General features: G+C 45.8%; 2 protein-coding genes and 1 pseudogene across 6 annotated transcripts; all 3 read left to right on the top strand.

The window, feature by feature from the left end:
• Nucleotides 1-22,487: 22,487 nt before the first annotated feature.
• ZNF786 (zinc finger protein 786) lies at nt 22,488-54,594 on the top strand. Of its 4 annotated transcripts, XR_013829854.1 has the most exons (5): nt 30,090-30,235; nt 39,047-39,173; nt 43,303-43,455; nt 44,839-46,788; nt 52,850-54,594. XR_013829854.1 is itself a non-coding variant. In XM_079932028.1 (4 exons), the coding sequence occupies exons 2-4, from the start codon at nt 39,140-39,142 to the stop codon at nt 46,659-46,661; spliced, it is 2,010 nt and encodes a 669-aa protein (XP_079788154.1). In that variant the 5' UTR covers nt 22,488-22,620; nt 39,047-39,139; the 3' UTR covers nt 46,662-48,614. The 4 variants fall into 4 exon arrangements, 3 of the variants coding, with proteins under 3 accessions (XP_079788154.1, XP_079788152.1, XP_079788153.1); XM_079932028.1 differs by lacking the exons at nt 30,090-30,235; nt 52,850-54,594 and adding an exon at nt 22,488-22,620 and having other exon boundaries at nt 44,839-48,614; XM_079932026.1 differs by lacking the exon at nt 52,850-54,594 and having other exon boundaries at nt 44,839-48,614.
• Nucleotides 54,595-58,646: 4,052 nt separating this feature from the next.
• LOC307191771 (activator of 90 kDa heat shock protein ATPase homolog 2-like) lies at nt 58,647-59,697 on the top strand (annotated as a pseudogene). Its single transcript has one exon. The product of its transcript is annotated as an activator of 90 kDa heat shock protein ATPase homolog 2-like (transcript).
• Nucleotides 59,698-66,933: 7,236 nt separating this feature from the next.
• Nucleotides 66,934-86,204, top strand: PDIA4 (protein disulfide isomerase family A member 4). The gene is made up of 10 exons (XM_079932034.1): nt 66,934-67,605; nt 73,568-73,751; nt 74,949-75,154; nt 76,902-77,040; nt 78,004-78,209; nt 78,334-78,492; nt 81,245-81,396; nt 83,352-83,508; nt 83,805-84,038; nt 84,986-86,204. The coding sequence occupies exons 1-10, from the start codon at nt 67,518-67,520 to the stop codon at nt 85,399-85,401; spliced, it is 1,941 nt and encodes a 646-aa protein (XP_079788160.1). The 5' UTR covers nt 66,934-67,517; the 3' UTR covers nt 85,402-86,204.
• Nucleotides 86,205-123,731: the final 37,527 nt, after the last annotated feature.

Here is a 123,731-nt window from a genome sequence, read left to right as displayed (position 1 = left end):
CAAGTTTAAGGATGCCAGAAATGGCATTGAGTAAGCATTCAACTATTCCACTTTGCAGTGGCCAAGGCTGAACACCACAGCTGAACAGCAGAATTTGGCCAAACACTGAACTTGAAGCCAAATAGAAAATAGTGCACCCCCAGTACATGTGCATGTAGTTCTCATCTGGGCATATGTGAAAGGCCTGGCAGTTGTGCAGTGACCAGATTACTGTGATTGTAGATGGAAATTTCCAAGTCTATTATCCATCTCGATTGGAAGTATGGATGTTATTTTTTATTTAAATATTTTTATATTTATATGATGTAAATAGGTTGAAAATATTTTCTATTTTTACTACCAGTGGCCACCAGAATTCTGAGGCTGACGCCTTTACCTTTTCTTTTTGTCTTTCTCCATTCACGTTTATTATTCTTTTTCTGTGCTTTGCAGAATATTTGAAGTATGCAGCGATTATAAAGAAGACAAAAGCCACCTATAACTGCACTATTCAGAGAAAATCACTCAGCATTTTGGTGTCTATCCTTCCAGGCCTCTTTCTTCTATGTATATTTGTTTGTTTATTTAACATAGTTGGAACCGTAAGTACTGTTTTGCAAGCTGCCTTTATTACTTAATACACTTGAATATCTTCCCTAGCATTAAATATTCTTCTAAAACATAAATGAAATGTTTACATATTACTTCACTGTACAGGTGTTTAATAATTTATTTATACATGTAGGTTCTAATTTTTGCTACAACATAAATTTAAGATGATTCTGCTTATCCATAATTTTTATAAGCTTTTTTGATTGTTTTCTTAGATGCAGTTGCCAGGAGTGAGAGATTACTGGGCAAGGGCATGATTATTTTAGACTCTTGAGATACGTGGCTATCCAGAGAAGTTATGCCAATTTACATTCCCACCAGCAATACATAACTCTCACTTTTGTTTTTGTTGCTGTTGTTGTGTCTTTTAATGTTCCAAAGTTTAGCTTTTATTTATTTATTATTTTAAATTTTTTTATTTTATTTTTTATTTTTTGGCCACGCCACACAGCTTGTGGGATCTTAATTCCCTGACCAGGGGTTGAACCTGGCCCCTCAGCAGTGACAGCATGGAGTCCTAACCACTGGACCACCAGGAAATTCCCCAAGTTTATTTTTATGTAGTCAAATCTGTCAGTGTGTTTCCCTTTATGCCTTCTAAATTTGTGTTTTGCCATGTTACTCCAAAACTACAAAAATAGTTTTACATTTTCTTCTAGTTGTGGGAAAAATTATATTAACGTCTTTCCCTTTCATGATCTCTTTATAGCAATAACAACTAACATTTATTGAGTACCAAATGTCAGGGGCCATGCTATGCTCTTTACATGTATTATATGATCTAATCTTCTCAACTATTCTATAATAGAGATAACATGCCTTAAAAGTCAAATAATTTGCCCAAGGTCACAGGACTAAGAAGTGGACAAGTAGGGATTCAAATACAAGTTCCTTTGACTTCCCAGTCCAAGTTGTTTTTTTTTTCTTTTAATTTTATTGAAATATACTTGATTTACAATGTTGTGTTTAATGTCTGCTGTACAGCAAAGTGACTCAGCTATACATCTATATATTCTTTTCCATATTCTTTTCCATTATGGTTTATAAAAGTATAGTGAATACAGTTCCCTGTACTATACAGTAGGGCCTTATTGTTTATCCACAGCCCAAGTTCTTGACTACTCTACTGCACTACTTCCCCACGTATTTTTTTTTTAATATTTACTTATTTGTTTATTTGGCTGTGCAGGGTCTTAGTTGCGGCCTGTGGGATCTAGTTCCCTGACCAGGGATCGAACCCAGGCCCCCTGCATTGGGAGCGTGGAGTCTTAGCCACTGGACCACCAGGGAACTCCCCATATTGCCTTTAAACCAAATATTAATGTGAAATTTTTACCTGAATGAGGTAAGAAGAGAGAGCCCACCAATCAGAGATGGCTGAGGATGGTTATAGATTTTTCACTGAGAAGACATTACAATTTGAAACATTCAATGATATGCAAGATTGTCTTTTCACTGCCAAGTGTAAACTGATTAAGAACTTTTGGGTTTTGGAAAAGTCAACAATGATCATTGACACTATAACGTTTCTTTCACGTTTTACAATCATTTATGAGTGCCTCCATGTGCCAGATATTGTACAGGGGATAAAGAGTGGAATAAGGTAAACTTTCCTCATGGGGCTGTAGCTTTACTTAGCAGTGGGAGGTGGCAAGAAAGTAAATAATTTCAACTCAATGCATATTGTGTAATTATGTGACGTCGTATTCATTTCCTAGGATTGCCATAACAAAGTACTACAAGCTGGGTGGCTTAAAACAACAGAAATTTAGTTTCCCACAGTTCTGGAGGCTATAATTCTGAAATCAAGGTGTTGGCAGGGCCATGTTCCCTCTGAGGCTCTAGGGAGAGTCGTTCCTTGCTTCTACCTAGCTTCTGGGATTTGCTGGCAATCCTTGTGTTCCTGACTTGCAGAGGCATCACTATCACTCCAATCTCTGCCCCCATCAACTCATAGTGTCCTCCCTGTGCCTCTGTGTTTCTGCTTCGCTTCTTATATGGACACCAGTCATATTGGATTAAGGGCCCACCCTACTCCCATATGACCTCATCTTTTTGTTTGTTTGTTTTTTGGTTTTTTTGTGGTATGCGGGCCTCTCACTGTTGTGGCCCCTCCCATTGCAGAGCACAGGCTCCGGACACGCAGGCTCAGGGGTCATGGCTCACGGGCCCAGCCGCTCCGCGGCATGTGGGATCTTCCCTGACCAGGGCACGAACCCGTGTCCCCTGCGTCGGCAGGCGGACTCTCAACCACTGCTCCACTAGGGAAGCCCGGGAAGCCCCCATACGACCTCATCTTAACTAACATCTTAATCACATCTGCAAAGAACCTATTTCCAAATAAGGTCACGTTCACAGATACCAGGGGTTAGGACTTCAACATGTCTTTTGTGTGTGTGGGGGATATAGTCCAGCCCACAACAGATATAAACATGAAATAAAAGCAGCTATAGTAAGTAGCATATAGGAAAGAAACTTTTTCTGTGTCCTGGGAGTTTCAGGGAAGGTTTCCTGGAGAAGTTGACATGATAGCTGAGTCTTGAAGGAAAATAGAAGTTATCAGCTGTCCCGGGAATGGGAGATGGTCATTCCAATCAGAGTGAAGAGCCATGCAAAGTCCCAGAGGTGTGCTCAGCATGGGATATTCAGAAAAGTACATGAGGGGCAGTGCTGTTGGGTCTTAAAATGTGGTAAAGTGGGGAGCAGAGCGCCGATGCAGAAAGTTAGGTTGGCAAGCTAAATGAAATCATAAAAGAAGCTTGCCAAAAATTTAAAACAGCAATTAGGTAAGGAAACTGAAAGTGAACTAGTGATTATTATTTGTTTACACAACCATCAGGTTTAATCCCTACGTCAACCATATGACATACATGTTTTTTACTCCATAGTTTATGTGAATTTTTGGTGGGCAATTCTCCATTGTGTTTCTACATGTCTTGTAACAGTTTTTATCCTGGACTGGATAAAACTGTTTCATTTCAAGGGAATGTGTATGCAAACAACCTGGGAGGACAGAGACCATGTCTCCCCCTGGGGGAGAAGGCAGATTTTTTTCTTGACAAAGATAGTAAAGATATTGTCTTCCTCCAGGTCAGAGGTTGGACAAGTCAACTAACATCCCCCTTACAAGATTAACATAGGATTGCTAGATTAAATATAAGATGCCCAATTAAATTTGAATTTCAAATAAACCACACGTAATTTTTAGTGTCACTGTGCCCTGTGAAACATTTATATTAAAAATTATTTGGGGGGACTTCCCTGGTGGCGCAGTGGTTAAGAATCCACCTGCCAATGCAGGGGACACTGGTTCGAGCCCTGGTCCGGGAAGATCCCACATGCTACGGAGCAACTAAACCCATGTGCCACCACTACAAAGCCGGAGCTCTAGAGCCCATGAGCCACAACTACTGAGCCTGCATGCCTAGAGACTGTGCTCTGCAACAAGCGAAGCCCCTGCAATGAGAAGCCCGCGCACTGCAATGAAGAGTAGCCCCTGCTCGCTGCAACTAGAGAAAGCCCGCATGCAGCAACGAAGACCCAACACAGCCAAAAATAAATTTAAAAAAATTATTTTTTGTTTATTTGAAACTCAAATTTAACTGGACATCTGTGTTTCTTCTTGTTAAATCTGGCAGCCCCAGCTGGGGGCTCCTAGGCTCGCTGTTCCTTGGCACAGGTCCGTTGTGTGTGCCTTAGCCACCTGGGCCATATTGTGTCACCCCCAGGAGTGAATTGACTGGAACACGAAGCTCACACTGCCTCCTGCTCTGTGAGTAACAGAGTCCTTTGTCTCTGACCCAGGAATCTCCTGTCTTGTCCAGCATCCATGGAAACTATGGCAGGCTAACTTGGGAACTTGCAAATAGGGTAAAACCCTGTGTAGTTCCTTACTTGACACCAATCCCCTATTGAGGCACACTTAGATTATTTCTAGTCTAAATAGATAATATTGCTTTTATAAGCAATATAGTAACAGATATCCTGGAACATAATTCTCTGTGCATAGGTACAAAACCATCTGTTGGAAAAATTCCTAGAAGTGGAATTGCTGGATTAAAAGGTGTGTACCTTTAAAATGTTGGAGTAGGGACTTCCCTGTGGTTCAGTGGTTAAGACTCTGCACTTCCAATGCAAGGGGTGCTGGTTCGATCCCTGGTTGGGGAACTAAGAGCCCAAATGCTGTGCGGTGCAGCCAAAAATAATTAGAAAATAAGACAAAATGTTGACATCTATCAATAAATTGTCCTTCATAGAGGTCATGTTCACAAATTCTCACCAAGATGTATGAGAGTGCTTTTTTCTTCCATATTTGTAGCCCAATGTATTATGAACTTTTTTGATCTTTGCCAACCTAAGTAAAAAGTGGAATCTCATTTAATTTAACTTTGTATTTCTCTTATTATGAGTAAAGTTGAACATCTTAAGCTTAAAAGCCTTGGGAATTTCCTTTTCTGTGAACTGTTCACATTTAAAATATTTTTCTGTTGAGTTGTTGATGTTTTCTTGTTGAGTTGCACAAACTCTTTATATAACACAGCAATTTTTTATGTGTTATATATACTTTCCCTAGTTTGACATCTGCCATTTGGCATCTTGCAAAACAGAAATTTTTTAGTTTTATGTAATTGACATTTTCAGTCTTTTATGATTTTGGGGTTTGGTACCTTGCTTAGCAAGGCCCTCCCCGCTCTTGAGTTTTTTCTTTCTTTCTTTCTTTTTAATCCCTCACATTTTTGGAAGAAGTCTTCATGAAAGAAACAATAACTCAGAGACTTCCCTGGTGGTCCAGTGGGTAAGACTCTGTGCCCCCAGTACAGGAGGCCAGGGTTCAATCCCTGGTCGGGGATTGAACTGGTTCAATCCTGGTCGGGGAACTAGATTCCACATGCATGCCACAACTGAGAGTCCAAATGCTGCAACTAAGACCTGGAGCAGCCTAAATAAATAAATAAATATTAAAAAAAAAAATAACTCAAAACTTCAACCTCGCTTTCGGTGCATTTTGCTATCATCTCTGGGGGACTTCTGGTTCATTGACACTTTCTTTCTTTTTTTTTTTACGTAGGTGGTATGACTTTATTTTCTTTATACTTTTGTATTTCTTTACAGAGACCTTCTTTTTTTTTTTGCGGTACACGGGCCTCTCACTGTTGTGGCCTCTCCCATCGCGGAGCACAGGCTCCGGACGTGCAGGCTCAGCGGCCATGACTCACGGGCCCAGCCGCTCCACGGCATGTGGGATCTTCCCAGACCGGGGCACGAACCCGTGTCCCCTGCATCGGCAGGCGGACTCTCAACCACTGCGCCACCAGGGAAGCCCGAGACCTTCTTTTTTATGATAAAAAATTATATTTTTGTTTGTGTAGGATATACAGAGTTCTGACACTCAAAAAACTTTCCTTCTTATATTGTTCTCAAGCAAATTTTCAGACAATTGCAATGCTCTCAGATTAAAGCTTTTGGTAAAACTCATTATGGAAAGTGATCCAGATCCCAAGTCATTTAAAGAGAAGAGTTTTACTTATTCTTTCTAGTCTTGCTTAAAGTGGCAACATATTTTGATTTTAATATTCTTTCATACAACAAAGATGTGTTTATCTACTCTGTATCAGATTTTGTACCCTGGCAATACAGCAGGGAACAAAACAAATTCCTGTCCCTATGAAGAAGGACATCTACATTGATCTCTCTCTTTTTTTTTTAATTGGGGTATAGTTGTTTTACGATGTTGTGTTAGTTTCTACCGTACAGCGAAGTGAAGTAGCATTCCCTGTGCTATACAGCAGGTTGACACTTTCACAGCACAAAGCACTCACTAACTTGGCACACTTGTGGGATTCCTCAGCATGGACACTGCAGAGACTACCTTGAGATGCATCAGAGGAAACTCTTGACGTATGTCTGGGGTGCTGCAAGTCCCAGGGGAGCTCGCTCTATCATTTCCAAAGTGAGACTATGACACTGGATTTCTCCAGGTTTCATTCCCGAAGAGATAGAAATGGTCACCATCACCAAAACACAGTATAACTGCAACCACAGAACATTTAATTTTGACAAGACAATGAGTAAGCAACAGAGTCCCAAGTCTTCCCCATGGCTACTTCCCCTGAATCCACATTTTATAAATCTATAGATGCCTCCTGGGGATTTATTTCAGGAACTCCCCATCTGTGTCATTGTTACACTTTCTCCAGCTCTTACGGGGGTAGAGAGCCTCGAACATATATTTTTTCCTCAGTTCACTACAGCTCATGGAAACGTTTCCTCAATGTAAGACTAGGAGGGCCAGATCTTTAGAATGGAAAGGGTGGACTTCCCTGGTGGCACAGTGGTTAAAAATCCGCCTGCCAATGCAGGGCACATGGGTTCGAGCCCTGGTCCGGGAAGATCCCACATGCCATGGAGCAACTAAGCCCATGAGCCACAACTACTGAGCCTGCGCTCTAGAGCCTGTGAACCACAACTACTGAGCCCGCGTGCTACAACTACTGGAGCCTGCACCCCTAGAGCCCGTGCTCCGCAACAAGAGAAGCCAATGCAATGAGAAGCCTGCGCACCTCAAAGAACAGTAGCCCCTGCTCGCTGCAACCAGAAAAAAGCCCGCGTGCAGCAACGAAGACCCAATGCAGCCAAAAATAAAATAAAATAAGTAAATTTTAAAAAAAAAGAAGGGAAAGGGTAATCTGTTAGGTGATGCATTTTGCCCCATACGGCAGGTGGGAGTGGCTAATACGATTCCTAAACAAAATTCTATGCCAGGCATCTGTTAATATGCAGCTGGGGACCAGACTGCCACATTCTTCCAGAATTCCTAGATTCAATACAGCCTCCCCCATTCATTCCTGCTTAAAAAACAAGAATTTTTCTCCTGCTAATTGAGGAGGAAACATCAGCGTTTGCTTGTAAATAGTGATTCAAATCAGAGTTCAAACTTGACAAATGCAACTTTACAATCTAAGCTGCAGGTTAGGATATGGTTTCTCTTTGGGGGTTGACAGGCACCTTCCTCCTCATTTCCAGCACCATACCAGAAAAAGAGCAGTGAACAGTGAATCCCAGTAATTTAAACAGATCCTGGCTTAGCCCCAGAAAAGAAAAAAGTAAAAATAAAACAGAATATTATAGGTAACGTTCTTCCTCCGTGTGTGTGTGTGTGTGTGTGTGTGTGTGTGTGTATGTGTGTGTATAATTTTTCAGAATCTTGGGTTTCTCTAACCAGATATTTTAAAAGAACTGGTTCATGTATTTTCATTTAAGTGTATATGATGCTTCTCAGTGAAATGAGAAAGGCAGTTTTCCATCTGCTTCTGGGATTTTTAGATCTTTTATCTGCTCCTTTTAAAGAAGCTAATAACAACAGCTGACTTACGTTGAGCGCTTACTATACACCAAGCGCTGCTGGAATAAGCACATTGTAGCTTTTAGTTCTCATAGCGCCCCCATGTGGCAGATACTTCACATCTTGTGTGCCTCCAGTATGTGCTTAGTGGAATGATGGCACTCAAGTCTACTGACTGTGGAAAGCTTATAGAGGTTTAATATTAAAGAGGACTAGAGGAGTCCCAACAGTCACGCAGCAACACTTTCCATTTCCCCACTCGTTGCTTCTCCACCTCCAGAGATTCGATGATTATCTCAGAGGCAGGATGGTTTGAATGTGCAGACATCTATAACTGGACTTTCATTTCCTTCCTGCCTCTGGTCTAAGTTACTGGTTCTGAAACATTTGTGTGTGTAAGAACTGCTGTACATGGACTTCCCTGGTGGCGCAGTGGTTGAGAGTCCGCCTGCCAATGCAGCGAACACGGGTTTGCGACCCGGTCCGGGAGGATCCCACATGCTGCGGAGCTGCTGGGCCCATGAGCCATGGCCGCTGAGCCTGCGCGTCCGGAGCCTGTGCTCCACAACGGGAGAGGCCACAACAGTGCGAGGCCCGCGTACCGCCAAAAAAAAAAAAAAAAAAAAAGAACTGCTGTACAGAGTTGTATGAAACCATGTGTACAACAATTAGGAGCAAATTGGAAGATGTCTGGGGTAATTTTGACTGTATCTGATTTTTGCCTAATATGCTGGATTTTATGCTGAATTCTTAGCAGGGAAATAACACAGGACTGGGAGATTCAGGCTAGGAGAGAAAATAAGACTCGAGACAAGAAAGCCAAGGAGACTTCCAGGTAGGGTGAAGGATGTGCCTCTCCGCATACCAGACAATCTGAGGCCGAGGGAGGTGGGAGAGGGGCGAGGCCAGGAGGAATGAATGCCAGGTACTGTGATAAAACTGCTTTATCTATGTTCTCTCACTTAGTTTTTATTTTTATTTTTTATTTTTTGCTTACATATATTTTATTTTTAATTTTATTGAAGTGTAGTTGATTTACAATGTTGTGTTAGTTTCAGGTGTACAGCAAAGTGATTCAGTTATACATATACATATATTCATTCTTTTTCAGATTCTTTTCCCATATAAGTTGTTACAGAATATTGAGTAAAATTCCCTGTGCTATACAGTACTTCCTTGTTGGTTACCTTTTTTATATATAGTAGTGTGTGTATGTTAATCCCAAACTCATAATTTATTCCTATCCACCCCTCTCCCACCAACATTTCCCCTTTGGTAACCATAAGTTTGTTTTTGAAATCTGTGAGTCTGTTTCTGTTTTGTAAATAAGTTCATTTATATCATTTTTAAAATTAGATTCCATATATGAGTGATATCATATGATATTTGTCTTTCTCTGACTTACTTTACGTAGTATGGTAATCTTGAGGTCCATCCATGTTGCTGCAAACGGCATTATTTCATTCTTTTTTATGGCTGAGTAATATTCGATTTTATGTATGTACCACATTTTCTTTATACATTCCTCTGTCAATGAACATTTAAGTTGCTTCCCACTTAATTATTACAGCGACCCTTCAGATATGGAAACTAAGGTTCCAAGTGTCAAGTGACTTGCTTGGTGTCACAAAGATGGCGGACGGTATAGCCTATATCCAAAGCCAGGTCTTTCTCACATTAAACTCAAGCTCTTTCCACCATAGGTGGCTTCCTTGTGTAATAGGACTCCCTGAAGTCAGCCAGAAAGAACTCTGGGGAAAATGGAGATGTGCAAAGTTGGTTTGGGGTGGCCTAAAACTTGGGACAGGATAGTTGTGAGGCCGTGTAGGGAAACACCTTCCTCATTCATGGAGAACAGAAGGGCTGACCTGTACAGATGGTTTAGGAAGCTAAGCAGAATTTTACAAAAATAGCTGTATTCATGCCTATTTGTGATTTCTTTCCTTCTGTGTAAGAGACATCCAGAGACTGGGCAGCCACTTACACACCAAGTGTATAATAGGTAGGGGTGTCCTTCAGGTGCTCACCTTTCTGGTCTCCTGGGAATATCATTTGAATGTCCCAGTAAAAGACATTGTAAGCCCAGAAACTTAATTAGGCTGAAAACTGTAATCATTTGAGGAAAATCCATACCCCCAACTTTGAGGCCCCAGCAGCAGCTTTAGGAGAAATAATCACTGGCTACCACAACAACAGTGACATGCTCATTGGCAGCAGCAGAGGGACAACAGTGGAGACACTACAAGAGTCACTAAGGAAGTTTGTGAGCCCTCCAGACACGCATAAAGAGGAAGGGGTTTCAGTGGCTTTGAAGTCTCAGGAACACTACTAGTTAAGGGCATAAAGCAAATTTCACTGTGATAGAGCAAAGGCTGTCCAAGTAGTACAGATGGATATTAGAATAATAAGAACTACTTTAGATCCATATCTAACACCATAAACTGGATAGTTTTACATAGTTAAATGGTTTATCAGAGAAAATAAATTTGTATTTACTACTCACTGTATATACAGAGAAATTCTAAATACTTAAGTATCAGATTGCATCAAAGACAAAAATAAGTGAATTTGAAAATATACATTTGAAAAATCTTATAAGTCAAGCTACTGAATAAGAAATGTATGAGAAACATCACTGGATTATGTGATGTGACCGTGATGTGATATGGAATTTATATAAATATGTAAGATCATTTTCTAGGATCAAATAGGGAATGAAGAAAGCGTTACAAAGGAGGAAAAACAAATTAATGCATAGAAAAGCCTAAAGCCTCATGGAACTAAATACCCACACACACAAATTAATAGAAGTGAAACATGGGACCTCTCTGCATTATTTCTTATAACTGCATATAAAACTACAATTATTTCAATAAAATTTTTAACTTAAAAAAGTCTATAGCGTCAATAGTAATTAAAGAAAGGTAAATCAGAACAAAGTTAAAATAAGACTATTTGACGTGAAGAGATATTTCACCGAAGAGGGTCTGTGGATGAGAATTAGGCACATGAAAATGTGCTCGAGGTCCACTCCTGCGGCCGGCACAGCGCGGGCAGCTCCCGCGGCCGGCGTTCGCGCCTCCTAGCCGCAGGGGGCGCTGTGGGGGCGGAGCGGCCGCCTGTCCCAGCGTGCACCGCGCCCTGGCCGGCCAGGCTGGTCTGGGCGGAGCGCGGGACCGCCGTAGGGGAGGTGCCGCGGCGTCGCCTGGATTCCCGGGTAGCTGGGGGGCCGGGGTCGGGCGGGACCGCGAGGGGACATGGCCGAGCCGGCTCCGGTAAGAGGGGCCGTGGACGATGCGGGCCCCGTCGCGATCTGGAGTGGGCTCCCGGTTCAGAGAGTGAGGCGGTGGGAGCCCCGGCCGGGGATTGTCTGTAAGCAGGACTGCGCTCCTACCCCGGGCCGGAGAAGGCGCGGTCTAGGTGCTCGAGTTGTTGTGAGGTTGATCTGGGAGAAAGGGGTCCGTGGAGAAACCCAGGGTCACGCTTGTGGTCCGTTCAGTTCCCCTGCTGTTCCCGTCCTGTGCGGGGGTCTCTGAACGTCCCGGTTTTTCTTGGGCTCACGTTCCGAGCTCTGCTGACATGGAGTTTCAGAGAAGCACATCTTCATCAGCAAGTGAGGAAAAGTTGGAAGAAGACTGGAGACTGCTCCCTCTAGGAAAAGACGGAAAACTTAACTAGTTTGGGTGGTTATCCTAATTCAGATTTACCACGAATACTCTAGTGATTTAATGGAAAATTTGAACACTGGTTTTAGAGTTTGAAAGACATCCCAAGCCTAATCCAGGAAACTCTACATTCAATTAAGTTCTAAGTATGCAAGTTCTCCTTGTATCTCCACTGAGATTTCCTATCTAATAATCTCACTAATGTAATGCATTTTCTTTCCTTCTGCTTCTCACCCCTCTCTCCCAGCATTCCTTGGCAGGTACCAATTCTGTTCAGATTTCTTCAGGCCGCCTCTCTTCAACGTCCTGGAATATCTCTCTCTGTTCTGTGAAACTTGGTGGTTTGTAATAGTTCTTCTTTGACTATAAGTTTGAGTCCACAGAAAAAGCTCAAGTGATGTCAGCTTCTTGGCTGTTGTGTTATTGGGGGTAGGCAGGGAGAAATCAGCATTTTTCTGGTTGATTTTCCTTTTCACTGGAGCAGTTCAGTGCTAATTGTGAGAATGCTCACAGAAAAGTCTTTTGTAGGTGGAAAGCACGTGGGTGAGTTGCAAGTAAACAGTAGAGGAATTTCTTTGAAAGTCCCACCTTAAATGCAACACCAAGTTTTAACTTGTTTGTTATACTAGCTGATACTTCAGCTTTGGGCGCCTGTAATAGTTTTGATGATGGAATTTTATCTCTGCAACTTTTCTCTTCAGAAAGTGTCGAGTGGCCCTGGTTGTGGAGTTTCCTAGATTCCTTTATTGGGAGAGTTTACTTTGTAGCATTTGGGACCAACATTTTTCATATACTTGCGAAGAGCCCGAGCTGTCTTGTGAGTTGCCCAGCACTTGCCTTGGTAGGCTCTCATCTACATTTGTAGTACAGAGTTTGAAAGGAGTGAAATGGAATCTTCACAAGCTAAATTATATATCTTCTCTTCCTTCCCTATTGTCACAGTGCATCTGTCCTTCGAACCTCCAGGAAGAGCGGTCCTGGTTAGTCAGTCCATACCAGAGGTTGTAGATTAAACGTCCATGAACAAATTGTGGCTCGCAGCTGTGTGTTTTGGGTGTGTGTTTGTTTTTTTGTTTTTAACTATTCCTTGTTAAAATTGTGAATTTTAGTTGCCAAAATGTAAAAATCAGGAGAGTTCACATAAAACTGTCACATCCAGGGACTTCCCTGGTGGCAGTGGTTAAGACTCCACACTCCCAATGCAGGGGGGCCCGGGTTCGATCCCTGGTCAGGGAACTAGATCCCACATGCATGCCGCAACTAAGAGTTTGCATGCCACAATGAAGGAGCCCACGTGCCGCAATGAAGGAGACTTTGAGCCACATCTAAAGGAGGCTGTTTGCCACAACTAAGATGCAGTGCAACCAAAATAAATAAATAAATAAATATATATATATATGGACTGTCACATCCAAATGTAAAATGTTAAGCTCTAAGATGACATTGGAGAAAACCTTTGGGACCTAGGGCTTGGTAAAAAGTGCATAGATGTGGCACCAAAAGCACAATCTATAAAAGAAAAAAATGATGAGTTGGATGTCATCAAAATTAAAAACTTTTGCTCTGGGAAAAATTCTGTTAAGAGGGTGAAAAGACAAGCTACGGATGGAGGAGGGCATATTTGCAAACCACATATCTGACAAAGGACTTATATCTAGAATATATAAAGAACTCTCAAAATTCAACAACAACCAAAAAAAACAGTCCAATTAGAAAATGGGCAAAAGACATGAAGAGACAGTTCACCAAAGAGGATATGTGGATGAGAAATAAGCACATGAAAAGATGCTCATCATCATTATTCATTAGAGAAGTGCAAACTCGAATCCCAATGAGATCACTGCACAACTATTAGAATGATGAAAATAAAAGATAGCAACATTGGGAATTCCCTGGCAGTCCAGTGGCTAAGACTCCACCCTTCCAAGGCAGGGGGTGCGGGTTTGATCCCTGGTCAGGGAACTAAGACCCCACATGCTGCGCGGTGCGGGCAAAAAAAAAAAAAAAAAGCAACGTTACCAAATGCTGGTGAGGATGCTGAGAAATGATCTCTCATGCATTGCTGGTAGGAATGTAAAAGGGTTCAGCCACTCTGGAAAATGGTTTCTTAGAAAACAACATATACTTCCCATATGGCCCTGTAGTTGTAGACCTCGGCATTTATCCCAGAAAAATGAAATGTATCCCCACCAAAAACTTGTACATGATTATTTATAGCAGATTTTTGGTAATAGCCCCAAACTAGAAACAACTACATTGTCCCTCAATAGGTAAGTGGTTAAGCAAACTGTGGTATACCCATACCATTGACTACTGCTCAGCAATAGAAAGAAATGAAATATTGATAAGCAATAAACACAGCTTGGATGGATCTCAAGAGCATTATGATGGCTGAAAAATGTCAATTTCAAAAAGTTGCATACTATGACTTTTTTTTTTTGGCCACGTTACATGGCATGCAGTATCCCAGTTCCCTGACCAGGAATCGAACCCGTGCCCCCTGCAGTGGATGCATGGAGTCCTAACCACTGGACTGCCAGTGAATTCTCTGACTTCATTTTTGTAACAGTCTTGAAATGACAAAGTTACAGAGACGGATAATAGATTAGTGGGTGTGATTAGGAAGGGGTAGCCCAAAGGAGATCTCTGGTCATGGAATAGTTTTGTTCATGATTGCAGGGTGGTTATATGAGTCAGCACATGTGATGAAATCACGTAGAATTATACACACACTACCAATGTCAGTTTCATGGTTTTGACAGTGTACTATAATGATGTACCGTGTGACCATTGGGGTAAACTGAAGGGTACAGGGAACCCGTCTGTACTACCTTTGAATCTATAATCGTTTCAAAATTTAAAAGTTACTTTAAAAATTGACATATCTGGGGCTTCTCTGGTGGCGCAGTCGTTGGGAGTCCGCCTGCCGATGCAGAGGATGCGGGTTCGTGTCCCGGTCCGAGAAGATCCCACATGCCGCGGAGCGGCTGGGCCCGTGAGCCACGGCCGCTGAGCCTGCGCGTCCGGAGCCTGTGCTCCGCAACGGGAGAGGCCGCAACAGTGAGAGGCCCGCGTACCGCATTGACATATCTGGCGACACTGGCCCAGTCTTACACTGCAGTAATTGTTTGCTGCTGTGTGAAGTATCCTCCTTGAGACGGGACATGTGCTCAAAGGCCTGCTATTCATCCATTCACTTTACTTAGTTCCAACAGACCTCTGTGACCCCTTTATTATGTTCGTGGCACCATCCAGAGATAACTACTTTAATACCGTTCCTTCCTGTCTCTTCTTTTTTTTTTTTTTTCCTTCCTGTCTCTTAAAGACACGGATGTTGAAAAACACAGTAGCCTTGAAATGAAAATATATGTATGTACTGTTTATGATTTCAGTTTCCCGTGGCATTTGATGATGTGGCCTTGTACTTTCTGGAGCGAGAGTGGGAAATCCTGGAGAAGTGGCAGAAGGACATGTATCAGCAGGAAATGAAGACCAATTATGAGAGCCTTGATTCCCTGGGTAAGATGCGTTTCTAAGGAATCGCTTTTTGGGACCCAACCTGATACTAGTAGGCTTTCTTCCCTTTATTGGCTGTTGGCTGGTTGAATATGATACTGTGCCCAATCCACATTCAGAATGTCTCTTCAACTTCCTGTAATGGCCTGGGAATTTTGTCCCTTTTTATCCGGTTATATCTGTGCCCCTCAGCCTTGTTAACACTCTGCATTCTCTATCTCCCACTCCAACCCTCCCCCTTTTCTCCCACAGTTAGAATTACAAAATAATCTAATTGCCTCTCTCTTTTTTAAGTGTGTTGTTTTATTTCTTTAACTGATACTTTAGTGCCTGCTTATGTTGCCTGAATGAGATGCATCCTTATAAGAACTAAGTCTCTCATGAAGGGGCCATAGTTATTATATTAGAATAAGCTGAGGACCCAACACATTGCAGAACGTGGATACGACAGGGATGAAAGTTTCCCTGGTAAAGGGAGAGAGAAGAGAGCAGGGGGATGGGATACTTAGGTATCTCCAGGGAAGTACTCAGGAAGTGGATTGGAAGAGAAATTTGGGGAGATTGTACCTCACTGCTTACTCATCTTGCTCTAACTCAGTCTTGTGTCATAAAGAATAGTTCTCCTCTTATCAATTTAATAGGTGATCTCAGTATACCTGAAGAATTCTTTCTCTCTTTGGGGGTTTATAATTCTGTCTGAGATATGAATGACAAGAGGGAGTCAACCATGTGAAATCATGGGGAAGAAAATTCTAAGCAGAGAAAGAACTAGTGCAAAGGCCCAAAGGTTGGAGTGAATGAGCTCAGTACATGGTGGGAACCACAGTGAGGCTATTGTGGCATATGCACAGAGGGTTAGCACAAGAGTGATGGGAGAAGAGGACAGAAAGCGCAGCTATGCCGAATTGTGAAGGGCCTCTAGGCTGAGGCGCAGGGTTGGATTTTATTCTAAAGATAAAGGGAAGATGATAGGGGGATTTTTTTTTTTCTGCCACACCACACAGCTTGTGGGCTTTTAGTTCCCTCACCAGGGATTGAACCTGCGCCCTCGGCAGTGAAAGCACAGAGTCCTAACCACTGGGCCACCAGGGAATTCCCATGGGGGATTTAAATAGAGAAGTAATATGATATCTTTTTTTTTTAATGATTACTTGGGTTGCTATGTGGAAAATAAATTGTAGTGCGTAGAAATAAAGGAGAGAGACCAACCAGGAGCCTTGGCAGTACTGGTGAATCTTTGTGGCAGCTGAACCAGGTATGTAGTAATGAAGGTAGAGAGCAGGAGGCAGTCTCCAGATATGTTTTGGAGGTAGCATCCCAGATTTTGCCAGTGGCTTGCAGTGGAGTCCAGTGAAAGAAGAACCAACTTCTAGATTTTTGGCTTGAGTGTCTTGATGGCAGTGTTTTTTTGTTTTGTTTTGTTTTAAAGAGCAATGCCTTTTGTTTTTTTAAAATTTATTTTATTTAATTTATTTTTGGCTGCGTTGGGTCTTTGTTGCTGCGCACAGGCTTTCTCTAGTTGCGGCGAGTCAGGGCTACTCTTGGTTGCGGTGCGCAGGCTTCTCATTGCAGTGGCTTCTCTTGTTGCAGAGCATGGGCTCTAGAGCGCAGGCTCGGTAGTTGTGGCCCACAGGCTCAGTTGCTCCGCAGCATGTGGGATCTTCCCGGACCAGGGCTTGAACCCATGTCCCTGGCATTAGCAATGCTGATTCCCAACCACTGCACCACCAGGGAAGCCCCGATGGCAGTGGTTTTATTCACTGACATGAGGAAGGCTTGGGAGAGAGCAGGTTTTGGCCACATTAAGTTTGAGATGCTTATTAAACATTTATATGGAAATATAAAGTAGATAATTGAGTATGCGAGACTGGAATTCCAGTGAAATCAGGACTGGATTCACACATTTGGGGTCATTGTATAAATGACATTTAAACCACAGGGCCAGTTGGGATCATTTAGGGAGAATTTGTCAATAGGACAGGACACCCCCAGCTGTCCCCAGGATACCCCAACAGTTAGGGTCAAGCTAAGGAGACTGAGGCCAGTAGGGTAGGAGAAACTACAGCCCTGTGCTGATCCAGTGTTGAGTTTTGAGTTATCACAATCCTTGGGCTTGGAGAATCCAGTGTGATTTTCCCAAATTTTAAAAAGCAAACAGTATTATTTGCAAATGGTTTTCTTTACAGGATGTCCAGATCCTAACTCCAGAGATTAGGATTTAGCAGGTCCCGGCTCAGGCCCAGGCATCTACGTTTTTAACAAGTACTTCAGGTGCTGCTAATGCTGGTGGTAACTAGGTCACTTTGAGAAACACTGATCCAAGGGCTGAGCCGTAGGTGACACCACTGCAGGGTATCTGATGCATCTTTAAAATCCCTCCACTACTTTGTAACAACCCCTCCTCCCTTCAGGCTGATGTCATTAGACACATTACTCTCCACTTCTTCATAATCACTGTCATTTAACAGCCTCCTGGTTCCTTCATTACGTTGATCAAGAAAGAATGTGGGCGGGACTTCCCTGGTGGCACAATGGTAAAGAATCCTCCTTCCAATGCAGGGGGCCCGGGTTCGATCCCTGGTCAGGGAACTAGATCCCACATGCATGCTGCAATTAAGAGTTCGAATGCCACAACTAAGGAACTGGCGAGCCACAACTAAGGAGTCCGCAAGCTGCGACTAAGGAGTCTGCCTTCGGCAACTAAGACGTGGCACAACCAAATAAATAAATAAAATATTAGAAAGAATGTGGGCACCTCAGTAATTGGTTCCTTAGATGTGCAGAGTCTAATCAGAAAAGTTTAGTCACCTGGGTTCCCTCCTTGACCGCCTCCCCACCCCCGACTACTTTTTATTTTACTCACATGGTTCTCATAATGATCCCTTTTGAATACTTTCTGCCTGGATCCTCATCATCCCCAACCTTCCTGTTTCCTTTAATTTTGTGAAATATTGTCGGGAACATTTAACAGTTATTCATGTAATCAAGAGTTTCCATTTTTTTTTTAAACTAACATTGATCTCATGTCTCCAGGAATCAAGGTCAGCCATGAAACTAAAGTTAAAATTGAAAATTAAAAACTAAAATTGTTTTTAGTCAATGACTCAGGAAACCCAGACTGAGTCTGTGTGGACTCTCTCTGCAGGCTGTATTTCTTCAAAGCCAGATTTGATCACCTGGATGGAACAAGGAAGAATGCTGTTAATCAGAGACCAGGGACGCTTAGAGAAAACACAAATGACACTTAGCCTTTCTGGTGAGTAGATGGATTTGAGAGCCTGACTCATTTATTCTCCTAGCCTTGTTTGCTAATCTTTCTGCAGAGTCAGCAGGACGTAGTGAATAAGAAATATTATTTTGATGGAGAATGTTATTTTTTTTCACTCAAGTTGGTAGCAAATATGCCTTACTTTTATAAAGAAGGAAGTTGTATATATTTCATTAAAAAAAAAAAAGCAGAAAATGGAACTGCCTTTAAGAGAACAGTAAAGGATCCATTTGTCCAGTCCTGAGGAAAAACCGTCTTCCCCATCACATCATCATGTCCATTTGTGTACAGAGAAATGAGAAGCCTTCCAATTTTGTACAGTATATTTTTTTATTGTACAGATTTTTAGAACTTGGGATTTTTTTATTCCTTTTGAAGGATTACTTTTTAATTCCTTGTATCATAAGGAAAACATTTTAAATATATTAATACTTTAAGTATTTAAGAGAATGTGTCATTTTTTAGAGTATGTTAATGCTTTACTAAATGGAGATCTACTAAGTCTCTGGGTATCAAGGACTCTCCTGAAAAAGAGGGAATTTAAACCCAGGAAGTGTGTGACTAGCTCCATCGGAGGATAAAAGAATTCCCAGGGGCTTCATTTCACTGCTACTGTCTATTAATTCACTCATCTAATCAGTATTGTCCCTACCATGTTCATAGGACTATGTCACATATTATTTAGGCCAGGGGTTGGGAGAGAGATATATATATGTGTTTTCCCACTCTAAGAGTTATTGTCTGTCTTACTGACCTACTGACATGGCAGTTAGGTTAGTCAATTATATTGAACTATTGGATTAGTCAACTATAAAATAAGACTGTATACACTTATAAATAGTAAGTGGCAATGATAATAAAGCGCTATAGGGATTTAGAGGAGAAAGCAGAGAAGAGACAGCAATATCCCAGGAGGACTTCTAAAGGAATTAGGATTTAAATAGCATAGAATGGGCATATTTGGTAAGGCAAAGAAGATTCAACAGGGGTCATACATGAGCTGAGGCTTAGAGGTGGGAACAAGCCTGTTATATTTAGAAAATGGAAGGTGCTGAGTATAGCTGAATGTTATTTGTGGGACATAGTGGAAGATGGGGGGTGGCAGTGGTGGCACATAATTGGTATCAGAGACCAAAAATGCCATGGTGGGAGTTTAATTTCATCCTTTAGAAAGGGCCTGGAAAGGTTTTTGAGTACCAAAGAATGAACGACGTTTGTGGCTGTCCCTAAAAACAAATGTTTCCTTTGTACCAGGTGGTACTCACCCAGTAACACAACTACTCCCCTGCCTGGGATAAACAGTAAGTGATGAGAAATAGGATTCAAGGAGACAGGCAAGTATGCTCTTCTCATGGTCCAGGCAAAAGCTGTGGGTGCTAACTTAGTAAATGACATCATCTAGTTGGAAACATCTGTGTTGTTGAGATGACCTCAGAGCAGAATCAGAGTCCTGCTCTGGGGCAAGCCTGATAGGTGAGGTTTGCTCCCAGGTTAAGAGATTTAAAAAAGGAGAGCTACGTGACCCACTGCAACAGCATGAGGGAGAAAAAGATGTTCTGGAACATAGCAGCTCAGATGATGGTCGGGAATTGTCCTCTCCAGGTGTGGTGGGTGAGAATAAGGTAGCAGCTCAGCTCCCTCTGTACCCTGTCATCATGGCTTTTACTTTGGGAACAGCAGTGACTTTCTTATAATTTGGAGTTCCTTGGGAAAGGGAATTATTTCCACAGTGTTCTTTGTGAATTCAGTAAATTGCCATTTGACATTCCTAAGAAATATATGTCCTATTAGCACTTTTTCAGAAAACTTTTCCTGAAATGTGTGGTGGAAGGGTGCAAGAATATGATCCGAAGCCTTCCTACTTAAATATTGTGCTATTTATTTCACAGATTTAAAGAAATATTATAATGAAATGGTCAGATTCTCAGAGTAACTCATTTTTATTTTCTTGCAAGTTCTGCTTAGCCTCTGAGGGTCCTCATAGGCTCACAAAATGTATTTGCCTGCCAGTTTTTTCACGCTAAGCCTTTTGTTAACAAATGATGAAAGGATGTGCACATCCAAGTTAAACTTCAATATAATTCACCTGTGGCAGGCAGATTCGCAAAGTCATGGGGACAACGGGAGTCCCTTTCCCACGTTGTCAGTGATGTGAAGACAGTCCTTGACCCCACAGGCCCATCACTGATGAGGGAGGGCCTTTTTGTCTCTCCAGGTGACCAGGGAACTCTCGGGGCAAAAGAGGAGGAATGCCATTTAAATGGTCTCCAAGAGCAGGGCTTCTGTGCTCCCTTATCCAAGGAGGAAAGAAAGATTTTATCAGATCAAAGAGCCGCCTTACAACACCCAAGTCTCCAAGAAACAGAGATTCTAAATAATAAAAGCCTCAACATCACAGCATCTAATCAGGACAAGAACGATCCACGGCATAAGCCAATGGGAAGCCCAGATCGCCTGGAAATTCCACCAGGTCTGAGACTTTATTCCTGCTTTGTCTGTAGGAAGGTCTTCCAGATAAAGAGAGCCTTTGTGAAGCACAAAAGGAACCACCGCGAGAGCCAGTCCTGTCAATCCCGAAGCACAAAAACAAGTCCAGGGGGAAGGCGGAGCTCAGGTGGCTCCGGACGGTCCCGTGTAAGCAGCCTTTCCGGCGCGGCGCGTGCGAGCAGAGCAGCTGTCTCAGGTGCAGCCTGGCCCTGCACCAGGTGGCTCGCCCGGGCCCGTGGCCCTTCCAGTGCCCCGAGTGTGGCAGGGCCTTCCGGTCCAAAGCCGCCCTGAACAAGCATGTGTGTTCGCCCAGAGGGGAGAGGCCGTTTTCCTGCCGGGAGTGTGGCCGGGGGTTCACCCAGCAGGACGAGCCGGCCGAGCACCTACGGGTGCACAGCGGAAGGACACCCTTCCAGGGTCCGCAGGGCGGCAGAGGCCCCTCGCGGGGCGCGGCCGCAAGGGCCCACCAGCGGGCACACCGCGGGGAGAAGCCATTCTCCTGTGACGACTGTGAGCGGAAGTTCACCCCCCGGAGCAAGCTCACCGAACACGTCCGAGTTCACACGGGGAAGAAGCCCTTCCGGTGTGCGGAGTGCCAGAGAAGCTTCCGCCTCAAGAGCAGCCTGCGGGCCCATCTCTGTCGGCACAGCGGGAGGAAGCCCTTCCGGTGCCCAGAGTGCGGCCGCAGCTTCTGCTGGAGGAACGCCATGAAGGCGCACAAGCGTCTGCACAGCCAGGAGAAGCCCTTCTCCTGCGGGCAGTGCGGCCGGGGGTTCACCCAGCCCTCAAAGCTCGCGCGCCACCGCCGCGTCCACGCCAGGCAGACGGCGTTTCCCTGCGAGCGGTGCGGGAGGACCTTCCCGCGGCGCTCGGGGCTCACGCGGCACCTCCAGGTCCACACTGAGGAGAAGCCCTTCTCCTGCGCCCAGTGCGGCCGGGGCTTCCACCGCCGCGCGCATCTCGCCGAGCATCGGTGACTCCACGGCGGGGCCGAGCCCTATCCGGTGCCCCGAGTGCAGCCGGAGCTTCTCCTTGAAGGCCTCCCTGAATCTGCACCGGCGGCAGCACGCGGGCGAGCAGCCCTTCCCGTGCGGCGAGTGCGGCAAGGCCTACGCTCAGCCGTCCCAGGTCGCCGAGCACGCGAGGGTCCACAGCGGGGAGAAGCCCTTCCGGTGCCCCGAGTGCGACAGGGGCTTCCGGCTCAGAGGGAACCTGAAGAGCCACCTGCTCCAGCACAGCGGCCAGAAGCCCTTCTCCTGTGCGACGTGTGGCCGAAGCTTCGCTCAGCCGTACAGGCTCACGGAGCACGTACGCGTCCACAGCGGCGAGAAGCCCTTCCGGTGCCCCGAGTGCGGCAAGAGCTTCCTCCAGAAGAGAAGTCTGGAGACCCATCTGCACCGTCACCGCGGGGAGAGGCCTTTTTCTTGTGCTGAGTGTGGAAGGGGCTTCACCTACCTGGGGGCGCTTAACACCCACATTGCCATGCACGCCAGGGAGCAGCCCTTCAGTCTCGAGGTCACTCCACTCAGAAAGCAGTGACAGCTCTGCGGTGGGGCCATTGGCTCTGTTGGCGCTGGCTGAGGCAGGACGAAAAATTCAGCCAACATGCTTCAGCCACACTGGCCAGCACGGAGCAGGCGGCCGTGAGGGCTCCTTGACGAAGGTTCCAGATAATCCAGGCACAGCGTCTAGAGACTGGAGGAAAGCAAGCTTTTTGTGGAAGGCGCTGGTCATCCTGATGTGAGAGTCAGGTTAGAGCTCCTCCTTTAGCCTTTTCCCCCTCTTTTTTGTAATAAAGTTTCTTGTGACAGCAGTTCCTTACATTATGGGTGTTTTAGTCTGCTGGGGCTGCCACAGGAAAATGCCACAGACTGGGTGGCTTGAACCACAGAAATTTATTTTCTTACAGTTCTAGAGGCTGGAAGTCCAAGATCAAGGTGCCAGCAAGGTTGGTGTCTGGTGAGGGCCTGTTTTCCTGGCTTGCAGATGTCACTTTCCCCCTGTGTCCTCACGTGGCTTTTTTCTGGGTAGGGGTGGTAAAGGAAGAAGGTAGTTCTTCCTTTAATACGGACACCAGTCCTATTGGATTAGTACCCCAACCCTGTGACCTCATTTAACCGTAATGAATTAATTTTGGAGAACCTGATGGTATAGCCCTAGACCTGAACAAAGTGAATGAGGAGGCAGAGACTAGGAATGATGTGCTGGTGGAGCCTCCTCTAAATGGAGAGAAATGCCAAGAATGGGGAAGAAGCATGCCCCCCACCAAATCCAACAGCCAGCTGTTCCTGTCCATTCGCCTGTCTGGCTCTCCTGAGCCACACCTTGTGCAGCAATTTTCTCTTGTTCTCTGTGAGGTGATGATGACTTTTAAATCTATAAATCCATGTTCATATTTCCAGATTCCTCCTGATTGTTTCTGACTTCCACAGACATCTCAAACACAGAATGCCCAGAATAAGACTCCTGATCAGTACGAGCCCTCACTCTACCTCTTTTCTTTACATTCCCGTTTTTCTCACCTCAAAATTATAACTAATCTCCAGAGCTGTAAACTTGATAATGATCCTAGATTTTCCTACACCCAGTCTACTAAATTTCTCTCAAATAAAAGCCCTTCTCTATCTCTGCTGACACCATATAAGCTCACTTTTTTTTTTTTTTTTTTTTTTGCCGTATGCAGGCCTCTCACTGTTGTGACCTCTCCCATTGTGGAGCACAGGCTCCGGACACGCAGGCTCAGCGGCCATGGCTCACAGGCCCAGCCGCTCCGCGGCACGTGGGATCCTCCCGGACCGGGGCACGAACCCGCGTCCCCTGCATCGGCAGGCGGACTCTCAACCACTGCGCCACCAGGGAAGCCCTAAGCTTACTTTTGAAAAACTTTTTTTTTCTTGCGGTACGCGGGCCTCTCACTGTTGTGGCCTCTCCCGTTGTGGAGCACAGGCTCCGGACGCGCAGGCTCAGCGGCCATGGCTCACGGGCCCAGCCACTCCGTGGCATGTGGGATCTTCCCGGACCGGGGCACGAACCCGTGTCCCCTGCATCGGCAGGCGGACTCTCAACCACTGCGCCACTAGGGAAGCCTGAAAAACTTTTTTTTTCAAGTGTTTTTCCTAACAGATTTCCCTGCCTCTGGCTTTTTCTAGTAATACATTATCACTCTTGTGACAAATTGGTTTTTCTAAAATGCAACTCTAATGTTATTCTCAAAAGATATTTTTAAGAAGTTTCCAATTTTGTTATAAGTGAAAACTCATTTCTCCAAAGAAGACATGAGGATGGCACATGAAAAGATGCTCAACATTGCTAATCATTAGAGAAATGCACATCAAAACTACAATGAGGTACCACCTCACACCAGTCAGAATGGCCATGATTAAAAAGTCTGCGAATAAATGCTGGAGAGGGTGTGGAGAAAAAGAAACCCACCTACACTGTTGGTGGGAATGTAAATTGGTGTAGCCACTACGGAGAACGGTATGGAAGTTCTTTAAAGAACTAAAAAGAGTTATGTGATCCAGCGATCCCACTCCTGGGCATATATCCAGAAAGATCTCATTTGAAAAGATACATGCACTCCAGTTTTATAGCAGCACTACTTACAATAGCCAAGACATGGAAGCCACCTAAGTGTACATCGACAGATGAATGGATAAAGAAGATGTGGTATATATACACAATGGACTATTACTCAGCCATAAAAAAGAATGAAGTAATGTCATTTGCAGCAACATTGATGGACCTAGAGATTATCATATGAAGTAAGTCAGACAGAGAAAGACAACATATGTTATTGCTTACATGTGGAATCTAAAAAATGATACAAATGAACTTATTTAAAAAACAGAAATAGACTCACAGACATAGAAAACAAATTTAAAAAACAGAAATAGACTCACGGACATAGAAAACAAACTTATGCTTACCAAAGCGGGAGGATAAATTAGGAGTTTGGGATTAAAATATAAAATAGATAGCCAACAAGGACCTACTGTATAGCACAGGGAAGTACGCTAAGTATGTTGTAATAATCTATAATGGAAAAGAATATTATGTATTTATATTCAGATATATATATCTGAATCACTTTGCTGTACATGTGAAACTAACACAACATTGTAAATCAACTGTATTTCAATAAAATTTTTTAAAAATTAAAAATAAATTAGGGACTTCCGGTGGTTGGGACTCTGCGCTTCCACTGCAGGGGCGGGACATGGGTTCCATCCCTGTTCGGGGAACTTGGATCCCGCGTGCCTCGCAGTGCAGCCAAAAAATAAATAAAAATTTAAAAATAAATGCAAACTCATTAACATGACATAAAAGAACCTCTGAGCTGAACTGGACCTGCCTTTTCAGCCTAATCTTGTTACCTATTCAGTATGAATTTCACTCATACCAGATGACTTTCATCTTTCCCCAATGCATCATATTCTCATGACTGCTTCCTCTGGAATGCCTTTTCTGTCTCTTCTGAACTCCTTCATATCCACCATTCACTCTCAACACCAGGAACATTTTGGGCACGTGCTCATCTCTTCATAGCATCCTCTAAATACCTCTCTCTAATAGCACTCCCCACATTCAACTGAAACCTTCCCTGCTTCCCCTGCCATGCCCCCTGGTGGGCATGGATTTGATCTTGGTTTTACATTTTCTCCATCCAAACCAAGACATTCTCTGGCTTAATGCGTGGATCTGTGATATACCCAACAACACCGTGGTGGAGAAGCACTGAACCGCTGACAGTACTTGATTGTGGATTTGAGGATCCCAGGAGAGGCCACTGCAAAACAGCTGGACAGGAATAGTGAACTGCACACATCTCACACCTACATGAACTGAGTCCCACAAGATATCCATCCTCTGGGTGATTGGACATTTAAATTATCTTCCTGTTTTTACTTTTAAAACGGTGCTGCTTTAGAGATTCTAGGATATGGCTCTTTGATATGCAAAAATAGCTCTGAGATAAGAATTGCTGGATAATAGGGTATGTGCATTTTCATAAACAGATATTGCATTTGCCTGACTAACAATAAGATGGAACATTGTCATGTGTTTAGCACCTATTCGGTTTTTTTTTTTCCTTTCTGTGAATTCATAATTTTGCACATTTTCCTCTAGGGCAGTCTATGATTTTTAGCAGTTATTTATGTTTATTTAGATGCTATTCCGTGTTGTAAATATTTTTTCCCAATCTGTGACCTAGTTTTGGTTACTCTATCATGTCTTTTGATCTCAAGTTTTAAATCTTGTTTTTAAATTGAAGTACAGTTCATTTACAATATTATATTAGTTTCAGGTGTACAGCATAGTGATTCAATATTTTTATAGGTTATACTCCATTTAAAGTTATTACAAGTTAATGGCTATATTTCCCTGTCCTGTACAATATATGCTTGTTGCTTATTTATTTTATACATAGTAGTTTGTACCTCTTAATCCCTTTCCCTTATCGTGCCCCTCCCCTCTCCCCTCTTCACACTGGTAACCACTAGTTTGTTCCCTATATCTGTGAGTCCTTTTCTGTTTTGTTATATCATTCATTTATTTTACTTTTTAGATTCCACATATGAGTGATAATATAGAGAGTATTCGTCTTTCTCTGTCTGACTTATGTCACTAAGCATAATACCCGCTAGGTCCATCCGCACTGCTGCAAATGGCAGATTTTCATTCTTTTTTATTGCTGAGTAACATTACAGTGTGTGTGGGGGGTGTGTGGGTGTGTGGGTGTGTATCACTTCTTCTTTATCCATTTTTCTGTTGATGGACACTTACACTGCTTCCGTATCTTGGCTATTGTAAATAGTGCTGCTGTGAACATTGGGGTTCATGTATCTTCTCCAATTAGTGTTTTCATTTTCTTCTGATATATACCCAATAGTGGAACTGCTGGATTATATGGTAGTTCTATTTTTAGTTTTTTTGAGGAATCTCCATACTGTTTTCCACAGTGGCTGCACCGATTTCCATTCCTACCAACAGCGTAAAAGGTTTTTTCTTTTTTCCACATCCTCACCAACATTTGCTATTTGTAGACTTTTGGATGATAGCCATTCTGACAGGTGTGAGGTGATATCTCATTGTGGTTTTGATTTGCCTATCTCATAATTAGCGATGTTGAGCATCTCCAGATCTTCTGTCCATTGATGTAAGTGGGGTGTTAAAATCCCTTACTATTATTGTATTACTGTCAGTTTCTCCCTCTATGTCTGTTAATATTTGCTTTATATATTTAGGTGCTCCTGTATTGGGTGCATATATGTTAACAAGTGTCATATCCTCTTCTTGTATTGATCCCTTTATCATCATATAATACCCTTCTTTGTCTTTTGTTACAGACTTGGTTTGAAAGTATATTTTTTCTGATATTGGTATTGCTACCCCTGCTTTCTTGTCATTTCCATTTGCTTGAAATATCTTTTTCCATCTCCTCACTTTCAGTCTGTGTGTTTCTTTAGCTTTGAGGTTAGTCTCTTGTAAGCAGCATATAGATGGGTCTTGTTATTTTTGTCCAATCAGCTACCCGATGTCTTTTGATTGGAGCATTTAGTCCATTGACATTTAAAGTAATTATTGATAAGTATGTACTTATTGCCATTTGTTACTTGTTTTACAGTTGCTTTTGTAGTTCTCTGTTCTTCCGTTCTCCGTTTAGTTTCTTCCCTTGTGGTTTGATGATTTTCTTTAGTGGTATGCTTGTGTCCCATTCTCTCTCCTTTTTTGTGTAACTATTGTAGGTTTTCGATTTGTGGTTACACAGGAGCCATATACGTTTACCTATAATAATATCTATTTGTTTTAACCAGGTAGTCATTTAAGTTCAAACACATTCTAAAAGATCTCCACTTTTCCTTGCCTCCCCCACATCTTGTGTTTTTGATGTCATCTTCTACTACTTCATGTTTATCCCTTTACTGATTATTGTAGTTATAGTCAATTTTACAATTTTTTGTCTTTTAATCTTCATACTAGCTTAAGTGGTTGATCCTCAGCCTATACCATATATTTGTCTTTACTGGTGGGATTTTTCCTTTCCTCTAGATTATTGCTTCTTGTTATAGACTCTTCTTTTCCACTTAAAGAGGACCCTTTAACATTTCTTTTAGGGTAGGTTTAGTGCTGATGAACTCAGTTTTTGCTTGTCTGAGAAGTTCTTTAACTTTCTTTCAATTCTAAAGGATAATCTTGCTGGGTAGAGTATGCTAGGTTGCAGGGTTTTCCCTTTCAGCAAAGTTTTAAATTTTAATTTAATTTAATGTATTGGTCTATCCTTTGCACTTTGTACTTTTTGTATCTTAAGACTGTGTGTATAAAAATATTCAAGCAATATTATTTATGGCCACAAAATTTTTAAACTGCCGCTAAATACTTCACACTACCCTACCTGTTATGGGCTTAATTGTGTTTCCAAAAATTGTTTAAAAAAATTTATTTATTTGACTGCACCAGGTCTTAGTTGCAGCACACGGGATCTTTGCTTCAGCATGTGGAATCTTTTAGTTGTGGTATGAGGAATCTTTCTGGTTGTGGCACTTGGGATCTAGTTCCTTGACCAGGAATCAAGCCTGAGGCCCCCTGCATTGGGAGCGCAGTCTTAGCCACTGGACCACCAGGGAAGTCCCCCAAAATTCATTTGTTGAAGTCCTGACCCCCCAGTACCTCAGAATGTGACTATATTTAGAGATAGGGCCTTTAAAAAGGTAATAAAGGTAAAACAAGGTGTTATGGGTCCGCCCTAATCCAATGTGACAGGTGTCCTTATAAGAGGAGATTGGGACCGAGAACACCCAGACTGAGGGACAACCATGGGAGGACACAGGGAGAAGCGCAGCCATCTGCAAGCCGAGGAGAGAGTCCTCAGAGGAAACAAACACTGCTGACACCTTGATCTTGGAATTCTGGCCTCCAGAACTGTGAGAAAATTAATTTCTGTTGTTTAACCCACGGTTAAACAGTCCATGGTACTTTGGTATGGCAGCCCTAGCAGATTAATACACTACCTTAAATTGCAGCCATTCAAAAGTATAATTATGAGATTATGAGAAATATGGAAAACCTTGGTATGGTAAGTGAAAGATAAAAAGACAAAAAATTATGTGTGTCTCAGAACCATATAAAAAGAACATGTCTGTGGACAGAGACTGGAAGTCTATATGAAGCAAAATCGAGCATTTACATTAGAATACCAGAATTATGGAGAACTTTCACTTCTTTTAAAATTTGCTTTATTGTTGCTAAATTGTATATATACAGTATTGTTCCTTAAGAAAACCTTTAAGTTAGGGATAGCAATTACATATATCTAAGCAGTTCAACCATACTGGCTGCTTAAGAGTGAAAGGCAGAGTAAATTTAAGATCCATTTCAGGGCTTCCCTGGTGGCGCAGTGGTTAAGAGTCCGCCTGCCGATGCAGGGGACACGGTTCTGTGCCCCGGTCCGGGAGGATCCGACGTGCCGCGGAGCGGCTGGGCCCGTGAGCCATGGCCGCTGAGCCTGCGCGTCCGGAGCCTGTGCTCCGCAACGGGAGAGGCCACAACAGTGAGAGGCACGCGTACCGCAAAAAAAAAAAAAGATCCATTTCATATTTAGGTTATAGACCATTTCTTGAATTTTATAGACTGTGAGTCATGTTCCTAATGTAAGTCCATGGGGCCAGCGATGTCATGACTCTGCCTGACTTCCTGAGGATGAATACCCAGCCTCCTCACCCTTGGCAGGACCATTCTGAGGGATGATCTACACCCTCTGAGTCCCCAGCAGAATGGACTCCCAGTTGCCGACGGGGAGACCTGCTCGTTAATGCTTAATGCCCCTTGATTTCTCACCTCCCTGACTTGGTTCCTGAGATCACCTCACAGATGACCCCTTGAACCTAATCCTTGACTGGGGTTGGCTTTGGGGAGGAATCAAACCCCTGTACTCCCTCTCATTGTTTCTATCTCAGTTAATAGCGAGTATACTATCCATCCATTTGCAGTTGACGCTGCATTTCCCCCTCTTTCCGTCTGCATCTCCGTCTCCCTCCTCTGGGTCCCCCAAGAGAGTGCGAGGATCGGTCACCCCCGGACGGCTGCGGCTGGCGACTGACACCGGTCTGCACGGCGCGGGCTGCCACTGCAGACAGCGCTCGCTCCTCCAGGCCGCAGGGGGCCGCTGTGGGGCAGAGCGGCCGCGAGTCCCAGCGTGCACCGCGCCTGCGCTGGGCCTGCAGGTCGGCGAGGAGCGGCGGGGTGGGAGGCCGCAGTTGCCGCTGCCGCACGGAAGGTGCCGCGGGCAGCCGGGACGCCTGGCTTGGCTGTAACCCGGTCTGGGGCCAGGTGGGACCGCGAGGGCCCATGGCCGAGCCGGCTCCGGTAAGAGGGGCTCCCCGCGCGGACGCCCGGCTCGGGGATCTGGGCGGGTCCTCGGGTTCCGGCTCGGCGGGCCGGCATCCTGGGGTCCTCCCGGGGAGGAGGCGGACGGGTGGGGCGGGGTCTGAGGGTCGCGCTTAGCGCCTCCTGTGAGGTCTGGACCCTGAACTGAGCCGGTGAACGCCGCCCCTTGGGCTCGTCCGTGTCCAAAGCCCTAAACAAAGCCGATCGTGGAACTGGCGGAGTCTGGGCCGGGGGCGCCTGTGCGTGAGACGGGCGGATGAGAGAGAGGATCGAAGTTGGTCTGGGGCCGGCAATGCGTGTTAACTAGTTCAGCCAGTTTTACATTATAGTTACTGAATTTAGAACAAGTGTTTGAAAAGATTTAAGATTCTGAATGGTTGAAATGATGCTTGGCAGGGACTTAAATGGCAGAATTTAACGCTAACGTGTTGAAGTTTGTGTTGAGTGTAAGAAGGAAGGAGGACACGTTGGAAGGAAGAAGATATAAAAACCTAAGTAGGGTACACACTATTTGATTATTTAGTGTTTTGTTGAAATTGAAGTTTTATGTTTTTCTCTATAAGCTTACATAATGAGCATTTTTTCAGATTACTAAATGAATTCATGAGATCATTACTTTTAAGATACCGTTAACAATCTCAACAAAAACCATAATTCCTAGGACTAAATATATAAAAGATATGTAACACCTTTTTTTTTTTTTTTTTTTGCGGTACGCGGGCCTCTCACTGTTGTGGCCTCTCCCGTTGCGGAGCACAGGCTCCGGACGCGCAGGCTCAGCGGCCATAGCTCACGGGCCCAGCCGCTCCGCGGCATGTGGGATCTTCCCGGACCGGGGCACGAACCCGTGTCCCCTGCATCGTCAGGCGGACTCTCAACCACTGCGCCACCAGGGAAGCCCCTGTAACACCTTTATAGCAAAAATTATTAATAACAGCCATACCCTGGGGATATTTTGGGTTTGGTTTCAGACTGCTGCAATAAAGCAAGTATCACAGTAAAGGAAGTCACGATTTTTTTGGTTTCTCATGCATATAAAAGTTATGTTTATACTGTACTGTAGTGTGTTAAGTGTGCAGTAGCATTAAGTCTTAAAAAACAATGTACAAACCTTAATTAAAAATACTCTGGCTAAAATTGCTAATCATTGTCTGAGCCTGGAGCAAGTTGTAATCTTTCTGCTTGGTGGAGGGTCTTGGCTCCTTGTTGATGGTTGCTGACTGATCAGCGTGATGGTTACTGAAGGTTGGCATGTGGCAATTTCTTAAAATAAGACAACAGTGCAGTTTGCTGCATCAGTTGACTCTTCAGGAGTCATTTCTCTGTAGCATGCAATGCTGTTTAATAGCATTTTACCCACAGTAGCACTTCTTTCAAATTTGGAGTCAGTCCTCTTGAGCCCTGCCACTGCTTTATCAACCAAGTTTATGTAATATTCTAAATCCTTTGTTGTCATTTCAACAATCTAAATGGCATCAGCAGGAGTAGATTCCATCTGGATAAACCACTGTCTTTGCTCATCCATAAGAAGCAACTCCTCATCTGTTAAAGTTTTATCATGGGGTTAACAGCAATTCAGTCACACCCTCAAGGCTCCACTTCGAATTCTAGTTCTCTTGCTGTTTCCACCACATCTGCAGTTACTTCCTCCACTGAAGTCTTGAACCCCTCAAAGTCATCCATGAACGTTGGAATCAACTTCCAAACTCCTGTTAACATTGATATTTCAGCTTCTTCCCATGAATCATGAATGTTCTTCGTGGCATCTAGAAGGATAAATCCTTTCCAATAGATTTGCAATTTACTTTGCCCAGATCCATCAGAGGAATCACTATGTATAGCAACTATAGTCTTATGAAAGGTATTTCTTAAATAATAAGACTTAAAAGTCGAAATTACTCCTTGATCCATAGGCTGCAAAATGGATATTGTGTTAGCAGGCATGAAAACAACATTAATCTTATATATCTCCTTCAGAGCTCTTGGGTGACCAAGTGCATTGTCATTGAGCAGTAATATTTTGAAAGGAATCTTTTTTCCTGAGCAGTAGGTCTCAATAGTGGGCTTAAAATATTTGGTAAATCACGTTGTAAACAGCTGTGCTGTCACCCAGGCTTTGATGTTCCATTTCTAGAGCACAGGCAGAGTTGATTTAGCATAATTGTTAAGGGCCCTAGGATTTTTGGAATGGTAAATGAACAGGGGTTTCAACTTATAGTCCCCAGCTGCATTTAGCTCCCAACAGAGACTCAGCTTGTCCTTTGAAACTTTGAAGCCAGGCATTGATTTTCCTCTCTAGCTATGAAAGTCCTAGAAGATATCTTTCTCCAATATTAGGCTGTTTTGTCTATATTGAAAATCTGTTGTTTAGTATAGCCACCTTCATTAATTATCTTCGCTAGGTCTGGAGAACTTGCTGCAGCTTCTACACCATCACTTGCTGATGCACCTTGCACATTTATGTTTAGGGGATGGCTTCTTTCCTTCGGCCTCATAAACTGTGCTCTGCTGGCTTCACACTTTTCTTCTGCAGCTTCCTCACATGTCTCAGGCTTCATAGCATTGAAAAGAGTTAGGACCTTGCTCTGCATTAGGCTTTGGCTTAAGGTGATGTTGTGGCTGGTTTAATCTTCTCTCTAGACCACTAAAACTTGCTTTGTATCAGCAGTAAGGCTGTTTTACTTTCTTATCATTTGTGTGTTCACCGAGTAGCGCTTTAATTTCCTTCAAGGACTTTTCCTTTGCATTCACAACTTGGCTAACTGACACAAGAGGCCTCGCTTTTCAGCCTGTCTCAGCTTTCCATGTGCCTTCCTCACTAAGCTTAATCATTTCTAGCTTTTGATTTAAAGTGAGAGATGTGTGACTCTTCCTTTCACTTGAACACTTAATAATGTAGGGTTATTAAGCGGCCTAATTTCAGTATTGTTCTATCTCAGGGAATAAAGAGGCCCGAGGAGAGGGAGAGAGATGGGCCAGTCCGTGGGGCAGTCAGAACACACACATTTTTTTTAATAACTTTTTTTTGATAAATGTATTTATTTTTGGCTGTGTTGGGTCTTTGTTGCTGCGCGCGGGCTTTCTCTAGTTGCAGCGAGCAGGCTTTCTCAAGTTGCAGCGAGCAGGGGCTACTCTTGGTTGCAGTGTGCGGGCTTCTCATTAAGGTGGCTTCTCTTGTTGCGGAGCACGGGCTCTAGGTGCGTGGGCTTCAGTAGTTGCAGCACGCGGGCTCAGTAGTTGTGGCTCACGGGCTCTAGAGCACAGGCTCAGTAGTTGTGGCACACAGGCTTAGTTGCTCCACAGCATGTGGGATCTTCCCGGACCAGGGCTTGAACCCATGTCCCCTGCATTGGCAGGTGGACTCTTAACCACTGTGCCACCAGGGAAGTCCCAAAACACATACATGGATTGATTAAGTTTGCCGTCTTATATGGGCACGGCTCATGGCACCCAAACACAATTAAAATGGTAACATCAGGGCTTCCCTGGTAGCGCAGTGGTTAAGAATCCGCATGCCAATGCAGGGGACATGGGTTTGAGCCCTGGTCTGGGAAGATACCACATGCCGTGGAGCAGCTAAGCCCGTGCGCCACAACTACTGATCCTGCGCTCTAGAGCCCGCGAGCCACAACCACTGAGCCCACATGCCGCAGCTACTGAAGCCCGCACACCTAGAGCCCGTGCTCCGCCACAAGAGAAGCCACGGCAATGAGAAGCCTGTGCACCGCAACGAAGAGTAGCCCCCGCTCGCCACAACTAGAGAAAGCCCGCGCACAGCAATGAAGACCCAACACAGTCAAAAAAAAAAAAAAAGGTGACATCAAAGATCACTGATCACAAATCACCATAACAAATACAATAATAATGAAAAAGTTTGAAATATTGTGAGAATTACTAAAGAGTGACACACAGACATGAAGTGAGCAAATGCTGTTGGAAAAATGGCACCAATGGGCTTGTTCGACACAGGGTTGCCACAGACCTTCAGTTTGTAACAAATGCAGTACCTGCATTTTTTACAAAGCACAAAGCACAGTAAGATGAGATATGCCTGTAAACAGGAGGTAAATCATGCCCATAAATGGGAAGACTAAATATAATAAAGATGATACTTTCCTTCCAAGTTAATATATAAATTTACTGCAACTTCATCAAAATGGCAGTAAGATTTTTGTAAATTATATAAACGGATTCTAAATTTCGTTTGGAAAAATAAAGGTCAAAATATGATGCCGAAAAGAAGAATAACGGGGACTTGCCCTAGCAGATAATAAAATTTACAGTAAATCCATAGAATTAATACAGTACTGTTTTGTGCAGGGGTAGACACATGGAGCAGAAGAAACCCAAAGAGGACCCCAGAGCAGAGTACTGAGTTGAATAGTGTCTCCCCCAATACATGTACTTCCCCGAACCTCAGATTGTGACCTAAATAGGAGTAGGGTTGCTGCAGATGAAATTCGTTATGATGAGATCATACTGGAGTAGGACAGGTTCTTAATCCATCATGAGTGGTGTCTTTATAAGAAGAGGAGCAGAGTCACAGAGACCCAGACACACAAAGGGAGAAGGCCCTGTGACAGTGGAGGCAGAGATGGAACTATGCAGCTGCAAGCTGAGAAATGCCACATATCAACAACCACCACCAGAAGCAAAGGGAAAGGCATGGAACAGATTCTCCCCTAAAGGCTTCAGAGAGAGCATAGCTCTGCTGACACTTTGATTTCAGATTTCTAACTACCAGAACTATGAGAGAATAAATATTTAATGTTTTAAGCCGCCAAGTTTGTGGTACTTTGTGACAGCAGCCCTAGGAATCTAATTCGGAGAACTTCAGAAGTGGTGTTGGGACAACTGACTTTTCCATTTGGAAAAAAACATTAAGGTAGATCATTGCTGTATACCATAAAAAAATTACGTTCCAGATAAATTAAAAATCTAAACATGAAAAGTAAAACTTCAGTCTTTTGGAAGGAAATGTAGGATATCTTCATAATCTTAGCGTAGAAGAAAATTTCTTAAACCACAAAGGGCAAAATGAACTAAGAAAAGATTGATATATTGCATTACAATTGAAAATTTATATACAATATAAATATAAGACAGCTTAAGTAAAAATAAAAGCTAAGAGATACACTAGGAGAAAGTATTTGTAAACTAATGTAGTCAACAGTTAATACACAAATTATATAAAGAAATCTTAGAAATGAAAGGACAAATAACCCAGTAAAAATACAAGCAAAGGATATGAACAGGCAGTTCATAGAACTAAAAGCAAATGGTCAATGGATAAAAGCATGAATTAAAAATTGTGACATTCAGACAATGGAACACTATACAAAATTAAAATAAATCAGTTCTATGTATATCAAGATGGACAGATCTCAAAATGTTGCATGAAAAATGCAAGTTGCAGTATAATAAAGCATTTGTGTATAAAAGACAAAGCAATACTATATATTATTTATAGATACATATGTATATTAAAAACATGAGCTGAAAACGTACCACATGCATCAACATGGTTGTGTCTCAGAAGGGAGGTGAATAGGACCGAGTGTAAGAATAAGATTGAAGTGGGGACTGAGGGGGCTTTGAGTTTTATCTGTCAAATTCAATTTCTTGAGAAGGAAATCTGAAGAAAAAATGTTAAATTTGTTAAATCAGTGGTAAATACTCAGATGCTTGTTATAATGTACTCTGTAATTTTTTGGATCTTTCACACTTCTGAAGATTAAAGAAATAAACAGTGAAGGCTTTTTGAGCATTTTTGGAAAACATTTTAAAAGTAATGAGTTCTGCCATCATACATCATATGCATTTCTAAAAATCACAGTGCAATGCAAAATCATGCAGTAAAAACCACAGAGCTTATGGGAGAAATGGGGTTAGGTACACAACACTCAAAAAGTTTGTCAGTGACAAGTTAAAAAGAAAAGATAGAAACAATAAAAACAGCACAGTTTTATGCATGTTAAATGATTAAGAAATAATTACCTTAAAAACAATCTGAAATTTGCCTGTGGAAGTGGGTGTAAGAAGGGATGGAGCTTTTGAGTTATTGTGAAGTAGTGGAAGGGACATTATCTGAAATTAGATGGAAAGTTGTAACACCAGGTGTGAATAGGTAGGGCTCACCACAGGGTAATCTGAGGCAGCTGGTGCTTGAAGGGTATGCATGTGTGTGCTTTGTATATTCCTATTCAGTTCAGTTCTCATAGTAGCAACCAGAACTCTAAAATCCCTAGGAATGAATCTGTCAAGAATTATATAAGATCTATATGAAGAAAACAATAAATTTTACTAAAGAAAATAAAAAAATCTAGATAAATATATGTTTCTGGATGGGAAGATCCCATAATTTAGAGACCCACTTCTCTCAAAATTAATTCATATACTTAGTATATTCCTATCAGAATCCCAATAGAATTTATATAAATTTGACAAAATATTTCTCCTGTTTATTTAGAAGAGAAAATAGACAAGGAAGGTCAAGACAGTTTCCTTTAAAAAAATGATCAAGGTGGTGGTAGATGGCCATATCCTCTTAAATAGCAAATCATTTGATAAAACTATAAGAATTAAACAGTCCAGTATTGGAGCAAGAATAGACAAAACCACCAGTGGAACAAAAATATAACCAAGTATAAATGGAAAACTAGTTTATGAAAAAGCAATCCCAACACAATGGTAAAAGAATCATCAGTAAGTTTTGTGACAATTTAATATCTCTTTGGAAAAAGAATTATGTGCCTTATTGTTATAATATACCAGAATATCTTTTATAATTTTAGAATAGGGAAAATCTTCCAAATCAAGGTACTAAACCCTGAAGCCACAAAAGAGGTTCTAGTAAGTACAACAGTATGAGATAAAAGCAGTGCACGTACTTTGAAAAGAGATGGGGAAATTATCTGAGAACTATGATTGGTTCCACCAAAACCTTAATACTATTAGAATTGATAAACAAATATGGTATATTAATCGGATATAAAATAAGTTTACAAAAATCAGTTTTTTAAAAATACTAGTAGTAATGATTTGAAGTGGCAGAGGTGGTCCCATTTATAATTGTTGGGAAAACTACACAATACCAGAAATAAAGTTCATAAAAAAGATTCAGAACATTTATGAAGAAAATCATTAAGTTTATTAAAGGATAGGAAGCAAGATCAAATGAGTGGTAGAACATGTTCCTAGGTGAGCTCAATCTTTCCTAAATACACATATAAATTTAATTAAAATTGAATCCCAATGTACTTTTTTTTTAAACTGGACAAAATTATTTTAGAATTTGTAAGGAAGAATGAATGTTTCAGAAATTAACAGCAGTAGCTTGACAAAGAATGGGTGTGGGGGGGCACTTATAACATTGCATAGGTACTGTAATCAGATATGTATAGATACTATAACAATATATAGATTCACATACATGTGAAAATCTAATATATGCAAAGGTGAAGGTCAGGATTTCAGTCTAAGGAGAAAGAGTGGTGCATTTATTAGTGTTCTGTGATTGGCTGTCCATATGTACATAAATAAAGATACCAATATCATCTGTAGAATTAAGCTGCAAATCTAATTGTGAAAAAAATTCAGTAGAATATTTGTGTAATTTTTTGATTGTGACAAATACAAAAAATGAAAGTAAAAGCTGGAAACAATATGGAAAAGACTCAGGTTTTAACTAAATAAAAGGGTCAAAATTTTCTCTTTGGCAGAAGAGAAAGTCAAAATACAAATGATAAACTAGAAGAAAATGTTTGTTAACTAGTCAAAGGATTATTAATCCTAATGTAAGAAAGTTAATTCAAATTATAGGAGCCCACTAAAACGTTGAGCAAAGGATGTGAACAGGCATGCACAAAGATAAGTGGAACCCCCCCTCCCCGCCAAATATGAAAATGTTGCTAAGCCTCACAAATGAATACAAATTAAAATAATGAAGTACAGGGGACTTCCCTGGTGGTCCAGTGATTAAGACTCCGCGTTCCCAATGCAGGGGGCACAGGTTCAATCCCTGGTGGGGGAACTAAGATCCCGCATGGCTCACAGAGAAGCCTAAAAATAAATAAATAAATAAAACAATAAAATAGAATATTTTACCTATCATGTTGGCCAATAAACAAACAAACAAATAAGGTTTCAGAACATCCTGTGCTGGCAAAGGTGTAAAGAAATGTCTCTTCTTATTAGCAAGGGTAAAAGTGCTGGATTCTTTTTGGAAGGCAATCTAGTGGTATCTCGTAAACTGAAGATGTTTCTATCCTTTGATTTAGTAGTCCTCCTTTTTATTTAGCCTTTTCCTGCAGAAGTAAAACCACTAATATATAAGGAAGCATATCAGAGTATTGTTGGTAATTTATAAAGGAAATGGAAACAATATATGTGTCATCAGTGGAGTATGTGTACCCATGGAATATAATGCAATTAACAAAAAACCGATTTTGCCTATGTAAATTGACCTGGAAAGATGACATGTTAAGTGAAAGAAGTTACACAGTGATTTGTTCCCATTTTTGTTTAAAAAAAGAAGAAGAAGAAAAATGAAAGAGGTCCATGCTATACATATGCCTATGTAGTTGGAACAGGCATAGAGAAACAAGTGGAAGGGGGTGGTCATGGTCACCAACAGAACCACATGATGGGAGTCAGGGAAGGAGCAGTTCCCAAGGAAGAAGCTGCCTAACGGACAAAAACACTGTCCACTGCGAAACTCTTAAATTGATGAAAAGGAACTGGAGTTTTGAAGCCATTATGACTGCATGTGTATTATGCCTATAATTTCAGTTACCTCTGACTTTTGAGGATGTGGCCGTTTATTTCTCCGAGCAAGAATGGCGGGATCTAGAGCCATGGCAGAAGGAGCTTTACAAGCAAGTAATGAGAACCAATTATGAGATTCTTGTTTCTCTAGGTAAGAAGCGTTTAACTGTGGCTGAGGCATGGAACTGGGTCCTGTTAGGGGTTTCAGTCACTCCATACTCCTGTTTGTCAGGTAGCCAGATTTCTCAGAAATTAACTCAGAAAGGCATTTTTATGCAGAGTCTTTTGTTAATATCTGTAAGCATTGCTAATCCTTACTCAAGGGTAGATGTTGCTACATGAGAATATTTGTGACAGCATGTAATGTAAGGTGGTCAGAGATGACTAAATATATGTCAGGCTTTTAATCACGATATACTTCCAGGTTGCCATGATTTTTCAACATGGATACATACCTTGCCTATATCCATAAAGTACCCTGTATATCTTTAACCTAGGATGTTCCTACCTGTCAACTTTTACAGTGGTGTCCATATACCTCAAAAAAGCTAATGTTATTTTCCCCTGCAATGAGATTTTGGAAGGCTATACATAGGTGTTTACCCGCAGTTGTTTCTGCATGGTTACGGTAATGGTGTTCTTTTTAGTCTTTTTGCTTACTTAGTCTTTGTATTTTACTATTAAATATGGTTTTTAAAAAATCAGTCTGTTTGGAGAAGCATCAAAATGAATGATAAGTCTTTTGCCTCACCCCTCACTCAGTTAATTCCCCAAAAGCAACCATGTTAATCATTTCTGTTTTAGCTTTTACTGCAGTTTACTACAGTCTATCGTGCTTACACCTGTATTTCTTGGTTATTGAGTTTAACTCCTTACTGTGAAAAATGAGGGTTTCACGTACTTATACTATCCCTCTTCTATCTCCTTTTTCCCCCTTCTTCCGAAATTTTGATAGTTTTTTAAAAATTTTTTTAACTTTAAAAAAAAATTTTATTATCTATGTTACAAATATTTCTTTCCAATTTGTTCCATACACACACACACACACACACACACACACACACGTATATTTGTTGTTTTATCTTTTGGCCACACTGCGTGACTTGTGAGATCCCAGTTCCCCAACCAGGGATCAAACCCATGCCTCCTGCATTGGCAGTGTGGAGTCTTAACCACTGGACTGCCAGGGAAGCCCCTGATAGTTTTTTAATGCCTCTGTTGGCCACCTTTATAATTTAAATAATAAACTTCTAGATCATGTTTCATGAACTTTACATTATATCTCTTTATCTTTCAGTCTACGAAGGTAATTAGTTCTCCTATATTCCCTCCACTTCTCTTGCCAGCGTCTGACATAATTAAGATTTCCAGTTTCTATACAGTGTTTCTGAAACATTAATACAAGATATTACATTATTTTCATTGTTAGTGAAGAACCAATTAAAGTAATTGAATCAATAGAGAAAAGAAAAATAATCTTGTGACATGAACCCTGTGCCACCCAAAAAGAATGTTCCAAGCATCAAGATCAAATGGATGTGGACTTCTATGGTGGCGCAGTGGTTAAGATTCCGCCTGCCAGTGCAGGGGCCATGGGTTTGATCCCTGGTCTGGGAAGATCCCATATGTCGTGGAGCAACTAAGCCTGTGCTTCACAACTACTGAGCCTGCGCTCTAGAGCCCACGAGCCACAACTACTGAGCCCACGTGCCACAACTACTGAAGCCCATGCTCCTAGAGCCCGTGCTCCACAACAAGAGAAGCCACTGCAATGAGAAGCCCACACACCACAGTGAAGAGTAGTCCCTGCTCGACACAACTAGAGAAAGCCCACGCGCAGCAATGAAGAAACAACAAAAGATCAAATGGATGTGAAGTGGTGTATCAATGTGGGTTTGGTTTGCATTTCCTTAATGGTTAATCATGTTGAGCATCTTTTCATTTGTGTATCTTCTTTGAAGAAATGTCTATTCAAATACTTTGCCCATTTTTATAGTGGGCTATTTGTCTTTTGTTGTTGGGTTATAAGTGTTCTCTATTTGTTCTGAATACTGAACCCTTATCAGATATATGATTTGCAGATATTTTCTCCGTTTCTTGGGTTACCTGTTCCCTTTTTTTTTTTTTTTTTTTTTTGGTGGTACATGGGTCTCTCACTGCTGTGGCCTCTCCCGTTGCGGAGCACAGGCTCCGAACGCGCAGGTTCAGTGGCCACGGCTCATGGGCCCAGCCGCTCCGCGGCATGTGGGATCCTCCTGGACCAGGGCACGAACCCATGTCCCCTGCATCTGCAGGTGGACTCTCAACCACTGCGCCACCAGCGAAGCCCCCTGTTCCCTTTTTGACGGAGTCCTTTGAAGCACAAAAGTTTTAAGTTTTGATGAATTCCCATTTATTTTTTCTTTTGTTGCTTGAGCTTTTGGTGTCATATCTAAGAAGCCATTGCCTAATTCAGTGTCACAAAGATCCACTCCTATGTTTTCTTCTAAGAGTTTTATAGTTTTAGTGCGTATATTTAGGTCTTTGATCCTTTTTTTTCCTTCTCTGATCCGTTTTGAGTTAATTTTTTCACACTGTGTGATATAGGGATCCAGCCTCTTTTGCATATGGATATCCAGTTGTCCCTACACCATTTGTTGAAAAGACTATTCTTTCCCCCATTGAATTATCTTGGCACCGTTTTGGAAAACCAATTAACAGTAAATGTCAGAGTTTATTTCTGGATTCTCAAGTCTGTTTCATGGATCTATATATGTCTAGTCTTATGCCAGTACCACACTGTTTTAATTACCATTGCTTTAGGATCAGTTTGTCAATTTCTGCAAAAAAAAAAAAAAAAGGCAGATGGGGTTTGGGGAATATGGTCATCTTAACAGTACTGTCTTCCAATTCATGAACATGGGATATCATTTCATTTATTTAGTACTTTTTTTTTTAGGACTTTTAAAATTACTTTGAACAACATTTTATGATTTGTATTGTGTAAGTCTTATGTTTCTTTTATTAAATTTTTTCGTAAGTATTTTACTCTTTTTGATGTTCTTGTAAATGGACTTGCTTTCTTAATTTTTTTTTGAAAAATTGTTTTATTTTAAAAGATGCTGAGAGTTCAACCCAGATGAAGACTGAGAATAGGTGTATGGATTTATTTTTTTAATTAATTTTTATTGGAGTATAGTTGCTTTGCAATGTTGTGTTAGTTTCTGCTGTACAGCAAAGTGAATCAGTTATACGTATACATATATCCCCTCTTTTTTAGATTTCCTTCCCATTTAGGTCACCACAGAACACTGAGTAGAGTTCCCTGTGTTATACAGTAGGTTCTCATTAGTTATCTATTTTATATATAGTAGTGTATATATGTCAATCCAAATCTCCCAGTTCATCTCACCTCCCCTTCCCCCCTTGGTATCCACATGTTTGTTCTCTACAACTGTGTCTCTATTTCTGCTTTGCAAGTAAGTTCATCTGTACCTTTTTTCTAGATTCCACATATAAGCGATATTATATGATATTTGTTTTAGGTGTATGGATTTAAATAAAATACAGTGATTCCTTTTTTCATGAGAGCAGCCTTGGAATTCTTTTGGGGTTGAAGTCAGATTTCAGAGGGCTAATGTATATGTCACTCTGACATTTTATCCCTAAAATCCCTCAGCCTTGCCCAGCTTATCCTCTTTCTCTGATTTGGACCATCTACTAATCTCCCTTTAGCAATCCATGAAGCATACTTTTGGTTCTTTTAAATATATATATTACTGAAAGAAAGTTTTACTTGAAAATACACAGCGTAAACAGTTTTTACAGGGAAATGGGTATCTTGTAATATTTTAATTCGTTCATTTCATTCATTGCAACCCCCTTCTATTCTAGCAGAACTCAACTGTATTTTAGGTTGCGATTAGCACTGTCACTGGAAGTACTTCTCAGAATATTTTAGCTGAAGCTCCAGTTCTTATTTTCATATACCCCCTATTCCCAAAATATCTCCGGTTGTCTCAGGGGTTGTCCCACAATTCTCAAAGCACAATACTGGTGAGTTTTAAGAAACCTGTGACAAAATGCAGCATTGCTAGATATATTGGGACCAAGACAAAATCAAACACAGAGTCATCTAACACGCAGTTCTGCTTTTCTTTGTGTAAACCTATAATCTATTTTTTAAAATCTCTTCTCATACATTTTCCCAGGAGTAAATTTGAGAATTTAAAAACAGCTCATTGTGCTTTAAATTTAGTGCTCAAGGAAACCGAACTACCCTGTTTGACTTTTCTGTACAGATGATGGACTTCCCAAACCAGAACTAATATCCTGGCTTGAACAGGGGAGAGAACTCTTCAGGATCTGGGGAGAATCACAGAAATCAGGAAACATAATTTGCACCTCTGCTGATTTGCATTTGGATCCAGTTATTGAGGGACAGCTGTTTGTGGGTGAGTATTAAGAAATCAGGGCCCTGTCCTTAAGACACCCCATTCAGGTTTCTTAGCTCCAATTCTCTGACCTTGACTTCCTGTTTGACTGGACTGAGGCTTAACACCTGGTATATTCTAGAGAAAGGCAGTAAAGCATAGTTGTTAGGATTGTGGGTTCTGGATCCTGAGTCTGGATCTTGCCTTTTCCAGGTGACCTTGGGCAAGTTATTCAACCTCATAGTATTTCAGTTTCCTGACCTATAAAGTGAAGATAATAAAAGTACCTACATTATAGGATTAAATGGGTTAATGTATGTAAACTGTCACAATGATACCTGGCAGCACAGTAAGAGTTCAGCAGATATGAGGTATTCTTAGTAGTGGGGGGAGGAATAGAGACTCCTCTTTTGTTTCTTGTCATGATGGGAGAGTCTGAGATTTTTGGATTCTTAAGGGTCAGTATTAAAGTATGGAAAGAGAAAGTCAAATGGGAGCATCATTCCAAGAAATGTCAGTAGTTTATTTAATTTTTAGCTGCTGCTTTCAGGAGAGTAAAAGAGTTTTTCTTCACAAATTATTTTACTGTCTGTTAGCAATTCTTCCGAGAAACCTTTTTACACGGTTGGTAGGAATAGAGACGAGGAGGGAGGAACACCTGGTCTTAGGACAGCTCCTGGAGTATATGGAATCATAGTGTTAGCCAGGGCCTGTCAGTAACACTTCCGTCATTATTTTATCTTTTTTTAAGTCTTTACTGAATTTGTTACAATACTGCTTCTGTTTTGTTTTGGTTTTCTGGCGAGGAGGCTCCCTGACCAGGGATTGAACCTGCACCCCTTGCACTGGAAGGTGAAGTCTTAACCACTGGACTGCCAGGGAAGTCCCTGTCATTATTTTTTGACCCCAGGAATGTCTGCGCATCCAAATGGGACAAGTCTGGTGGCCCTGAGGTCATAATAATGGTGAACATTTACAGGGAACATGCAGTGTGCCAGGCCCACGCTAAGCCCTTTACCCACGTTAACTCATACAGTTCTCACAACGATCTTATGTATTGTTTCCATTTCTACAGGAGAAGGAGCTGAAGCCAGAGATGAGTTTGACAAAGCTTGCACAGTGGACAAATGGGATTCGAACCCAGTCTGATTCCAAAGCTTAGGCCCTACATTTGTGACTTACATGTTCTCTTTTCAATATTATTCTAAGATAGGTCTGTTCAGTTTAGTTTCAGCAGACTCGCACCAAACTCCTGGTCATGAAACTGACCCCACTGAAAGGAGCTGCCGGTTTAGTTCAGTGGAAGCTGGGCTTCCAGGCCACCTCAGGTCACTGCTACGGCCACATAAGCCTTGGTCATGTCACAGGATGGGATACTGACTGAAGTTTTCTTTTCAATTTCAGGAAGCCAGCAAGCTGTGAAACCAGGAGAAGCCCACTGCCATTTCCAAGTAGATCCTCTTCAGAGCCAGCGTTCCTCTGAACCCTTATTAGGAAAAAGTGAAGATGTTTCCTTCAGGCCTGACCAAGTCGTCGCCCTCCTGAATCCACAAAGACATGATACTCGGGCTCTAGTTCCAGTAGTCCACAGCTCCAGGGAACCCACCCAAAGAGACACAGTCGTAAGTCCCAGGACCCTCGGTCCCCCAGGCTTCCAGGAAACCTCTGGGGAGGGCCTCCAGCACCCTTGCCCTGTCTGTGGGGAAGGCTTTTGGAAAAACCTCTCAGAGCAGCACCAGGGGAGCCACTCGAAGGGCCTGCTACACAGGGCCTGGAATCAATTCCGCAAACAAACCGAGGCACAACAGCCGCTGAGCATCCCTCGGGGACAGAGGCACTTCCGCTGTCCAGAATGTGGGCGAGGCTTCCGCCGGAAGTCGTGTTTGCTTAGACCCCTGTCAATCCACCCTGATGAGAGCCAGCTGCTGGGCAGCGAGTGTGAAGTGTACGCCCACCACCTGCGCGCGGGGTCGAGGCCTTCCCAGTGCCCCGGCTGCGACGAGCGAGGCCCCCGGGGCCCTCCCGGCGCGGAGAAGCCAGGCTCCCGGAGAGAGGGTGCCGGGGCCGCCTCCGAGCAGGCTGAGCTCCCGCGCTCGGGAGAAAAGCCGGGCCTGATCCCGGCTGGCGAGGAGCGCCCGGAGGCTCTGGAGCCCGGCCCCGGCGCGGAGAGGCCGGCCTCCTGCGGCCCGTGCGGCCGGCGCTCCTCCCCGCAGTGCGGGCTTCCAGACCACACCCACGTGCACAGCGCAGAGCGGCCCTTCCGGTGCGCCGAGTGCGGCCGGGCCTCCCGCCAGCACGGGCGGCTGCGGCTCCACCGGCGGCTGCAGTCAGAGGAGCAGCCTTTTGCGTGCCCGGAGTGTGGCCTGGGCTTCCGGCTGAGGAGGCACGGCGGCGAGAGGCCGCTCTCCTGCGGCGAGTGCGGCCGCGACTTCGCCCACCCGTGCAAGCTGCGCGAGCACCTGCGGGTTCACAGCGGAGAGCGGCCCTTCGGGTGCCCTGAGTGCGGCAAGAGCTTCCGCCTAAAGGGCATCCTGAAGGCGCACGAGCGCACGCACAGCCGCGAGCGGCCCTTCCAGTGCGCGGAGTGCGGCAAGGGCTTCACGCGGCCATCCAAGCTGGCCGAGCACTTCCGCGTGCACAGCGGCGAGCGGCCCTTCGGCTGCCCCGACTGCAGCCGCCGTTTCCGTCTCAAGGGGCAGCTGCGGAGCCACCAGCGCCTGCACACGGGCGAGAGGCCCTTCCCGTGCCCCGACTGCGGCAAGAGCTACCGCGTGAAGGCCGACATGAAGGCGCACCGGCTGCTGCACGGCGGCCGGATGCCCTTCTCCTGCGAGTGTGGCAAAGGCTTCGCCAAGCAGTCCAAGCTCGTGGAGCACATCAGGACGCACACAGGCGAGAAGCCCTTTCAGTGTCCCCAGTGCGACAAGAGCTTCCGCTTGAAGGCGCAGCTGCTCAGCCACCAGGGCCTGCACACCGGTGAGAGGCCTTTCCGCTGCCCCGAGTGCAATAAAAACTTCCGGGAAAGGGGCCACATGCTTCGGCACCAGCGCATCCACAGTCCCGACAGGCCGTTCGCCTGTGCAGACTGCGGCAAGGGCTTCATTTATAAGTCGAAACTCGCCGAACACATCAGAGTGCACACGAAGTCCTGTCGTGCCCCCAGTGAGCCTGACGTTAAGCAGAGGCTCAGCCAACTGTTTGCGATGATTGAGGCCGACTGGAGTTGAGGCCGAGTAGGGCGCCCTGCGGTGATCGAGGCCGACTGGAGTTGAGGCCGAGTAGGGCGCCCACAGCGGTCAGCAGAGTCGTTATTGCCAGGGAGTCCACAGCCAGCGCAGCCAAACCCAAAATCTGGTAAGACAGATGGAAGGAACAGGGGCCCTTTTTTGAGCAAGAATGTAATACAGGTTAGGCATGTGAGAAACCACAGAGATTCTCATTTAAAACATCACCAGCTGTGTTTTCTATCCATTGATAGAAAACAGTGGATAGAAACAGTAGATAGGTTTGTTTTTCCCACCATCTTAATGGGTCATTTTCCCCAATGTGCTAATAAGCTAACTCTGAAATCCCAGCTTGAATTTAGACAGCAGGAAATCCCTCCAGTGCTGTTCTCAAAGCTAAAAGGATGGGGTGACTGTTAAATGTCAACTCTTCTTTTTTTCATAGTATGATGATAAGCAGGGGGTTTAACCCAGCGACTTTTGTTGCAGGCCTGATATGATAGGATTTGGTTTTGACTTATTTGAAGCTAATAGCAACAAAATGAGTTCTCCGACTCATGGTTTGTCTATGTGAATGCTGAAGTTTCACAGCAGGTTTCATAGTGATTATGCATGGTTACCCTTAAGGAAAAGCTGATAATTCAAGCAAAATTTGATTAATGTGGGTTGAAGAAAATAAAACCAAAGGTGCTAAGTTGTCTGGGACTAGAGTTTTGTTTTTTTAAATTGAAGTATAGTTGATTTACAATGCGTTAGTTTCAGGTGTACAGCAAAGTGATTCAGTTATACATACATATATACCTATTTTATTTTCAGATTCTTTTCCCATACAGGTTATTATAAAATACTGAGTATAGTTCCTTGTGCTATACAGTAGGTCCTTGTTGATTATCTATTTTATATATAGTATCCCAAACTCCTGATTTATCCCACCCCACGGAGCGGGGGTAGCTAGAGTTTAGATAAGAGATTGGGACAGGAGGTAGATTTGGGAGTTCCAGAACACAGGTGCTGTTTGCAGCTGAGTGAGTGAGTGAGATTCCCAAGAGTGACTTTCTAGGCAGATGACTGAGTTAAGTCTGAGTTAAGACAAAATAACAAAGCTAAACAGCTTTATTAGGGAGCCTGACAGGCAACAACAGTTTCATGTAGAGAGTTTTCAAGGAAACGTTCAAAGTAAACATAATACAAACAGAAGTCGAGGAAAATACCCCATTTGTTACACTAGGTGAAGGCTGTGTGAGCACACAATGTTTATACCCCAGGGACAGAGTTGTACTCCATCCAGAGAATTCCTGACTTTCAGAGGGTTTATGTTTCATTTAAAAGAATGGCTGACCTGAAATTCTAGGGATGATAGAAAATGAGATGTCAGTAAACTGTAATAGACATTACTATAAAGCAATAGTTCAAGATGATTTTCTCTGGAACACTAGCTCCAAGTAAATAAGTTAAACAGTTCCCCCCTACACACACACAGAGTCTATGACTCTCAAGAGGAAGACATAATGTATAGCATATTCTGAATATATCTGACCTTGGGATTCCTTTCTGTCTTTTTTTTTCCCCAAAAAAACCCCCACTATGATCTTGTGGACATCAGTAGAGTTCTACAGGACTCATTCTGGAAAATATTACTGAAGAATAGTCCTGGCTCCAGCCAAGTAGCCCTTAGTCTAAGACAGAATATCAGGGGATGAACGCCCTCAGTTTTAGGTGACAAAACAGAACTTTAAGTCAGAATAAATCTTTAAGTGGTTTTAGAGCACCCTTTGTCTCATGTGATAGGACACTAACAGAGGTGACTGATGATATTAAGAGGTGATATGATTTAGGCAGGTTTATAATCATTAGACACACATGGCTATGTCTGCTGTGTTCACGAGGCAGTTGACCTTACAGTGCGTGAGGAAAGAAGGAGCCGTGGCCCCTGCTGCAGACTAGGGCCTATGGTGAGGGAGCAGGAGGGCGAGGAGGAGCAGGGTCCGTAGTGGGGGAGGGGGAGGAGAAGGGGGCCTGTGCTGGGGGAGGGGAGGAGGAGGATGTGGCAATGAATCATGTAGAGGCTTTGAGGGAGACTGAAGGCTAGGGCCTCTAGCTCGGTGTTCTCACATATTTCCTGTTATAATTGGAGGATCTCAGAGATAGTAAAAGATCCAGAGTGTTTGAATTTTGTTAGAAACTGGAAGGGTTTTGGAGGAAGTTGAGAAAAAGGGCACAACCCAACTAAACCCCAGTACCCTAGGCTGCCCACGCTACAAATGAAAAAGATACCAGAGTGGTGTTTAACAAGTAGAGGGATTTCTGGGAAGGAAGGTATTATAAGCACAGGTTCCTAAAACTTCTCTTCCTTTCCTGCCCAAAATTCCTAAAAAAAAAAATATCACTGCTGAGATATCCTGGTGAAATCCCTGAACTTCCAAAAATAAGAAGGAAAAAAAAAAAGTATCCTGTCACCTACAAAGGAATAAGAACTCTGATTGGCGCAACAGTGAAGATCATATTAAAGGGACAGAATGGTTTAAAAAAAAATCCATTTAAGTCAAGAAGACAAGGTCTCTGCTGAGCCATTATTTAACATTATAGAATACATCATATTACTGTGTACCTGGAACATCCAAGAGAATCGGCTAGGTAACTACTACAAGTAAGAAAAATGACCCTATTCACAAAAGTCCAGTTACTGTCTTGATTCAAGATAGGAATTAAGCACACGCTTATGTTTGTCTTCTGCCTCTCAGTATCCCATTGAAATTATAGTAAAGGGATTTTTCTTCAAAGGCTGTAAATCCACAATAAAGAACAGAATTCCGAGGAGACCATCACCAGATGAGAAATTTCAATAGATTTCAGAAAGTTATTAAAGAATGGTATCTAATGAAGAGGATCACAGGACTGAGCTGAGGGGACTATTGATTTGCTCAGAAGAAGCTCAGCCTGGGGAGCCAGGCAGGATGGAGTCTGGAAACCAGGGCATTAACTGAAAGTCTATTACAGTGAATAGTCCAGCCCCACTCCATCCCTACTACTACCAACACCAGAAGCAGGAAGTGTGTCTGGCAGCTAGGTATTTACCTTGTAAGGGAAAAAAGGAAAGGAACAAAGCATCTGGGGATAACTAGAACAATATGGATATTGTCTGAGATAAAAGCCCTCCTCATTCTAGCATGACTCCTAAGCAATCAGTCACGTTGGAGTAAACTGTCATACAAGACCCACCCATGGACACAAAGATCCTAATTGACTTGTCTACTGTTGCATTCTCAAATATGGACAGGCAAGATTATCAAACATTTGGAAAAAACTTTTACATGAAAGAGAAAGACCAAGACAAGCAAGAAAAAAAGTACGTCAGACAAACCATAGCTAATTCAGGAAATAAAAGCTATATTTTAAAATCTCTAATAAAAATATTCAGAAAAATATAACGCTTACTATAAAACAAGAACATAATGTTATGAAAAAGGAAGCATCTGAAAAGCAAATTCTAGGAAGTTTAAAAAAAAGTGACTGCTAAAATAAAAACATCTCAGGAATTCCCTGGCAGTCCTGTGGCTAGGACTCGGCACTTTCACTGCCAGGGCCCCGGGGTTCAACCCCTGGTCAGGGAATTAAGATCCCGCAAGCTGCGCAGCACAGCCCAAATAAAAAACCCAAAATAAAACAAAACAAAATCTCGTAGTAGTATTAAAGAAATCTCAGAGAAAACAGAACCAAGTTTCAACACATAGAAAATAAGAGTAAATGGGAGAAAATGAATTGTGCAAATACTAGCCTCTGCCCATTTTTCTATAGAAAAAAATGCATATCTATACATATTATCTTAATCATACATACATATATGACATAAAGGTAGGAGGGGAAGAGAGTGGGAGAAAGAAGCAAATAAAGGGGGGAAAGTACACCAAAAAGCCCCTCATGTGTGATTATGCATCTATATAAAAATGTATGTGATTACAAGGAAACTCTGAAATTTTAAAAAGTAGTAATATAAAAATAAAATACAAAACTCAGTCCTAAAGGAGGGCTGGACACTCCTTTTAATTCTTTTTAGAATTTTAGAGTTTTAAAATTCCAGTCTCTAATATTACAGAGAAGGAAACCAAAGCCACAGTGTCTCATCCACAATCTCATACCTAGTTAGTGGCAGGGCTGAGACCGTGCGGGTCTTCTGAGTCCAGGGCAGGGATCCTTCCATCACACTTAATTGGAAATCCAGGAAATGCATGTTCTGTGGATAAGAAATACTAACTGCTTAAACAAACAAAACCAGCACAGTTACCTAAACCAGGGAAGGAAGATTACAGAGAAAGAGAACAGAGAAAACCACAAGTATTCAGTGTAAAAAATCACATAGGCAAAGGGAGATTATTAGCAGCATCTTGGAAAAGACCAAAAGATTAATGAAAGGATTCTTTTTTAAAATAGGGAAGAAAAGCCATCGGAATGAATGGAAACCCTTTATGATTTTAGGGACAAAGAGATTATTTAGGAATAAAATAGAATCTTCTTTCTGACTGAACGTAATTCACTACTTCACTCTTGACCAAGATAGCTTCTGGGGGGAGGTTTCCATCACCCTAAAATGTGAAGCTTGGAGTTATTAACTAAAAATCCAGAAACTTTTAGTTATAATTGACAAAGGGGAGTTTATCACCAGAAGTTTTAAAATAAGTTAGGAACAAACCAATCACTCTCATGGAAACTAGAGGGCTTTTTATCTGTGACCCCACTCTATGAGAATAACACCCCCCCCCCCGGAAACCAGTATGATTATATCCTGATGAGAGTCACCTGGTAAAAAGTACAGAAAAGGATGTACTCACCAAACACTTAAAATAAGTTGTTGAGGGAGAGGCAACAGTTTCTATTATGCCTGTGTGGTGTATCAAGGGAATAAAAGGATAGCTTCTCACCACATCCACTTGGATGTCTAATAGACTTCTCAAATTCAACATTTCCAAAACCAAACTTATAATTTTCCTCCCTTATCCTGTTCCTTCTGTAGTCCTTTCCATCTCAGCAAATGGAAACTCCACCTTCTAGTTTCTTAGGTAAAAAATCTTGATACTTTCTTTGACTTCTCTCTCTCTCAAAAATCTCACCTAATCCATCAACATGTCCTGAGAGTTCCATCTTCAAAATAAATCTAGACTCTTAAGTCTTCTTACCACCTCCTCTAAGACAACCTGGCTCAAGCTGCCATCACCTGGTGCCTGATTATTTCAATAGCCTCCTCACTGATCTTCCTGTTTCCACCATTGCCTACCCACAGTCTGTTCTCCAGAGAGCAGCCAGAGTGATCCTTTAAAAATAAAAGTCAGGTCATGTCATTTTCCTGGTCAAAACCCCCAATAATTTGAGGGTCAACAGATTTGAAGAAGCAGAAGAGACCAAAAAGGAGAGAACAGTGAGGTGAGAGGGATCCCATGAGAACATGGTGTCTCACTAGCCAAGCAAGGAGAGTATTCCAAGAAGCAGGTCTGCTGCTAAGGAGTACAATGAGAACAGGGAAGTGGCCAGTAGAATTGGCAACATTGAGATAAATGTTAACCTAATCAAGAACAGTTTCATTGGGAGCCGTTGGGGCAGAAAGGCAAAACTTGGTTGATTGGTGCAGGAGTGTGAATAAGGAATTGGAGACAGGCTACACAGAAAACTCAAGTTTGAAAGAAGTTTGGTCATGAAGGGGAAAAGAGAATTTGGCAGTAGCAGGAAAAGTTATTGATAATGGAGCATGTTTGCATGCTAATGGAGGAGGATTCTGAAAGAGGAGGAAATTGATGTCGAGAGGAAAGATAATAGAGGAAGTGGAGGAATTGGCTTTTGATGAGGGAGGGACATTTTTCCCACAGTAACTGGAGGATAGGAAAAGAGGAGGAGAGGGACTCTGTCCCTTTGAACCACTACCGTCTCCCTTTTAGTGTGCACTGTGCATCTGCATTACGTAGACATTAACTATATCCCCTTAGAAGACACAGGAATGCCTACTCGCCAAAAAAACCTCACCCAATTTCCTCCTGGCACCAGCAGGTTAACTCCTTAGGAGTTAATGTTCCTTTCTCAATCCTGTAAGAGGTCACAATAACCCACTACTTGCCTCGTTGGACTATGTAAACTGTCAATACGGTACTTTGATATATAACCCTTTGTCTCAAAAATCTATATAACTGTGCTTTGCCTTCTGATAGGTGGAACAGCCTTCAGAACTTTCTGCAAGATGGCTCTAATAACAATTCCCACATCTTTATGAGATTGACTATTAAGTTTTTTCACTGTCGAGAAGTTTGGTGTACCAAAAATTCAGGCAGAAAAAGGCAACCTTACACATGATCCAATTCCCTGATTTATATGCCCATCAATTTTAGGTCCAACCTTGTGTAACCCCCAAAAGAGGAAGGGGCGGGATTTCCCTAGTGGTCCAGTGGTAAGGAATACGCCTTCCAATGCAGGGGACTCGGGTTCGATCCCTGGTCGGGGAACTGGGATCCCACATGCCAGGGGGCAACGAATCCTCCGCACCATAACTACTGAGCTCGCGTGCCTCAACTAGAGAGCCCGCGTGCCACAACTACAGAGCCCACACGCCCTGGAGCCAGCGTGCCACAACTAGAGAAGAGAAAACCCACAGGCCACAACTAGAGAGGAGACCGCGCACCATAACGAAGAGCCCACATGCCTCAACGAGAGGCCACATGCCCCAACAAAGATCCCGTGTGCCACACCTAAGATGTGACGTAGCCATTAAAAAAAACCAAGGGGTCGGGGGGAGCAGAGTTTAAATTGCAGTCCTCCCAGAGCCTGGGAGATATGGACCGGACGCGCAGCGCTATGACCTGCCTCTGGAGACTCTTGGCTCCTCCTGCCTGCAGGCGGCGCGGTAGGAGCCCAGTCCCCGCGCCAGAAAGACAACGTTCCCAGGGTGCTTTGCGTGTCCCCATGGCAACGGCCCCCGCGGAGCGGGGCTGACCGGCGCAGGCGCCACCCCCGAGCGGTCGGTAAGATCGTTTGGTCGTCCGCCGCGGCACCAGCGCGGCATTTGAAAAGGGTACCCCGCGCCCAACCGAGGCCTGGAATCCGGCCGGGGACCATCCCGGGGGCGGGCTCAGCGGCCGCGCCCCGGGTCTCGGGCTACGCAGACTCTGCAAGTGTCAGCGGTGACATCTCGGCCCGGCAGAAGGGGCGGTCCGCGGTGGCAGGAAGAAAAGCCTGCTCGGGCGGGAGCCGGGCCTGGAGGAGACGCGGTCCGGGATCCTCGGACTGACTGTGAAATCTGCAGCCCTAGCCCAGCAGTCTAACCCGAGCTCGCGCGTTGGAGTCCAGAGGGGGCCGTGCAGGGAAATCCGTGCTTTCAGCCGTGGTTACTAAGTTCCTCGAAGCAGGGACTGATTTTTTTTTTTTTTTTTAATCTTTGTTACCCATGCAGTGTGTTTCCACAGTGGGCGCTCTACAAACACTTGTTGAATCAATGAATTAACGAATGAAAGAGATGTACACATAGCCACTGATTTTACAGTCAGCCCAGGGCTTTCTGAGTGTTGCTGTTTCTCTGAAGCTCAGCTTGTGTGCTGGGAGTACTGTTAGTAAGGTACAGAGTGGAAGAAAGAACAGGGAATTACGGCTGAGAAAAGGAAAGGAGTCCCATAGGGGAACATAGAGTATAATACTAAATTGCAATGATAGGGACTGTCACTTCAACATGTAGTTTTTTAGAAAATGATGATGACGGTTGCAACTCTTATTTTAGTTTCAAGTCTTTCAGAGATTCTCAGGGGTGACAGTAACTCAGTTTCCTGATACTTAGCTTAAATTGAAACAATGTTTCCCAAGAAATATGACAATTAATTTTTTACTGCCTTTTCCCTAACACACACACACAAAATGGTATTCAGAATAAAATCTTTAGGGATCATAATCCAACTCCCTCACTTTATAGATGAGTAAAGTGAGTTACAGAGAGGTTGAAGTGACTTGCTCCAGGTCATATAGCTAGTGACTGAGAATACAGCCTAGGTTTCTTGAGTTCCAGTTCTATGCTCTCCCTCCTTTCTTTCAACATATTTATTGGAACTTCTTCAAAAAATATTAATACAGTATTGTTTCTCTTGGGTTGTGGCTGCTTAATCAAGCTTCTGTTTTACATTTTCCAAGTTATCAGGAAGCTATAGGGCATTTTCCTTATTCCCCTTTGTCATCTTCTACAGAAAGTGGTTTGTTTTTCTGGTGCAAATGGTCTTGAAAAAGATCACTGATGATTTATCATTTCTTTCTGACATTTGTAACATGATCTTGGGGCAAATAGTTTTCAGTTTAAATTTCATTTCAGTGGAGTCGAACTACCAATTGTAGAAGTCTCTGTAAATGCAACTTTCTGTATTTCTTAAAAACACATGAATGGGTTTAAAGATATCTCACAGGAAATGCTGAAGACAGTTCTATGCATACTTTATCACACAGTATTTTAACACATTTAAATGACTGTGTCCTATGGTAGGTAGTTACGTGACTGTGTCTTATGCTATGTGCTCAAATGGCTTTTTATTTTATTTTTATTTTTGACAGCGTCACGTGGCTTGTAGGATCTTAATTCCCCACCCATGGATAGAACCTGGGCCCCTGGCAGTGAGAGAGCTGAGTCCTAACCACCGGACTGCCAGGGAATTCCCTCAAATGTCCTTTTAATTGAATCAAACTCTTTGTTTCAGGTCAAGTTTCTCCAGTTAGAAATGAGTGTCTGTGGCAGTTCCAATGACTGACTTCTTTATGAGTTCCCCCCATCCCCCCACTGTTCCTGTAAAACAAGGGCCTGTACATTCAGTATTCCACCTTTATCAGGGTATAAATTCGCTTTGTTTGCAGCAACTGTTGTTTTGGAAAGAGGACCAGCAAAACCATCACAAGCTCTTCTTGGAATTGTATCATCCAAACCTTGCCCATTTTACATATTGCAAAGTCTGGCTTTTCAAGATCCGTGTCGTAACTTCTCGCGTGATACGAACAAAGGTAGAGAAGGCTTTTAAACATTACTGATGAGAAGTGTGAAGCCATCCTGAGACAGAAGGAAACGCATTTGGGGGTCCAGATGGCAGTGCCCTTTGATGACGTGGTCATCTGTTTCTGAGCCCAGGAGTAGGAGAATCCGGATAAGCGTCAGAACGAACGCTCGTGGTGCATGCTTTACATGCATGGGATGAGGCGTATGCATGAGGCTGCTCTCTCTAGGCATGAGACGTTTTTGTTGAAAATTTGAGAGTAATTCATGAAATCAAAGGCTAAGCAAGTCTCAGCAGGTCATCCATACTTTCTGTTTGCTACTTGGTCAGCCTTTAACGAGACAGCAAACTTGATGTACCCATCCAGCGTCTTTTAAAGTCACAGATACTTATATTTAAGTCACTTTTGCAGTTGGAGATTCAGCATTCAGTGAGTCGTCCACATAGTGGTGAAAGCGTCACTGGATAGAAAATCATGCCCTTAGAGTTTTCATGCTGACAGTGCTGATGTTGAAAGGTAGTAGAAAATGCCACCTATGAGAGAAGAAAACTACCTGTACTTGTGCCATTTGAAAATTATGTCATAACTTCCTTATTCTATGAGAATGACTTACACAGGGGAAAAAAACACCCTCCTTCCTGATGGATATGAATGAGGAAGGATGCAGCCCTAAGAAATGCTGAACCAGCACATGGAAGCGAAACCTTGTCCTGGTAACATTGTTTGAACCCCGCATTAAGTGGTCCCTGAACTTATCCTACCCGACTCTTCACGTATGTGAACCAGTAACATTTTCTTACTGTTTAAAATGTTTCGGAATTGCATTTCCTCTTACAAAACAGAGTCCTAAGAGACACAGAAATTGTTAACAGAATGAGGGTTTGTGAGTAACAGATCCTAAGGCATGAAATTGGCTGCAGAGAAAAAGAATGGGGGAGGAGTGATGATTGTCCGGGCTGAGAAGGTGACAGTCTTTGTTAGGTAGTAACTGTCACCTCTTCTGTCTTGGGACTCAGACCGTGTACATACTAATATGAAGCATTAGGGACTTGGTAGGGAGAAAAAAATTCAGATGTTGCTGCTTGCTTGTTTTCAGCCCTCAATATGTTTCTAAAAAAAAAAAGAGACAGTCTTAGGCTGTCAAGACCTTGATACTTTTCAAGGTTACAGGGCAGTTATTTTGTAGAATGTCCCTCAATCCGGCTGTACCTGATGTGTCTTCATGAGTAGGCTCAGTTTATTTGCCTTCAGAGGGTTAGCCAAGATGTGATGCTGTGTTTATCTCACTGCATCTTATCGGGTGGCGCATGATTTCAATTCGTTCCATTACTGAGGATGTTCATGGTGATCACTTAAGGTAGTGTCTGCCAGACTTCCCCCCTCTGTAATTAACAAGTAGTTCATGATTTTGTGGGAAGGTACTTTGAAGTCATGTAAATATCCCATTCCTCATCAAATTTTCCATTCGTTTAGCCACATATTTTATATCTGTATGGACTCATAATAGTTTCCTATTTTTATTCCTATTTTGTCCAGTGGGTTATAATTCTATAAGTATTTATTTTGAGGCTCTCATTGTCCTAAATTTGGCCAGTGGAAGCCCCCTTACACAGGCTTCTGTGTCCTTTTGACTTGTTCTCATCATTCTTGAGCAACTTCCTTGCTATCTCTGTCACAGGTGTGTCTTCTATTTACCCTGTTCCAGCACTGCAGTTGATCATTTCTTCCAGGACCCCTGGTTCCTTGTAACGGAGAGTGGGTTAGAAGCCAAGATCCGGCACTAGTTGTGCCCATTGCTATTTGAGGATTGCTACTCCCAGACCCTCTCAGTGGACAGAGCTAGGACATACATACATATAACACGTACACATGTTTACATTTACACTTATTTCCACATCTATTTTTACGAATGATTCCACACCAATACCACTACCACACCAGTGTCCGTTCTAGTTTTGTCCCTTCCCATATCGGTAATTCTCATCTCCAAGAGTGAGCTTTGCTCCCATTATCTGTAATATATTTATTTATCTGATCAGTCCTCCTGTGAGTAAGCCACCTCATGGGGCCACTGCCACCCCTTCCCCTGAGCAGAGCCCCAGTGGGGCTCTGACATCCTGCTCTGGGCCACCCCACCCCCTCCCATCCCCACCTGCTATAGATGCTTACCTTACTCAGCTCTACTTAATGATTTTGGAACTGAATTGTTCAGGAAAGGAAGGGAGGAGAAAGAGGAAGGAAAAGAAAGAGGAGAAGAGAAGCAAAAGGTGGTGACACTATTAATGGAAATGGTTTAGTTGACAAAATGAATCAGTGTAGAAGTGAAAAAGATCAACAGAGGTGATAAATTTAATATGTGAGCGGATATAGGACTGAAATCAACCCCCAAACTGAATCTAGTACAGATCTGAAAGTCATTTAAATAAAAGTGATTCTAATGCTATAAAATTAGGAGTAATTTACTAAGATCATAAACATCAACAGCCAATTGCAGATGGCCATGGGCTGGGGTTTGGAAAGCACACCCAACCCAAGGGCAGCACCAGGAGGAAGGGCAGTCCCAGTCATTCAGCAAACGTCGATGTGGCCGGGTATTGTCCCTGCCCTCGAGAAGCTCACAGTCAAATGGAGAGAAAGACGAATAATGGGCAGATATAGGAAAGTGGAATAAACGCCAGGCGAGAGGGAAAGCAGACGCGTGAGGACAGCACCCAGGAAGGGCACTTAACCCACATTCAAGGGGTCAGGGAAGTTGTCCCAGAGAAACGGCACCTCAACTCAGTCTTGACCAATGAGAAGCAGGTTGCACCTGCCCAAGAGGTAAACTTGAAGTTGATTAAAGTGCAGGTTAGACAGTCTAATGAGAACCAAGGAGGAAAGCAATGCATGTTTTCGATGAAAGGGCTTCATGTGTGGTTTATGATAGAAGGCAGATTCCAGTCATTGGAAGGAGGTAATTAATACTAACACATGTTGAGAACATCCAGCCCTTGGATGATAGGAGATGTTGCCCACAGTCCTACAGAGGGAAGCCAGGAGGGGAACAAGAGGAGAAGCAGGTTCAGGGACGTGGCAGTGAGCCAGGGCTTGACAGAGCGGGATGCCACCAGCTGGTCCAAGGGGAAGCTCTGTGAGCTCCTGGCGGGCACCACTGTGGAGAATGAGGCTGCCGGTTGCGAGATCAGTGAGCTGAGGCAGGTGGAAGGTGAGGCTTCCTGCAGCCGCGGCAAAGGAAAGCTGATTTTCCTCTATGAGTGGAACATCACATTGGGCTGGAAAGGTGTAATTAAAGAAGCTGGTGCGAAGCACAAGGGGTTGATTGAAATACCCAACCTGTCTTAAGAAAATGAAGTAGATGACACTGAAGTGAACGTGAGTAAAAAGAAAGGAGATGGGGATATACTTGAAAGATCTTATGAAAACTGCAGACACCGCCAAGGTCAGGGAAGCCCTTGGAGATTACCTGAAGGCACTTAAGTCGGAATTCACAATGGGAATGATTTTACAAACCAAAGCTATGGCAACCCAGGAATTGACTGTTAAAAGGAAACTGAGTGAGAATACCTTGCAGATTCAGGCCTCCTCTCCAGTGGCACTGGGTGTAAGGATTCCCACTATGGCACTGCACATGACGGGACTGTTTGACACAGCTATCGAGCAGCTGTACAGAATCTTCACTGTGAAAGATTTTGTACAAAAATTTTCTAAATCTCCTGCTGTATTAGAAGCTGAAAAGGGAGGGAAACTCCAAATGTTTGAAGGGAACATCACCGGTAAATATATAGAATTGTTAACAAATAAAAAGGTCATCCTGAAATGGAGATGCAGGAACTGGCCAGAACACTAGGCACTAGTTGCACTGACTTTTGTGCCTACTCTAGGGCAGACGGAACTACAATTGGACCGTGAAGGAGCTCCTGCCTGTGAAGAAGAGAAACTCAAATTCTGTTGGCGGAAGCAGCATTTTGAAGAAATAAAAGGTTTACTGCAGCTGAGAAGATTTTATAAGGGCATTACTTTTTGTAAGCAGAAAAACATTTGGTAACATTTGGTAACAAGTGGTAACATTTACCACTTCCCTCTATCATTCCTTTAAAAAAAGAAAACAAATACTCTTAATTTATACTGGATTAAATCCATGAATTTATAACAGAATAGAAAAAAGAACACTAACACGTGGGACAGCTCTAGCCCTCCAGCCGCCCCCCTCCTGGACCATGTGCCAGGTTCCCCACTGTCTTCGGGCATCTGCTTCCTAAACTACAACCAGTCACCTGCTCTGCTGTTTTCTTGGACCATGTTGTCCAGGCCCTTAGAGAGCAGTTGGAACAGCCTTTTGGTTCTGAGCAGCCCAGCCCTATCGTTTGGGTTAGATGCCGATGAGAACTCTTCCCTGCAATATTCCTGACATTGTTTCTCCTGGAGTACTGTTTCTACTACTATCAGAAAACAGACACCTCACTGGGCTTTTTAGTCATGTGAGAAGTGTGGTAAGATGGGTGCCCCAGTTCCAAGTAAAGCTTACAGTGCTGGAGTGTGGATGGTTTTATTTCCCCTTCCTGGCATTGAAGGGTCCTCAGGTTTTTTGGGTTTTGTTTTGATTTTCTCTCTCCCAGTGTCTTGTGCCTTTAGTGAAATATGGGAACTTTGGCGCCCCTGGACGTGCTTTCAGACACAAAGCTGAAGGCAACCAATCCACCGCATTGTGACCTTTCGAGGTGAGAAAACACACTGTTCCCAAACCAGGCTCAATATCCCAGATTGAAATGGGACAAGAGCTGCTCACTCTTCCAGGACAGAGGGGAAAGGGAGAAGACAGAAAGGGCAGTTACCCCCGTGCCGGGAGGCTTGGATTTGAAGAGCATCAAAGTGTGGCTGTTTTAGGGTAAGAAAGAGTTGGAGCACTGACATTTGAGTGTGTGCACTGAGATTACATGAATTGCTTTTCTTAAGTCTTCTTGTCATAGTGGCAGCATGTAGAATTCTGTGATTCCAGCCTGTAAGATGAGGCCTTTCTTTTTTTTGTTTTGTTTTGTTTTTTGTGACGCGGGCCTCTCACTGTTGTGGCCTCTCCCATTGCGGAGCACAGGCTCCGGACGCGCAGGCTCAGCGGCCATGGCTCACGGGCCCAGCTGCTCCGCGGCATGTGGGATCTTCCCGGACCGGGGCACGAACCTGTGTCCCCTGCATCGGCAGGCGGACTCTCAACCACTGCGCCACCAGGGAAGCCCTAAACTCTTTTTGACAATAAAAAAAACCTTTTTAGGTACCTCATGGAAAGTGCATATTATTCTCTGTTGATAAATCTAATATATATTGTTGTTGTTCCTTGTCTTCTTGTTCTCTCTTCCATGAAATTCTTCTCATTGCAGCAAGGTGATCACTCTTACTTCTCTTGTATCCTCTGACAATCCCTAAAATGTTGCTTTCCAAACTTTCATCCTCTACTTTCTTCTCACTCAACATCCTCTCCATGGGTGATTTCATCCACTCACACCTCACTTACCCATCACATACTGGCATTTCTCCTAAGCTCAAAACCCACGTTTACATCTGCCTACTGTAGCTCTCTTCTTGGATGCTTCACAGGCATCATAAACTCAACACACCCCAAACTGAAATCATTCCCGGCTTCACTCCTCCTCTCGTCCCTGCCTGACAGTAACATGTTCCTCCTTATCTGTTCCCCATCTCATTGAAAGGCACTACTAGCTGCCCTGCTGACCCTTCATTCCTCTTCCCCATATGTCTTGGTCAATCACCAATTTGTACACTGATTCTAGTTCCTTATTATTACTTTAATATTCCTACGTTGCTTCATCCCCGCTACCACCACCACCTCTCACCTGGATTAGCACGAGACCATCTCCTCATGGATAGACCATCTCCTATCCAGTGTTCCTGACTCCAGTCAACTTCCACTGCCACATGCCCACCAGAGTGATCTTTATAAAATGCAAATAATTCCATGCCACTCCCCCACTTAAGATTTTTCACTGACTTCTTATTGCCCTCAGGCTAAAGGCTTTTATTTTCTGGACCCCTGCCTCCAGCTTCATCCCTGTTGCACCTCCTCCCACTATATCTCAGGTTTACTAAATAACCTGCCTTTCTCCAAATTCTCCATGTTTCGGTTATTTGCATGGGCCTCGCTTACATAGAATATCTCTCACTATAGATTCAAGCTATATTATGTTTTCCATCCTTCATGTTCCAATTCTTTGCATGGACCTCCCTATATCCACCGTCTCCACCTGTCTAATTCAAGATATAAAGCCACACTTAGGGGGAAGTTTATACCTACATTAGAAGATAAGAAAGGTCACAAATCAATTACCTCAGCTTCCATTTTAAGAAACTAGGGGAAAAAAGAGTAAGTGAAACCTAAAGTAATCAGAAGGGACATCCCTGGTGGCACAGTGGTTAAGAATCCACTTGCCAATGCAGGGGACACGTGTTCGAGCCCTGATACGGGAAGATCCACATGCTGCAGAGCAACTGAGCCCGTGCGCCACAACCACTGAGCCTGTGCTCTAGAGCCTGCGAGCCACATCTACTGAGCCTGTGTGCTGCAACTACTGAAGCCTGCGTGCCTAGAGCCTGTGCTCTGCAACAGGAGAAGCCACCGCAATGAGAAGCCCATGCACCGCAAGGAAGAGTAGCCCCCGGGGCTTCCCTGTTGGCGCAGTGGTTGAGGGTCTGCCTGCCGATGCAGGGGACGTGGGTTCGTGCCCAGTCCGGGAGGATCCCACATGCCGTGGAGCGACTGGGCCCGTGAGCCATGGCCGCTGGGCCTGCGCGTCCGGAGCCTGTGCTCCGCAACGGGAGGGGCCACAACAGTGAGAGGCCCACGTACCAAAAGAAAAAAAAAAAAAAAAAAAAGAGTAGCCCCCACTCGCAGCAACTAGAGAAAGCCTGCATGCAGCAACGAAGACCCAATGCAGCCTAAATAAATAAATAAATAAAATTTATTTTTAAAAATTTATCAATATCAGCAGTAAGAGAAGTGACCTCACTACAGATTCTACAGTTATTTAAAACATAAAAAAGAATATTATTAACAACTTTATGACAATAAATTTGACAACTTATGTGAAATGGACAAATACCCACTAATTACCAAAGCTCCCTTGAGAAGAAATAAACTGAATAGCCTTAGTATTTATTAAAGAAATTGAATTTATAGTTAAGATCTTTCCCACAAAGAAAATTTCACTAGAGAACTTTACCAATTCTCTAGTGAATTGGTAAACTATTCCAGAAAACTGAGAAAGAGAGAATACTTCCCAACTCATTCTGTGAGGCCAGCATTACTGATTTATCAAAGCCAGATAAAAATATAACAAGAAAATTAAAGACCAATATTTTTATACATAGATATATAAACTTAATAAAATTTTGGTAAATCAAATCCAACAATATATAAAAATGATAATACATCATGACCAAGTGCAGGTTGTCTCAGGAATGCAAGGTTGGTTTAACTTTTGAAAACCAATCAATATATTAATCTATATGAACAAACTAAAAAAGAAAAACAATATGATGTATTCATGATTTAAAAAAAAAATCTCTCAGAAAACTATGAATTAGAAGGGAACCTCCTCAACCTCAAAAGTGCATCTGCTACAAACCTATAGCTAACATCAAATAATGGGAAAGACTGAATTCTTCCCCTGATATCTAGAACAAAGCAAGGATATCTTCTCTCACTACTTCTCTTCAGCATTGTACTGGAGATTCTGGCCAGTGAAATAAGGAAAGTAAAAGAAATGAAAGGCATCCGTAACAAAAAGGAAGTAGACTGTCTTTATTTGCAGATGACATGATTTATGTAGGAGATCCAATGGAATCTAAACAAAGCTACGAAAACTGCTGTGAGTTTAGTAAGGTTGCAGGAGACAAGGTCAATATACAAAAATCAATTGTATTCTACATACTTTTAATGAACAATAGGAATTTGAAATTTCTAATTTCAAGTGAAATTTAAAGATTCACTTAAAATAGCATAAAATAGGGACTTCCTTGGTGGTCCAGTGGTAAAGAATCCACCTTACAATTCAGGGGACACACGTTTGACCCCTGGTTGGGGGAACTAAGATCCCACATGCCACGGGGCAACTAAGCCCGCACAAGCCACAACTACTGAGTTCGTGTGCCTCAACAAGAGAAGAGAAAACCTGCAAACCCCAACTGGAGAGAAGCCCGCCCACTACAATGAAGAGCCCACGCACCACAATGAAAAATCCCGTGTGCCTCAGTGAAGATCCTGTGTGCCACAGCTAAGACCCAACGCAGCCAAAAATAAATTAAATAAATATATAATAAATAAATCTTTAAAAAAATAGCAAAAATATATGCAAGATTGCACACTGAAAATCACTAGTCACATAGTAGGTACACAATAAATACTGAATGAGTAAAAAGTTGGTAGGGTCTAAACTCAAGGCTGTGAGGTCTGACTCCAGAGCCTCTACTCTTAACCTTTCACAGCAAACACAGTAAATATTTTTTTGTTTCTAATATAAAGGTATTCTGTCTTTAAGTTTTACTATTTAATTTCCACAAGGGCATTGGTCTCTTTAGTAACAGCTACCAAATGTCTGGAACCTAGCATTTGGTGACAATACTACTAACATAACATCAGTTTGAGTCTTAAAACATCTTCTTAAGAATTCGTTCACCATAGAACAATGAGAAATGGTGGCCAAGACCACTGGCTTAACAAACAAACAAAATGGCTGTGCAGGTTACCTATATTTGCAAACTTGGAAAGAATGTCTTATCACAGACAATCTCCTGCAAAAATGCTGGCTTAGTCTTACTCTCAATGTTTGGCCACACTTGTAGTGTGAACATTTTGCTGTTTTGAATCACATCAAAGGCAGTAAATACTCCAAGCTATTGGAAGATTCAATAAAAGTTGCAGTAGCTGAATATCATTACATCCTAAAAGGTAAGGATAGAGTCTGAGTACCATGTCTCAGCTACGAACAGGATGGAGTTAACGAATATGGTAGGCATTCTCAGGCAGCTGCCTGAGCAGCTAAAGGACGTCTGAGTGTGTGCATGGGACCTCATTTCAGTCTCTCATCTTCATGAGTCAAGGTGGACCCTTCAAGGGAGAGCTCAATTCCTTCAGAAGACAATGTAAGAGCGTGAGAAAATGAGTATGATGATTTTAAGTTAAAAATGTAAGCTAGAAAAGTACATGCAGATTGTATCTCTGGCTACAGTAGCGTTTGCCTGAAGAGGCAGAGATTTCTGAAAACGAATCCCTTTATTTCCGAAAACTTCAGCTTTTCTTTCCCCTTTCTACTGAAAGGGGACTATATCAGAACCATGGGAAAGATAGTCAGGACCATTCCTGAGTTCTCCAGCACATAAAAGAAATGGTTTCATCCCACAGGGTTTAATTCCCCCAAAAGATTGATCATAAGCCTCATGCATTCAGGGCATGCAGATGTGCAGCTGCCTGGTTTCAGTTTACAGTTTTCTGACCATATATTGTTGGCTTGTGAAAACTGACATAAGTGCCAAGATTGGTAATGATATTGTCACAGATCCACCTGGAGACTATATAATGGGGAAGATTATTTCCCCGTAGGCCTCTTCTCTAGAGAGTGCTATTTGGGAGAAGAGGGAAGCACATGCTCAAATTGATCTATAAACATAACCTAACAGTGTTAAATGGCAGGCCTGAGGACAAGCCAGGGGCCAGTTCTGTGTCTTAAAGGCAGCCTCCTATGTTCACAACTAGTTATAAAGATCTTGGAGATAATCACAAAAATCTCTCTCTCCATTCTGACCCTGAACACAGTGGTCTGCAGCCTACTTGTACCCATATAACCAAACCTGGTGATATTTGGGGATAAAGAAAAAGTGAGGAGCTTTTCAACTTGATAAACTAATGTTTTGCTGTTGAATGAACTGTTCATTCATTGTTCATTGCTCTAAATGTTTTTTAAAAAGAAAATATTACTTTAATTTCACAAGTAATATGTTACTGATTTCATATATATGTGTTTGTATACATACATATATACTGCATTTTGAGAGGTTTCCTCTCATACCTTGGATCAACAAAGGGTCTTAGTGAAATTGATTGTATTTGTCCCACTTCTGGGCAAATGGTATTCTCAATCCTCAGTTTAATAAGGATTCAGAGGAAACTACCAAGAAAGATAAAAATTTTGGCTGGGCACACTATCTTTCTGAAGAGTTTCTTTTTTTTTTTCTGTGGTACGCGGGCCTCTCACTGTTATGGCCTCTCCCATTGTGGAGCACAGGCTCCGGACGCGCAGGCTCAGTGGTCATGGCTCACGGGCGCAGCCGCTCCGCAGCATGTGGGATCTTCCCGGACCGGGGCACGAACCTGTGTCCCCTACATCGGGAGGCGGACTCTCAACCACTGCGCCACCAGGGAAGCCTCCTGAAAAGTTTCTTAAAATGATATTCAACTGTTTGATATTCTACATTCAGAGCATTCTGATAAATCACTTAGTGCATACTCATCCTGTCGTTACAGTTAATTGAATAATGTCTTCCTGCCCTACAAAATTGAGGGGAGTACCATCAGATTCAGTAGTTCAATAGAAATTTATTAAATTTAATAAATCAAATAAAAAACTTTCTAATTACTAAAGCCTGTGAGTAGTTAGCTTTCTTTCTTCCTGACAATCTGTATACACAGAAAAATACTTCTGGACCCTCGAGTTTTGTTAATTTGACCTATTTGTCTTCCGTAACTCTTCAGGCATACGAATCCACAGGTGTTAAAGAAATCTCAAACCCTAAAACACATCACGGCTTGACGTACAAAAATCATTATCTATCTTAATCTAGTTTTTTTCCTCCTAAATTGTCAAGAGGGAAGACCTCAAGCCTACATTTAGACTTGTGTAAACCTATAGATTTTGCGTAAAATCAGGAGAAACTGATAACATGAAGCAAAGTTTAGACACGCACCTGATGGCCTGCTCATAGATGAAACCCTAGAGAGAAGCTTCCCCAAATCCTAGTTCTAGATTCACTTTTACTGCATGCGACCCCCGTCCCTAGGCCAATTTGTGTTTTAATCCAGGAAAGAAATGCCAACTTTCATTCGCGCAGGCATAAACCAAAAAGACCACGAACATGAAGCCGACTCCGGAGTCCCGTTCTCTCTTCTTTCCCACCAACAGACTAGTTCGGGCCTCTCCGCCGCTTCACTCTTGAGCCCTCCCCCGCACCCCGCCGTCCCCCAGAGTTGCGCACACGTACCCTCTCACCAACGTTCTGCTAAGGACACGTGTTCTTCCTGCCCAGATCAGCAGCCTGGAGCCCCGCCCGCCTCGCATTTCCAAGGCCCCGCCTACCGCTCCACCGGCCAATTGCTCCCGAGCCGTAGCCCGACCCCGCCCCTCCGGCCCCTGCCCGCCGCTTTTGTTCTCCCCCGCTCCCTCTCTCAGCCTGTGCGCTCCAGGCAAACCGAGTGGCAGCCGCTGATTGGAGGCCGCGGCGCAGCCAATCAGAAGGGGGCACCTCACGGTAGCGCTCTGATCTTTAAACGCCGGAGCCGCGGGGCCTGCGGAGGAGGCCAGGGAGGAGGATCTGCGCTGAGGACTGTGCTGGGGACTGTGTTGGGGAGCTAGGACGCGCACTTTGGCGCTCGGACGCGCACTTCGACGCACGCGGCCCCCGCCCCAGGTCGGGCTGGGATTGGCCGGTCCGCGGCTTCCCCGCCCGCAGTCAATTGCCGGCTAGGTCTTCCGGGGGGGGGAGTTTCTTTCCTTACCTCTCGTTTCTTTTCGCGAGACCGGAGCCAGAGGTTTGGGATCGCCCAGTGGCCGTCGGCGCGAGGAGGCCGAGCTCCGCACCGCCGCGATGAGGCCCCGGGAAGCCTGGCTGCTCGTTCTGCTCTTAGCCCTGGCGCAGCTGCTGGCAGCGGCGAGCGCAGAGGGCCCGGATGAAGGTGAGCGGCGGCGGGCCGGGCCTGTGGGCGGGGTCGCCGCGCGGACCGCCGACGTGCTGCAGTTTGAGGGCGGTAGCGGGGGACAGCATCGCTTGGGAGATCCGGGAGAGGAGGGCGGCGAAGCGGCCGGGGCTGCCACTGAGGCTTGAACGCGGACAGGATGTAAAGTGCCTTCTTTGCATGCTGGCTCCTTCGCCGTGATTCTGCTCAGGTTTTCCTCGAGTCCAGGCTGACTTCCCGCTCCTGGGAACGGGAGCTTGGGAACTGGTTCAGCATTTGAGGCTAACACGTCCAGGGAGTGTGAAGGGAGAGGGGCCTCTGGTTTCAAAACAGATTTTAGAGAAGGGGCGAGGGCACGAAGCCCCAAGTGGGAGCTCTCGGGACAACCGTGGGCAGCAAGCATTTTTCGTCTCAAAACTGTGGTTCGTAGATTTGGATATAAGTAACTCAAGGGTTCTGGTTTGAGGGAGAAAGGAATGGCTTGGTTTGCATCTTTTGGAAACCGGAGATAGCATTCCTTTTGCGACCATTTATTCAGCACCTACTGTGTGTGCCGGTCACTGCGCTGGGTTGTGGGAGTTAAGGATGAGTGTGGCCCCTGCCCATAAAGCGCCCGCTCTGGGAGGAAGGTTCGCAGCTACTAGTCATCACTCCTGCATTTTTCTTTGAAGTCGGCTAGCTAAAAAATGGTGTAAGAGAACTTGGAAAATTAGAAAGTTTTAGTCAAGAAAAGAGTGCTAATTCCTAGAGAACAGGGCATCGCATTACTGGTCTTAAACTTCTTCCTCTCTGGCCTTTCTCTAGGTGACTAGAGTTTTTTCCTGTTGAGTTTGTTCCAATATAAATAAACCCCTTTTTCTAACGTTAGTGTGTAAAGGAACTGTGAACTTTATACTCTTTTAAACAGCTTGAGTAACTTTTATGCAAGTCAATGATTCAAGAGTCTTTACCCACATAGAAAGGGAGGTTAAAAACCAACGCTTGGTGAGAAGAACACCTACCTGCCAACAGGAACTAGAGAGTAGTGTCACCTACAAGTGTCTTAGGACCTTTATCCAAATCACCTGGTGCTTATTTAAATACAGAGTCCCAAAATACACCCAAGCGGACTGCAGCAGTGGGCCCTCGAATCTGCATGTTAAACATTTCATTGATTCATGGGCAAGGTAAACTTTGGGAGGTACCTTAAAGTTTGAGGACCAGTGGAGATGGAGGGTAGTTTTTGGAACGTAGCCAAAGAGCAAACTAGCTTTGTCTTGGTTCTGATCCAGTGATTCTATTTTGCGGGGATTCTTAAGAGGCCTGGAAGGGTGGCAAACATGGGTGGACACCAAGGGCTATTAGGAAGAGTGAATCTGTCATTTTGGTCACAGGTCGCTAATGCACTGGAGACCCTGGGAAGTAGCCGCCTCTGGGGTGAGCCCGGGAATCTCTGCAGTTGGGTAGGGTGGGGCTTCTAGTAGTTACCTTGACTCTTTCCCATCCCTGGATCTTCACGTTCAGCTTCTATCACAGATAACCCATCCCGTGGATTTATTTTAGGGCCACACTTGCCTCTACCCCAGATGGTCCCTGTCCTTAGGGGGTTTTCCCTAAGGAAAACCTTTTTTTTTTTTTTTTGCCTCACTGCTGGGCATGCAGGTTCTTAGTTATTTTATTACTTATTTATTTATTTGGCTGCACCGGGTCTTAGTTGCAGCATGCAGGATCTTCGTTGTGGCCTGTGAGCTCTTGTAGTTGCGGCATGTGGACTCTTAGTTGCGGCATGCGGGATGGAGCCCGGGGCCCCCTGCATTGGGAGTGCAGAGTCTTAACCGCTGGACCACCAGGGAAGTCCCTTGCTTGCTTTCATTTGGGATTGGTTTAGATTTTAAAGTAAGTGGAAATTCACTTGGGTACAGTGCTGGGGAACTGTCCAGTTGCCCCTCTCTTTTCCTTTCTGGAAAGTAATTATCAAACGAGTCCGTGTAAAACTTGGGGCATCCTGGGAAGAAAATCCTATGTGTCACCATGGCATAGCAGCTGAGCGGTCAGGACCCTCCACTCAGTAGCCTTGTGCCTTTGGGCAGGTGACTAAAGCTCTCTGTTTCTTCCTCTGTAAAGTGCATGTAATGTGTTTCCCTCGGGGGATGAGAGAGTGTGCTTAAGTGCCCAGCATGGTGCCTGGCGCATAAAACATATCAGTTAAATGATGTTATATCTGATAACAAATTTCTCTTTTTCTATTCAGTATTGACCTAATGGTAAGATTTACCCAACTTTTATGGGCACCTCCCTGGTGGGGGCTGGAAGACCGGCCAGCTGAGGAGGCAGATGAGGACATGCTATAAGGAGCCGCTGGTGTCCAGCCTGGGCAGGATCCAGTGTTGTCAGATGTACTGGTGGGAGTGGGCAGGGGTTGCAGTGACCTGGTTAGAGGAGGGGCCTACATTTCAGGAGTGGCCTTACTGGGTGAGCTAAGCAGGCTGTGGAGATGATGCAAGAGGCTTCACTGACTACACGCAGGGGAGGATGGCACCCTTCCAGAAGGTGCTGGAAGGCTTTGGATATATTTCTATCCTAGAATGTCCAACTTTAAAAGTGAAGCCCAGGGCTTCCCTGGTGGCGCAGTGGTTGAGAGTCCGCCTGCCGATGCAGGGGACACGGGTTCGTGCCCCGGTCCGGGAAAATCCCACATACCGCGGAGCGGCTGGGCCCGTGAGCCATGGCCGCTGAGCCTGCGCGTCCGGAGCCTGTGCACTGCACTGGGAGACCCCACAACAGTGAGAGGCCCGCATACCCAAAAAAAAAAAAAAAAAAAAGTGAAGCCCAGTGAAGAGTGGTCTCCCCATTAAACTGAGATATTTTCCTTGTCCGGATGTGTGGGGTTTTAGTCCATGGGAATATAGAGCCAGCACCTTCTCCAGCTGCAGAGGAGTCAACCCTGGGGATTGTCTGCAACTTGGGGAGGAATGGAAAGGGGGGCCACGCCTTAATGCTATTGAGGATCCTTAATTATGTAGGGAATGTTCTGCCATTTTGTTTATCCTTAAAAATATAAACTCAAAGTCAATTTTTAAAAAAGTGTCAAGAAATGAATTCACTGTTTGGAGCTCTGTCCCAGGATAACTCATGGACCCCCATTTAATTGTGAGAGCCCCATTACCAATAGTGCTCTCAGACCACTTCGGGCTGGGTGTAGGTAGGAAAGCATCTTTGCTTTTCCATTTTGTAAAATTCACCTTATCCCTGTGCATTGAGCAGATAGCCGAGTCCCTCTTCCTCCCTGAGCTGTGTTTCCTAGCTTGAAGAGAGGATTAAGTTCTCCCGAGCCTTCTTTCCACCCTTCCTCCAGTCTTTCCGTCTGCCCGCAAGTAAACTTGATTCTTGGACTGAGCTGAGCAGCCAGGCGGTGAGAGTGGAGATGCACTGCCTGGGGCATCTTACTAACTGCCCACAGCAGGGCTTCTGGGCCGTGGGAGCACCCAGATCGGGGGCAAGGCATGTGGTGCTTCCTAGGTCCCCGACAGGAGCAGAGAACTTGCATGACATCCCCACATTAAGCCCCCGGGTTTGCAGCCCTGATGTGGGTCATTTTGGGTGGGACTTTCAAGTGAGGGGCGGTCAGACTAGCCTTTTGAAAGCCACTGTGACAAGGTTCTGCAGGCCGACATGGGTCAGCTAGTACTTATCCTGCAAGTTTGTTGTAGGCAGTGTTCCTGTACCGGGAGCCCCTAGCCAGCCGGCGTAAACCCGGAGGTTCTCAAGCGTTACGTCCTAGGATTCCCGAGGACCTGGGTGTATCGTGTTGGCTGCCAGTCACCAGTGGAAGGGGATTCAGTGTGACGTGAGTGTAAAGAAACGAGCTGAGGCCACAGCCCTGAGAGGTGGCGTTGGGGTTGAGCCCAGGTTGTCTTCCTCTGGGTCCTGCCCCCTCCACGTCCAGGGAGCCTGGTTCTCATTGCTCTCCCCAAGCCTCCTGCTGACAGTGCTGGGGGCCTGGGGCTTCTGCAGGCCTGACCACCCCGCAGGGTCCCTGATGAGGAGCAGGGAAGTGGCGAGGTGGCTGGGGAGCTCGGGGAGGGCGGGAGGAAGACTGCGGGCAGGGCCGGTAACCTGCCCCAAGAAACATGGGAGTCTGCTGGGTATGTACTCCTCAAATTGGTGGGTGTTCTTTTTGGATTTTAGAGCCGTTTCTCCTGCCTGCGCAATGCAGTTACTTCTGCCTTAAGTTGGGGGGGGGATGTGAAAGGAAAAAGCAGTGGGTGTTTGAAGGGACAATGTGGAGGAAAGTGGGGCTTAGCGGGGTGGGGTGGGTTTTTGATTTACTTTTGACAATTAGTGTGCAGATTGGTAGATTTTAATGATACCGAGCAAAGCTGCCACCCTGCCCAGACCAGTTCCTGGCTTTTCTGAGCACCTGCAGAGCCAGCACTGGATCAGTTCAGGGGTGGCTAAGATTGGTCAAGTCCCAGGGGTTCCCGGATCGCGAGGGCAGGTTTTCGAGCCCTGACCTCAGTCCCGCTGTCGGTGTTGGTTTCTCTCCTGGGAAGCATCTCCAAAAATAAATAATTGGCTCTGAAACATTCTGCCTTTGGAGTTGATGAAATCGTGCTGGCTGCAGTTCTGTTTGCTGGCGTGGTAGCAGCTGGGGAACCTGGGTAACGAGAACTGCCGTTCAGGATTTCTGGTACCTGTAGTTCAGCAACAAATTCAGTTGAACCTTGATAATAAGATGTGCTCATATGCTTGCGTTCTGGAAAGAGTACTTTGCTTCCAGGCAGGGCGTCCTACAAAGGTACGAACAGGAAACAAGTGCTGGTTCTCAGCTTTTCATTCTGGAGGATGGAATCCTAATCCATTTCTGAAAGGGGTGGCATTTTTACCTCATACACATAAAAAACAGCCCCACGGGTGTTACAGTCCTTCAGCAAAAGGCTGAAATGTGAAGGGAGGAGTGTGGGGCATCATATTTTACTTACAAAGTCAGCCCGAGTAACCTCCAGGGTGGAAAGGTTGAGACCAGTACTTGTTTCCTGTTTGTACTGATCTGGGGACCAGGCAGTCAGTCATTCATTGGGCAGGGGTGGGGGGGGATTAGATGCAGTCCTTCCTGCCTGTGGAAGCAGAGAGGGTGAGGAAGAGGAACACGTGTGTGAAAGTTAGCCTGGCCCTTGAGCACAGACGTGGGGGGCCCACGAAGTGAGGAGCCTGAGGCGCACAGCGTGCATATGGGTCAGGAGCCTTGCGCGGGGCGGCCCAAGGGGTGCATCAGGTCTGTGCCTGGGGAGCAGGACGGCGGGTTCTCTGTACCTGGGCTGGAGGCCTGCAGAGCAGGGCCAGGGAGGGAGTGCTCCGTCTGGAGAGGGGGCTGGTCCTGCCCTCCGAGTCCTGCTGTAGTTTTTAGACTTTAAATTCTAGACCTGTAGTCAGTTTTCAGCCGTCTTTTAGGCATGACCTCCCTTTAAGTGGAATCTTAAGTGGCCACCCGATATGCAAATTCCTGGGGTCGGGGAGGCCCCCAGGGACCACGCAGGACTCGTGACCATTTTGAGGGTTTTGGGTTCTAGGGAGATTTTTTTTTTTTTCTTTTTAAGTAAAGTTACGTATTTATTTTTGGCTGCGTTGGGTCTTCGTTGCTGCGCATGGGCTTTCCTCTAGTTGTGGCGAACGGGGGCTACTCTTTGTTGTGGTGCGCAAGCTTCTCATTGCAGTGGCTTCTCTTGTTGCGGAGAACGGGCTCTAGGCACGCGGTCTTCAGTAGTTGCGGCACGCAGGCTCTAGAGCGCAGGCTCAGTAGTTGGGTGCATGGGCTTAGTTGCTCCGCGGCCTGTGGGATCTTCCCGGACCAGGACTCGAACCCGTGTCCCTTGCATTGGCAGGCGGATTCTTAACCACTGTGCCACCAGGGAAGTCCCTCTAGGAAGAATTTTAAGGAGGAGGGTCACCATTTTCCTAACCAGTCTGGGTATTTTCTGCACAGATTCTTCTAAGAAAGAGGATGCCATTGAGGAGGAAGACGAGGAGGAGGAAGATGACGAGGACGAGGACGACGGCGATGACTTGGAAGTTAAGGAAGAAAACGGTGTCTCAGTCCTAAATGACGCGAACTTTGATAACTTTGTGGCTGACAAAGACACGGTGCTGCTGGAGTTCTACGCTCCATGGTGAGGACCCACGCTCCACCCGCCTCAGCCAGATGGACCAGGGGTTCCTCTGTGTCCCAGGCTGGACCCCTCAGAGTCATCCGGACGCCGCAGGGTGGGAGTGTCCGGGTGCAGGAACCCAGACTCCTGGTTCGGGAGCGCCAGGGGCTCAGCATTCTGCCAATTTGCATTGAGCGTCCGACGAGCCAGCCCTCACAGACCGCGGACCCCGCTCGTTTCAGATCCAGTGCTTAAAAATGTGAACACGTCCTCTGCTAGTTACAGCTGGGGGCGGCTAACGAGCTGTGATGACACAGAGACCTGCGTGGGTGACAGGCGCATCCCTCGTTACAGATTCCACCCTCCACCCCCTCCTCCTGCCCGGAGTCTGGTGGCTGCCCAGTGCAGCCCCTGGGGCCTCCCATAGGAAAGGTGCATGGGCCCTGGGGGAGCAGCCCCTCTTTTCCCATCTTTCACCCTCACGGGGCAGCCAGTCATAACTCTTGGGCTCCTTCCCCCCACCTCTCTTTTGCTGTTTTTTCCATCTCATAATCCCGTCTTCTTTTTCCCCTTTCTCCTGCCCTCCTTGGTTCACTTCGGAGGCAAAGTAGTCAAGACATTCTCACGTTGTTTGTCTCGCACAGTGTGAGATGCTTTGTAAAAGTATCTAAACAGCCCTTAGGACAGGCCTCTGAGGTTACATTGTTCCTGGTTTATAGATCAGCCGTTCTCAGACATTTTGTTCTCTCAGGACCCCTTAACGCTTAATAATTGAGGACCTCAAATAGCTTGTTATGTGGGTCATGTTTATCAGTAGTTACCGTATCGGGAATTAAAACTGAGAAATAGAAAAGGCCATCTTTGAATAACAGTAGCCCTCTTACATGTTCACATCAGAATGCTGACATCATCGTCGATCACGTAGCCTCTGGAAAACCCTGCCGTATGCTTCTGAGAGGAGTGGAAAAGACGGCATCTTTCAGGAAGAGTTTTCTCCTCACACTGGGGTGTAGATGTTGAAAGCATGTTCCCTCAGCAGAGCTGAGTTTCGAACCTGGATCTGTTTGACTTTCAGCTGCCTTGGCCTCCCCTGTTTTGTGTTTCTTGTTAACTGCAAACATTTTTGGTCCCAGTGTCCCCGTTTGTGTGCGTGTTGCTGGATTTAAGTCTCCATGGATACAGTTAACCTGCTTCTTCTTCCGGAAATCTAATTCTCAGGTGCGGGCATTGCAAGCAGTTTGCTCCAGAATATGAAAAAATCGCCACTACCTTGAGGGAGAATGACCCTCCCATTGCTGTCGCCAAGATCGACGCGACCTCGGCATCGGCGCTGGCCAGCAGGTTTGACGTGAGTGGCTATCCCACCATCAAGATCCTTAAGAAGGGGCAGGCCGTCGACTACGAGGGCTCCAGGACCCAGGAAGGTGAGCGGCTTCTGAGCTGCTGGTGGAAGTCGGGGACAGGGCTCCCTCCCCCTGGAAGGGAAAGTGGAGGGGGTGATGGGAGGGAAATTTGGATATTAGAAAGGAAGCCAAGCTGAGTGGACGGGGAGTGATCCCTGATGGAATGTTCGCGGAAACTTGGATCAACGTAAACTTGTCCTTGCATGGGAGGGGATATCTTCTTCCATTGGCGACCATGAAACTCAAGGTCTGGAGCTGGTGTGTTATAGGTCATGGGTCTTGGTAGTGCGCTGGAGCGGTGCTTCTGAATGTCTAGCTTGTATCCGACTCACGGGGGGTGGGATGGGGTGGGGTGGGGTTGAGGGGGCTCATTTAGACAGACTGTCGAGCCCCAGCCCAGAGCTTCTGATTCACTAAGTTTCAGGTCTGGCCCAATAACCTGCGTTTCTTGCGAGCTCTAAGGGCTTGCCGAGCGTGCAGGTCCAGAGCCCCACGTTGGAACCACTGGTGTGCGGAGCCAGACAGTGTTTCTAAAACCAGGCCCGATGGGTCCCTGCCTGGCTCACATCAGACACTAAATAAGTTTCATTAAATGAATGAGAAAATAACATTGTGGTAGCCTTTAGCGTATCTCTTAATCACTTAAGAAGAAAGATTGCTTTGTGCTGCATTTTCCATTCCCAGTATAGCGTAGTAGAAATAGCACCGAATAGGTTTGGGGTCTTCATTGCCATCACGTAGCCCTGTGTCCCCCACAAGGGCCTCCCTTGCTGGGCCTTGGGCTCCTCATCACGGAGTGTGAGGTCACGTGGACTTGATCTCAAGGTTCCCTTTGAATTGGTACGAGAGTCTGTCCTGTGACAGACTTGTGTATTTGGAGGTCTGCGCTTGACACCTGCCAGCTAGGGACGTGGCCCAGTTTGGAGTCTTGAGAGCAGAGTTTGCCTCAGTGGCCTCCCCAGGCGCCAGCCCTCCCAGTGCGTCTTAATAATAATGGGGCTCGCCTGCGTTGATGGCCCCAGGGCCTCGGCTCTGCCTACACCGGCAGGTGCTGCTGTGCGCGCTCCAGTCTGAAAGCTCGTGCTTTGCGGCAGTGGGTCTCAGACCTGGCTCCTTGGTAGATTCTATGGCAAAAAAGGAGAGAAAAAGTTTGCAGCCACTGCTCCTAAGAACCCCTTGGAAAGTGCTTTGCGAGAATATATTCAGTGTCCCAGGCCTGGCGTTGAATCCATCTCCGGGGAAGCAGGCCACAGAAGGGCCGTTCGCAGTCTGCAGCCTGAGCGGCGTGGGAGCTGCTGCTTCTCTTTTCATTTTTCTCCAGTTTGGTTACGTTTTATGATGCGTGTAACATGCCAGTGCTAGATGTGCGTGTCTAAATACATATGTATTTGTACGAGTTAAGAGGATGCCCCCAAAACTATTAATAGGCATGTGTGGTCAAACACTGGGAGATGACCTCTCGGGGTTCAAGTGCAGTTAGAACCCTGGCGTGTTAGGAACGGAAGTCTCATTCGTCGGGTTGGACTTGGACTGTCTCGAGCAGTCCGCAGCGGGTGCATGTGGCAGTGGACCCATGACGGACAGCTGCTGGAAACAGTGGGCCTCTGGTTCTTAACTGTGCAGAGTGGCCCTGGCTGTAGATGTGACTGGATTTCAGGAAATCACATGGATCCTGTTCTGTGGCCCCGCTCTCTCTCTTCGCCCCTCACCACCTGCCACCCCTGGAGCGGGGGCCTGCATGTGCTCAGTCTTGTGTTGTTTCTTCCAGAAATTGTGGCCAAGGTCAAAGAGATCTCCCAGCCCAACTGGACACCTCCACCAGAAGTCACACTCGTGCTGACCAAAGATAACTTCGATGAGGTGGTGAATGACTCAGGCATCATTCTGGTGGAGTTCTATGCCCCGTGGTAAGATGGTGTCTATCACCTGTTATCGGATACTGGTCAGGCCCGTCCTGTGTTCGGTACAGGCACGGGCCGGGGGTGGCAGAGACAGACCCCCGCACGTGAGGCAGGGCTAGCCGAAGAGCAGGCGGGTGCAAAGTCCCCGCCGTGCACAAGTGGGCAGAGTGGGGCGCTGCGTGTTCCGAGAGAGGTGGTTTCACAGAGTCTTTCCTGGGGGGTAGGATGAGGCTAAAATATAGGCCTGAAGCGTGGAGCCTGCAGGGAGAGTAAGCCACGTGGGCCACATAGGGGGGCCACCCAACGATCTGGGGCCCCTCGGAGCTGGAGGACACGGCCGTGCGCCAGGCAGTGCCCGCTTCCCCCCCGGGCCTTGCTGCCTCCCTCCTGAGATGTTTGAACCTTGGTTTTCTCTGTCTTCGTCTCTGCTCTCGACTGTTCCAGAGTGAATCTTGGAAGTTGACCCTGACTCTTGCTTTACACTCAAGACGTGTTCCCTTCTTGTGCCGGAGCCCCAGGGCCCCTAGAGCTTCCTGCCTTTTGTCCCTTCCCCTCACCGCCCCCTTCACAGGCTTGCGTCCACTTCCTGCCCATCCCTTGTGTCCCAGCTCACCCTCACGTCCTGTGTGAAGTCACCACTGACTGGTATCCTTACCTGTCCCAGCTCTCCAACCAAGAAAATTGTCTTGGCCTTTCCCACGTCTTACCCCATGTCACGGTTATGCCCCTGTCCACCCATGTCTCGGGTGTGTGTGTGTTGTGTGCGTCCCCCCACCCCCATGAAGGAGGAGGCCACATCCTGCTGGCCCCTGGGGAAGGCCCGGGCCCCGCCCTCACCCGGGGGCATCCCGAGGTTGGCCGGATCTCTCCAGTCACCCGGGAGCGCAGGCTGGGTTTCTGCGCTTCACTTACCTGGCAGGTGGCATCCACACCAGAACAGGCCCCTGACAGAACTGCTTCCTCTCGCAGGTGTGGACACTGCAAGAAACTGGCCCCCGAGTATGAGAAGGCCGCCAAGGAGCTGAGCAAGCGCTCTCCCCCAATCCCCCTGGCGAAGGTCGACGCCACCGCAGAGACAGACCTGGCCAAGAGGTTCGACGTCTCCGGCTATCCCACCCTGAAAATCTTCCGCAAGGGAAAGCCCTTTGATTACAACGGCCCACGGGAAAAATACGGTACTGCCACCTCCTCTGGCCTCAGTGGGGAGGGAAGCTCCTGGTGCGTGTGGGCGCCGGCAGAGCTGTGGGGACAGCGCCCTACAGCCCCAAGCGGCCCCTCAGGCGTGTGCTCTGCTCCCAGGGATCGTCGACTACATGATCGAGCAGTCCGGGCCACCGTCCAAGCAGATCCTGGCCCTGAAGCAGGTGCAGGAGTTCCTGAAGGATGGAGACGATGTCATCATCGTTGGGGTCTTTAAGGCGGAGAGTGACCCAGCCTACCAGCGGTACCAGGACGCTGGTAAGGAGTGGCCCTCTGGGCAGGGCAGAGTGCCCAGGCCCGGGCCCTCTGAGGTTGCTGGGGAGTCTGCTGCTTCTGTATAAAACTCCTGGGCATCGACGTAGGGGATGGCTTGATGGGAGAATTGAGATTGCATACGTGGGAACAGGCTTTCCTTTCTCGGCTTGGGGCTTGGTTCTCTGTTGCTTTCATTGCACGTGGGTGATATGACCTCTTACTAAATAGATGAGAGGGCTGCACAGTCCCCCTCCTGGCCTCTGAGAAGGAGGGGAGGGGCACAGTCAAGTTCATCCAAGGTCATTGTCTACCTCCCGCCCCTTCCAGGGGCCCCTTCCCAGATCCAGTCCCTCTGCCAGGGGTAGGGTCTTGACCGGAAAGTGAGGGTTTCTGCATCAGACCTGGGTTCGAGTCCCGGCTCTTCCAGTGTTCGAATACCGTGACCACAGTCAGTGACTTGATCAGCTCGGAGATCTCACGTCCAACACGGTGACCTGTCCTACTTGGAAGGCTGTTACATTAGTTGAGATAAATTGGAGGAAGTGCTTAGCAAAGTGCCTGGGGATGCTGATTGCACACTGAATGCTGGTCTTGCCGGGCCGGGAGGCAGAGTTTATCACCAGCAGCTGTCAGTGGTGTCCCGTGGGGGCTGGCATCCTCGCTCCCCGGACGGTCCCTAGGCCATGAACAAAAGATGGCTTTTCAGGGACGGTCAGGATCCTCTTGGTCCTCATCAGCTCCTGAGTGCCCTCCACCCCTCACCCCACGTCACACACACCAAAACAGTTTGCTTTTCTACTTCGAAGGAGCAGTTATGATCTGCTTGCCACTTAGTGCTAATCTCTGCTGCGCAGTCACGGTTGTGCGTTTGTCAAATGCAGATTAACGTTGTAAAACATACAGTAGAGCTAAACTCTGTGCTTCCTCGGTCTTCACTGATTCAGTCAGTAACCTTGTCACCCAGTTGTGCTAGAAACTTGCAGAGGGGTCCCCTAGCCCACCCAGGGCCACAGGCAGCCACGGAGTCCCCAAACCTACACATTTATGTGCATGCAGATCCCTGGGGATCTTGGCAAAATGTGGGTTCTGGGGCTTCCCTGGTGGCGCAGTGGTTGAGAGTCCGCCTGCCGATGCAGGGGACACAGGTTCGTGCCCTGGTCCGGGAGGATCCCATGTGCCGCAGAGTGGCTGGGCCTGTGAGCCATGGCCGCTGAGCCTGCACGTCCGGAGCCTGTGCTCTGCAACGGGAGGGGCCACGGCAGTGAGAGGCCCGCGTACCGCAAAAAAAAAAAAAAAAAAAAAAAAATGTGGGTTCTGGTGCTATACATCTGGGTGGGCCCGGTGCTGCCTGTCCAGCTGCCTCACTTCCAGTCTGACATACGTGTGACCCCACGTGGCCGGTCAGGTTAGGCTCAGGCAGGGGTGACGGTCACTGGGCCTGGGGTGTAGACTGTGGGGAAGGAGCCAGAGACAGTCCTGGAGATGCAGCGTGGACGACAGGGAAGCTGATGGGGCAGGAGCAGAGGGGAGGCTGGCGGGAGGAAGGAGTCTGTGAACGTGGAGGGCGGGCAGGAAGTTCTTGAGTCGATTCTGTCTCTGCACCCAGGGCCACCTGATAACAAATACCCGGGGCGCCTGGCGGCTTAGAACGGGGGTGCCTTCTGGGTGGGCCACCTTGTTTCATTCTTACAGTGGTCTGAGAGGTGCCCTGTCCTGTTTCTACAGAGGAGGGACTGGGGCTCGGGGAGGTGAGTCACTGGCAGGCCTGAAGTCACACAGTCGGCAGGTCGAAAATTACGATTTCAGTCGAAGTCTGTCTCAGCTTCCAAAAGCTGTGAGCTTGTCCAGGTCTCCCCTGCCTCCTGCAAGACACGTACTGTGCCCTCAGCCACCTGTCCCTATATATAGCCAGTCGGAGGCTGCCCTGGGGTGGGGCGACGCCTCACCCAGTGCTGGGACCACACTCCGCTCAGGGTGCGTGTGGATGCCTCAGCGAGGACAGAGCAGAGGGACTGAGGTGATTCCCCTGGGGGGTCCGGGGCAGGGGTTGACAGGCCGGCCCACGGGCCAAATCCGGTCCTCATCTGTTTTTGTAAGTTCCCTTAGAACACAGCACACCGGACGGTTTGCACGCTGATCAGCACAGAGCTGGGTCGTCATGACCGTGGGGTCCACAGAGCCAAGATAGTTCCTGTCTGGTCCTTCCCATAAAAGATTGCCAGCCCCTGTTCTAGAGTATCCTCAGTCAGTGGGGGTGCATTGGGGAGTTTCCCGAGATTTAAAGTATGTACAGCAAAAGAACCGCAGCCCACAGACAGGCCACCCAACAACTCGGGGAGGAGCAGTCAAAGCCCTGCAAAGGGTGCTGGGTGTGAAAACTCCCTGTGGGGATGGAGGGCTCTTGTGACGGACGCAGGAGGATTTGGGCTGTCTGTCCAGGGTTATGTGCTTCTCAGCATCAGAGGCCACAGACGACCGTAGCGCCTGACAAATTAGCTCTGAGTTTTTCTGTGAAGATTGTTTATTTTTAAAATAAATTCCAAGATATATAGATTTTAAGGGATTACATCTATACCAGGTTGTAAACTCCAGACTCCTTTCAAGTGTTTCAGCTCTGGATGTAGTCCACACGGCGTTCGTGGTTAAGAACACATTTTCTGGGCGTTTGCTTTGACTGATGGTGGGTAGTGAGTTGAATCTAGATCATTTAAGCAATTTAGTAAGTCGTGTATTTGTTGTTCTGTTAATTTTTCAGCTAACCACCTGAGAGAGGATTACAAATTCCACCACACTTTCCACACTGAAATAGCCAAGTTCTTGAAAGTCTCCCCGGGGAAGTTGGTCATCATGCAGCCTGAGAAATTCCAGTCCAAATATGAGCCCAAGAGCCACGTGATGGACATCCAGGTGGGGGAGGGATGCCAGCCCCGGGGCATCTCATCGGCATGATCTCTTGGTCAGGGTTCGCGGGAGGGACGGCGGTTGGGGGTTGGGGTCACACATACCTCGTGGGTCGTGGGGCCTTGGCCCCTGGCAGAGCTCCACCTGCTTTTGCCAGAAGGGTTCCCCCGGTCTTTATAGCTCCTGGCAGGCCAGCAGCGGCCTGCGTGGCTGGTGTGGCTCCTGGCCAGGATGTGGTGGCTGCTGGGTCTGAGCCAAGCCTCACTTGCCGCCAGGTGGCTTGGGCGCTGAGGCCTAGGAAGCGATGACAGGCCTCTCTGTTCACTGGGTGAAGCTGTGGGACGTGGCACGTGGACTTGGCCTTTCTTTCCTCTATGTCCCCCCACTCTCGGTCTTCCTAAGGGGGTGACACACTCATCTCTAGAGGGGCGGAGGGAGCTCCCAGCCCAGGGTGAGCCTGGGTCCAGCTCGGTGTTCCGAGTGCTTCACAGGGGCTCCGCACTCCACTGAACAGATCTTCAGGTTTGGAAAAAACCTTACACCTTGAATCCAAATATTTTATTTGATAGAACGATGCAGAGAAGTGAGCCAACAGGCTGGAGGTCCTACAACCAGTTAGGAGCAGACTAAGGAGAGAATGCAGGTGTGCTCCGTCCCCAGCCAGGACGTGTGGGGGTGGTCTCATCTCTCCCCCTGCCCTCCAGCTTCTCTTTTTAGCATCCAGAGATACTGGCTCTGGGTCCGCAGAGGGGCCCTGATGGTACAGTTCTGTATGGTGTGTGTGCTCCTGGGAAAGGGGGGCTGTCTGCAGCTTTCGGTAGATTCTTGAAGGGGTCCTTGACCTGAAAAGGTTGAGATCCACAGTCTGTTGTACACATCACTGCTACTTTGCTCTTTTGGTATTATTTATATACCGTCTTGGTTGCAAAAATTATTTCAGGCTGCTTTGTAAAAAATGCACACAACAGATAAAATGTGACTTTAAAAAATGGATTTAAAAATTAGGACAAAGGGAAGACAAGGGCAGGACAGGTAAGATGAAGCCAGGTGTAAAGTCAGCACAGGCAGCACTGCTGTGAGGGGAGCCTGTTGGCTGCAGACGTAAGCGAGGAGGGCTCTGGCCTTGAGTTCAGATTCGGGCCCGCGGGGGCCAGGTGCTCAGCGCGGGAGCACATTTGTCCTGGGTCCCTCGGCTTTGAGCTCACCTCCTGAGTGATGGTTGGTCCAGGGGCCGTCCTGTTGAAAGACACCCCACAGCCCAGCTGCCCTCTGCCTCGTCCCTGCTGCCTCCTCCCACCTGGCCCGGCCTGCCATTTCTCAGCGCCACCTGGGACCACCTCCTGACCATCGCTGCAGATGGGACATGGGCCCTAGGGGGAGAGAGCAGTGGTCGTCCATCACTTCCTGCTGGGCAGGCAGCCGCACCTTGTTGGGCCTCGGTTTCCTCACCTGTAGAGCGAGGTGGCCGTGCCGCCCTCACGTGCAGCTGTGTGGCCCCATGCTCTTCCTGAGAGACACTGCCCGCACCCCTGCCCCCGGCTTCAGTGTCGCGGCTAGTCAGGGGCAGGCTTTCTCCAGGCGGAGCTCGGAGCCCCAGCAGCGCTTCGCATCACGGCACCGTGTTCCTTGTCCGTGCAGTGGCCCAGAGAGGCTGCTGTGAGGATCAGACCAGGGGAAGGTGGGACCCTGTGCCCAGTGTAGCCCGTGTTAGCGCCGCTGTCATCTGGGAGCCGGGCCTTCCCCCAGCAGAACCTGATTGACCTGGACCGCAGGCCCCCACCCAGAGGGAAGGGCACGTGGCCTCTGCAGTTGCCCGAGAGGCTCACTTCGGGTTCCCTGGAGGAGGGGCCCCAGCATCACTGGGTGGACTTGAGTGGGGCCCCTGTGCCCGTCTCTTGGAGCAAATGGCTTTTCCCATCGACAGCAACAGACAGCTGCACCTCACCTGCCCCCTTTTGCAGGACTCCACGGAGAGCTCGGCCATCAAGGAGCACGTGTTGAGGCACACGCTGCCCCTTGTCGGCCACCGCAAGTCTTCCAACGAGGCCAAGCGCTACTCGCGGCGTCCCCTGGTGGTCGTGTACTACGGCGTGGACTTCAGCTTCGACTACCGCGTCGGTGAGGCCCGGGTTGGCGGCTGGGGTGTGTGGTTACTTACGGCTTCAGGGGCTTTTTCCTCCCGGGCTGTGTCCCTACCCCCTTCCCTCTCTGCTTGAGCACGAGGGGAGCTTCGAGTCGAGTTGGGCCCTCTTAGATTAGAGATGCGGGGGCGACCGGGCGAGGCCAGCTCCCAACCCCGACCCGCCTGCGGGCAGGGGCCCTGGGCTGTGGCCCGAGGCTGGTCCGGGGTCTGCGCCCGGCATCTGGAGCCTCAGCCGCTGCGGCCTGGCTCACAGCCCTCGGTGCCCTTTCAGCCACTCAGTTCTGGCGGAACAAGGTCCTGGAGGTGGCCAAGGACTTCCCCGAGTACACCTTTGCCGTGGCCGACGAGGACGACTTCGCCACGGAGGTGAAGGACCTGGGGCTGAGTGAGAGTGGGGAGGAGGTGAACGCGGCCATCCTGGACGAGGGCGGCCGCAGGTTCGCCATGGAGCCCGACGACTTCGATGCCGACGCCCTCCGCGCCTTTGTCAGCGCCTTCAAGAAAGGTGAGCCGCCCCGTCCCATCCCCCCACCATCCTCCACCTCCGCGGCCCCACCGGCTGGTTGTCGGGGGCCTGGCCCAGGCTTCCTCCTGGACCTGAGGGATGGGAAGATGGGGATGGAGAATCCCTGTTCTTTTGCTTTCTCTCTCTCTCTTTTTTTTTTTTTTCATAATAGAATAAAAGGCAGGCGTCTTAGAAATTTCAAGAAGCCTTTTTTTTTTTTTTGCGGTTACGCGGGCCTCTCACTGTTGTGGCCCCTCCCGTTGCGGAGCACAGGCTCCGGACGCGCAGGCTCAGCGGCCATGGCTCACGGGCCTAGCCGCTCCGCGGCATGTGGGATCTTCCCGGACCGGGGCACAAACCCGTGTCCCCTGCATCGGCAGGCGGACTCTCAACCACTGCGCCACCAGGGAAGCCCAAGAAGCCTTATTTTTAAAATATGTAAAGTACAACAGGCTTTTGGACTTAGACGTGTTTCATGTATGAGGAAAACTTGCTTTGGCATCAAGGCGAGCGTCTTTCTCACCTGGTTGCGCACATGGCCCCAGGTCCCCAGCGCTGGCGGCTGACGGGCAGACCTCCTTGTCCGTCACTGCTCAGTCTACTCCCCACCGTGGCTTCCAGCCTGCAGCGCCCACCCTCCTAGTAACCCCTCTGCATCGGGAGCATCTCTGTGACAGCCTCACTGAACAGGACCCAGCGTCTGCTAGGCCTTGTGGGGAACCACCTGCACCCTCTCTGGCCTTTGCAGGGACTGGGAAAGTAGAAGACGTGAGGAAACCAGAGAACTGGCAGTGGGCTTCTGGAGACAAGGCCCTGGCTGGCCCTGGCAGCGTCTGACTTGCCATGTCCTGCACGTCAGGCCAGCCTCACTGCCTGGTCCAGTCAGAGCCACCAGGGTCAGGGCTTTTCGGCTCTCACACTCCTCCTCTGCTTGCTTTCCTCGGCAGGAAAACTGAAGCCAGTTGTCAAATCCCAGCCAGTGCCCAAGAACAACAAGGGGCCGGTCAAGGTCGTGGTGGGGAAGACCTTCGACTCCATCGTGATGGACCCTAAGAAGGACGTCCTCATCGAGTTCTACGCCCCCTGGTGCGGGCACTGCAAGCAGCTGGAGCCCGTGTACGCAGCCCTGGGCAAGAAGTACAAGGGACACAAGAATCTGGTCATCGCCAAGATGGATGCCACGGCCAACGATGTCACCAACGACCGCTACAAAGTCGAGGGCTTCCCCACCATCTACTTCTCCCCCAGCGGGGACAAAAAGAACCCAATTAAATTTGAGGACGGAAACAGAGATCTGGAGCATTTGAGCAAGTTTATAGAAGAACATGCCACAGAACTGAGCAGGGCCAGGGAAGAACTTTGAAGGCCTTGAGGGTCTGCTCAGGGCAAGCGCGGCAGGGACCAGACAGCGAAGCTTCCAGCACTCGGCATTGGAGCCTGAGCCAGCTGCGAGCCCGGTGGGCTTGCTCAAAGGCAGTCTGTCAAGGTGTTTTGGTTTGTCTTGTGTTTTAATTTTTTATACTTTGGTATTTCACCTTATGCTCTGATACTGAATAGATACGAATGACTCAGTAGATTAGTCCAGAATTTTACAGAGGATACATCTATTTTTACCATTATTTGGGGTTTGATTTTTTTTTAACTTTTTCATCTTCTTTAATATATTTCTTCAAAGCAGACAGTTGAATCTCTTCTGTGTGAATGTTTTTCTCTGTTTTTAATTTAAAATTTAAGAAGCCTTTGCCAAATCACGTCGACTTTTCCTTTTTGTTTGATTGTCACCTGAGGAAAGCTTAGCTGAAGATGGGACTGTTGGTGTTTGGTTTTTTTTCTTTCTGTTGTGGCACAAAGTGAGAACTGTCGCCGAGCACCCTGCCGAGGACGTCATTCCAGCCCGACTGATCTGCCACCTGGTCCAGGGAGAAACAGCATCTCTGCGGGCCTGGGCGTCACCGTGCCTTCTCCTCCCAAATCGAGGACCGCAGGCAGGAGCGTTTCCCAGGTGCTCCCAGACCCTGATCCGAGGCTCAGCCTCCGAGAGGCCGCCTGCCTCTTCAGAACCGCTGTGGCCAAGGAGAGATGAGCTGGGGCACAGGTGGAGACTTTAGGGTGATAGGACGATAGGGTAGGCTGTTGTGATGGAATAAAGAAAGGATTCAAAATGAACCTCCATCACCGTCCTAGAGAACATGGTCCCGCCCTGGAGCCTCAGCGTGCTGGAGATGGAGAGGCCGGGCCTGGAGGGGAGGCTCCCTGCCCGGCCTGCCTGAACATCCAGGGGTGGGGTGGCATCCCAACCCGGGTAGGGGCATCGATGGGCTCTGCTCTTGGTTGTTTGTGGGTGGGCAGTGGTGCACTCTGTCGGGAGGGGGCAGGGGTGGAGGGCAAGGCCCTGAGCACTTCTGGAGGCTGGAGGGAGGGGACAGGACAGGACAGCACGGGAAGCTGGACCGGCCTGCAGGGTTCTGGGCGATTTGTGTGATGTGAGCTTCATTCTGGGAGTTCATTCACCGAGATGTGCCATCCCCGCTCACCTGTTCCTAATTTTGCTGAAACAGAAATCGTGAGCTGGGGGCGTCTCTTCGAGCAGTGGCTGGTGGGTTTGCTGCAGGGGTTGGGTGGGGCAAGAAGCAGCCCCAGGGGAAGGGACAGCCGTGGTGGGCCTTTCTAGATGATCTGCTTTCAAGTTGAGTCTGGCCAGGGTGGGCGGGGGTGTCTGGTAAGTCCTCAGAATCCCCAGTGTGGCAGGAAGTCCTCTGCACCCTCCTGGATGCCCTCTTCCCTCAGGAGGACAAGCAGGCCCCCTTCAGAGACTTTGTGCCAGAAGCTCACAGGAGTAAATGTGGGTGTGGGGCTTGAAGGCTTTTTTTCTTCAACCGAGAGGCACACTCCTCCAGCACCGCCTCGGGCTTCCGTGCTGGTCTGGGAGACCTCACACAGCACACGTGAGGCCTGGGCTCTAGGAGGGAATAAGTGTGGTCTCATTTGAAGTGAGGTGTCGGGAAAGCCCTTTTTGAAGTGATGTTTGAGCTGAGACCCAAGGATGAGTTGGCTGGAGCCCGGCTGAGGTTGGGAGTGAGTCATTTCTCAGTGTGTCCCGGGACCTGCAGCGTTGACACTACTTGGATGTTTGTCAGAAATGCACGATCTCGGGCTTGGCCCCAGACCTGCTGAGTCAGAATGCATTTTAAGAAGATCCCAGGAGACTCATGCCTAGTGAATGCAAAGGTGGAAGTCAAAATGTATCCTCTTCTGAAATAGAATCTGGAAACCAAGTTGCCCAATGGAGTGTCAGGTAAACTCACCCTATATCGACTGTAGAGAGTAGACCCCTGGGAGAGAATCTACCCCAGGCTGGTTAGGGAGCTGATAGGTTGCTAAAGGAGACAGGTGAGTCCGCCGATGACAGTCCAGTGCGATCAGTGCCAGGGTAAAGATGTGCAGGCAACGGGAGCCCAGATGGCAGGCACTGGCCCAGCCTGGGAGCCTGAGCAGCCCTTCAGAGAGGCTGACCCGGGAGCCGCAAGGAAGAGGTGAACTTTCCAGGTTGAGGCAAAGCAGGTGCAGAGGGACAGAGGCGAGGGAGGGAAGCAGTGATGCGAAAGGAGGTGGAGCTGGACCTGGAAGAGGCGGGTGCCCTAAGTCAGGAGTTTGACCTTGTCCTAGAACTTTGCAGGGAACCCCTGATGGTTTTAAGCAGGGAAGTGCTGCGATCAGATTGAGAGATTAATCATGGGAGTGACAGGTAACATTTATTGGGCATTTAGCAAAAGCCAGACCCTGTGTCCAGCAGTTTGCCGGATTATCCCAGTGCAAGTGATCTGCAGGGTAGGTGCTCTTGTGCTCACTTTACAGCTGAAGAAAGGAAGGGGGCATGTGTCTGCAAATGCGAAGCTGGGGTGTGCTTCTCCCCCACCCCAGTTGTGCCATTGCATCTCCCTTGTAGACAACGCAGTCTAGTAGCAGGGGAGCCAGGGCCGGCTGCAAAGGAGTGTGGGCTGCATTTTGAGTACTGAGTGGGCTTTAGCAGTTAAGGGGTCTGCAGGAGCCGGCGCTGATGGGAGGTTGAGGGTGGGTGAGTGGACGCAAGAAGGCTGGTATCACATCCAGTGTCTGAATCAACTTTTTGTTATTTAATTATGAAACATCTCAAGCATCCACAAAAACGGAGAGAATTGGCTACTCGGTGCCCTTTACTCATCATTCACCTAAAACAATTACCAAAATTTTGCTACATTTTCATATCCCCCCTTTTTTTGGCCACACCCAGTGCATGTGGGGTCTTAGTTCCCCGACCAGGGATCGAACCTGTGTCCCCTGCATTGGAAGCACAGAGTCTTAACCACTGGGCCACCAGGGAAGTCCCTCATGTCCCCCCACCCCGCACCCCCCACCCCTATGACAGCCAAGACGTCGTTTCACCCCTGCGCTAGAGAACGCATTGTCCTACAGGGCCTCGGTGCCTTTTCACAGCCACCAAAATAAGCCGTAATTCATCAGTACCCAGTCCAGGTCCCCCAATTTTCTCAAACATCTTTTTGCAGTTGGTCCGTTTGAATCATCAGCACTGCCTGCCTTGTAGTTTTGTCTCTTAAATGTCAGCTAGAGCACTTCTGTCACCTCTTTTTTCCCCACAACTGTCCCAGTTTCAGAAAAAAAAAATGACGAGAGATCTCTTGGGTCACGTGTTTTGCACGAGTTTGAGGAATGTTCGATGGTCGCTGTCTTGGTGGTGTGTCTGGTAGGTACGGAAACTGGCGAGGTCCGGACGGAGGAAACAGTAGCAAGTCTTATAACATTGATGATCGGTGCCTTGGCCGCGTGCCTTCTAGGTGCCCGGGACCCAGCATCCGTTCTGAGTCATCAAAGCTGCATCCCAGGCTGACTCTGCTCTCAGGCTGTGTGGCTTTACATAAGTTACTTAACTCCTCTCAGAGTTTGTTTTCCTGTCTGTAAGGTAGAGACACAGCCTCCTTCGCAGGGTATTCGTAAGGATCCAATGCAGTAATGTGTACACGGGTTTCCGCACAGAACGTCAGCCACCCTGAGACACGAAAATTGAGGCCTCTCCCCTTTTTATTGGAACTGCTTATCTCTTTGTCTCTCCCGCCTGTTCTCATGGGCCAGGATGGAACCATAGATCAGACACAGGTAGACCCCAAATGGGAGGGTGTGGGTCTGTGTGTGTATAAAACAGATTCCTGAACCCTAATTCTGGCCTAGGGAATCAGATCGGCAGGGTTGCTGCGTACTTTCTGATTTCAAAAACTTCCAAATATGATCACATTTCACCTGACATAGGCAGGTCAGGTATTATGACCTCCATCACATAATAAAGGAGGTGGAGATCAGAGAGACAATAATTTGCCCAAAGTCACACAGTAAATTGAGAAGCCAGAACGAGAACTCAGAACCAGCGTTGCTTCTACAGCAGCATCTCCCAAGGTGTGTTGGCAGAACAGTCATGAAGGAGACTAATACATGCTTCGTTAACATTGGATTCTGTTGGTAATTTGGCTTGGGAAATACTGGAACTAAAAGATGCTTCAGTGGGGTTCTTGTTGAAGAAGCTTGGAGCCTGTAAGGCACCAGCGTGCTGGAGACTCCAGGAGCAGGTGGAACTTGCCCTGGCTTCTCTCCTGCGTGGATCCTCAGGGCTCCACCTTGACCCGCTCTCCTAGTGCCAGGCCTCGTTAGTGCAATTTACGAGAACACGTGAGCCCTTGACTCGTTCCCCAGGCCCCGAGGAAGTACTGGTGCCTTCCTTCTCTTCTGTATCCATCCTCCTCAATGTGGACCCACCCTAGAGTGAGGGATGTGGGCCAGGAAGTGCTCCAGGAGCCCAAGGACAAGCCTGACCCTTGAGCCCATCTCGGTGCATGTCAGTAGCAACGTTACAGGTGTATTTCCCCCCATCTTCAGAAGAGCCTTCAGCTGGAGCAAAGGAATTAAACCCCGAGAGGCACGTTACTGTGTCTCCTTGATTCCTATTATGACGAATCAGAGGTACTGAAAATGAATTCTCTGGCGCCTGTACTATGGTAAAGCATCGCTCCTACTGTAAGTCTGTCCTGTTACCCACATGGCACTTGGCCAACTGTGCTAGGCACCGGACTTGGGAAAGCTGAAGTGAGATTTGGGAGCCCCCAGGGCCAAGCCCAGAATGAAACACCATTTGAGTGAACCGGTGGAGAACCTCAGATCCTTGGGTCCACAGGCTTGAGGGCCAGGCAGGGAAGGGCTCCGCTGCCCTTACCTCCCCCTTCGGAGTCAGCCCCAGACAGAATGAGCACGGTTCTCTAAATTGTCGTGTCCCCACCTTAGATTACGGAGATACTGGGGCAGAGAGAGGAGGACAAAGGACCACTTGTTGGCAAAGACTGAGAGAGGGCCTTTTAGAAAGCAGTGGCTGTGGCTGGGAGAAGAAATGTGGAAAACGAGCTTCTGTCTGTTCCTTCTGGCGTTTCTCAAAAAAAGAAGTGTGAGCTCAGCTCAGGTTGGATTGAAAACTGATGCCTCTAGAGACTTAAAAGGCCTTCGAGCTCAGAGGTTGAAAAGTCCAGTGTTCAAGGGACCTGGATGGTAAGTTGCGTGCATGAAGGGGCTGGATGCGGGCGATAGGGAGTGGTGGTGACCAGGGCACACCTGAGATTCCGTGTCTCACCTGAAGGGGGCGCTTACTGCCTGTAGGACTCTGGGCCTGCTGTTGCCATTCTCATTTTTCAAGAAAAGCCAGACATTTTAAATGTGAAATCCCCTAATTTTTAAGTGTCGAGTCTAATTCAGATTATCGTATCAATACTGTGGGCCAAAGAAAAGGCATCTGAGGGCTGGGCTTGGTTAGAAACTGCAGATCTAAATAAATCCTACCCCCACACACACTTTTTTTTTTTTTTCTTGCGGTACGCGGGCCTCTCACTGTTGCAGCCGCTCCGCAGCATGTGGGATTTTCGCGGACCGGGGCACGAAGCCGTGTCCCGTGCATCGGCAGGCCGACGCTCAACCACTGCGCCACTAGGGAAGCCCCTCTGATGGTTTTATAATCACAAGAAATCACTCGCACAGAGGATGCCCTGAGTGTAACAAAGGCTTAAAACTCGAGTTCTTTTAGAAAAGCTGAAGAGTTGAGTCTGGTGGTGGGATTTGGGCTGAGTTCTTAGGGTTTGGGTGGGTTGCCAGCCGCACAACATGGTCTGTGCTTCAACGGCATTTGAACGTGACAATGGCCACCTGGCCGGGCAGAAGTGCTGCCTTTCATGGATTACCTCAGCATGTGCCCAGCGCGGCTGTACTTGTCAAAGTCCTTCCCATTATTTCTCTGACCCGCCCCGGAAGCACACCCAACTGCCTTTTGGTCACCCCAAGGCTGATTTATAGGTCAGGGAAGGTCCCTGGGGGCGGGATTAGCTGGAGGCAAGCCCACCCACTTCTGCTGTTCCCACCAGAGCCTCGGCACTTCTAACTCCTGCCTTTTTAGGAAACTGAGGCCCAGAGAAGAGGCGGGCCTGGCCTAGGGCGCTTCCAATCATTCAAAACTGCGAAGGGTCCGGAGCTACCGTCAGTGATTCTGTTTCAGCGCCTTGCGATGTCATTGCTGAATTAGCCCAGTCTCAGGCTCCTGATCCTCTGACCTCGTGGCTGCCAGGCTCCGCCCCCTCACGGGGCCCTGCAGACTGAAGGAGCTGATCAGATTGGGGTCTCCGCCTACCCCTCAGCCCCTCCTTCCTGGCTCCCCTCCTCTGGGTCTGAAAACCAAAGGTGTGAAGAAGGAGCCTGTTGCTTTCAGAAAGGGGCCTTTACAATCACACTTGCCACATAGGAGGTCAGAGAAAGGTGGGCCTGGCTCTTCGGAAAGGCTTTGAGAAAACTTCCCCAAAGGAGGCGAGATGGTATGGGCAGGGCCAGGCTGGAGGGAGGGCAGTGTCCTCCCATGAACCTCTCAAGGGGGCCCCGTTCATCCAAGCTGGCACCTGTGGTCCTTCCCTCCGGCCCTATGAGGCTCTGTTTTTAAGGAAGACATATGCGGGGGCAAAGGAGAGGGCCTTCCTATAAAAAGGATGAAACGTGTGAGGGAGAGAAGACTCAGAAGCCGGGCTTGTGAAAAGGAGGTGTTTAAGGCCAGCCCGAGTCCGTTCAAATTCCAGAGAAGTCTAAGGAGGGCAATTTTTATGGGTTTTTAATTCTCCTGTGTGGGTTAGGAAGGGCTGCCTGGGATGGAGGGGGTGTGGGGTACAGCGTCCTAGGGAGCGCCAGGGAGTCACCGAAGTCGCTGAAAATTCCTATCCCCGTGCCCACCGGTGTCACCAGGTCGGCAGGTGGCAGCATCTTGAGTAGGACTGGGGGGAAAGCAGGCCCTTCATGTTTCGAGGGATTAAGCAGAAAGCTGCCAACCCGTGGACACAGATTCTCGGGGACGAAGGGCCCCCTGGTCGGGACCCAGTGTTCCAGCTGTGGCCTGGGAGTGTCAGTTACGTGCTCTGAGTTGCTGAGGGCTGCAATCTCAGGCGCCTGAGCAGGGAGCGCCCAGGTGGGCCCATCCCCACTCCTGGGACCACGCCAGCCTTTACAGCTATCTGGACAGAAAAAGCAAATCCAAGTGGATACCAGTGTTATGGATTGAATGTTCCCCCCCGACCTCTCTATGTTGAAACCCTACCTCCCAACGTGATGGCATTTGGGAGTGGGGCCTTTGGGTGGTAATTAGGTTTAGATGTGGTCCTGAGGGTGCGGCTGCCACGGTGGGATTAGTGTCCTCATAAGAAGAGAGAGGCCAGAGCCTCCTCTCCATGTGCACTCACCAAGGAAAGCCCACGTAAGGACATAGCAAGAAGGTGGCCGTCTACAAGCCAGGAAGGGGGTCCTCACCAAGAACTGAATTGATTAGCGATTTGATCTTAGACCTCCAGCCTCCAGACTGTGAGTTATACCTGTCTGTTGTTTAAGCACCCAGTCTGTGGTGTTTTCTTATAGCTCCTGAGCCAACTAAGACAACCAGTATTATTGGTCTGACTGTGCACAGTCCTCGTGCAGTGGGCCACTCAGACCCCAGGAGCTCATCAGACGGGTGCAAAGGCAGACGGACCCCCCCATGGGACTGTGGAAATCCTGCCTGGGGTGTCTTCTATTTCATTAAAAAAAATTGTTATTTAGTTTTATTTTCACAATTCAAAGGCAGGAGGGACTAAAGAAGGGAGACGTTTGATTTTCAGCTAACTCCCCAGGTGAATGTCAGTGAGTCAAGAGACACACGATTTCTCTCTACCCAGGTTTCTGGTATTCATACAATTTTCAGTGTCATTCCCACAGGTTTTTTTGTTTGTTTCTTCTGGTTCCCTGTCTATTTCCCCATGATCCAGGGCTGTAACATGTGAGCGGGGTGAGAGCAGCTCAGACACGAGGGTCGATGCTGTGCCCTCCCTGAACTCTGAGACCCGGTGAGGGAGGTCTCCCGACCTCAGTGCCCCAGGTTTGGGGCTTTGAAAAACCAGGAACCTGGGAAGGTGTGTGGTGGTGACCGCAGGCTCTCGACTACTTGCCTGTCGGGACAAATAATCTTGCTGGATGGTGGGCCCCATCTTGGAAAGTGAAGGGGGAGGGAGAGAGATGTGGCAAAGATGGGACCCACCACAGATAGGTTTTGAGTGAAGGGAGGGAAGAAAAGGTTGAGAGAATTCACCTGGCCTGGGAGGGCACATAGATGGGGAAAAAAAGACAAGAAAAAAAGACAAATGTTTATGCTTTCATAAACATTTTAGGTTTGGAGAGGCATCTTTTTAAAATTAATTAATTTTTTTTTTGCAGTACGCAGGCCTCTCACTGTTGTGGCCTCTCCCATTGCAGAGCACAGGCTCCGGACGCGCAGGCCCAGCGGCCATGGCTCACGGGCACAGCCGCTCCGCGGCATGTGGGACCCTCCCGGACCAGGGCACGAACCCGTGTCCCCTGCATCAGCAGGCGGACTCCCAACCACTGTGCCACCAGGGAAGCCCTGGAGAGGCACCTTTGATAAAAATCAGGGCAAACTGTCTTCTCTTTGCCATAACTTAATTGATTAGAACTTGAAGACAGACACAGTCAAAAAGGTTTTCAACAAGGTACCTCCATTGTCTACTTTAACATTAAGAAGCAACCCTGTATCACCCTCGCAGATGCGCCCCTGCAGGTGGGCCCTGCCTGGTCCAGCCCGCGGACACAGCCTCCTGGGAAAGAAGGGCCTGCAGGCTGCACTGTGTGCACCTCATGTGGTTGACCAGGCCCACAAGTCCAAGTGTTAAGGGGGCACGAGCCTTGGCAGACAGCCCCCAAGCCGCCTCCGCCTTCTGCAGGGCTGTCCGCCAGGGCTACGGGAGCCCCAGGGGAGGGTTCTGAGCCAGCTGGGCCAGGGGAGCCAGGGTCCCCTCGACACTGGGGTGACAGGAAGCAGGGAGTATGGTGGACATTGGGGATCGAGCTAGACCTGGAATCGGAGACTCCCCCCCTCCAGACTTGTCTGGGGCCACTGAGCTTACTAACAGGGCAAACTCCCCATCCACTTCCAGCCCCATTTTTCTCAGCTTGAAAACTAGAAAAAATATCGTCAATCCTACTCCCTTCACAGGATTGTCACGAAGACCAAAGCTAATGGGATACTGTTAGTTGAAAGCATTTTTGCAAAGTCAAGAAAGTGTGAGGAAATGTATGTCACCACCTCAGTCACTTTCCCCTGGGTACACTCTAGTTTGCCAATGTCTTTTTAAAAACAGAGCCCTGGGATTAAGAGGTACAAATTATTAGGTATAAAATAAGCTACAAGGATATACTGTACAACACAGGGAATATAGCCAATATTTTATAATAAATATCAATGGAGTATAACCTTTAAAAATTGTGAATCATTATACCGTACACCTGTAACATATAATATTGTACATCAAATATACTTCAATTTAAAAAATAAAAATTAAATTAAAAAAAAAATGAGCCCTGGGCTCTGGGTACCACCTGACCAGAGCATACCTCAGGGGGACACTCGGATTTGCATTTTTACTTTGTGAGATTCTCTTATCTGGTACCTGCTCCGATTTTCTTTTTGTTTTTAACTGAGAAGGGAAACTTCAGCTGTTAATTTGTATCTGTTGTCTTGTTCGTTTGTATCTATTAGTTTCTCATTAGATTGTATCTGTTCAGCCTGGGAAAATGTTTCTGAACATTGAGGGCTAACCTTCTTACAGGACTTTTTAATGTGCCCGAGTGAACTCTCTCCACGGCTTCTCACTTAATTCTCCCAACCTCCTACAAGATAGATACTCTGATTATGCCCATTTTAAAGGTGGAGAAACTGATGCTCAAGCAAGGTAAGCAACTTGCCCAAAGACACATGGCTAGTAGGTGGTGAAAACTAGGACTCAAGCCCAGATAATGTGATATGAGCCCACGCTGTCAATCTCTGGTGCCTTCCTGATTCTCACAGCATATCACCTAATGTGTCCTCAGTAAAGGTGAATAGCTGCCTTTGGTGTTTCATTCACGTGAACGATGAAAACAGGTTAGACAGGGTCTGGCCAAGAAACAGCCCCATGGGACAGCACCAGAGACACCCCTCTCCCAGGATGGCCTCAGTCCCCAGCAGCAGCCTCTGAGCCTGTTGTCGAGTGGACTTCCAGCCCACATAAAGGCAGAAGAAGAGATGGGAACAATTTAGTCAAGCCGTGCAATTAGAAACAAAAAGAAATTAAGTTATTTTGATGTGTGACTTTTTCTTGTTAATTTCAAATTGGCTCCCAATACACATCCACCTCCTAAATAACCCATTCTAGAATTTTACTGGAGAGCAACATCTATTTAGAGATTGTAATTTATGAACACTTTACTCTCATTTTCCCCCTCTTGAAAATTAGGACATTTGCTTGTGTCTGGTTTTCTGGGATTGTTCATTTTCCTTAATCTCTTTCACTCACTCATTCACTCAACGTTTATTGAGCACCTGCCATGTGCCAGGCACTGGGCTAGGCACGAGCGGGAGTCAGACAGGCATCCAGCAATTCTGCTTTCACATCAGGGGTAACAGGTGTGTTTGGTCTGGGCCTGGAGATGTGAACTCCCAAAGGGGCAGCTGCCTGCCCTCCTGCTGTGGCCTTCCTGCTGAGAACTCTGCTGCCCCTCTGCCCGGGAATATTCCTGACCTGGCTGCCCCAGACACAGCCCTGCAGTCCTTTTGCTATTCTTTGCATTGGGGGTGAACCTCAGGTCTCTCTGAGCTTTGTCTCTCTGATGCTTTTACAGAAATCTGTTCCTCTTGCCTTCGCTTAAAGTCATCTTCCTTTCTGACTTTCAGCTTCTGTCTTTTGTCTCTTTAAATTTTGAAATTCTCAGAAGCATCCAAGATGTTTGAGTGTCTCAGGTGACTCACCTTCCCTTTCCTGTGGTGGTTTCTGTTTTTTTATCATTTGGGATTTAAAGAGGAGGAGCAGATCTTGAGCAAGGAGGAGGCCCCTCCGCCCTTCGGAAGGGAGCCGACTCCAACATGTGAGAGCGCTGCTTCCGGGGTTGCGGGGCTCTGCCGGGGTTTACAGATGTGGAGAAGCACAAGACTTTATCTGCTCTGGCTCACAGAGTTTTCTCCAGACCTCACTGAGCTGTCTCGAGGGTCACAGGTGGTAAATAGACAGAGGAGGTCAGCGCTGAACGGACAGCTCTCCCGGATCCTGCGGAGTCGCTCCAGAAAAACCAGACTGAGGAGAGACGCCCTAGTGACGAGATGCTAATTTTGCATGTCTCTTTCCCAGGGTGCTCAGCAGTGCTTCTGATTCTTGTTGTTAAATACATTTATGCTATTTATTGATAAATAGGTGCTTGGGGGAAATCGTTAGGGGATGCATGTCATACATACTGTAAATGTTGTCATTCATAAACGCCAACTGGAATATCACCATAAGGTAAAAATGAACAGTTCCCTGGGCTTTAAATTCTGTACGCAGCCAGCTTCAGAATCGGCTGGTCCGAAGGTAGTGAGTTATCTCAATTGATTGTTCACAGTCAGTTACAGATCGAACTCCTCGTTCTACTCTTTCCCCCCTTCTCACTACTGCACTTGACTAGTCTTTTGTACAGCTGCCCCCCTTCTAGGGGTTAAATACGTTGCTCTTGCTTTTATCTTAATGTGAAAAATTTGAAAGTTAACACTATCTTATCACTGAGATAAGAGGTGGAAATACAAAAAAGAATTTTAGAATAGCCCTTTCTCTGAAGAAGCTAATAATAAGTTTGGGGAAACCCATCACAGAATCCTCCTCTGCCCCAACACACACATATAGATATAGTAAAGATAGTATATATTCTAAGAGGTCAAGGAAAGGAAATGGGGTAATGGGGTGGGGGTGGGGGTGAATAAGGATTTTATTTTTCCCACTTTTTAGTGGAGTGGGGTTTTATTTAATTTTTACATTCTTTAAATCACTTGCAAAAAAGAGGAAATCGTCTTTAAAGATATGTAAGGATTTTTAAGTGTTTTGAATATCAACAGGATGAGAGATTAATATTTGATAATAGTCACAACACTTAACAGACAAAATTAAGAGACATTTCAAAGTCAACAATACTGTTAAGTTCTGAAGATAGAGATATGAACATTCTCAAAACATGTTGGAGGAGGAAAAACCAAGTGCAAGAGTCTGGAAATAGAGAAGAGAATGGGAGAAGGGCAGAGTATATTGTGGGACTCCTGGGTGGGGCCTTGGAGCCAGTTTCTCATCTTGGTTCTGCCTTTACTCTCTCGTGTAACCTTGAGAAAGCCATTCAGCCCTCTTCTTCCATCTGACACTGGGGGTCATAACAGTGATCTTCTTAGCCCTTTGCTAGATGGAAATGTAAATTCCTAACAGCACCGGCAGCAAGGCATAGTACTGTGTAACTGTCACAGATGTGTGTATAATAAAGGAGACTATTTGGTTTGTCCTTATAAGTGGAGGCGACCCAAGGTGCGTTGAGAACACGTTGGATTTCTCTGGCGCTTCCACTAGAACCATCTTGTTTAGTTGACCTCACAGAGAGGTAAGTACCACCGTCAGGAAGCCTGGGTTCCCTGTGTGGGTTCTCAGTCTGGATCCTGTGCCCAGCCCTCTGTAATGGGCATACCCTTAGAAGGCGAACCGCCTTAATCACAGTGGACTGTTCAAGCCAATTGATGATGCTATGATCACACACCAGCAGTTGACACACGACTGTTGTATCTGAGAAATAATGATAATAAGCGATCTTGCAAGAGAATAACAGCCGATGGCCACAGGCAATGTTCTGTATGTGCCAAAGAAAACCCTTACGTTTGTTTTGTATTTTATAAGGTGCAAGGTATCTTCAAATATTATTTGTTTTATTTAATATTCTTTGCAACCCAGTCAGGAGAGATGGCAGACATTATCATTTTACAGATGAGGAAACTGAATTTCTGAGAGGTCACACGGGCAGCTCAAGGTCAGCCAGAGTTCATAGTTCATGACTTGCAGGACCAGAAAAATCCTATCTTTCTTCTTCAAGAGTTCTCCCTGCCACCGCATGATGAAAAACGGACAACAAAACAATGGCAATAAATCCATGAAACCAATTGCTGTGGTGTCCTGGTCAATAGAAGCACTGCAAAAAAATGAAAAATTAAAAAAAAAAAGATAGGTAGATACATGGACAGATAATAAATGAGACAGACGGACAAGGAGAGAGGGAGAGAGGTAAGTACTTGATGGAATAGTGTGACATGGACATGAAGAAGCTAAGAAACTTGAGAGCAGAGTCAGTTTCTCCGACCTTAGGAAGCTCTCATTCCACAGGTGAGGGGACTCCACAATTCCATCAGTCTTGATGACATATGTATCCTGTCTCCAGAAGATTCCTAACCATGTGATAGTAACTGCAAAGCAATAATGAATGGCCAACGAAACAATGAGGCCAGCCTAGATTCATACAATAACTCGAGAAAGGAAAGAGTTTGGGGTTAGTTCTTTTGTAAGACTTGTGCGACTAAGATAGGGTTGCCAGATAAAATACAAGATGCCTAGTCGAATTTGAATTTCAGATAACAAGTCTTAGTATATAAGTATACCCCCAGTATTGCAAGGTATATCCTGCTATCATTGCAGACACCACAGTTTGAAGCCAAAATATCCTTGATTTTGCAAAAGCCCGCATTTCCCACCCTAATACCCAAATCTTTACGTTTTCTTAGAAAAGCAAAGGTTAGTGGACCCAGGGCTTAAGCCAGTACAATGAACCTCTTGCTCTCTCTCCTTCACACCTCAGGCACCCAAACCTCTGGCTCTCCTTTTTCTCAAGGAACAATCCGGAGACAAGGGGACCTCTTTTCCGGCGTCCTTCCTGCAGACTCATGAACGGGGCATCTGTTGCGGTCCATTAGTCATCCTCGCCGGCAGACGGGGGTGCACAGTGCATTTTATGGTGTGTTTAAGAAACGGACTTAGTATTTGGCTGTCCTGTAAGATTTAAAAAAAACAAAGAGAAAAAGAAAATCTTTTAAGACTAATTCTCCATTTCCCTCAGGCGGTATAAAAGGCTAGTCAAGTGAAGCAGTGGGAGTGGAGAAGGAACAAAGAAATCTGTAACTGGCTGTGATCAATTAATTGTAAACACCACTGCACGCGGACCAGCCGATACAGAACGCTCCACCGCTGCTTATATAAAGCTCTAGAATTCTATCCCTTCTACGGTTATGGTGATTACCTATAGACACGGGGGGGGGGGTTCTTTTTAAACGCACAAACATACACCTCATATATCAACCGTATATTTAAAACATAAAACCATTAAGCATATGAACTTCGTCAAGAAAGGAGGCTTTTCCTCTTCAGTGGAATGCAAACAGCTCCAGGCGGCCCTGGTAGAGCATTGTGGGTGATTTGCATGCAAAACGAGCCGCGGCCAAGGCGCCGAACCGCGAAGGTGGGTCCTGGCGGGTCTGTGAAGCGTGGGGAGCCCCCTGGTTTGTCTTAAGTCTCAAAGGGCCGGGGCGTTTGCGTGGGGCGGCCTCGCGCGGGCAGGTTCCGCTTCCCGGACCCCACGCCCCGCGTCTCGGGTTGGGATACAGGGAAATCGCCCGGGACGCACTGCGGGGCTTCACCCTCCCGAGCCGGAGTCTTCGGCCAGGAAGCCGAGCCGCCCCGGGCTCCCGACCTCCTACCCGGGCGGCGGGGAGCTCCCGGCGCGCTGCGCCCCGCAGTCTCCGTGGTCGTTGCCTCCTGTTCTCCGCAAGGGCTTTTGTTTTTAGGAGAAATGGGGACTGTCTGCTCTCCGGGAGGGAGATGGGGGGGTCCCTGTCCTCACAGAAGGGGAAACAGTGAATTTCGTCCCTGGCGGCTAAAACAAAAAATGTGTTTAATTAGCAGTGAGTTTTAAAAAAAGATGCCTGGGAGAAATAAGGCGCATGGTAACTGGGGGCAGAAGACCGGGGCTGGGAACTTGCCTGCCTTTTCTCCCGCAGAGCGGCCCCAGGGTCCTGGACCTCCAGCCCCGCACCACTGGCTGCACGGTCTTTTCAAAGTGCAAGTCCTTTCCCCCGTAGCTTTGAGGAGGGCGGGAGGGGGTCTTGTCGTACAGAAGCGAACAGTGAGAGCTGGGCGCGCAGGGCAGCTTGGGGCAAGTCACCACTGTCAGGTTCAGTATCAGGGACCAACTACTGGACCCCCGGAGCAGGTCATTTTGAACACTTCTCTCTGTGCGTCAAAATTATTTTCAGTAATACTCATGTAATAATCAGTAATAATCACTGTTTCCTCTATTCGTCCTTTAGCTGTAAAACAAGCAATTAACAATTTGAAAAAAGGAAGAAATGTCCATTTTAAAGATTTTGCCAAATTCAGTAAGATAAGTTCATGTATGAATTAAGATTTGCACTTACCAAATACAAATATTATACGGTGCAGTTCCCGCTGTGTCCCTGCTTTAAATAGTGTGTTTAAAATTTTATATTAAACAAATTCAAATTTAAAACCAATTTAAATCAATTTATTTGAAATTAAACTTTAAAATTTATTTAAATTAATTTAATTTTCAATTAAACTTTAAATAAATGAAAATTCCAAGCGGTGACATACAATGAAGTAACTCAAGTAATGTACTTTTTTCTGAAGAATCACTGTTCTCTGGTGTTTTGGGTTTTCTTCCCCCTTTTTAAAATAGACTTTATTTTTAAGGCAGTTTTAAGTTCACAGCAAAATTGAGCAGTATATACAGAGATTTCCCATGGACTGGCTGCGACCAGTCCATGGGAAACAGCCTCCCAACACTATCAACATCCTGAACCAGAGTGGTACATTTGTTACAACCCACAAATTTACACATCATTATCACCCAAAGTCCATAGTTTGCATTAGGGTTCACTCTTGGTGTTGTATGTTCCATGGGTTGGGATAAATGTTTAATGACATGTATCAATCATTATAATATACAGAGTCATTTCACTGCCCTAAAAACCCTCTGTGCTCCAGTATTCATCCCTCCCTCCCGCCTAACTCCTGGCAACCAGTGATCCTTTTACTGTCTCCATAGTCTTGCCTTTCCAGAATGACGTATAGTTGGAATTATACAGCATATAGACTTTCACATTGGCTTCTCTCCCTTAGTAATATGCCTTTAAGTTTCTTCCATGGCTTTTCGTGGCTTGATAGCTTATTTCTTTTTAGTGCTGACTAATATTTCATTGTTTGAATATGCCACAGTTTATCCATTTACCTACAGAGGGACATTTTCCAAGTTTTGACAATTATGAATAAAGCTGCTATAAACATCTGTGTGCAGGTTTTTGTGTGGACATAAGTTTTCAGCTCCTTTGGATAAATACCAAGGAGCATGATGTTGGATCACATAGTTATTTAGAGTATGTTTATTTTTGTAAGAAATTGCCAAAAAAAGAAAAAAGTAATTGCCAAACTCTTCCAAAGTTGATGTACCATTTTGCATTCCCACCAGCAGTGAATGAGAATTCCTGTTGCTTCACATCTTCACCAGCATTTGGTGTTGTCAGTGTTTTGGATTTGGACCGTTCTAACAGGTGTGTAGTAGTGCCTTGCTGTTTTAATTTGCAATTCTCTAATGACGTATGATGTTGAGCATCTTTTCATATATGCTTATTTGCTATGTGTATATCTTCTTTGGTGAGGTGTCTGTTTGGGTCTTTTGCCCATTTAAAAATTGAATTGTTTGCTTATTGTTGGACTTTAAGAGTTGGACTTTGGATAGGAGTCCTTTATCAGATGAATGTCTTTTGCAAATATTTTCTCCTAGCCTATGGCTGGTCTCCTCATTCTCTTGATAGTGTCTTTCCCAGAGCAGAAGTTTTTAATTTTAATGAAGTCCAGCTTATCAATGATTTGTTTCATGGATCATGCCTTTGATGTTGTGTCTAAAAAGTCATCACCATCCTTAAGGTCACCTAGATTTTTTTCCTGTGTTATCCTCTAGGAGTTTTATAGTTTTGCATTTAGGTCTATGATCCTTTCTTTAAAAAATTGAAGTGTAGTTGATTTACAATGTTGTGTTAGTTTCTGGTATACAGCAAAGTGATTCATATATATATTAGATTCTTTTCCATTAATATTTATTACAAGGTATTGAATACAGTTCCCTGTGCTATACAGTAGGACCTTGTTGTCTATCTATTTTATATATAGTAGTCTGTATCTGCTAATCCCAAACTCCTTATTTATCCCTTACCCCACTTTCCCCTTTGGTAACCGTAAGTTTGTTTTCTATGTTTGTGAGTCTGTTTCTGTTTTGTAAATAGTTCACTTGTATCAGTTTTTTTAGGCTCCACATATAAGTGATATCATACGATATTTGTCTTTCTCTGTCTTACTTCACTTAGTATGATCATCTCTAGGTCCATCTAGGATCCTTTTTTTTTTTTTTTTTTTCCCGGTACGCGGGCCTCTCACTGTTGTGGCCTCTCCCGTTGTGGAGCACAGGCTCTGGACGCGCACGCTCAGCGGCCATGGCTCACGGGCCCAGCCGCTCCGCGGCATAGTGGGATCTTCCTGGACAGGGGCACGAACCCATATCCCCTGCATCGGCAGGCGGACTCTCAACCACTGCGCCACCAGGGAAGTCCAAAACTGCCCTTTAAATTGTGAAATGTAATTTGCTGTGAGGACCATCTCCTGGATACACCGGTAGCCACTTATATGTAATTGGGACCCTCACAGAAACACCTTCTCCCTAACAATTTAATCACAAGGCAGCAATCAACATATTGTGACTGTTGGCAATCAATCAACTGCTTTAGAACCTTATTTTCCTCAAATGTAAAAGGAGGAATTGGTCTAGAGCCCTCTAAAATGCATCTCTAAAGTTATGTGATTCCGATATGATTTAAAAGTCTTCATTATGGCTTTATTGACATATTCACACACCATAAAATTCATCCTCTTAACGTGTACAATTCAGGCCATTGTAGTGTATTCATGGAGTTATGCAACATCACCACTATCTAATTTTAGAACATCATCATTTTCCACCCTCCCCCCCAAACCCCCCATATTTACTAGTGGTCACTCCCCCTACTCCCTGGCAACCATGAATCTACTGTCTCTATAGATTTGCCTATTCTGAACCTTCATATAAATGTAATCATACAATATATAGGCTTTTGTGTCTGGCTTCTTGCACCGTTTTCAAGGTTCTGCCATGCTGTGTCAGGCGTCGGCAATCCATTCCTTTCTATGGCCGAATGACATTCCACTGTATGGACATACCGCATTTCGTTTCTGTATTCAGCAGTTGATGGACATTTGGGTTTTACTGTTATACTAATACTGCTGTGAACACCTATGTAGAAGTTTCCAGTGTGAATTTAAGTGGTTCTTTATTTTGGCAGACCTTGATATGCTTTGTGGGTCAGTAGATTGCAGGAGATAAAAGATTCTCCGCGTCTGCTCTTCAAAATAAGAGAAGGATAGCCCACGGGGAGGCATAGACTGAAATACTGATACCTATTTGTTGAGTGATTGAAAACAAAGATGTAGTGCAAAAGAATCAAATGATGGTAGATGGTCAGATTGCCCGCAGGTGTGGATGATCCAAACAGATTCCATACCAGATGGGTAAATCATTAAATCTTAATAACCCATGAGTACCATGAATGGAAAAAAGGAAGAGAGAATGAGGAAAGTGTTCAGAAAAACTCCCTGTTGCATGCACAATTTATGGGAGATCCAGAGCCTCATAGTATAACTCCTGGAGCATCTCAGTATAGTCTATACTATAGTCTCTGTAGGAATGGCACCCCCTGGAGTTGTGCAGTGCACAGCCTGCCCAGCCATACACTGTGGCCATGGGGAAGGTCATCCTGGAAAGGCTCGCATTCTCACCAGGCTCTCCCTGTTTGCCACGCCTGCACAGCAAGAACCTAAAAAGCATAGGGCCAATACCAAGGATTACATTTTATATTTTAATTAAAATATGACTTCCCTGTAGGCTGATTTCTTTCATATCCTATGTACCTTTGCTACTTTGCATAGTGTAATCTAACCTTGCTCTGAAATGACATCTTCCATTCCTCACTTTCAGATTTTCAACCAAGACGATATTGTATATATGTATATGCATGTATATATATTTTCCAATAAGAATGTATAATATGATATAGAATGTTATAATAAATTATATAGAATATAAGATATAATATGAAACATATAACAAAATAATTCTATGTAATGTATTATACTTACCTATAAATGTATAAATATTTAAATACATTTATGAATATATTATTATATATTAGCTATTATATGTACTATACTACATAATTATTAGAATCTAATATATTCTAGTAAGAAGCAAGATGTAATTACTTTAATTAATCGTACTCATAAGCTCACCTTAGTGCTACAAGGAAAGAATGATCATTTACTTCAAGGGTACATTGTACATATTCCTGTCCGATAGGAAGAAATCACTAAGTACAGCATGAAACTAATCTTTCTACAAGTTCATTTAAAATATTCAAATATTGTAATTAGAACATTGCCCAGGGATCCAATTTAAACTTAATGATTCTTGCTAGCAGGCTCTGATGTTTTAACTGAGGTGATAATTACGCTACAGACGATTGATGTGCTAATTAGCTGATACCTGTGTCACATCTGATAGCACTAAACAAACCAAGCAAACCTTCCTCAGCAACTCACAGCCTCATCACCCCAGGTCACGGAAACTTGCCATGATCTTGCGTCACGAGGGTATTTATTCAAAGTGCAATACAGACTTACTGGCAAGACGCAAGAGCAAGCTGTGCACAGGAAAGGAGAAAGAACATGGAAGAGGTGTCTGCAGCATCGAACAGAGAGGGTGTGGGTGGGAGGTGCTGTGTGTGCGCAGACACGGGTTGTTATCACCAAGGGAAGTCAGGCCGCCAGAGCGATGCAAGGTTTGAAATATAAACAGCATTCAGAAACGTGCCCACTCGATTTTCCACCGGAGAGGACAGTATGGAAAGGGAGAGGAAGAAAGAGTAACTTTTCCATGGAGAAACCTGACAAACCCGACCTCCGTCAGGTGATCAAGGTTAAATCAACAGTGATAAGTCATAGTGACAGTACGTGACCGTGATACAATATAATGATGGCACGCCACTTCGGAGGTCTTTCTCCAAAAACTCGTAACCCTGATCTAATTATGAGGAAAACATCAGACAAATCCCAATGAAGGGACATTCTACAAAACACCTGCTCAGCAATCCTCCAATCTGTTGAGATCATCAAAAACAGGGATACTGAGAAACTGTTACAGACAAGGGGAGCCTAAGGAGACATGACGACTACATGTAATGGGGTGTCCTGGATGGAACCCCGGACCAGAAGAAGGGTGTTAGGGGAAAACTGAGTAATGTAGGAGCTTTAGTCAATAAGACTGTATCAATATTGGTTCACTAATTGTGACACCTGTACCCTACCAATGTAAGATGTTAATAATAGGGGACCCTGGGTGCAGGGTACCTGGAAACTCTCTGTACTTTATTCACAATAGGTCTGTAAATCTCAAACTGTTCTAAAAAGTTCATCTCTTTATTTAAAACAAACAAACAAACAAAAAAACAGGTCCACTCAAAGTTGACCACTTCCGGTATAAAATGACTTGTGAGTGCGCATCGCACAAGTCATCCTCTTGCAGTTAAGAAACCAAGGCATTCTGAGTAAGGGATTTGCTCAGAGTTTCAACCGGAGCAAAGACGATAAAGCTCGCTGTCCGCGGGGTCCTGGCTGCAAAGCTGGTTTCCTTGGAAAAGCCAGCCGTTCGCCATGCATGTGACATTGACACTGATCTTCCGTCTGTCAACTGTATTCTAGAGTTATGGATGTCAGTGGTACCTAGGGGTAACAGTGAGGTGTCTTCTAAACTCTTGGACGGAGGGAAGTCAGAGAAAATCACCCAATTAGAAATTAACCCATCAATTAGCATAAACTAAGGAACTATCTTATAGTATGATGGAAAAATTCGAATGTCAACTTAGGGCAGCAGAACCAGGCTGTGGTTATAATGAGCTGAGTGGAATCTTGTGTGCCTCTGTCCTCTTCCTTGTTTGGGGAAAGACTGTGATTGGATTGGAGCCTAACAGAGGAGCCCAGAGTGGGCAGTGAATCTCCAAGAGCTGACCAGCAGAGGATGCCTGGCCACCAGACCTCTGTACTTGTCATTCAGCAACTTCACCTTGCTTGGGGCTCCTGGCTCCCCGTTATGGGTTGAAATGTGTCCCCCCACCCCAAATAATATGTTGAAGTCCTAACCCCAGTACCTGTGAATGTGACCTTATTTGCAAACAGGGTCATTGCAGATGTAATTAGTCTAGTTAAGATGAGGTTGAACTGGAGTTGGGTTGCCCCCTAATCCAATATGACTGGTGTCCTGATAAGAAGTGGGGACAACACCATATGAAGACCAGACACACACGGGGCAACCACCATGCAATGACAGGCAGAGACTGGAGAGGGGCAGCTGCAGGCAGGGAAGGCCAATGTCAACTGACCAACCAGCACCAGAAGCCAGGAAGAGGCGAGGAAGGACCCTCCTCCATGGGACTTATCGGGAGCCCAGCCCTGCTGACATCTGCTGGACTTCCAGTCTCCAGAACTTTGAGACAGTAAATTTCTGTTGTTTCAGTCCGCCCCGTGTGCGGCACTTTGATGGCAGCCCTAGGAGACTAGCACACTCACCACGAGTGCATCATTTTGGTGTTGCTGTGATAGTTAATGGCGTTCTGGTCCGAGTGACCTCTGGAGCTCCCATGGTTGATGGAACTCTTGGCGCTCTGGCTCACATGCCCGTCTCAGGGAGCACCGTTATTGCTTTCCTCTCCGGGGACTGACAAAAATGTTCCTGAACCTATGAGGCTGAAATAGAGTACCGGGCTGTGGTTAAGTCCAGGGGGAAACCTGAGCTTTTCCGCCAACACGGCAACCTCACCAGTGCTTTCACTCAGCCCCAACCAGGAGTAACGTGCCAAGAAAAGAAACCAGCAAGAAAGATGCCAAAGACTTTGAGCTTGACTGTGCATGATTTTTTTGTTTGTTTTTACTTAAAACAAACAAACACCGTTCCAGGTTTTTTTTTTTTCTATAGTGTATGTGTATTGTTTTTGTAATCAGAAAACTCCCACAAATCTCTTATTTCTTGGTGGGAGGTATGTTTCAAGTGTATTTCCCTTGCATTTGTAGTGAGGTGGTCCCTGACTCCACAGGTCCCCCACTTACCCTCCACCTGTGTGCGTCCTCAACCTCCCCCCACCCCTGCCACCGGCAGACACGCATGGTCTTCCCCACCTTGAAAAATGACGATCTCCTTGGGTCCTCCCAACTCCACAGGCTGATTCCTAAATCCCTCCACTCACTGCCTAACCTCTGACACTTGGAGACAAGCCACACTAGGAATTTCAAGCAGAAGGACTTTAGCCGAGGGAGCTGGGAAGGTCTGAACAGCACAGGAAAGGAGCGGGACCACTGCTGCCCTCAGGTTCACGGCCATAGTCGTGATCCAGAAAGCCAGGGTTGTCAAGCTACATAGAGGTCAGGGCATGGCTGCTCAAAGCACAGCTGTCCAACTTGGTGTTTGCTCCCCCCATTGCAGGAGGAAAAGAGCTTCTACCTCCTGTATAATTTCCAGATCCCATTCCAGTCCATCTCAGGCAGAAAACAAACTATACGTGGACCACTGCTGGCACAGGAGGCTGGGAAGTGCGCTTTCCAGGTGTCCAGCCTCGGTGGTACTGGAGTGAGATAGAAGAGGGATGGAAATGTGCACTGACTGTCCACCACTAGATAAAATCCAGGACAGATTCCCTCCTTAACTTTCTCCAAACCTCCCTCCTCTCTCCAGGGTCTCCAGTTCCTTGTCTTGACAAATCCAATGGCTGTCTCAATTCTTACTCTCCGTAACCCAACCCAATTGTGTGGCACCTTTAGCCGGGACTCCCTCCTCACTCTCCCTGGCTCTGGGCTGCCTGCTTTAACTCCCCCTCTATCCTTTCCTATTCCCTCCTCCAGCCCTTTGAGTATCTGTCTCTACCTTGACAAATCTCTTCACGTCCTTCTCTTCATATTCCCGGCTTCAGCTATGCCCGCCTGCGATGCCTGGATATTCACACACAGACGTCTCACTCTGACCTCAAACAACCTTCCTGGCACCCACCCCATCATCCTGATCTTCTCTCTTCAGAACTGTCTCCCTCATCCAGCTGCCCTGTTTTTAGCCAAAGAATGACCGTTCTCTCTGCCCCTGGTTTGAACCTTTAGAGTTCATGTTTCCCACACCCTGCCAATCACTTGCAGTGTCTGAATTGTTCTTCAAAACGTGTGTCCTTTATTCCTCATTTCTAATCATGTTCAGCTGATTCTCTCTCTCTCATTAAATTGTAGCAACAGATCCTTTCTGATCTTTGTGACTCTTGTTTATTTATCTCCTGCCCTCACCTTGAGTCTGTCCTGACATCTGCTGCCTTTTCAATATCTTTTTTTTTTAGTTGAAGTATGGTTGACTTACCATGTTGCGTTGCCTTCTGTCGTACAGCAAAGTGATTCAGTTATACATATATATATACATATATATATATATTCTTTTTCATACTCTTTTCCATTGTGGTTTATCATAGGTATTGAATATAGTTCACTGTGCTGTACAGTAGCACCTTGTTGTTTATCCATCCTGTATACAAAAGCTGACATCTGCTAACCCTGACCTCCCACTCCATCCCTCCCCTGACCCCCTCCCCCTTGGCAGCCACAAGTCTGTTCTCTATGCCTGTGAGTCTGTTTCTGTTTCGTAGATAGGTTTATTTGTGTCATATTTTAGATTCCACATATAAGTGATATCATATGGTATTTGTCCTCTTTCTGACTTACTTCACTTAGTATGATAATCTCTAGTTGCATCCATGTTGCTGCAAATGGCATTCGTTTGTTCTTTTTTAGGGCCGAGTAGTATTCCACTGTATATATGTATCACATCTTCTTTATCCATTCATCTGTCGAGGGACCTTTAGGTTGTTTCCATGACTTCACTATTGTGAATAGTGCTGCTATGAACGCAGGGGTGCGTGTATCTTTTTAGATTAGAGTTTTGTCTGGCTATTTGCCCAGGAGTGGGATTACTGGATCATATGGTAATTCTATTTTTAGTTTTCTGAGGAACTTCCATACTGTTCTCCATAGTGGCTGCACCAGCTTACATTCCCACCCACAGTGTAGGAGGGTTCGGTTTTCTCCACATCCTCTCCTCTGTTGCCGTTTCTAATATTATTCCTTCAACACCATTTCACCAAATAACACCTCAATCAGAAATTAACAATGGTCTCTGAATGCCATAATTTATGCCCTTCTGCCACATTTTAAGGTCCTCCAGAATCTGGACCCATTCTACCTTTCCCACATTTATAGTAGATTTTTAAATGCATGGTTTATAATTATGCTACAAAAAAAACCCCAAAACCAACAAACCAACAACCCAACCAACCAACTCTCACTGATCAGCTTTGGAGAATGCTTGCGAACAAACTCATTATTTTCAAAACTGTAGACAGAGGAAAAGACTCAAACATTTATCCTGCTCTTACACAATACGCTGCACCTCAGAGTAACTCATAGTTGCTGAAGGAAAGTTTCTCTTCGTAGAGTCATGCCAACTCACAGAAGAGAAGGGAAGATTGAGTTAAAACCGCGCCGTTGTGCGACCTTGGATGAATCAATAGATCCGGGCAACAGTTACCAACAGCTGTTAACGCCGCGAAAAGAGAGAATCCTACATCATGTGCTTCTTTACAGATGTTCACAACACCAGGAATGCCTCCCCAGTCCGACTTGAATCTGATCAAGACTCCAGACTTCCCTATCCATTTACAGGAGATACAGAACAAAGGAACTCTGTAAACTACATCCCAGGGAGGCAATCTGGGAAATCCAACCTGTGCAAACTCTGAAGTCGAATGACCCAGTTTCCTCAACAAGTAAATTGCATAAGACGGAAAGAGGAGAAGCCTACAGATTAAAAGAGAATTAAGAGGGACTTCCCTGGTGGCGCAGTGGTTAAGAATCCGCCTGTCAATGCAGGGCACACGGGTTTGAGCCCTGGTCCGGGAAGATCCCACATGCTGCGGAGCAACTAAGCTCTTGTGCTGCAACTACTGAGCCTGCGCTCTAGAGCCCGTGAGCCACAACTACTGAGCCCACGTGCCACAACTACTGAGCCCACGTGCCACAACTACTGAGCCCACGTGCCACAACTACTGAAGCTCGCATGCCTAGAGCCTGTACCCCACAACAAGAGAAGCCACTACAATGAGAAGCCCGCGCACCACAACGAAGAGTAGCCCCCGCTCGCCGCAACTAGAGAAAGCCCGCGCGCAGCAACGAAGACCCAACGCAGCCATAAATAAATAAATAAATTTATTTTTTTAAAAAAAGAGAGAGAATTAAGAGACAGAAGGTAGATTAGTGGTTGCCGGGGACCGAGGTGGGAGGGGAAAAATGGGAGTGTTTGTTGATGGATATGGGGTGAAGAAAATGTTCTGGTATTTGATAGCAGCGATGGTTGCATAACCTTGTGAATATGCTGAAAAGGACTCAATTGTGTACTTTAGAAAGTTGAATCTTATGTGAATTATATCTTAATTAAAAAATTTTTTTACAGAGAATTAAGAGACATGCAAACCCATTATGGTGTATGGATCTTATTTGGATCCAGATTCAAAATACAAGCTGGAAAAAATTATGAGACAGGAAAATACCAAGGCTGCATATTTGATGACATTAAGGAATTATTGTTAAATTTTTAGGTAAGTGATAGTATTGTGGTTATGGTGTTTTGTTTTGTTTTGTTTTTGCGGTACGCGGGCCTCTCACTGCTGTGGCCTGTCCCGTTGTGGAGCACAGGCTCCGGACGCGCAGGCTCAGCGGCCATGGCTCACGGGCCCAGCCGCTTCGCGGCATGTGGGATCTTCCCAGACCGGGGCACAGAACCCGTGTCCCCTGCATCGGCAGGCGGACTCTCAACCACTGTGCCACCAGGGAAGCCCGGTGGTTATGTTTTTAAAAAGAGTTTTCAAAGGAGTTATTTTCCTTTGTAATTTTATGTTGAAATATTTGCAGTTGAAGAAAATATGATGTCTGGGATTTGCTTCAAAATGATCTGAGGAGGGAATGGATGAAACAGGAATGGATGAAATCCTGGGACGGATGAACGGATGGAACAGGATTGGTCTGCTGTGGGGCGGGGCTAGGGGCTGGTCGCTGCTACACAGAGTCAATCAAATGTTCTCCAGGCTACTGTCTCAGGATCTTTTTTAGTGGTGACCATGATTGGGCCTGCTCCCGGCTCCTGGGGAGGTGTCCTCTGTCCCCTGGGGCCGGGGTGGAAGAATCCAGCTTTCTGGAGCCACCGTTATCTCTCTCCAGTGCAACCTCTGTTGTTAACTCCTTGGTGCGCTGGGAAGCAAACGATTCTGTCTGTAGAGACAGAAGCAAAGAAGGAAAAGGAAAAGAACTGATTCTGAAAGAAGGCTGTTGAGAGCTTAACTGAGAAGTGTCCTGCAGAACCTCCATGGAACAGCAGAGCTGAAAATTAAAGCACACACAAACTTTCTGAGTGACTTTTATTCTGAAGATAAAGTGCAATGCATGTAACGAGTCAATGTGAGAGCGGTGGACACAGGGCTGTTGAATGAACCCCTCTGTGGAAAGGTGCAGCTCACAACGTGAACAGGGGCGTCTTTCTGGAAATGGCCCCGGACTGAGGCTCTGGGCTGATAGGAAACAGTGTCGGGGCCTGCCCCCCGCTTCCAGAAGGTGGGAAGAACCGGTGAAGGTGCTTCTGCACTGCTGCTGATTAGCGTGGGGTCAGGAGGAGGGCTTTGTGAACACACCTCTGATCGCTACAGCCCCAAAGCCTGGGGACAGAGCGCCAGGCATCCCCAGTGCGTTGTCTTCAGCAGCGTCGGTTTCCATTCTGTCCTTTCCTTGGCAGCCCCTAAATCTCATTATTCACCAACACCTTCTACCACCTGCTCCAGCTCCCAGAGGGGCCCTTCCACTTACTTCGCCCACCCATTAGGAATAAATCGACTTCTAGACCAAGGCCTGGAAAATTTTCTATATTACAGTCAGTAACTTTGAATAAATGCTTAGTCGCTCAATTTTTCAGGCATTCCCAAAACACTCATTGTGTACCTGTGAAGAGGGGGTTTGTGTGCTAGGCAGAAGGAAGGCACGGATGAAAGAACCCAGGACACTCTCCCTCTCTAGTTGGGGAGCCAGAAAAGGGGATGGAAAATGAGAATACGAGGCAATAGGTAGCTGCATGAAGGCAGCATGGGGAACTCTGCCTGGAGGGGAAGGTAGGGTGTTTTTTGCCAAAGGCAGTGGGTAGGGGCTTAGAGATGGGGCAGGGGAATCAGAGAGGTGGGCCCTAGAGGCATAGTCTCTCCAAGGGATCAATTTCCATTCTGCCCCTGGAGAGCAAGGCATTTGATATCCAGTTCAACACAATTATTAGTCCTCAATGGACCATGCAGAGGAGAAGCATGGCTGCTACAGTCACACTTCACCCCAGGTCCCTGAGGCATGCACACCGCTCTTGCTGCGCTGGTCTCTGGGATGCTCGTCCCACACCCACACCCACACACCCAGGACAGAGGCCATGATCCAGGCAACTGAGAAGACACTAGTCGGATACAAGGGGCAAAGGGTTGGGGGAGCAATGGGAAAGCTGCCTCAGTTATCCGTGTTTGCTTTAATTCTTTGTTCCCTGTAACTTTGTCTGTCAGTTGAAATCACGATGGGGTTTGGACTAGAGATCATCTAAGGGGGTGTTCCTGGAGACTCAGGCTATTTCTGTTTCAGTGACTCAACCGCCAACCATTGCCCTTCATCCCCACTGCAGAACAAAGGAAAAGATATATGTACTGTTTCCTCCATAATCAGGAGCTTTGGGGAATGATATCACCCTTATTTTCTTCGCTTTGCTCTGATGGCCAGTCTCATTCTCTAGAAAGGACAGATTATGCTGGTTTTATTATTTTAAAAAAATGATCATTACTATTTTGAACTAAAGCAAATATAATAGAAAGGGTCAAGGAAAGACTTGTGGATTTCTCCCTTTTGCCCTGCACCTTAGCTCTTATCCCTAAATTCCTCTGAACACAGTGGTTAGGCCTGAGCTACTGAGAGATACTTACAGAGCTTCATCATTGACAAGGGTTTGCAGCTCAAACAATAGATAACCATGATGGTAAAGAGAGCCTTGGTCCTCAGAGGAGACAATCAGATCTGATTGTACCGGGTCCCTTGAAAACTCCTCCCTTCTGAGCAAAAAAGCACCCTGGACATGCTGCCAGGGAAGCTTAACCCTTGGCAGTAACGCTGTACCTGCCCCATCTCCAAGGGCTACGACACGAGAAGTGTGCTCCGACCCAAAAGCCATAGGGAACTGCCATTCAGGTTAAGTACAAATGAAAGGCTCAAACCTGCAAAAGGCCATTTCCAGTACAAAAAAAAAAAAAAATGCACTTGTTATGAAACTTAGAAAAAGAACGGTATTGTTCCTAGTTGCTATAAGTGCATTTTTTTAAGATTGTTTTTCCTCAAAAATGAATATTTTGCAAAGTTATTTTTTTTTAATTGGCTACAAACTCAAAAGGTGAAAAGCTAGTCAAATTTAGCAGTGGGGGGTTGTATACCAACTTTAGTGACACTAACGTTAATAAGTTCTGGTAACCCACTACCATCGGACCAGCCAAGAGAACCACTTTCACTTTCATTATATAAATCTCTTCAGTAGCTACTCTAAATAACTTAGGATGAGTTGTTTTAATCATTTTCAAAACGTCTTAATGTTACATGAGCCATACAATATAGTGCTACAGAAATCGATGCCTTTCCTGATGATTTTCCCTAGATTTTAAACAGCTTAACACAAACTGATATTCAAAATGAATATAGTTGCATGATGGGAAATAGAAACAAATTACCAGATGGAAGCCTCTTGTCCTTCACAAATATTTTAGGACATCCAGGGATCACAGAAAAATAAATAAATAATGAACATATTTGTGCCCAATGTTTAGCCAAAAAAAAAAAATTAATGTCAACAAAATGAGCTTTGATTATGTTTTTTTTGTAATCGTCTTTCTGTCTATGATCTGCAAAATGCCTTCCTGACTCAGGGCAGCAGCAGAGGGCAGTACTACACAGAAGATTCACTTTCCATCTAGAGCTTTGACTAGAGAACTTCTCGTCCACGAATACTTTTTTTTTTTACTTTTAAAATTCTATTTTATTTATTTTTTTAGACAGCGGGTTCTTATTTGGTATCCATTTTATACATATTAGTGTATATATGTCAATCCCAATCTCCCAGTTCGTCCATGAATACAATTAATGTTTATACTTGTTATATTCTAGACTTCTTTTCTTAATAATCCCTGATCGTTATAATAAGTTAAATAGTTAGGCCAAGTTTAATATGACCGTATCCTTCACCTTTAAGAAAGACTGCTGCTGTGATGTAGGAGTTACCATAAAATGCTGAAAATGGTCTTTTGCCAATGGTTTTGTTATTGGGGCCAAATCCCACTCAATGATTAGATATAAGCCCCCTCACCAAAATCCAGGTAAGAAATTCCACATTAATCAGAAGAAAATGAATGAAAGTGATTAGAAAATGATCAAGAAATCTTCGTTATTATCTTTGCCTGTCAAATCTTAATTTTCCTGCTTTAAATCATTTGTACTTTAAAATATTAAATGTTAAAGTGAATTGAAATTTTCAAGGATGGAAGAAAACGTGGGAAGATTATGATTAATACGAATGCTTAGGAAATGCCGCTTGGTAAGGCATAGCATTTGCTGACCTCACCTTCATCGAGCTTAGTCAATAACAGAAAGTTCTTTTAAGTAATTGGAATAAGAATTATGAAGTTTCCTTGGGATCTGGGGCTGAGAGAAGTGAAGGGCTGAGCCTTCTGGGGGATGAAGAATAGAAGATACAGGCTCTATCCTCATCTTTATAATCTCTCAGGCAGTGATTGGGACCACTTGCCAAAGTAGGCTAGTTGGGATTTCCTGGAAGCCTGACCAGTCCGAAATTACTTTCATCTCTCCCACATTTGAAAGAGTCTTCAGTTCATTTGGATGGAAGGTCATTCTGGTCTCAGACATCTCTTACCTACATCTAAGTATTCAACTTCTGTTTAACATGGTAGCCTGAACACATGCATTTGTCTGAATTCCTTCTCTAATCCCACTAAAACTAGAGTGAAACAATAGAAAAGGGGGAAAGAGAAGGGAGAGAAGACATACTTCACCCCTTCCTCCTGCCTGGAATGGGGACTGGTACCTGGAGTGGGAAAAGCCATTCTGAAACCTTGAGTACAGAGGCCCTCCCAAAGGATGGCATAAGATAAAGAGAAAAGATCTTGGAGTATTGATGACCTGGTGGGGCATTGCTCCGGCCCTGGACACTGCCTAGCTCCACACTTCTTGTGATCTGACGACAATGAGTCTGCATGGGTTCAAGCCACTCTTATTTGGCTTTGCTGTTACATGCAGCTCAACACATTCCTAGCTGGTAGAAAGAGGATACCCAAAGCATGGGATATATATCACCAGATCATGGTGAGGTATGAGAAACTTTAGGTAGCACTGTACACGGACTTAAATAGCAGTGACCCCTATAATGAGAAAAGTTTTTTTTTTCCAACTTTCTTTCAATCCTTATGATTACATCAAGGAGGGAAAATCTTAGTCTGATGATATGTCACTAATACCTCCCATTTGCTAAGCTTCTTTTTTAAGCAAAAGGAAAGTACCTCTTGCTGCAACAGTATCTCACTAGAATTTTAAAACATTACTTTGTTTCCATAGTATTCATATTTATGGTTCCTTTTACTTATGGTAATTGATATTGATTTTCTAATTTTACTGGAGATGTAAAGTTTTCTTGAAAAATGTATTTTTGGAAAATTACTTGGGAATAAAAGGGAAAAACTACTGATAGATGCAACAGCATGAATGAATCTCAAGAATAATAATGAAAAAAAAGAATCCAGATACGGCAGTGCACGAAAAGTATGATTTCATTTACATGAAATTCTAGAAAAGAGAAAACGAATCTATGATCATAGAAGCAGATCTGCAGTTGTATAGAATGGGGGTTAAGGATGGGGGACTGTGCAAAGGGCCATGAAGGAACTTTATGTGGTGATGGGACAGTTCTACATCTTGGTTGTGATTTCATGTATGTATACATTTGTCAAAACTCCTTGAACAGCACGATTAAAATGGGTGCATCTTACTGTATACAAATTATACCTCAATAAAGATAAAAAATAAAGAAGTATCTATGTAAAACAAATTAATTTATTTAAAGAAAAATATTGTGTAAATAACCATTAAAGTGATACCTGAATTTCACCAAAACCCAGGAAGTGAGTTTCAAATGGCTGAGATGAGGAATATATATAACTTCAGTAGGCATTTAACAGATGCTGAGGTCAAGGTCCTCAAACTTCATCCAAGTGATGCTGCTGGGGCTGGAGATGAGCACTGATAAGAACCAGGGGGCAGCCAGGAAGGAGGTCTGAAGAGGAGGTGGGAGGGGCAGACGTCACGATTAATCTGTTTCACAGCTGTGCTATGACCTACTTGGAAAAACAGCAATTCTTTAGGAAGATGCGCCATTTGGTCACAGGGCTCCCAGGGAAGAACCCTTTTTTTCATGTGCTAACCTGTGCTTTTCTTCAGAATATGCTGGAAACCATTCCATGGCACCCCGCTGCCTTTGATGATGTTTAAATTCCCTAATTTCTCTGGGGTCTGTCTTCCACAGGCATGAGCCGCTCCCACCCCAAGGCCCAAGACCTCTGCTCTCCAACCAGACCCAAGAACTGCTCGTGGCTCTGTGCCCTCCCCTCTCCCTTTCAGCCTGATTTATAACTACAGCCGTCTAAGGCAGGGAAGGGAAGGAGACCATTATTTAAGGGGAATCTTTCTGTGGCCAAAAGCGTTTTTAGCCAGCTCCGTCTAAGCAGTTCTCTGATATAATTCCTCTCTTTAAAAATCTCTGTGCGCAGGATATAAACAGATGCCTCTTCTAAAATGCAGGAGGAGAACACGACTACGTAAACAGCAATCATGCAGGAGGTGATGAAGCTACAGGTGAAGCCACAGAGGTAGCAGTTTCGTTCATTATTTTGTTTTTTTTAATAATTTTTTTGAAATATAATTGAATTACAATGTTGTGGATATTTTTTGTTTTTTGGGCTGCATTTGGTCTTTGTGGTGCACGGGCTTCTCACTGTGGTGGCTTCTCTTAGTGCGGAGCACAGGATCTAGGCACAGGCTTCAGTAGTTGTGGCACATGGGCTCAGTAGTTGTGGCTCACAGGCTGTAGAGCTCAGGATCAGTAGTTGTGGCGCACGGACTTACCTGCTCCGCGGCATGTGGGACCTTCCCCGACCAGGGCTCGAACCCATGTCCCCTGCACTGGCAAGCGGATTCTCAACCACTGCACCACCAGGGAAGTCCTTCATTGGGGTTTTGTTTTTAAGTGATACATCTTAAACTCCCTGGCCCCCACCTACCTCCCCTCTTTATTCCACACTCCCCCATTTACTTGATCTGCCCTCCACATCTCACCACATCAAACCACACCCCACATGCTTCCCTAAAAGTATCTTTGAGGCTTCATCTCTCCCAGCAAGACTGCCTCCCTTGTTTCTCTTTTCCTCTCAATCTGAAGGAATCTTTTCTCCTCTGAATGCCAATCTAATTTTATTCACATGCCCCAGTCACAGCACTTTTCAGTTTCTTAAATGTGTCATAATTATGGAGGTGTATTATTATTACAAGTTGCCTGTGATGTCCAGTCCCCAAGGCACACACCAATGTGTCACCCCCCCCCCCCATCCTCTCCTTCAGATGCATCTTTGGGGATGGCAGAAGCTTAGCAATTCAAAGGAGCTTGGCCCTTTGAATCTTTTCTCTCAAAACCAGCGGTTCTTAAAATCTTTTAAAAATCATTATGTTGGGCTTCCCTGGTGGCGCAGTGGTTGAGAGTCCGCCTGCCGATGCAGGGGACGCGGGTTTGTGCCCCGGTCCGCGAAGATCCCGCATTCGACATGCCGCGGAGCGGCTGGGCCCGTGAGCCATGGCCGCTGAGCCTGCGCGTCCGGAGCCTGTGCTCCGCAACGGGAGAGGCCACAACAGTGAGAGGCCCGCGTACCGCAAAAACAAAAAACCAAAAAAAACCCAAAAAACCATTATGTTATTTGGGACTCTGATGAAAGTTATGCATCTATTCCACAAAATTGCACATATTTGCATATGTACAAACATTCTGTGTACAATGTCAGGGTGTTATGGAGCTCCAAGCCCAATCATGAACCCAGGTTGAGAAAGTCTGATCTAAACCTGAGGAATGCAGACGGCTAACTGCAAAACCAGGACACGTTTGTCTACTTCCTCCATCCTTATCTCCACTCTCTTCTACATCCCCTTGTCCCACCCAGAGCTGCCCTTGGGAAGCAGTGCCCCAAATTACCCCTTCCTCCCGGTCATAGAAACCCTTATTCCCCCAGAGCACACCCAAGAATAGGAAATGTTTTAAGTATATTTTTATACATCTATTTGAGAGATGGAAAGTTAGGCAGATTTAAAACAGAATTATTAAGACTGAGTAGTACAAAGGAAACTTACACATACAGTTCAGCAGGAGAACAGAACAAAATCATACTGTGCTCACACCTATTGGAGAATTATATGGGGATAAGCAAAGAAAACTGAGCATCGGAAGTGTGATCTATTGGGCCAGTGTCTCTTTTTCCTTTGTTATGTCTATATATCTATATTTACTAGATAGTATTATAGTGCTACTTACATAAGAATTAGGAATCTCATTCCTTCCTTGCAGCCAGCTCAACTAAGTTAGAATAAAAGAGGCTGAGTGTCAGAGAGAGACAAACACTGTATGATATCGCTTATATATGGAATCTAAAAAACACAACAAACTAGTGAATTAAACAAAAAAGAAGCAGACTCACAGATATAGAGAACAAACTAGTGGTTACCAGTGGGGAGAGGGAAGGGGGAGGGGCAGTATAGGGATAGGGGATGAAAAACGGGTTATTATGGGATTACATGAAATCACGTGTGTGAAACTTTTGAAAATTGTAAAGCACTATAGAATTCAAAGAGTTTCATTCAATTAAAAAAAAAAAGGCTGAGTAAACAAATTCCCACATGGTGTCGATAACACCATATAAACCCCTATATCTGATCTAAATGGGATTCCCCCAACCCGAAATGACCCTGAAAAGGGGCTTTATCTAAGCAACCAGAGCGTCCTGGCCTTCTGCAAAGAAGCTGCAGGTTTCTTAGCATTTTTTTCCAGCTTGAAAGAGGAAAAGATCCATTGAAATATTTTCGCAGTGTTTCTTCCAAGACTCCTGCGGAGGTGTGTATGTGTTGCTTCTTTTATTTGCAATATTTATTTATTTTTAGCTTAATACATCTTGGGAATCTTAGTCAATATATAGAGAGTACCTCATCCTTTTTTTTTTTTAAAGCTTTTTAAATTTTATATTGGAGTATAGGTGATTAAAAGTGTTGTGTTAGTTGCAGAAGGCTTGGTTTTTGAAGACGGTACTTGTTATTCACAGGCAGGGCTGCTGTAGGATGAGGGCGTCGGGGGGGAGGGCGCATCAGCCTGGGGAATCCTCCAGAAGGCTCACCTGTGGCTAAGGTGGGCTAGGAGGCGGGCAAGTCGGGCTCTGCACCTCCGGGGAAGGGCAGGTGGGACGGCTCTGCGGTGCTTAAACAGGCCTCCACGGGTGCCAGCGTCTAGAGGCTTCTCTTTGAAGAGGTTCCACCTGGACCTCGCGGGGCTGAGCAGGCGGGCCAGCGCTGAGAGGGCGGTGCGGGCGGGAGCCGCGGGGCCGCGGGCCGCAGGGAACAGCCGGCCTTTGTGCGGCGGCCGCGCTCATCCGGCCCCGGGAGGTGACCCATTCGGCGGAATCGTCCAGGTGTCAGGTGAGGCAGCCGGACCGCCGCAGACCCAAACAGGAGCGCTTTGTGTGTTCTGGTTTGGCAGGTGGATCCCGGCTGGAACTTTTTTCCTTTTTAAAAATCTTCTTTCTTTCTCCTCTGTACTAGTTTCTTTCTCTCTGCCCAAACCTGTGTTCCTCGGACACACCTCTCCCGTGGAAGGTTCCCGCTTGCAGGCGCCCGCGGTGGGGCGGGAGGGGACCCAGGCTTCGGGATCTGGGTTTGTCCCCGCCCTGCCGCTCCTTACCAGGCAAGCGTTTGTCCCTCGCGTCTCGCCTTCCTCTTTCGTGACATGGGGTGCGAGCGCCTCCCGGCCCAAATGATGGAGGGGCCGGCCGTCGGGGGAGCGGTTCCCACCGCTGCTGTGCTGGACGCGATGGCTTGCTGTGGCCCCGGTCCTTCCTCATCTGTCACCTGGAGGCTTCAAAGCCAGCTGGAATGGCCTTGTTCAAAGGCCGTGAGTACTGTATTTTTAAGGGTCGCTGCTGGAAGTTTTAAGTATATTTGGGGGGGGCATTTATGTGGACACTGCGCTCCAAGGATAATCCTTGACTCCGACCCTCTGGTCCACGGTGGGGTGCGCTGGTTGGAGGTGAGTTTTTGCTTACTCAGGGCATTTGCCAGGCAGAGGCCTCAGGGCTGGATGGTGAAACCGCCGGATTCGGCGGGTCGCAGGCCCAGAGCTGGGTGGAGGAAAGCAGAGTTGGTGGGTGAAACACCAAGGCTGGCCAGGTGTGGAGGAGTTGACGGGAGAATAGACTTGGAACAGTCAGCAGCAGGTGAACAGAATCTGGCAGAGGGCTAAGGCTGGCCCCACCTGGTACCTGGGCTCTCAGATTACATACAAGTTCCTTATCTGTCCCTAGGATCATCAAAGCAGACTCATAATATTATTTAAAGCATTTAATTTATACCAGAACAATGGTCATTGCTGCAATATAGAAAAATATCATGTCTATGAAATAAAGAGCAGGGAATAATAATCATCATTAGAGTAGTGAAAGAGCATGAATTGAGCTCTTCCCGTTTGGGACCGTGCTAAATGCGGTCGCTCGCCCTCCTGATCATTCTGTGAGGTAGTACTATTATTATATCCATTTTTTTCTATTTTTAAAAAATTGAGGTGTCATTGACACATAACATTATGTTCAGGTGTACAACATAATGATTTGATATTAGTATATATTGCAAAATGATCACTCTAAGTCCACTTCACATCTTTCAGCACACAGTTACTAACTTTTTCGTCTCATGAAAACTTTTAGAATTTACTCTTAGCAACTTTCAAATATTCGACACAGTGTTATTAACCAGAGTCACGGTGCTGAGCGTCAGAACCCCAGGAGTAATTTACTTTACAACTGGAATTTTGTACTTTTTGACCCCCTTCACCCATTTTGCCTGCCCTCCACACTCCCACCCCCTGAAACCACCTGTTCTCTGTATCTATGAGTTCTTATTTCTTTTTTAAGATTCCACATAAGTGAGGTCATACAGTATTTGTCTTTCTCTGACTTATTTCACTTAGCATCATGCCCTCAAGGACCATCCACGTTGTCACAAATGGCAAGATTTCATTTTCTTCTATGGCTGAATAATATTTTCTTTACCCATACACCTTTTGATGGGCACTCAGATTGTTTTCATGTCTTGGCTATTATAAACACTGCTGCAGTGAATATCGGGGTGCAGATATATGTGTGGTTTTTATTTTTGGCTGTGTTGGGTTTTTGCTGCTGTGTGCAGGCTTTCTCTAGTTGCCGTGAGCAGGGGCTACTCTTCGCTGCAGTGCGCAGGCTTCTCATTGCGGTGGCTTCTCTTGTTGTGGAGCACGGGCGCTAGGCGTGCGGGCTTTGGTAGTTGCAGAGCACGGGCTTAGTTGCTACGCGGCATGTGGGACCTTCCCGATTCGGGGCTCGAAACCATGTCCCCTGCATTGGTGGGTGGATTCTTAACCACTGCGCCACCAGGGTAGTTCTGCAGGTATCTTTTTAAATTGGTTTTTCATTTTCTTCAGATAAATACCCAGAGTGGGATTGCTGGGTCATATTGGTAGTTCTATTTTTAATTTTTGGAAGAATCTCCATATTGTTTTCCATAGGGTAGTGGCTGCACCAGTTTACATTCCCACCAACAGTGTACAAGCGTTCCCTTTTCTCCACATCCTTCCCAACGCTTGCTATTTCTTGTCATTTTGATAGTAGCCATTCTAACAGGTGTCAGGTGATACCTCATTGTGGTTTTAATTTGCATTTTCCTGATGCTTAGTGATGTTGAGCACCTTTTCCTGTACCTGTTGGTCATCTGTACGTCTTCTTTGGAAAAATGTCTGTTCAGATCCTCTTCCCATTTTTCAATTGGATTGTTTGTATTTTTGCTACTGAGTTGTTTGAGTTCTTTATATAGTTTGGATATTAACTGCTTCTTGTATATATGATTTACAAATATTTTTTCCCATTCAGTAGGTTGCCTTTTCATTTTGTTGATGGTTTCCTTTGCTTTTTTATTTGATGTAGTCCCACTTGTTTATTTTTGCTTTTATTGCCTTTGCTTTTGGTGTCAAATCCAAAAAAAGGTTGATTTGGAGGTGCTTACCACCTATGTTTTATTATACTCATTTTAACAATGAGATAATTGAGCGTCAGAATACTAACTTGTGCGTGATCACACGCGTAGTAAGTGGCAAAAATGGAATGTGATGAGGCGTGTCTCAGGCTGCAATAACAAACTATCAAAGACTGGATGGCTTAGACAACATTTATTTCTCACAGTTCTGGAGGCTGGAAGTCCAAGATCAGGGTGCTGCAGATTTGATTCCTGGTGTGGGCTCTCTTCCTGATTTGCAGATGTCTGTCTTCTCATTGTGTCCTCGAATAGTGGGGGGAGAGATCATCTCTCATGTTTTTGCTTAGAGGGCACTAATCCCATTCATGAGGGCTCCACCCTCATGACCTAATCACCTTCCAAAGGCACAGCCTCCAAATACCATCACATTGGGGATTGGGGACTCAACATATGGATATGGGGGGGTACACAAATATTCAGTCAATACCAAGTGGCAACAGCCTTTGTTTTTACCTTATCAACCTTCCCTAGCACTCATAATTTTTCTCTGTATGTGACATTTAGACCAAGA

Source organism: Stenella coeruleoalba (genome assembly GCF_951394435.1).
Source record: "Stenella coeruleoalba genome assembly, chromosome: 9".
NCBI lineage: Eukaryota > Metazoa > Chordata > Mammalia > Artiodactyla > Delphinidae > Stenella > Stenella coeruleoalba.
Note: the sequence above shows the minus strand (reverse complement) of the source record. Positions and strands in the feature narration are given on the sequence as shown.

Coding starts and splice junctions, on each gene's coding strand:
- ZNF786 (XM_079932026.1), top strand. Junction 39,174..43,302: donor TGAGATTCTTGTTTCTCTAG/GTAAGAAGCGTT, acceptor TTTTCTGTACAG/ATGATGGACTTCCCAAACCA. Junction 43,456..44,838: donor TGAGGGACAGCTGTTTGTGG/GTGAGTATTAAG, acceptor TTTCAATTTCAG/GAAGCCAGCAAGCTGTGAAA.
- PDIA4 (XM_079932034.1), top strand. CDS start 67,518: ATGAGGCCCCGGGAAGCCTGGCTGCTCGTTCTGCTCTTAGCCCTGGCG. Junction 78,493..81,244: donor CCAGCGGTACCAGGACGCTG/GTAAGGAGTGGC, acceptor TTAATTTTTCAG/CTAACCACCTGAGAGAGGAT. Junction 84,039..84,985: donor TGTCAGCGCCTTCAAGAAAG/GTGAGCCGCCCC, acceptor TTTCCTCGGCAG/GAAAACTGAAGCCAGTTGTC.